Source organism: Centropristis striata, chromosome 4 (genome assembly GCF_030273125.1).
Source record: "Centropristis striata isolate RG_2023a ecotype Rhode Island chromosome 4, C.striata_1.0, whole genome shotgun sequence".
Lineage (NCBI taxonomy): Eukaryota > Metazoa > Chordata > Actinopteri > Perciformes > Serranidae > Centropristis > Centropristis striata.
The window spans coordinates 37,985,540-38,127,254 of NC_081520.1; the positions used below are offsets into that span (position 1 = coordinate 37,985,540).

General features: G+C 39.0%; 4 protein-coding genes across 6 annotated transcripts in view; 2 read left to right on the forward strand and 2 right to left on the reverse strand.

The window, feature by feature from the left end:
- The first annotated feature begins 13,272 nt into the window (after window positions 1-13,272).
- mcamb (melanoma cell adhesion molecule b) lies at window positions 13,273-66,483 on the forward strand. 3 transcript variants are annotated; one of them, XM_059330839.1, is made up of 17 exons: window positions 13,273-13,436; window positions 50,315-50,436; window positions 50,531-50,762; window positions 51,864-51,934; window positions 52,031-52,109; window positions 52,209-52,388; window positions 54,693-54,829; window positions 54,995-55,130; window positions 55,241-55,356; window positions 55,942-56,083; window positions 56,929-57,056; window positions 58,602-58,740; window positions 59,088-59,156; window positions 62,048-62,089; window positions 62,567-62,690; window positions 64,394-64,505; window positions 65,257-66,483. In XM_059330839.1, the coding sequence occupies exons 1-17, from the start codon at window positions 13,373-13,375 to the stop codon at window positions 65,257-65,259; spliced, it is 1,896 nt and encodes a 631-aa protein (XP_059186822.1). In that variant the 5' UTR covers window positions 13,273-13,372; the 3' UTR covers window positions 65,260-66,483. The 3 variants fall into 3 exon arrangements, with proteins under 3 accessions (XP_059186822.1, XP_059186823.1, XP_059186824.1); XM_059330840.1 differs by lacking the exon at window positions 59,088-59,156; XM_059330841.1 differs by lacking the exons at window positions 59,088-59,156; window positions 62,048-62,089.
- Window positions 66,484-69,815: 3,332 nt separating this feature from the next.
- On the reverse strand, window positions 69,816-112,116 carry cbl (Cbl proto-oncogene, E3 ubiquitin protein ligase). Its single transcript, XM_059330838.1, has 16 exons — window positions 111,605-112,116; window positions 106,286-106,533; window positions 91,613-91,759; window positions 90,553-90,709; window positions 87,329-87,450; window positions 84,457-84,594; window positions 83,583-83,670; window positions 82,242-82,373; window positions 81,848-82,066; window positions 80,199-80,330; window positions 78,216-78,638; window positions 76,999-77,087; window positions 76,593-76,799; window positions 76,409-76,497; window positions 75,607-75,849; window positions 69,816-73,145 (listed from the first exon to the last, which is right to left on the reverse strand). The coding sequence occupies exons 1-16, from the start codon at window positions 111,749-111,751 to the stop codon at window positions 72,850-72,852; spliced, it is 2,877 nt and encodes a 958-aa protein (XP_059186821.1). The 5' UTR covers window positions 111,752-112,116; the 3' UTR covers window positions 69,816-72,849.
- A 497-nt stretch (window positions 112,117-112,613) lies between these two features.
- On the forward strand, window positions 112,614-118,783 carry ccdc153 (coiled-coil domain containing 153). Its single transcript, XM_059330850.1, has 6 exons — window positions 112,614-112,964; window positions 113,053-113,121; window positions 114,389-114,508; window positions 114,744-114,836; window positions 114,943-115,073; window positions 117,474-118,783. The coding sequence occupies exons 1-6, from the start codon at window positions 112,850-112,852 to the stop codon at window positions 117,609-117,611; spliced, it is 666 nt and encodes a 221-aa protein (XP_059186833.1). The 5' UTR covers window positions 112,614-112,849; the 3' UTR covers window positions 117,612-118,783.
- Window positions 118,784-128,230: 9,447 nt separating this feature from the next.
- Window positions 128,231-141,715, reverse strand: part of grik4 (glutamate receptor, ionotropic, kainate 4) — a 441,808-nt gene continuing 428,323 nt past the window's right edge. Inside the window, exons 18-21 of the mRNA XM_059330837.1 lie at window positions 138,941-139,166; window positions 134,049-134,177; window positions 132,320-132,438; window positions 128,231-130,782 (exon numbers count right to left, since the gene is read on the reverse strand). Of these exons, the coding sequence (XP_059186820.1) occupies window positions 130,393-130,782; window positions 132,320-132,438; window positions 134,049-134,177; window positions 138,941-139,166 (864 nt within the window). The 3' untranslated portion in view covers window positions 128,231-130,392. The remainder of the gene's footprint in view (window positions 130,783-132,319; window positions 132,439-134,048; window positions 134,178-138,940; window positions 139,167-141,715) is intronic.

A 141,715-nucleotide genomic window follows, 5' to 3' on the forward strand; every position in this document is an offset into this window, starting at 1 on the left:
TCTCATGTAATTCACGGCAAGAAAGTGATAAAGAACATTTATTAAAATGCAGAACTATTTATTTAAAGCCTCCTCGACACTGCCAAGGCAGAGAGGTCTTGTAGATAGATATTAAACCACTGGACTGTATTTCAATTTGTTGGGTTAAAAATGTAATTGTAAGTTACAGACGTGCCATTTCTCATACCACTAAGACTTAATGTAAATATTGCAATTAGTTTTCTGCATTTAATCAGCTTTTAACTATAAGATGATGCTCAGATTTTTACAGGTCACAGTTATGAAAACTAATAATATTTAAAAGAATGTTTGAGGCAAACTCCAAGACATTGTCCAAAGTCACCGACCCATTTCAGCACGGACCTCTCCCCCCACAATCTTTAAAATCTGTCATCTGTGACTTGAAGTTTTTTGTTGCGTTCCCAGACTTTGTGGTTCATTTTGGGCTGTAGGGTTCAGATCATCTGATTCAATGATGACTTTGGCTGCGAGCCAGTACACTGGACTCACATCCATTTACATTCAGTACATCTGTGTGTGTGTGTGTGTGTGTGTGTGTGTGTGTGTGTGTGTGTGTGTGTGTGTGTGGTTGAGGACAGGGGGTAGGCGGCAGACCAGAAGCTTCTCTGGGAAAACACAAACTCAAACAGTAGAAATCACTGGAGTGCAGACTGGTTCGAGACCCGGAGCAGGACCCTGCATTCCTCAGAAACCCTCCGCCTCGAACCCGCTGCCTCCACTGCACACTGGGCAGGCGGAAGAGGGCGTGATGGCAGGCAGAGACAAAAGGTGGGAAAACCAGGCGGCTGGATAATTTCAGCAGAGACCCGTTGATGATTTAATGGATGTGACTCATTGAGATATGAATAGGATGACTAAGACTGAGGAGGTCACTCAGTGTGACATTCCTGTTCTTTGAGTTGTCTTCTCAGGACCTCGTCTGTGCATCTGCAGGATGTCCATGAGTGTCCAGGCAGCAGCTTCCTGCTTCATGACTCATTATTCTGCATCTGCCCCCCCCCAAAAAGACCTCAGACAGAGCCTTTGTTCAGTCATAAAAAAGGATTTTGTTTGAAATTACCAAAGCTAATGATGATTAGTTTAATTATCAGCAAAATAACCCAAAAACCTTTTATATAGGGTTGCAGCTAATGATTGTTTCTATCAACCTGGTCTCACAGGAATCCGTGAAATAGCCACGGATTTGCTTAACTCAAAATCCGTGGAATAGCCACGGAATCACTCAAATTTCCGTGAAACTGACACGATTGGTTTGTTCCAAGTCACGTGACATTTCTCTCATTTTTAGTGAAAAAAAATCCATATTTTGACTTAGTTTCTGCATAAAAATGGATTTTGATCACATTTCTAGCCAGAAATATATGTTTTATTTTCTAAATATTCACTCAGTGAATGTACATAATCACTTTGTATGTTGGAATAGCCACGGGATATGACTGTCATTAACTTGCATTGTAGCGAAATCCGTGTCAGTTTCACGGAAATTTGAGTGATTCCGTGGCTATTCCACGGATTTTGAGTTAAGGAAATCCGTGGCTATTTCACGGATTCCTGTGAGACCAGGTTGGTTTCTATTGTAAATAACTTTGCTGGCTATTATCTCAATTATTTAAATACTTAATTGAGTAATTTTGCCTGTAAGTATCAGAAAATAGTGAAAAATGTCAATCAAAATTTACTAGAGGCCAAGGTGATGTCTTAAAGCTTTTTCCTTCCGATTTTCAGTCTAACCCCCAAAATATTCAAAGAAAAGCATCAAAATTATTTCATTTGAGCAACTGGAACTGTTGAATATGTGGCAAAAAACGACACAATGAAAAAATTCATGTAAAATATTTGCAGATTAATTAAAGACATAAAAACTCTTTATAAGCGTGAAGTTCTAACCATCCAGTGTTGGTACTTATTTTTACTAAGTGAAAAATGTTCAATCAACTCAAGCGTTAAATTGAATAATCATGAATCATAAGGGCTTTACCCTTGAGACACATTCTTTTACATTAAAGAAAAATGTATGAAGATATATCCATTACACCATTGCATGACTTTACTATGTTAATGAATTTCACAAAACAAAATAGAATATATCAAAAAGATTTACATGTGGCTTTATTTTATATTTTAAAGAAAAGTTACATGACAAAACCTACACTGAATCAACAAATTGTGTAATTTTCTTAAAACAAGTTTGAAAAGTATCAAACATAAATAATCTTTTAACAGTTGTTTTTTGTGTAAAATAATGTTTCATTTTCTTAATTTTGATCCAGTGACCTGCCTTATTACTTCATGCTTTACGATCCATACACTCATCCATTGAAAAGTTCGGTAACGCTTTATATTAAGGTCCTTGTAATAACCATTAATTAACAAGTAATAAGGCCCTTGTAAGTCCTTACAAGATGCTTATTAACATTATTGTGTGTTTATAAGCTTATATAAGTGTTAATAATGGCATTACAAACACCCATGACCCACCCATTATGTCTTTGCCATGCCTTTATTAATCTTATTTTGTTTGCTTATTGATATTAAAATATACTTTATTGCTCATCTATTATAAGTTAACTATAAGTTAACTATGCTTTTTGCAACTACCGGATCTAAAGCGAGAACAATGCCTTATTACTTGTTAATTAATGGTTATTAAGGACCTTATTATAAAGCGTTACCGATGCCTCTTGATCAAAAGTGACAAATTGCATTGTGGGACTGTTATCAGGGAGTCGGGGACATGCCATGGACACCGCTTTCTGACAATTATTTTACCTTTGGACAGAGCAAGGACGGCTTCCACTCTTTAAGCTCAGCTGAACTAACCAGCTGCTGGCTGTAGCTCTTTACTCTCCTCCTTCACTCGCAGCAAGAAAGAGAACACTTTTTTTTCACCCAAAACTATTTATTTGAATAAAATAAGCAGCGTGAATCCCTTCTTCCATAGACAAGTGTTTCATTTAACTACAAGCCTCTGGCCCATATGATTATTCTCTTTTTTTTTAAAGATGATTTTTTTAGGCATTTTCATGCTTTATTTGATAGTGACAGAGAGAGAGTGGATAGGAAGAAGGAGGGGGAGACATGCATTAAAGGGACCTCGGGCTGGAACAAGAACTATGATTATCTCCTTATCTTTTACTGCAACTATTCACAATCTTATCCTTGAACTTTAAGAGTTCCCCCCTGATGCTGTGACTTGAGTGTCCTTACCGTGCACTCCTGTGTGTGCCGTTCCTTTGTGATTGATGAGTACACACGACTTCTGTTTATCTCGCCAGGGCTTACAGCGCTGTGCAGCCATAGGCTAAGGACAGCCTGAAGGAAGGAAAGAGAGGAAAAGAAGTCATTCTTTCCGAGCCACCGAGGCCAGACCCGGGAGCAAGTTGTTTTGGGGGGTTAGTCTGCCCGGCATGAGAGGCGGCTATTGTCCGAGTTTCTCCAGAGGACAGGGGGCTTTCGAGCGTGCACTGGTATGGTGAGGGGGCTCTGGGGAAGAGTGGGAGAGAAATTTGAATTTCTGCTCAACTCCGTCACAACATCAGGGATTGTGACAAAGAGACACTTTGATAACTACATGGGCCAAGAAATGAACATTGCTTCTCCATGGTGATTATATGTAATAGGGGCATTCATCATAGTAAATCCACCCACTGACATGTTTCTATAGTGTTTCAACTCGGGAAGAGTTTGGTATTAGAAAGAAGAGAAAAGGAAGAAGAATATTAAAGGTTAATGAGTTCAGTTTAGTAATGCAACTTGTTATCCCTGTATGGAGCAATTATAACTCATGGAGAATGAGGATTAAAGACTCACACTGCAGACAAGCCTGGTTTTATGACTTTCTGTGGAGAATTTAGTTCTAAAAATCTTAGTTTCTTTAAAAAGTGAAATAAAGCTGTGAGTTTAGAGTGAGAATTTCAAAGTGTTGCCTGTGGAGATGAAGGACTTTTGGTAACGCTTTATAATAAGGTCCTTAATAACCATTCATTAACAAGTAATAAGGCATTGTTCTCGCTTTAGATCCGGTAGTTGCAAAAAGCATAGTTAACTTATAATAGATGAGCAATAAAGTATATTTTAATATCAATAAGCAAACAAAATAAGATTAATAAAGGCATGGCAAAGACATAATGGGTGGGTCATGGGTGTTTGTAATGCCATTATTAACACTTATATAAGCTTATAAACACACAAAAATGTTAATAAGCATCTTGTAAAGACTTACAAGGGCCTTATTACTTGTTAATTAATGGTTATTACAAGGACCTTAATATAAAGTGTTACAAAAATGTGCTTTTCTATAAAAAAAAATGACATTTCTAAGTGACCCCAAACTTTTGAGAGGTAGTGTATGTGATCAGCCGCACATAAATACACCTGGCATTTATGGCATCACATGAAGGTTGATGGTGACAATCTATGTGTCCAAAATCTCTGTTTCTGTTTGAGATTACATGTAGAGATAAAATGTGTTAATTAGAGAGCTTTACAGGTGCTGGTAGGTGGATTTCTAAATCTAAATTACATATAAATATCTAAAAGCTTAATTCCCACACTTTTGAACTATTCTCTAGAAAGATAAAGGAATACTTTAAGTATAACTTATGTGACCTAGTATGTGTGCAACTGCTGATCTCATTCAACCAGTTAAGAGAAAAATAGTTGAGAGATCTGTTGTGGATTGATTTGATTTGTTTGGCGGTTGATAGCTAGAGGTTTTCCCCTGTCAGCAGGTTGTGAAACATGCTCTGAAAACATGTTTCATGCCTTTACAGTCCCTGGGAACTGCTGGGGGGAGGGGATGTTGCTTTTCCTGCCTCTATTTTCCTTTTTCAGCCTCATTCCCAAAACCATTGCCCCCTGATATTCCCAAATGCCCTGTCCAGGATGTATCATATTAAATAAAGGGTGAAAGGGGGACATTCTTGTAAATTATCTCTAAGAAATTTGAAGAGGGCTTTTAAAAATAAAAAAATTCCCTAATCTTTACATTTGAACTCACAGACCCGTACACCTTGTGCTGCTCCTGAGTCACTCAGCAGCCCTGAAGATGTGATCATAATTCACCGACCTTGAGTGGCTGAACAATGTAGTTGTTTTGAGAACAGCTAGTGCTCTGCTATCGCTACATACCATATTGACTGGGCTTCACCACAAAGGAAATGAAAACATCAACACGGTGGTTTACACCCTTATTTACATTCATATAGAATCTCAGTTAAAAAGCATTTACTGCACTGCAAAAAAAGCCAACTTGTATTTTTTGGCCTAAAACAGTGATTTAATTTGGTAAAACTGGGAAATATAAATTATTGACATTTAGGGCAATAATGTAAGTTAGCACAACAAAGGAAGCCAGTTGTCTGCTCAAAAACAAGTTTGTGAGTTGTTGTTACTTATATCTTTAAGTTGGGGTTCACAACAAAGGACAATAGTTCTGCTAACTCTTATTTCTTTGTTGTGAAATTCGGTCATTAGCGAAAGCTAGCGGCTAACTGATGCTAGCGGCTAACTGATGCTAGCGGCGCTGCTTGTTACAGCTACAAGAGTAGCCATTAGCGTATCAATGCTAACTCAAAATTGTGGTCACAACATTCGCTGACATTTCATAGCGGCATTACAATCGTGCCAGAGAAATTCAGAGTTGAGTAAACTCAAAAACAAAACTTAAAATATTTTGTTTAATTGTCCAACTTAAAATTTTAAGTTTGTTGCCTTGAAATTTTGAGTTCACCCAACTTTTCTTTTTTTGCAGTGTAGCCTTTCTGTTGTGTTCTGCAGCGTACATGATAGTTTGGAGATATGCAGTGTACTCTTCATTATATTAATAATGCATCATTGAATAACATCTGACTTGTTTTAAATCACATTGTGAGGGGTCAAACAATTGCAACTGTTACCCTCTCTGCAGCAGAGATGCAACACTCCAGAGAGGATGTTGAACACAAGAACCAATTAACACGACTTCACAGCAGAAAGAGAGAGATGTTAGGATGTGTTATCAGTATTGGCCCCATATTTCCATCAAAACACAGCGACAGCGCTCGTATCTCCACCAGCAGATCCGCTCAAATCGCTTTAAAATGGAAGGAAAAACAGAACACCAGTGATATCTGGTGAACAGAGGATGTTTCGACTAAAAGCAGATGCACTTTCTTTCTTCCTGCCCGTCTGTTTTATTTCTGCTGTACACCTGCTTTGGGAACAGCAGGAAAACAGGGTTGCTGCCTATGGGTGCTGCACTGCAAAAAAAGAAAAGTTGGGTGAACTCAAAATTTCAAGGCAACAAACTTCGATAAAATTTTAAGTTGGACGACTAAACTAAATATTTTAAGTTTTGTTTTTGAGTTTGCTCAACTCTGAATTCAGATTTTTATCAACTCAACTATAAGTTGTACTAACTTATAATTTTACATTGTAATAACTTTTAACCCTTACTTCTGCTAACTTCTGCAATGTGCTGAAGTGGCACGATTGTAACGCCGCTATGAAATGTCAGCTAATGTTGCGACCACAATTTTGAGTTAGCATTGATATGCTAATGGATACTCTTATAGCTGTAACAAGCAGCGCCGCTAGCATCAGTTAGCCGCTACCTTATAATTTATACTTAATAATTTATATTTCCAAGTTTTACCAACTTAAATCACTGTTTTAGGCCAAAAAATACAAGTTGGCTTTTTTGCAGTGTGGAAACCTTGAGTCAGTCTTGAAAACACTTGAATATTAATGTTTTCAAGGTGTGAAAAGTGCTTTTACAAACAGGTGACAGATGTTGAAACATGACAGTTTATTGTGTTTTAATTTATCACCCTTCTGTAGAATGCTGTCAAGAATCATTAAATATTTAAGATATTCATCTAATGCGATGAATAAGTTAAATAATCAGTATACTGCATGTACTGTACACTCACAGACCATTTTATTAGGTACACCTGTTAATGCAAATATCTAATCATCCAATCACATGGCAGCAACTCAATGCATTTAGGCATGTAGACATGGTGAAGACGAGCTGCTGAAGTTCAAAGCAGCATCAGAATGAAGAATAAAGGTGATTGAAGTGACTTTGAACATGGCATGGTTGTTGGAGCGAGACGGCTGGTCTGAGTATTTCACAAACTGCTGATCTACTGGGTAATCTTGGGTTTACAGATAATGGTCAGAAAAAGAGAAAATATCCAGTGAGTGGCAGTTCTCTTGGCCAAAATTCTTGTTGATGCCAGAGATCAGAGGAGAATGGCCAGACTGGTTGGAGATGATAAAAAGGCAACAGTATCTCAAATAAGAACTTGTTACAAACAAGTGCTTACACTGGAAGAGCATCTCTGAACACACAACACATCCAACCTTGAAGCTGGAAAAGCTTGAAATTGGACTCTGAAAATGCTTGAAAAGTGTTTGAATTTGACTTTTGAATTGGCCTAGGGATGATTGATAAATAAATATGTTCTTTCTGGGAAATATGCTGGTTTATTTTCTTGCATAATAGTTAAGAAGATGGATGAAGGGCTGCAAAAAGAAGCCAATGGAGAAAAGCCAAAAAACCCCCTGCTGTTTCCCAAATGGCCACTTGAGGCTGTCTCAAGTCGAGGAAGGACTTCAGTGTCATTCTTTGGTCTTCTTTCAATGAGGAAATAATCTCCAGTTCTGAACTTCGTTTATGCTATTGCAGCATCTTTGTTAAGCTCTTTAGGAGCATTGTTGTTTTGAATGAACAGTTGCCTCTCCGTGTCATTACACACATGCATTGATGCACCCCAGACTTCTCTGCCACACACAGACAGCTTTCACATTCACAGAGATTGGCAGAGAAATACACAGAAAAACGTTCCCTGAGGCTCTCTCACGGCCTTTTTATTTGGTTACAGCCGAATAAAAATAAATAAAAACACATCTAAAAAACACAGCTTGAAATAGAGTGCTGAGAACAATCACATATTCTTGAAACATGATAATGGCCTTGACCAAACATCCTTATCCAACTACAGTCATGGAAAAAAATGATTAGACCATCCTTTCTTCAATTTATTGTTCATTTTAATTCCTGGTACAACTAAAGGTATATTTGTTTGGACAAAAATGATAACAACAAATATAACACAGAAGAGTTTAATTTAAGTGTTATCTAGCAATTTTACATGGTTTTCTTGATAATAATCAAATTCATTATTTTTTTCCCATGATTGTATACAAGGACAGCAGCATTATGGTCATGTAAATTTCTATAAAACAACATCAAAAGTCCATGATGTTTTCAAAACAGACACATAATGAATAATCCATGTAACAATACTTAATCCTTTATCAGGCAAAGAGAATTGGTAACTTCAGGTAATATTTAGAGAAAAAAGTTGCAAATTTACTAGACTACAGTGGCAAATCTACAAGAAAAAAACTTGCAGATTTAAGAGATTTAAAGTGGCAAATCTGCACGAAAAAAGTTGCAGATTTACGAGGAAAAAGTGGGAAAAAAGCAACTTTTTTTCTCCCAGATTCACTCATTGACATACTTGCAAATTCCAAATTTTAACCCTAGAGAATATTGGAGGATATTACATGCAGCCAGAATGTGTAAAAACAATATTCGAAAATAATATTTTGAGAAAAAAGTTTACGAGATTAAAGGGGCAAATCTACGAGAAAAAAATGCGTAGATTTATGAGATTTAAAGTGGTGAATCTGGGAGAAAAAAGTTACTTTTTTCCCCACTTTTTTCTCGTAAATCTGCGACTTATTTCGCACAGATTTGCCACTTTAAATCTCTTAAATCTGCGACTTTTTTTCTTGTAGATTTGCCACTTTAATCTAGTACATTTGCAACTTTTTTCTCGAAATATTACCTGAAGTTACCAAATATAGTTCTTTGCCTGATAAAGGGTTAAAAAATGCATGTGAAGACTGACTACTTCATCTAAAAGCTTTAAAATCATGTGGATGCTACACTGACTTGAAATAGCAAGAATGGTGCCTTTTTTATTCCAACTCTGTGCCCTGAACCTCTGTTTTTGCACTATGTAACAAAAACAAGGGTGGTCTAATACTTTTTTCCATGACTGTAATTCCACCACAAATTAGCAACTCTGTGCTGCTCTGAACCAGACATTTAAATCACATCAGGTAGAAGCCGCTTAAATAAAACCAACCACATCTCCTCCATCCTTCTGGAAAACTGTCTCTTCCTCTGAGGATGCTGACTGTCCAGCTGTGTGTGCGATGCTCTCAAAAACAGACGCTTGCTCAGTGGTGAGTTTAGTATCATTGCCTGCTCCTTCCTATGTGGCTCTGACCTGCACTCAGAGGCAATCCACTTGGCAGGCACAGATGGCGGACACGCTGGTGTTTTCCAGCAGTGAAGGATACAGACATCAGTGTACACGACACGTCGCACCAGTCTTTGATCTGTTTCCAGCTGCTCGGGCTGTGATGGTTCACACGGGATCAAATAATACTGAGATTAAACGATTGTTGCAACCGTCCCGACAGATTGGGGATTTATCACTGTCTGTGCAAAGTTTGGGGAAGTGTTGTATTGTTTGTAACACACATTGCTCTCTCAGGTCCTCTGATCACACAAACACTACCATTAACCTGCAGATTCTTGTTACTACCAAAAACCCAAACAATGGAAAAGTGATGCACTCCAAAACGTTGTAGGTAATTGCTAAACGGTCGAAGTGGACTTGAAAGTAGGAAAAAAAGTGTCTCCACATTGGCTTATCTTTTATTTAGAAATGTAAATAAAAGAGAGATACACATGGAGAAAGAATGTGAGGCACTTTTTTCTTAATACTAACAACCTTAAAAATATGTGTTTGATCAGACTTTAATTTATTTTTCAACGTCTTTGTTTTTTGTGTCGGTTTAAATTAAAAATCTCTAGTTCTGCCTGTTGATTTTAAAATACAGCAAAATATCAAAGCTGATTTTTCAGACAAATTGAGCTTATCACAGATTCATATTTCTATATGTCAGCCGGTAGATAAAATGAAACTGCAGTACAGAAACGTTAAAGATATGTGTGAGGTCATATATAAACATTATAATTACATACTTTTTATTCCACAACTGTTCACCTGGAAAGAAAACATTAATTTAAACTGCCATTTTTAAGTTGGAACAACTTTACAAAATTAAGTTACTACAGCAACATTTTAAGTAAACTTAACAAGTAGTATAAAGTTATAACTTAAGACTGTTATATACATACTTACCTTTTTCATTATATAGGCACATATCATTTTCTAGATTTCAACTTTTTACAGTGTAACATGTTCTGCCCAGCACATTTTTTGACACACTTCTTAAATAACCATGTTTTTTTTAATTTTTATGTTACAAAACTATTTTTTTCCCAATAAATGCCAACAATCATGACATTTTGTTACTCTCAAATACTGATATTCAACAATCTATAAGTTGAACTTTTATCATCATTAACCCATTTCGTTGAGTTTTACTTAAATAATCTCTAATCTAATATATTTCCTGAGAGGCTCTTTGTATATGTGCTTTGCTAGTCTCCAGTCTGTGGCAGCGAACTGCTACTTTTCTTTAATTATGTTTGGATCAAGCGAGCCAAAACAACCCGCGTGTCACCAGCACAGTATTTTGTGTCATTTTCCTGCAGCTCTCTCTCTGCAAAATTTGTTTTCATTGGTTTCTTACAGTTGGACAAACATTGACAGTGTTCACAGCTCGACTGCTTAACCTATCAGAGACCAGAGTCAGGTCAGCATCATGTAAATGATATGATGTACTCTGGCAGGCTTCATGTTTTTACATGGTTTGTTTAGGGAGTCAGTTTGATTCAACTCCCTACTTATGTCCATATTAAGCTTGGCATCTAGCACAAAGAGGGAGTCACATCCACTGTTTTTTATAAGAGACTGGCTGTAGATAAAGATTATCTCTGTAACAGTTATTGATGGAGAACAAAATCCAGCTGAGTCAGGTGAACTGATGTAAGTGTTGTAATGTGAGTGAGCTGATTTGTTCTTTTTAAAAGGACTCAGAGTCCCTGAAAATGCTCAGTAACAAAACATATAAATCCCCCATACTAATATATTATTGATTCAAAACTTAATACAATGCCAAACAACCTGGTCCCCTAAAAACTAAGTTTCCATACAGTGAAACTGCATTCTCAATTAAGTTTCGAGGGAAACATAATTTCTCCCAGATTACAGTTCTAAAACGCGTTGTTAACATTGTGAATGAAAAAAACCCGTCTTGGTTAGGTTTAAGAAAATATCATGTTTTTTAAAGACAAAAACATCTTAGCAAAGGAATGCATGCTATTTCATAAAGGAACTATGCATCATCCAAATATGCAGTGGTGGAAAAAGTATTCAGATCCCTCACTTAAGTAAAAGTACTAATGTCACACTGAAATGACTCCACTACAAGTAAAGTTCTGCATTCAGCATGAAAATGTACTTAAAGTATCAACAGTAAAAGTACTCATCATGCAGAATGGAACCAGATTGTTTTAAATATTCTCAATATATTATTAGATTTTTTCTACTGATTCATTCATGTAAATGTTAAATGTCGACCTGAAAAGTAATTAAAGCTGTCAGCAGAATGTAGTGGAGGAAACAGTACAATATTTGCCTCAAAATGCAGTGGAGTAAAAGTATAAAGTTACATAAAATGGAAATACTCAAGTAAAGTACAAGTACCTCAAAGTTGTACTTAAGTACAGTACTTGAGAAAATGTACTTAGTTACATTCCACCACTGCAAATATGTATAGATGCATGTAATAAGTGCATGAAGAGGATGTTGTGGTTGTGGATGGAGAGATTAGGTGCGCTACATAAACGAAAGTATTTTTATGTCTGCGTATGAGTTGGAGGCTAAAGATGCTCTGCAACTGCAGCACTTCATCATGGAGCTAGGGCTGCACAATTAATCAAAACGTTCTATCGAAAGTGCATTATTGACTGTTATATCCAAAATACATCGGGCTCAACATTTGTTAAAGGCCAAATATGTGTCAAAATACCTTCTGAAAAAGGTATTGTGCTGCAGGATGTCCCGGCCGATAAATTGTATTCTACACACATGCTCATTTTAATAGAATTTTCAATAAAAAATGAGAATAATGAGGTAAAATTTTCATAAATGATGTCACAATACCAGACAGAAAAAATGCAATTACATAATTTCTATGGAGCAGATAGTATATCCATTCTCATGTTGATCCTGCCCAACACACCACTGCAAAACACCATGTACACACAAATATGCACGCAAACACACATGGGCGCATAGCATGTTGGAGATGTTGGATCAGGGATGGGCAACTGGAGGCCTGGGGGCCGCATATGGCCCTCACCCTCACTTGAAGTGGCCCTCAGTACAAAATCTTAAAAGTGCAGTGTAAAAATGCACAAAAATTACTTCTTGCAATAATGTTGGTCTGCTGTTCTTGCACTGAAAAAAAAAGAAATCACAGTAAGTGGTTATTTTTTATTTGCTTCAAACCTTTTGTATTCCTATTTATACTGTTATACATGCAGTTTGAGCATTAAATATGTTAAGTTACTGCACTGTAAACATATTTAAAATTGCAGTTTCATCATATCTGGTTAAGTGCACGGTCCTGTATGTGGCCCTGTGGTAGTGTCGATAAAAAATTGTCCCCCTCCAGCATTGAAGTTGCCCATCCCTGTGTTGGACATTAGAGGAGAGTCAGCCACACCTTTTCACACCAAATTAACGCCCACGCGCCACTCAAAGAAGTCATGCTAAACTAATTTTAACCCGTCATGGTTTTCTGTTGACGGAGCATGAGTTACAGTTCTCTTGGTGAGGAAATGTATTCTGTTGGAGTCTTGGAAACAACAAAGAAGCTGTAAATTATAACTATATACTGTATACTGTACAGACCTCCGCCCTCCTGCTGCCCTCACTCAAGTTCCTCTTTTTTTTTTTCCTTCACGCACACTGCAAAAAATATCAACTCCAGCCATTGATTTGAACTCGAGCTCTGAGCTCATGCCAGTCTATTTATCGTCATAAATAGTTCACAAAATAGCTTAGACTGAGTTGTTTACAGCGAATAATGCGTCGAAAGAATTTGACGAATTTTAGACAAGTGTGCGTCTGAATTAGTCGCAAACTGGGACGGGTTTTAAAGAAATAATTAGTATTTTTTACAGTGCAGGACCTCCTGTCTCTGCCCCTCCTGCATCATCTGCCTCCCCGCGCTGCTCCGCCGTTCCTCTCTCTGCGTCTCACACAGTTTTCCAGGAGGACCTGTGCCTGTCAGACTCCCTCCACACACACACACACACACACACACACACACACCCCAGCACGGACAGCTGCAGAGCCGACCAACAACCATGGCTGCACGGGACACTACCTCTCTGCTCCTCGGACTTCTGCTCCTCTTCCTCACCTGGGGAGGTAAGCGCCCTGGGAATGTTTGATACTCGATCCGTGCAACACGAGGGGTTTGGACTGTTGTTGATGGGATATATGTTTAACTATCTTAATGTCAAGGTACAACACAGACAGATACGTGTAAAACACCTCGAGACTGACTAATTTACAAAAAAGTTTGTAGGAATTAGAAGCTGTGTTCAGTAGGAACAGTTCAGACAGAGACTGGGGAAAGTTTTGCTCATTTTTTGCAGGGACTTTTCTAAAGATATTGGGAGATAAAAGGTAGATCAACTTTATCTCCCTGCAGCGTGCTGTGCTGTGGGTGCAGCTCCTGCGTACACTGCATGTCTGTGATCCTGCACAGTCCCCTCTTGCTTACATTAGCCTACTTCTCAGTATGGGTAATAAACCTTCCAGCCTCTGCAGCCTTGTGATGTTGGTACCTGGGTGTATGAATGTGCTTACATGATTTTTCAAGTCAACTATATTTTGTAAGTTCTCACAGGGAGAAGATTTTAGAAGTAAGAGAGCCTTATTAGGGGTGGTCACAGGCTGTGGCTTATTAACCACAACTAAATTGTCCCATTACTGTATATAGGGCTGTTTATGGGCATGACACATGGCGTTATAATTCAATATATTGCAATATATGTTAATACTGTAAACTTAATATGCAGTCATAACAGTGCATCACAATATCTAACATCCAACATCACTGCACCCATCTTTGTGTGCTGCAAATCTTTGCATGTAAACTAAAATTAAACATTGATAGTGCCACAAAACATAATATAACTATACCCTAAGTATATCAATATTTTTCTACACTCCTACTAGAGCCCTTTGTTGTTATATGTACATGCTAGAATGAGAAAGTAGATTTTATAGGGAGTTTTCTGAAACAAGAAATTATACAGAACAATAACTTAAAGTCTGCTGCTTAAATGTACTGTATTGTTCAATATTTAGCGTATTTTAAAGTCCACATGCCATTTTCTTTTTTAATATCAATGCATTTCCTTTCTGGAAACAACACCCCACTGTGGGTGTTGGCAGGTTATGTGATGCATAAAAAAGGAGCAATTGAAACTCATAACAGTGCAAAAGTTGGACAGATTGATGTTGGACACCTGTATCATAATGTGATATCATACTTTGCTGATTTCCATGGCATATGAAGTTGGTTATGAGTAGTTTGAATAGTTCTGCATGTATTTTTAGCCCCTGACATCCACAGAGGTCCGGTTGTAGTCACGGAGCGTTCCGTCTGCTTTCTGTCAGCTTTCGTCTGTTACCAGCAGTGATCAAGTGGCTCAGCGCTGCCCGGGCAGCAGACTGTGTTTCTATCACACACAGAAACACAGCCAAACACATTCCCAGAGTGATTTCTAGCTCTCACTGCACAGGTCTAGCAGAGAAAAAAGTTTATCATCTTGGTCATTGTTTCTGTGACTCCTTCTTTAAATCAGCTATAATAAGACTATGGTAAATGTATATAAAGTTTGGACACACCTTCTCATTCAATGCATTTTCTTTATTTTCATGACTATTTACATTGTAGATTCTCACTGAAGGCATCAAAACTATGAATGAACACATATGGAATTATTTACTTAACAAAAAAGTGTGAAATAACTGAAAACATGTCTTGTATTTTAGATTCCTCAAAGTAGCCACCCTTTGCTTACTAGAATATAAGACATGTTTTCAGTTATTTCACACTTTTTTGTGAAGTACATAATTCCACATGTGTTCATTAATAGTTTTGATGAATCTACAATGTAAATAGTCATGAAAATAAAGGAAACGCATTGAATGAGAAGGTGTGTCCAAACTTTTGGCCTGTACTGTATATTAGACTGTAATAACAAAGTTGGATGGCATGATGAGCTGCAGATGAATGTTTATATTTAGAGGGCAGCGTGTGAATGTAGATGTAAAGACGGTGGTATGTGGGTGAGAAGGACACACCACCTCAGCTCTGCACATTACAGTTGGTATGTCTTTACTTGTTTGTTTAAAGAAGACAGGTCAATGTGTTTTCCTCCCTCAACCCTTCCTCTTGGTGAGCTGACTTCCCTCCTCTCTTGCCCTCCCACTCTCCCCACGTCTTTACCTTTCCTTACCCCTGTTTGGCCTCGACCACATGAACCTTTTGTGCTGATCTCCTGTTTTAAGTTCAGCCCGACCATTGTATGTGATCTCCTCCAACCCTCCCCGCTCTTATCAAGTTCGCTTCCTGTGCTGATCCTTCTCTGGTTTTCTTCAAGCGGTGTCCTTCACCTCCAATCCATATCTACCCTGACATTCATTGTATTGCATTTGTTTTAACCACATAGCTGTTTGACCTGAGGAAGACTTTCCCATCTTTCTTAGAAGTTAGTCATTAGATCTTCTCTGTAGAGCTGTTTCCACTAAGGTTGTCACAATACCATTTTTACACTTGATGTGATATAACTGATACAATACTAGAGACGATACCTATACTCCAAACTAGAGCTGGGTGATATGGACCAAAAGTCCTATCCCGATATATTTAGGCTGAATATCGATATACGATATATATCCAGATATTTTTATCGCAAAGTGAGAGCAAATATTCAGTCAAAGTCAGAGCCAAATATGACATGTCACAAGTAGTTTTATTGAAACCATTAATTTAAGTGAACATAAATACTGTTTAAGTGGACATCTTGCAAAAACAAAATTTTATTTACATTTTTTATTTATTTTATTATATTTTTAATTTATTTTATTCTATTGTTGCACTGTGTTTATGTATTTTAGTATCTTAGTTTTTACCGTATTTCCTGCAACTGTGATATCTGTACAGCACTTTGGTCAACCCACTTTGGTTGTTTTAAATGTGCTCTATAAATAAAGTTTGACTTGACTTGACTTGACTGTATAACAGGAGTACCTTTTAAAAAAATCAAAGCTCCATAAAGTGCACATCTTAATAAAAAAATATCTTAAATAAAAGCCACAGCTTGCCTGGAGCAAGGATCACAGTGCAAATTTGAACTATATCGATATATGCGATATGGTCTAATTCCATATCAAATTTAAGATATATCGATATACCTTTTATATCGATATATCGCCCAGCCCTACTACAAACCTATTTTGACACGGGGAAAGGTCTAGTGGAGCCTTGGGTTGAAAATCTGATTGAAGATCTGTTTCCCTTAATAGCTTTAGTACTTATAATACTGTCAAATGTTTTATTAACACATATTTTACTTTATACACATTGAAAAAGTATGAGTACTTCAGACAGTCTCAAGTTCAATGAAGATACTAATAAGTATGTGAAACATTAGAATCTTCCACCTGTTATTAATACAGACAACAGCCAGTTTAGTCTATATGATGTCAATAAATAGAGACAAATGCTCATCATAAAGTTCCCAGAGTCAGATTTTTAATTGTTCTTGTTATGACCGAGCAGCAGCCCAGTAAACAAATATTGGTTTGCTGTCATACGAGACAAAGACAAGCTGACTATCGTAACATTTGAAAAGCTGGAACCAGCAAATCTTTGCCATTTATGCTTGAAAAATGACTTAAAGAATGCTGAAAATTGCTGCGGATTAACTTCAGTTTATCAATTGGATGATTAATTGGCCAATTGTTTCAGCTCTAATCAGTTTTAGGGAAACTTCACACCAGATTACTAAAGAAAGCTTTTGTGGCCAGTTTGTGGTCAGTTTTTTCTCTCCATCAAAATCTTTAGTATTTATAATTTCTTACGTCCATTCAGGCCTGTTAGATTTGCAAGGACGCTCTGTTTGAATACGTGCACACGTATGTGCACATGCAGCACGAATGAGTGCGATTGTGTCTGTGCCAGATCTCCGTCTCCAGCCCCGATGACATCAGAGGAATGACAGACTGTTGGACTGCAGCGGTGACCCTCGATAAGGATACTATTCACTTCCTGTGACATCAACTAATCAAGCCGGGCCAAAGAGCAGCCGCATTAGACCTCGCTCATTTAAAGGTCATTACTTTCTGCAGCGGATGAGGAGCCGTGCTTCGGTTTCATGTGCTCAAAACAACTGCTGCTCTTCAGAAGGAGCGAGCCGGTCACGGACAATAAACGTCCTTGTTGTGTTTCGACCGCAGCATAAAAAATTGAGAGCCAGTAATCTGGCAGAGGATCAGCAGAGCAGAAACGGGTTTGAAATGGAAGTCCCTAAATTCAGAGGCTTCCGGCACTTATCCACAGCGAGGACCGTTCATCTCCATGCATATGAGCAAAAAATTTGGAGGTCTTGGACCTTTTTTGATGGACAACGAATATGTTTTTTCCCCCCTAATTCCTAATTGTGGCTAATTTAAGAATATATCACCCTATCCATTATCCAAGTATTGCAGGATACGTTTTGACACAAACATTACATTTTCTTAATGACTTTTTTAGTACCAACCGATGGGAATATTCACTCTGCCTCCAAACCAGGTCCTTGTGTGGAGAAAGTTCGTCACGGGCACGTGGTGTCTTATCTATGTCCCGAAATAAAGCCTTGAGCTGTTCCACTGCTCTGTTTATGTGTTCCCATGCAACACACTCGTCAGGACACTGAAAAGAAAAGGAGCAGTCCACCACTGTTTTTGATCCTGGCCCGCGGCGGTGAAACATTGATCTGAAGATGTCTAAAATTGTTTTGGTGAGTTTACGGTTGTTAGGATTAGTGAAACATAACCCAGATCTCCATTGAAACCTGGAAAGGAAACAGTACAAAAGCTAGAGAATATCAGTCTTGTACACAGAGTTTCATAGTTAAGACAATAGATCCGGAAACAGCAGGAAATCCTTTGCATATATCAAGACAATTGTTTTCAAACAGGGCTCAGAGAGTTTATGATTGTATCTTTGTTTGGTTCTTACTTTTTTTTTTTTTTTAAATGGACAATGGATTTGCAATTAGAACCCAGTCAAACTAAAGCAAAGATGCTGTTTGTGCGAAGTGATTGTTATAAAAATTAGTATTAAACTGGGTTTTCCAATGTTTTAATCATGCAAAGTGAATGTTTTATAACAGAATGAGGGTCAGAGACGGGTTAGACGTTTTTCTGCTGACTACAGATTAATCAACTGAGAAAGACGGTGTGAGGTTATCTAGAGAAACGTTAGAAACCGCCCGTTGTAGAATGTATAAGAACCAACTCTTAGAGCTCCACAGGGAGCCTTTTTTTCTGTAACCCCGGTTGTGTGTTGCACTGTTAAAGGCGCCTTCTTGTACAAGAATAATAAATTCAACTTGACTTTGATACTCCGAATCCAATCTTCTTTATTGAAGGGTCACTCTAGAAAATTCTTCTAACAGTGATCAACACTGGTGGTGCCTGGGATCTGACTGAATGTTTTAGCATTAAAATGGTGACAGTAACACCAGTCCCTCAAGTAACTGTACAGTACAATGACGTAAAAAGAGCCTCTGTAACTTATGAATGAAGAAAAAGCACAATCTTTCTTGGAAATCAAGTTTTCCAAGAAATATTGATATTGACGTCAAACTTTTTTCAAATTTTGAGACTTATCTTCCTGTGCTGCTGCTTTCACATTCCAGTGCGATTGCTCTGTCAGATGATGACATCAAGTGAAATTTAGCGTGCCATTATCCAGCAATCCATACAGTAATCACCACTGTGGCCACAGCTGTTGCTGTTCTGCAGAACTGGCCTTAAAAGATCACTGTGTTATTATTACACTTGTAATGCTGTAACCCTGTAATAGATATTGGCAGCAGTGCCTGGCCCTAAGGATTAGAATCAGAAAATGTTTACTGCCCATCAGAAAGATATTTGAAAATGATAGTTGTTTTCTTATAGTGACCAATTAATGAAATCAAATCCCATCGCCTGAACCATTCCACACTGTATATCAAGTTCAAAAACAAGCATGTTTTTTGCTTCGGGTCAAGCTTTTGAGTGGAAAGGAGCTTTAGTTTCGGACAGAAGTTTTTGTGAGAATCTATAGCTTCTTTGCAGGTGACATCAACTTTCCAGATGGAGGGGAACTGAGGCAGCCATTACCAACACAGTTTAGGGCTCTTCCAGTCAATTAAATTGGGAAAAAGTGTTTTTTAAGTCACAAGATGGCAGTACATAAAGGGGAGGAGTAAACCTCTGGCTTAAGTCTGGAGGAGTCAAGACAACTAATGTTCAGGTCTAGTGTTGTGTTAAACATTCCTTGAGTTGGTATTGCCATACAGTTACCAAATGCTGTGACGACTTCTCTGTGTTTTTTAGCCACGGCCAGGTTACTGATAGTGATATACAAGACCTCTGGGCAGTAGAATATGTTCAACACATTAACTAATCCGGGTCAAAGTTCTCTAAGTTCTCTCTTTTCAATTCGTTCACTATACAGATTTATCACTTCCTGCCCTTCATCTGAATTATTTGTGTCATAATCATCACGTCACGCTGCCACCAGTGGACTGGTAATGAGTGCTCATGCTAGACTCAGTTAGTTTGTTATGTCTTACCTGGTTTGTTTGTCATAGTGCCATGGAGATTGTATTTCCTGGCTGGTTTGTTGATAAGTTTACAGCAGTCAATTTGTCTGTAATGGATTTGTTAGTGTTTGTGGAGACTCTGCTCCGCCTGTAGACCATCAGGCTGAGGACAGTGTTTCCAGTCAGTAAGCTTCAATAAACCCTCACTACCTCTGCATTGTTGTTGGTGCTGTAAGCTTTCAGGCGTAATGTGGGTAAATGTGAGGAAAATTAAAACATTCTGAGTATTACACCATAAAGGCAGAGAGAAAAACTGCATTTGTTATCATTTTTCATGGAAACAGGATTTTCCTCCAGAGTCTCCCTGCTGAACCATATAATGGGTTTGAGGCTTTGCACTTGGGAGCATGAATTGTAGAAGCAAAGGGTTTCCTTTTACTGTTTGATCTCCCCATTGATGTGAATAACATCCATTATCACCATTACCTGGGTCAATACAGCAAACCAGTGATGGAGAGGGTGGGGGGCTGTTCCTGCTGGAGAAAGCTCCCAGGACTTTGTGCTGTTGTCATCAGGCCTGTTTTGTGTGCGTTCGCCGAGTAGCAGCAAATGATTGTTTGTATAATGCAGCTCAAGCAAAGCAACAATCTGCAGCCAAGCCTTGTTGAATGATATCTTAATATCAACACTTTTTGTTGCCAAAGCGAGTGGTCTAACATTTGTTTACTGTGTAAAAGGAAGGAAGGAAGTTCATTTTCTGCCCCGTTCGGTCTTCTGTTATCAGAACATGAGAAAATACGTTTTTGTCCCAAAGAAAAATCGTTTTTGTTGTATACATGTTGGCTTGAAAATGGGCAAACTTGCGGTGGCCACTGAATAATCGCTTTCAGAAATACAGATTGTTCTGATTTGTCCGGTTTCAAAGCGTCTTGCAACACAGTTGGGTTTTTATAAGAAACACACCGTCAGTGACGCCCAACAGAAAGCCTTAACACAATATCGACCTTGTCTGCAGATGTGCAACAAAGCATTTCATCTGTTAGTCATATCGTAAGGCCTCAACACGCATTGGACCCCTTCAGTGGACTCTGATCTATTGCTCTATATGTGACTGCAGGCTAAATCCATTCATATCAATGCGGTTTGCACATCACCTTTTAGCTAACACAGCATCTGAAGAGCAGATTCTCCTCTCACTGTTAGCACACCCTGCTGCTCTAACAGCCTTTGAAGTTCCCTGATCAGACAGACAGCTGCACACACCTGGTGCCCTTACACACGTACACACACACACACACACACGACTGCTGCTTAATGGCCTGTTGTCACCATGAGTTATTTTTGTTGAGGCGGGGTTACTGTTTCACTGCTGGTGACAAACCGTAGAACCTGATGGTCTAATTTCACCTTGACATAAACATTACAACTGTACAACTAGAAAGAATTCAGTTATTGAGGTTATAAACATAACTCCACCCCAGCTGCAGACCCGAGGAGTCAATATTCAGCTGCTCATAATGTGGCTGTAAATAAGCTGCGAGAAAAGGTCCTTAAGGTTTAGGATGGTCCGTCTCCTGACCGTACATAAGGTCACACAGGGTAAACTCTTCTTAAAGCTGGAGCTGCCAGATAAAGCTCATCGTATCTCTCAGCAGTAGAGTTGTGTCTGTGGCAACATTCCCGCACTGGCGCACCAGTACTACTTATTTGTACTTGGAACGACTTATTAACTCCACAACAATGCTGTTACACGAGCAGTGGCCTTAGCGATTATATGATTGCGATTAGTGATCGCGATAAATTTCAGGTTGATTACAGTGATCAGCTGTGAGCATATTTATTCGATCAAACATGTTGGAAATGTGCATGACAGCAGCCAATCAGAGTCGACCTTTCCTGCTCCACTATTTTTATATTGCCGAAGAAGTAAACAGAAAGACCGAACGTGTAGCTAAAAGCAGAGCTGAGGGCAGAGAAATAGAAAGCAATTCACACAGTGCATTCGATAATGTCGGAACAGCTATGGTGCATTCAAGAACGTGGGACATATGAAAACCTACAGAGAAACAAGTTATTACTGAATGGAACTGTTGAGTAGAAATTGTTTTTATGTTTTTCTATGTTCACCATATTTAATTTGCTTTGTTATTTACTTCATATCTTAATTAAAAAAACAACTAATCCCTAGTTTCTTTAGTTTTCAGTGCAGAAGCTTTAAAACTGGCAGTTTAAAAACAATATAAAAATTGTGATAATAATCGAGATTGGACGATATGAAAAAATATATCGTGATAATTTTTTTTTTGCCTTGTCTCCCAGCTCTAGCAGTGCATCAAATGCCTTCAACCAACCTTGCTTACACACAGTTGCTCCAGCTGCTTATTCTGGCTCTCTGATTGGTTACCTGGTATGTCAGTCTACCTGTATTAACCAATACCTTGATAGGCAGGAAGGGAAGAAAGCAAATCACACAGCAGCAGGAGTTCAGCGTAAGCCATGACAGTGTTTGTGTTATTACACTAAGTGACAAAAGTTGCACACTCCAGCTTTAAACCTACAGAATGTATTAAATGCAATTTGCTAAATACATTTTGTAACAATGCTTTAGAATCATATCAAATCAAATCATGATACCAAAAAGAGAATGTGGCAAACAATATTTTGAACCACACAAAGGGAAAAGGCTTCTTTAACCATTTTGTTTTTTTTTGTTGTTCATATTTTGGAAATGTGTTACTCTTAAATGGAAGTTTTGTCCTAAGTAAACTCATGCAAAGTCAGGGACTCCCTCAACTGTAGTAGTTTTCAGCAATAATAGAGCTGCAGCATCTTATCTTTAATGCACAACCTCTATTTAGAGTCAAGTATTCTCTGTGGTCATGCTATAAGTATTTATAAAGTCACTGATTTCATTAATAATAAAGTACATTTTATTGAATGTCCTGCTCTATTTAAGTTGTGTTTACACATGGCCTCAGCCACAGTCGCAGCAGATCTATACATCTATGCATACAAGTATGCATTTTCCTGGGAAAGTAGCTCTAAACTATGCTGTGATTCTCAGGATTTTGTGAAAACAGGTTAAAACATATTAACACAAGGCCATTGAGTACCAAGTATAAAAGCCTCAGCTCTGGGGAAGGTTTTTGGCTTTGACAGGAGCTGCTACCTGATCCCTTAAACAACCAGAAATTGAGCCAAAAGAGGACAAGCTCCCTATTAAACCTTTGTGCAAACTGGGACATAAATCAGATTTAAAGCCTGTCTTTATTGTCCGACACTAGGAAGGCAGGAAAACTGTAAAAAAATTCCCCATCTAGTTAATTTCTCTAAATGACCTCAGACCTTTTTTTATTGCAGTGAGAGAGGTTAAGAGGCTAATGTGTTGCTTTCAAAGGCACAAAATGAATGGAAATACAAACAGGATGAAGGGTTATGTTGCACCTACGGGTGCTCGGTTGAGTGTTTTGCAGGTTTGAACCTTGTACACTCTGTGGGGCAGCTGGATGTAGGGCGGTTGCTCTCTGACGTATTGAATTCAGAGCACAATTCACTACACAAGTATTACAGGACTTTTTATGTGAGCCCCCCATTTGGAAGTCATTTAAAAGTCATGGAGAGCAGGTTTTATGAAGCTGGCAAGAGGAAGAAAGCTCATATGCAGTCCCCATCAAACTGTCAGGTCCTGCTTGAGCAAGGCACTAAACCCCAAACTGCTCTGCTGGTTCAGCTCTGCTTGATGCTACACTATTGAATTTAAAACGGAGAGCAGATATGCTCTGGATGTATTGGACTTTATCATCACTTCTTGTCCTGTTGTAAATTTAAAATGAATAGTTGTTCTTTTACCCTTCCAGATTATCTACTTAACGTCTGCACACTTGACTGCACCGAGGTTACTGTAATGATAATAATTCTCTCTCTGGGATGGCCCGCTAAGTTAAACTTGGGTCACGGTTGAAACAACAAACCAAGCCATGCTCTTCAATGTTGTATCAGCCCTGAAATAAACTCTCAGCCTCCAGCGGGTTCTTTTTCTTCTTTAGAAAAATTGAGAAAACTCTCCTCAGCCAAAAACATCAACATTACTGAGATGGTCACTGAGGAGACTCCTGGTTATGTAACATGTGTGGGAGATGTACAGAGAACCAGTGTACTTGTGACTGATTGAATACATTTAAAAATTACATTGATTTATTTTACTGAAAATCATCTCTTACAGCAGTGCAAACTTTGCCTGCAACTTTGTGTTTCTCTTCCCCACAAGTATGTGTTTGGATGTTTTGGTATGTCTGTCTGGCTTACTTTGATACACAAAAGTGTTAGTTCTGGTTTCAGCCATTTATAGTGTCTGAAAGTGGACATCAGCCGATTTTGCAAGAATATATGTGAAGAAGTTGCAGTTTTGATCACAGAGGCAGGAAGTGATTATTCCATTATTTTATTTTCTGATTAAGCTTATGGAGTAGTGAGTTGTTAATTAAGACTATATCCACAATAATAGTGATTATTCGATACATAAATATTTACTGAACAGTTAAAATGGCTTCAATACTCGTTTTTAGCAGTATAGACATAGCCCTGCCTCCTCTTACTCACTCATAGTGCTGTATTTTTTACACATTTGTAATTTGCTTTGGTTGAATATGATATTTGTCAGGTTTTGTCGTGGTGTTAGCTCATTAAAGGTGATGATATGTTTAATAACTTGGGGACTGCAGCCTTAAGTTGACACTTAATTTAAACAACTTAAATGCTGCTGCAACTACAGCCATGACTGCTGCAGCTCAAACACAACAAGTGGCAAGCGCAGAGATTCTACAACTTGTAAGATAAAGTCTTGTTTTACTTTTTATGGCATAATATTTTCTGTATTTTCAACTGTCTACTTCCTGTTTATGCCAGCATATGCATGCTCAGTGTACATGAACATGTTAAAATAATTTTCAGTTATGTTAATAAGGGTGGAGATTATTTCAGTGCTAAAACTCCTGTGTGCATGGAGATCATTTTTGTTTTAAAATGCCGTTTAAATGTAAGTTAGTGTGGATGTGGCCTGAAGGCCCAGACAGCTGCCCTGTTACTGGTGTTAATGGGCCAGCCCACAGGAGGGAAGCTCAGCAGCCTTTTGTCGTAAAAAAATAGCCCGCCCAAATATTCACTCAGTCTGTTTGTATTTCACGAATATAATGAGAGCATTTAACCATGTTTGTTTTTAGTGGCTTCTTTTTATATTTATGTTGTGGCTTTTTGTTTATGTTTTTGTGTTCAACTTTTACCCAACACTATTTTCAGTTTGTTGCTATAAGTTCAAATTCAACCCTGTTACTAGACAATAATCATCATTATTGAAGGATTCTGCATAACCCCTGATTATGTTCAATAATTTACTCCCAGGGCCAAAGTCTGATGAAAATTCTGCAATATCTGTGCAAGGCAACCACAGTAGGGTTCAGCTTTGGGAATTTTTGTGGTTATGGCAAAAAAACTGTATTGTTAAAATAAGGCAACTTAAACCCTTGTTTATGGGGTTATGAAAACATTGTGGTTACAGTTATAATCTACCGCATGCATGTCAGATGCACTACATACCTACCCAAACTCTAACTTTTCACCAATCACCAGTTTGGTTGTGCAGAAATTCCTATAGATACTGGGCTGGTAAAATAATAAAACACACAGATACACTTATAGTTTAACTCAGAGTAGAGATGCACAATTAAACAACCTAAAGCCAACCAGACAGCTATAAGTTGTGGGTTTTAATGGGCGCTAAAAGCTGCAGTTATGGAAAATGATGCTGGTAGTCTGATGACCACAGCAACCAAATCACACCATAAAAATATATTTTTTTCTGTCTGCATATCAAATCACAATGCTCTACAAGTGGTTTTCTACAGTGCATGAATACATGTACACTTCCACTCTTTTAATATTTTTTTGTAAGTGTTTTAAATATTTTAAATCTTTAAGGATTTGCCATTTTCCATCTGTTAGTGACAAACGTCAGAGATCTGGAATTTTTGCATCGGAAATACCTTTTTCTCACTCTGTTTCGAAGGTTGTTGAGTGGCCCCCAAACGAGCCAGCTGTTCCTTTTTGTCAGTCACAGCGACTCCGATGTCAAAACCATGGTTTCTACATGGTGGTTTGGCTTTAAGAAATAGTGATCATTCTTAGGCGTTGCAGGGGTGTGGAGTTTTACCAAAATGTTGAAATCGACACCATTCACACTGTCAGAGGGGATAAGGGCGGTGTGATATATGGGCCATATGTGCGTTACAAAATGCATCCGCGCTAAAATTCATTAACTTCACCAACGTTGCAAAACTCCACAAACAATTTGCTTAATTTGTTTGAAAATCAAGTAATTTATGTCCATTGAAACCAACTCTCACATGACAAACAAAAACCACAAGACTGACAAAATAGAGTTACTATAATACAATTGTTTTGTTGGAAACAACTCCATTTAAATGTAGTTTGACCATCAGAAACTTCCTGTGAAGGAAATTGTTTCAAGTTGTCTAAGCATTGTCCTAAAAACAGCTGCTTTAATGCCATAAATACAAAAACTCTTCATGTAGTGTCTGTGCCCTGCTCTCTAGATCTGTTTTCATAGATGAGAGCTGACGTTGTTTGCTCCAGACTATTTAAGGAGTAGAATATTACGAGATTATATGATCCAAATTTAATTTGGGTGTGATGATACAGTGCTGCTTTCCACAGGGTCTGACTACACAGACAGACAGGGAAGCACAAACAAATACCAACACATGGCACTGAGGGATTTAGACTGTAAACTGTTAAAGGTTTGATAGAAAACGATACACATGTAGATATAGGCAGAGCAAGAGAGGGACAACGTTTTGAGGCTAAGAGACTTTCTGTAACCAGGTCTCGGCCCATGAAACAGGCTTAAAAGGAACTCGGAAGTGCCTGTTTGCCAGATTTCTATCTGATGTATCAAAGGAGAGAAGCTTTTAAATATGAGCATGCACAGAGCTGCAGGACATCCAGCCTGCAAATCTGTGATCCTGGAAAACATCAATAAGACATTAATGCAGGAGAATACAAAATAAGAGAGTAAAACCTGAGAAAGTGGTATCCGATAGTGATAAGATTGTGACAAGATGACGAGCTTGAATTTATTGTCAAAACCTCGATATGAGAGGTATGGTTTCCAGACGTTTGGCATGCTAAGCACATGGAGAAGAGCACTTCATAAAGCAAGGAAAACCTCGCTGTGTGATTGATTTTATCCAGCATGATATACGGTCAAGTGTGCTCATGAGAACAGTTTATAGCATGTGCTTCAGATTTGTGATGTGAAACTGATGGCTGATTGAAAACCAGAGCAGACAGGGCGACTTTTGTTTTTCACATTGAACTGATGTCTGATACTATTCTAAGGTTTATTAAATGATGTAAAAGCTGCATAAAATGTTATTTTGTTGTTGTGAATAAAGATCATTGATTAGTAGCAATGGCTGCAGAGGAATGCAGAATCCATAGACATCCATCACTGACTGCCTCACTTTGATTTCTGCTCTCTTTTTCAGTCTGACACGGTGATTTATGTGCTTCTTCACTTTTCGTGTCTGCTCTGAGGTCAAGCACACACAGAGACGTCTCTGTCCCTCCGCTTAGTGTTGCCAATGTGAGAAAAACACTCAGTGCCCGGCTGAGGGGCCTTTCCTTTTGCCCTCTGGTCTCTTTTACTTTTTAGCGTGATAGAGATGACACTCCAGAGGTGGTCGTTTACTAGAAACCATGGCTAATTACAGCACAGGGTTAGCTGCTCGGCTGGTGTCAAATGAAAGTTATATTACTAATAAACACAACAGTGGCTAGAGGTGCAGTTAACCCATTGAAGCCTGGAAAGCGGATATGTCGTTTTGTAGTATTTGTATAAGCTCTCAAATACCTTTTTGAATTTCATTTCTATCTGCTACAGAGGCTGAAAAATCTATTATTTAGTAGAAGAGTTGACGCTTTTTTTCCAGAATTTTTCCAGAATTTCCAGAAAATTAGAGGCTTATTTTAAAATCGCCCAGCGATTTTTCAGGCCTCAATGGGTTAATGCAGGATGATGTAGTCTGTGATGGGTTGGTGGTTCTAAGATATAAGCACTGCTTTGTTTCTCTACATGCATGTGTTTTATTAAAGGGGACCTGTTGTCTTTTCCCTTATCCTCTGTGTTTGCACTGCAACTTTTACAACCCAGATTCCAGAAAAGTTGGGAAGCTGTGTAAAACAGAATACATCAAATTCAGAATCAGTGTACTTATTTACAAGAAGCTATCCAGTTTGAGCATGAGATAACTTGTCTTTGTATTGATGTAGCTACATGCTAATCTCAGGGAAATCTTGGTTGCAGATCTTGTTAATTTCTGATTCTGTATACTGATCCTGCTGGAACATGTTCGATTGTGCAGGTTTTAGTTTGGAATCTTGTATTGGTGATATTTCGCTGCCTGCGTTGACGGACGGTAGTGACAATGAGCATGCATAGGTGCAGAAGAATTGACCAATCAGAGCAGACTGGGGCGGCTGTGGCTCAGGTGGTAGAGTGGGTTGCCCCCCAACCGGTTGGGTTGGTGGTTCGATCCCTGACCATCATGTCGAAGTGTCCTTGAGCAAGATACTGAACCCCAAATTGCTCCCGATGCTGCGTTCATTGGTGTGTGAATGAATTCCCAATGGTGGCAGGTGGCACCGTTTAGGGTAGCCTCTGCCACCAGTATGAATGTGTGTGTGAATTGGTGAATGAGCACAGTCTGTAGTGTAAAGCATTTTTCAGTCTTAACTCTAGAGCATGTAAACATTTTCTTGTAGAAACCCAAAATATTAGTATGAGCCTGAAAACGAGCACAGTAGATCCCCTTTTAGTTGCAGTGTGTTGAGCTGGAAGCAGCAGAGATTTGAGCTGCAGGAGTACAAAGCTCCATCTGATCCTTGGGTCTGAAGTTGTCCTCCGGGAGCTTCACAGGCACAAGTGGAGACTAGAGGCCTGTCAGGATCTCTGTCTATTCTCTGATAGTTCAACACCCTGCTTAATAATGGATGTTGTTTTCCTGAAATAATGCTGCGTGCTGATCTAATGCACATTAGGATCCTTTTAACCTAATGCAACCTGTCAGGCCTCAGCTATGACACTGTGCCGCTGACTCCAGCAGACTGATGTGTTTGCTGTGGCCACACAGTGTTTAGTTACAGTAGATAACCCTTAGCAGTTAACTTTTATGGCTGTTATGGTAAGTGTTTGTATATGGGAGGATTAAGGCTATCATTTTATAGACTTTAAGCTCATACAACACTATATCTCAAAGCTGTAGTTATACATCAGTTTTATTTCAAGTTCTTTCACTTCTGATGAAACTGTGGTTGCTGAGGTATCATTTTCTATCTAGGTCAAACCAGACATTCAGTAGGGATTCGTCTAATATGATTTGATTCAGTTTCATTCATTTCTTTCCAATCGGCCCAGCTGACGCATCAAAAGAGATCATTGTTTCTGCTGCTCGGTTGCTTCATCATGCTGCACAAACACCCGAGACATCAGATCACAACATGTGAGATATTTTAAATTGATCTTTTTTATTTGTCCTGTGATAAACAGGCAAAGCTTTTGGCAAATAAAGCATGTGAGCAATAGATGAGTCAACACTGTGTGATGAAGGATTTCATTTTTACATGTGAATCCTTTTCCACTGTTCTGGGGATTTGAACTCGAGTAGCTTTAAAATGTATCTGCAGCTGCACCATGTGTCGTATTACCCATTAAACATGATGTTGTGTCTGGACACAACTAATTTATTTATTCATTTATCAAGTATAAACCAGGTTGCAATCTCCGTGTCTGAGCATGGAGGCAAACCAAGAAGTACCTTAAGCTGCATTCTACCGAAAATTCCAGCAGGGGGCACTAAGTTTGGCTGCAAAAAAATCTGTCCTTTCATTTCAGTGCAAAATGATAAAAACTTCTCACTTGATTTATTACCATGGAAAATTTTTTTAGCACAACACTATGGTCTCAATCGCTAGTTAAAAATATTCTTCAAGACAATTTGATGTTAATAGTTCTAATAAGGGCCCCATTTAGAAGAAAATAGAAGTTAAAGAAGATAAATAATCTTGTGATTTTAGGCGTGGCTACCTTTGATTGACAGGTCACTAACAAGGCGAGCCGTCATCAGGAGAGAAGCAGAGCAATGCGTATCCACGGCAACGTGTCAATAAAGTTATATATATGACGTTATATAGATAGAAAAGAGGACGTTTAGCGGTTTTCTCATGACTTTGACCCTTTCACACTGTATTTTCACTTAATGACAGTTATTTGAACGTTTTGTTCAGTAAAAATGTCTTTTTCAGCGTTTGGATCCAACCATAGACTGTATATAATTTTTCTGAGGTAACATACATTTTGTTTTTGTTTTTTGCTAGCCAAAACTAACATCCCAGTTAATGCTCCAGTTAATGCTAACATGAATTAGCAGCGGCTTCTCTCAGTCAGGTGGAGGTGTAGAGAGGCTGTAGTCAGTGATCAGATCCCTCTCGCTCCGCCACAGTCCAGATATGGTCTGCTCCCCGTATCGGAAACAAGATGGCGACGCAAGATGGCGACGAGTGTAACTCTGAACTCGATGCTTCCAACGGGCAGTCCACAAACCAATGGGTGACGTCACGGTGACTACGTCCATTATTTATATACAGTCTATGGTATAAACCAATGGGATGTTAGCTGAGGAGATCATAGAGGAGTTACACATCCAAAAATAGTAATTCATGCTAGCAAGATTTGATACAATAAGCTAGTTTTGCTCGAATTAATACTCTTGTATTTCTCTGTGTCTTATAATTTCTATTGCAACTTTTTGTTTGCAAACTGTAGCTTTATCCAACTTAATTCTCAGCTCGTTGGCTTATTAACGTACGGCCACAGAACTGAACGCTCGGCCGTGTTTCAGTTCAGTGAGTACTGATACACAGTCAGAGATAAAATTGAAATGAAAAAATACACAGATCAATTAATTTTTTCCCATCCCTACGTTTCTGACAACAACAAATATGGCGATAGCACAAGCAGTGCTGAAAGGCAGATGCTCACATTTTCTTGCTGTTTTAAATAGAACTTTTGGGCATAATTTGATTTCCCCCATGTTAGAAGTCCACAGACAGAAGGGCAACGACAGAGAAGTGAAAGCATTGGTAGAGAGTGAGAGCTGTTTTTACATGCCTCCCCTGCTGATTTGAACTGAGTATCAATCATATATTTATGCCATTTATGGGAATCATCCCCATCTCTACCATTCATCCTACATGGCATGACACTAGGTCACCACTTCCTTTTTGCAGGACGGAAAGTTTTTCCATGACGTTAAATTGCCTGTTTCCGAATCTGTAACTCTCTCAACTTCCATCTATATGACTTCCATAGGAATGCATTAGATTTAAAAAAAAAAAAAAAGCTAGATTGCATATGAGAAAGTGAGTGTGTAAATACACTCACGCCTGTTGTTTTTAAGCGATCGACTCACCGACATGATACAACACAAAGCAAAACAACGGCTCCATTGAGTAATATCTCCAAAGGGCAACAACGTCAGTGTATTTGTAACACTGGCACTTTAACAAGTGTGATTTTCGTTTAATTTAAGATTTTGGTGCAGATTCTTCCGTATCACACGCACGAACACGTTCACAAACTCACACCTGTAGATGTACACAAGGTAGATGTCCTGCCATAACAGAGCACTCAAAGATTTTGCGATTAATTATTGCCACTCCGACCAAAAAAGGAGAAAGCTCCTGCTGAGTACTTTATCCCGTGAGTCAATGGCTAAAAAGCTTTCAGTGTTTGTGTGTGTGTGTATCTAAGATCTATCTTTAGCTGTAATATGCCAGCAGCAAGCAACGTACATCTCATACTTGTGAAGCCATGTCATGGGACCTCTCTCTCTCTCTCTCTCTCTCTCTCTCTCTCTCTCTCTCTCTCCCTGAGTTTGTGTACCATCACAATCAGCATCGTACAAAAATACCATCCCTGTTGGCCTTTCCCATACTTCCAGAGCAGCTTGTGTTATTTTACTTCTGCCTGCTCGTACAGCGGCTGATATGGGGGACCATTTTGTCGTCTGGGACGTGGGAAAGAGGATGGAGGGGGCGTTTGTACCACTATGGGAGCAGGCGGGAGGAAATGGCCCACTGAGACTCACTCACACACACACACACACACACACACACACACAAATGCAAGTAGGCATAGATTTGTGAGGATGTGAGAGTAATTTAACAATGTTTTTTTAATATCATGGGAGTCTTTGTGGCTTCGGACATGGGAAGATGACCGCATCCCACATGAAGTCAGAAGTCATATTCATCACATATTTTATACTGTATGTGTGTGTGTGTGTGTGTGTGTGTGTGTGTGTGTGTGGGTGTGTGTGGGTATATCAAAATAACTCGGTGTGGAAACTAAAGAGGTCTGGTTGCCAAGTAGTTATCAAAGGCAGGGGAACAGAGTGAACTCTCTTTGGAGTGTAACTGCTGAGGGAAGACCAAAGAGCTGCTTATCAAAGAGGGATTAGCCTCAGGTCAGAGAACCTGTGCTGCTCCTCGCAGCTGAAGGCCTGCGGTCGGATCTTCACAGCTGCGGCCTGAGACTGCTCAGACATTATTTTGATGCTGGTCCAGAACTCTTCCAGAAGTCCAAGAGTCGTCCTTATCTTATGTCTTTATTAAAAAGAGTACAGAAATGGCATAGAGAGAGAGAGAGAGAGAGAGAGAACATAAACCTTTTTTGACTTTTTTTAGGCTCAGGTGTAACTAATAACATTTTTATTATTGCTGTGGCAGAGGTCTGGTTATTGTTATTACTTCCACCTGCTGCTTTTCCTGCTCCGACAAGTCAAAATGTCTGATGTGAAAAAGGTTTATGGACGTGAGCCATTTGGGAACAATTAAGGAATAACAATGCCTCGCAGTATTTCACACTCAAGTTCACCAGCATTGTAGCAAGAAAGGCTTTGTGAGTAGTTTCTCCATTATTGTTGCCAGTAAAGCATTTTGTTCGACATGTTTTTTAGTGTTTGACTTCAGGAAGTCAATGTATCCGGCTAAGAAACTGTCCGGCAAACATCTCCTTCAATCCACAGGAGTTTAACTTCCAATTATAGTTCTCTTTCGACTCGTTTAGTCTCCTTTATTATCGCTCTCAAAAGCAAAAGATTACCGTAAGCCACACACTTTTCCCGCGCTCGTCACATCCACAAAATGTCATAGCTGTGCACTCCCTAAGTACCAGGTAGATGACTGACTACCGTAAATTCTAGAATAAAGGCGCAAACAGATTTAACTTCACATAGTTTGAAGACTTTGGATTTTGTGCAAATTTAAACAAATGAGACATGTTAATTGGTGAGCTTTACAGCTGCTGAGGGGTGAATTTTGTTTCCTTTTTCACAGAAAAGGCTAGGTGTTTCCTGCTGTTTTCTGTATGTACGCTTATCTAAGCTAACCACCCATTGGGTGTAGTTTAATATTTGCCATACATGAGGGTGGAATCGATTACGTTTCTAAGAAAACAAATTTCCGACTGCCCAATTACAGCTAAAAGTACCAGTTTTTATGAGAAGGTGGGCCCCAGTTACAGACTATATTGCTTAAGACTCTTATACACTATTATTATCTAAATTAGCCCTTTTTTAAATTTTTTAATTTATTTATTATTATTATTATTATTATTATTTTTTTTTTTTTTTTGGAATACAGAACCAGATAAAATATGTGTAATACCCTTTACAGTGCCATTTGTGTGACAGATGAGACCCAATCTCAAGGTGTTTTGATTTGTTTTCCTTTGTGATGTTAATTGTCTGTAAATGTGCATAAAGGCAATAAAGTTCCAAAAAAAAAAAAAAAAAGAAAACTAATTTCCAAGAATGCTTAACTATTCCTTTAACTTGAAATTAGTAGTCTAATTTGTTTGCTCGGAAATTCTTTATCTGTTAAGTCACTGAATGCACTGAATTTTATTGCTAAATGAGGTTGGTTTTCAATTGTCAACAGTTTTCAGAGGGACTATTATGTTATGTGGATCCTCCAGAATAACAGGGACACTGTTTCTGTAAATGCTGCGAGAGTACACAAACAAAATGACCTTATCAGAGCTGTTGAACCGGTCGTGAGCTGGCACAGCCCCCCAGAAAGATAGACTGCAGTCCGACGTGCTGAGAACCGAGCCAGGTCTGATCTGTGCAACAGGTGGTGTGTTGAAATTGAATATAGCGTCAGATCACCAGGAGAAATCAGAGAGCGATGTGACTCCCTCCCTATCTCCCCCGTTGTGTGGTCCGCTCTGATCCTCTGCACTGTATTTACATTCTCCGACTCCTCTGCCTTTTGGAAATCGTTAATTCTGATGGCATGTTGAGTGGATACTGCCGGCATTCGGCTCCAGCACCCTGGGGATCAGTGTGTGTAGTGCTGTGTGTGTGTTAGGGAAAGTGTCTGGCAGGTCACTATGACAAGTTGACCTTGTTTTCTCTCAGGCATCGTGGGAATGTGCAGTTTGGTTGCTGCAGCTGCCACTGTCCGTCTCATTGTTTCTGCACACGGCAATTAAAACCTCACCTGAACCCGACAGGCTCTGTGCAGAGGAGAACTCATACTGTGTGCAGTGTATTAGGGTCACATCAAATTTACTGTTGATTAAATGTCAGTGTAGAAGGACATCAGACGGTGGTAAAAGGTTGCGTCCTGGTGGTCCAAGATGCATGACACATAACTGTAATGCTCCCAGTCTCAGCCAAGCAACGCAGACACTACGGAGCGCTGAACCAGGCTCAGTTTCTTTCTGCTGCAGGCAATTCAACATCATCCTCAATTGGCCAATCGAATAGCTTTAGCCGCTTAATACAATTTTATTTTCAATTGTGTTTTTGACTTCCAACGATTCCTAAAACAAGATAATCCAGATAAAACGATTATTGTGCCGCATTCCCTCTTTCACAATGATGCTCTTGTTTTGTCTTGTGTAATAAATTTTCCTTTACACTGGTGGATTTTTGCCCTTTTACTCCATGTTACTGACTAGAATATAGTATACCAAAATGGTATGTATATGTTTTCTGTAGGTTTTGGCAGTGTACTTGCCTTATAAGTTGATTTTATTTATGTTAACCCAATTTATTTATATTTATTATGTTGTATTATTTATTTAAATTTGCATATTTTTAATATTATTAATTATTTATAATTAATTTTATTAATTGTATTCTTTTATTTTTGTTATTTATCTATTATTATTATTATTATTAAATTATCATTTAATTTCAACTTCAACACATGCATGATGTTCCCAAAGTCAGTGGTTCTCCAAAGTAATCTGGATTATGGTTTTTGCCATCATCTAGCTACCCTCCAACACATGCAAGCCATTCCTGGTAGATAATGTGATGTCACATAACAAAACATGAACTCCATATTACAGTTTTTTGGCGTCTGCAGATTCCCTGTGGAGTTATTATATTATAAAACAAAAGTTTATAACGTAACAGGGACCTTCTTGCAAAAACTTTTGAGAAAGCAGAACCAGTATCTGTCTGATGTTTTGTTTAATAACTGATTTAAATTTATATAAAACCTGTTAATGATATATTTCTTATAAATCGAGTTAACTCATCAATAAATCTACTATTCATTTCAGTCCCAACAATATATCTCAAAGGATGTGTTTGCTCAGATTTGTTTACCATGTCGGCTGCATTAAATATTAAAGTGTAATTTGATTCTGATCAGCTACATCTGGTTTGCTAATAATGCACTCATCCTATCTCAGTCCTTTCGCGCCTAAAACTCCTGTAATTCCTCAGAGTCCAGTTTCTAGCTGCTATTTCTGTTTGGAGTTGTTGGCCGCTCCTCGCTCTTTCATGAGAGTTACTGTGTGCAGCCAACATAGCGGGAACAGAGCCATCCACCCAGCCCAAGGTCGCAGCAACAAGACAAGACTAGTTTAAGAAATGTCTCCTCTTGATGTAACCCTAATAAGGTCACTAGACTCCTCATTAATAAATGAAAGCCTTGCAAAATGGTAGCAGCTAATGCAAGCAAACAGGATAAAAAGGAGCATGCATATTTATGAAGAACAAGTGAAAGGAGGGTCAAAGAGCCTGGTGTCTGGGGGTTTTATGGAAAGAACCCTAATGAGCACCATCGTGCACTGCGGATCAAAGAGGTTATGAGTTCTCTGTAGAATTACAGCAGACAGTATTGTTTGCTGGAACTTTCCAAAAAATTTGGCGTAACACAAATCTTTAGTATTGCAAAATAATGGCTGCAAATATCATGTATATTTGTTATTCTCTGCTGTAGAAAATCTGTCATTCTTTTATTTGAGTGGCTCATTCATGGCATTATAAACCCTGCTGCATGTTGAGTTTATGGAGAAATGTGTCTGCTGTGCCAGGAGCTGTGTGGGGGATTCATGAGTCACTGAGAGTCCTTTTCGTTCAGAGTGCCTGATTAAAGCCCTGTGTGTGTGTGTGTGTGTGTGTGTGTGTGTGTGTGTGTGTGTGTGTGTGAAAATGTCTTGGGGTGCGTCACAGGACTAATGTGATTAATGAACGTGTGACAAGGCCTTTAGTGTATACGTTTTCAAGAGTTTCTCATAACATTCCTTTGCACCATTTAGCCAAGCCGAGTTGACCCGGACTAAGTGAGGCTACTGTTCTGGCAAAAGATCCGTGAAGGGGGGACAAGAATTTGACCGCGTCTGACCATTCCTCAGATATCTGCTAGTGATGGATAGGACCGACTGTATTTACTTGTCAAGACCAGATTTTCACTAACTGGAGTCACAAAGTGCATTCTGGTGAATGTGAACCCCAATTTTCCCCTAAATTAGCTTTAAATTTTGAAAAAATACGTAAACATTTCCAGCGCACTCCAGGTGATTTAGTATAAAGTTTAGCAACTATGGCTGTCCTTCACTACAGACATTTTTAACCGACGAATCAATTAGTTGATTTAGAATTTCTCCACAAAGAATAATGAAAAAGCACCACTTGAAATAGGACTTAAGTCATTCAGCATGAAAATAGCCTAACAAATGATTTAATCACTAAACGCAACAAGATCTCCCAATATAAACAGCAGAATAAACCGTTTGTCAATACCACACATAACGACACATGAGCTTTTGTCAAAATAGATGTTTCGCAGCTCACTATACCACAGAGCGTTCTAAAAATAGCACACACATCATTATACATACACGTATGCTTTGCGGTTGTAAAAAAGGCTGCAGTTCCTTTGAATTTAGGCTACAAAACCACTGACTTAGGTTTAAGGCAAAACCTGTCCTGGTTAGGTGTTATAAAAGACAGTTTAAACAGTAAATTAATGTACGTCAATGTTTGAAGTGAAGTAGTTACGAGGGTGACGTGAGCCATGGAAGTTACGTAAAAAACAGAAGTTACGTAAAAAGTCTGCCGTTTGGATGGCGGAGGAGGCACATCTAAAACGTAAATGTGAGTCGTATTTAACTGCATATACAAATTTATATATTGAAGTTTTTTGAGGGAGACCAGTGTCATTAAACAAGACTTAAACGATTGATAAGTCTACCAATCGACTAAGAGGGGGCATCCCTAGTTGTCTATTTATATACAAACATGATATTATGTTTATTATGTTGTCATGTTCCTTTTTACTAATGCATCATAAGTTGGATTTAACACCATGACGCCATTGTTATTGATGTAAGCTGCTTTATAAATTGCCAGAATGTGTCGTTATGACTATGCCCGTTCAGCCGTTTTATATAAATTCAAACAAGATTGTGTTCTAGAAGTTGACCAGGCTTTATCAAAAATCACTGGAGCCTATAAAATCACCACTGCAACACCATCTTTTGTTGGACTCTCTTTGCCTTCAAAATTGGATTATCCAGATGACATCATCAGGGTCATTTTCTCAGACTTTGCAGAGCGCCCCAGTTGTCACCAAAGAAATTAGTCCGACACGACAAGTAAACTGATCCTAATGTGTGAAATTGGAAGTGCCCCCGAAGTTATGCAAAACTTGAAATATTCAAACTTTTACATAACTTTTGCACCTTTACATTACATCAATTATATTTGCCTATTTTGCATGTCTCATGCATTGTGTATTTGCAAATTCTGCATCTTTTTTCTTTTTTTCTTTTATCTTGACAGGATCCCTCTAAGTGACAAATTCTTTGTCATTTCACTTTTATGAAAAAATGAACTCTCTCAATCATAATAATGTAGACACTAATGGTTTCAGTCTAGATAAAAAAAATGAAGAATTGGACTCTTTGTAGGAAAAATGATAGGAATTCGCCACTTCTGCACAGTCAGTCAGTCAGTCAGTCACAATCATGATGCCTTTTATTACCATATTTTTATGAATATTTTTGGCATGAATCAGAGATCAGAGAGACGCTGACATCCTGCAGCCTGTCAGGTGAAATCAAAGTGGAAGGTCAGGGACTTTGCCTCTCTGTATTTCTCCTCTGAAAGCAGTGAGTGAACGCTGTTATCTCCAGCTTGATAACACTTCCTTCTCCCTGCGAGATCCTGTAAGTGTGCCATTGAGGGATTAGTGTGATAAATGTCAGAGGCTGCAGCAGCAACTGTCAGAGAACCAAACACCCTCTTCCTTCACACATTTCTCCTCCCTCCCCACCTCAGTCTTTTCTTCCTTTATCCTCCCTTTTTATCTGTTTTCTCCTGTTAACTCTACACTCTATTCACTCTCCTCAGACCTATTAACATCTGTACAAAGAGCAGCCTGACTGAGGCACTGTTTTCCCATGCTCCCTCTCTCTCTCTATCCCTCTCCCTCTCTCCCTGTCTCACCCTGCCCTGAAGTAGCTTTGCTATTTCTGGTGCCAGTCGGGTCAGTGCACTGTAATTCTGCTGTATCATGTAAGCAAACAAGCTTGATAGGCCATTGTTATTCTTAGATGTGACAGGGCTGGAAACATGTCCCCCGAGCTGTCGCTTCATTTCACCAGCGTGTTGGAGCTGAAGTATTTTGTTCACAGTAACACACACTGCGGCGTGCGTGCCCTGTTTCACTACTGAACTGCCACAAAGTGTTTTTATAATAGAATTATAATTAAATTTAATATACCCCCTTGTTATTTTTAAGATGATTATAATTATGCTTCCATGTGTTGTCTGTTTTTTTTTTCTGCCTTTGTGAGCTCAGCCCGACTGACTGGGAAACTAGTCGGCAATTAAAACTAAGTTCATGACCGACCACACACACACACACACACACACACACAAAGTCCGAACTCTCAAATAAGCCTCCAACCCTTTATCAGGCAAAGAACTATATTTGGTAACTTCAGGTAATATTTCGAGATAAAAGCTGCAAATTTACGAGCAACTTTTTTCTCTCAGATTCACCACTTTAATCTTTAATAGGACACTATTGTAATACTTGCAAATTCCAAACTTCAACCCTAGAGAATATTAGAGGATATTACATGCAGCCAGAATGTGTAATAAAACATACGAAAATAATATTTTGAGAAAAAAGTTTATGAGATTAAAGTGGCAAATCTACGAGAAAAAAAAAGTGCAGATTTATGAGATTTAGTGGTGAATCTGGGAGAAAAAAGTTGCTTCTTCCCACTTTTTTCTCGTAAATCTGCGACTTTTTTCGCACAGATTTGCCACTTTAAATCTCTTAAATCTGCGTCTTTTTTTCTTGTAGATTTACCACTTTAATCTAGTAAATTTGCAACTTTTTTCTCGAAATATTACCTGAAGTTACCAAATATAGTTCTTTGCCTGATAAAGGGTTAAAGAAGTGAGGACCGGCTGAAATGTCCTCACTTCACAAAAATGTCCTCATTCTGTTGGTTAAAAACATGTTCCAGTCCCCGTTATGTAGGAAGTGCAAGAACACACACACACACACACACACACACACACACACACACACACACACACACACACACACATCCCGACATATCTCCTCCCTTATAATATAATATTCATACCCATGTCTTAGCTCAGTGGAGCCCCAGCCTTTTTCTTTGGGGAGGCGCACCAGAAGTAAATTAAACATGAATTGGAGTCTAAGCAGGGGATTCCTTGGTATGTAAATATTAATACAGCACCTTAAAATCTAACCCTGTGATAGAAGAAACATATTATACAAGTTCTCTGAAATGCAAACAAAATTTGGAGCTCTCTTTCAGATTCTGGACTACAGAGATCCTTTTAGAGAGCATAAAGGCTGCTGGTGAATCACTAAAATAAGTGGTTGGAAAGGAGTGAATGAAACGAGGCAGAGTAGGATGTTTGTCATGTGCTCTGACTGGGACATTTGCAAACCATGTTATAATGTGTTTAGTGCAGCGTCCTGTCTCAAGTTCAGGTCAGTAGTTAGATACAGCCCAGAGATCTCAGTCTGTGTGTGTGTGTGTGTGTGTGTGTGTGTGTGCCCTAGGGCTGGGCGACATGGACCAAGTGTCATATCCCGATATATTTAGGCTGAATATTGATATACGATATATAGGGACGGGACTTTAACGTGTTAATTAAGATTAATTAATTACACAAAAATTAACGTGTTAAAAAAATTGACGCATTTTAATCACACATATTTTTGCATCATCACTGGATGAGTTTCAGGTGGACCGATTATACTGGAGCACCAACTAGCATTCATGAGTTCAGACAACAACAAACCACAGTGAACATGAAGGAAGAAGCTGACGAGACGCTTTGCTTGGCCCCGTGGATGATGGGACATTTTGTTACAAAAAACGAACGGATGGAAGTGTCGAAAATTGCACCGGTCTGTTGGACTTGAACAAAAATAAACAATATTTTTGTTGCTTAAGCTTATGTATTCAGTCATTATTCAATGGTATACTAAACATCCATGTGAAAAAAATTACTTCTCACTGTTATCAGGTCAAATATTTATATGCGATTAAAATGCGATTCATTTCGATTAATTAATTACAAAGCATCTGATTAATTAGATTAATTTTTTTAATCGAGTCCCGGCCCTAACGATATATATCCTGATACTTTGAGAGTAAATGTTCAGTCAGAGTCAAAGCAAAATATGACATGTAACAAGTAGTGTTATTGTAACTGTTTATTTAAGTGAACATAAATACTGTATAACAACAGGAGTACCTTTTTAAAAAAAATCAAAGCTCCATAAAATGGATATTTAAATAAAAAAAATATCTTAAATAAAAATAGCCTCTGAAATAAAATAGGCCAATCTTTTTTATGAATAAATAAATACATTTATATTAGAAAATAATAACTAACATTACAAAATAACTAAATATGGTACTCTCGATATATGCAATATGGTCTTATTCCATATTACATTAAAAAATATATTGATATATTGTTTCTATCGATATATTGCCCAGCCTTAGTGTGTGTGTGTGTGTGTGTGTGTGTGTGTCTGTGTGTGTGTGTGTGTGTATGTGTCTGTGTGTGTGTGTCTGTGCGTGTGTCTGTGTGTGTGTCTGTGTGTGTGTCTGTGTGTGTGTGTTTGTCTGTGTGTGTGTGTGTCTGTGTGTGTGTGTCTGTGTGTGTGTGTTTGTCTGTGTGTGTGTGTGTCTGTGCGTGTCTGTGTGTGTCTGTATGTGTCTGTGTGTGTGTGTGTGTGTGTCTGTGTGTGTGTGTGTGTGTCTGTGTTTGTGTGTGTGTGTGTGTCTGTGTGTGTGTGTGTGTGTGTGTGTGTCTGTGTGTGCGTGTGTGTGTCTGTGTGTGTCTGTGTGTGTCCGTGTGTGTGTCTGTCTGTGTGTGTGTGACAGATCTCAGGCTGTGTGTGTGTGTGTGTGTGTATGTCTGTCTGTGTGTGTGTGTCTGTGTGTGTGTGTGTGACAGATCTCAGGCTGTGTGTGTGTGTGTGTGTGTGTGTGTGTGTGTGTGTGTGTGTGTGTGTCTGTGTGTGTGTGTGTGTGTGTGTGTGTGTGTGACAGATCTCAGGCTGTGTGTTTCTGTTTACCCTTGACCTCAGCGATCATCCTGTCAGTCGCTGCTGCTGCTGCTTTGATCTGATTCTTTTTCTCAGATTTGAGGAAGTGCTCGGCCGGCAGCAGGGACTATATAATATAATGAATGTCTGTCTGTCAGATGCCAGGCTGGCCTGAAATTTGTTACAGATATACAGTTATTCTGGTGACCTGCTGAACTCTCCTCGAGCAGGACATTTTCCAGTTTTATACAAGAAAGAGTGTAATCAACTCAACAGATCTTCATGATATTTATTCAGTATATCCATGGTCTCCAGAGGAGAAAATCCCTCCACCCTCAGCTTTAATGAGCCACGAAGTTTGCTGAGCATTTCCGTGCTTCCAATCATTGTAATTACTTTTCCAGTTGCACCATCCAGGCTGTATCTTGCTGATTATGTCGAGCATTTTCACAGTACGTGCTGCTATGAAAGTTACACTCTCCTGAGGCTGCCACTTGACGATTATGTTCCTGTTACAGACACACAGCATCTTAGAAACGCTTTCTGTTCTTGAGTTTTGAAAGAAAAAGTAATGCTGTTTCGTGAAACCTCTTCATTGGGGCCAGGTATTGTTAAAAAATATTATGATACCAGTACCCTTAACCCTTTATCAGGCAAAAAACTATATTTGGTAACTTCAGGTAATATTTCGAGAAAAAAGTTGCAAATTTAAGAGATTTAAAGTGGCAAATCTGCGTGAAAAAAGTCACAGATTTACGAGAAAAAAGTGGGAAAAAAACTACTTTTTTCTCCCAGATTCACCACTTTAACCCTTAATAGGACACTCATTGAAATACTTGCAAATTCCAAATTTCAACCCTAGAGAATATTGGAGGATATTACATACAGCCAGAATGTGTAAAAAAAACATACGAAAATAATATTTTGAGAAAAAAGTTTACGAGATTAAAGTGGCAAATCTACGAGAGAAAAAATGTGCAGATTTATGAGATTTAAAGTGGTGAATCTGGGAGAAAAAAGTAGTTTTTTCCACTTTTTTCTTGTAAATCTGCGACTCTTTTTCTTGTAGATTTGCCACTTTAATCTAGTAAATTTGCAACTTTTTTCTCAAAATATTACCTGAAGTTACCAAATATAGTTCTTTGCCTGATAAAGGGTTAAACCGATACCAATATCAACACAACACCTTCTCTTTTCCTACTTCATTCACTCCATCATCTGACTGGAAGCGTTCAGATGTGTAAATGCCACCACAACTCCTCCCAGTCCGACTCAGTTTTACACAAATTCATTACAAGCTGAACTCCGTCACATACACAGTGCTCCACTTCACCTCACCACAGGCTGTACGTGGTGTAGCTGCTGCGGTTGTGGGCCAATCACATGTTGCAATTACACCGAAGAAGAAAATATTATTTTTTTTCTAGTTTGTTCTTTCTTTTGAACGCACTGCCACCCAGCCTGTTTTTAAGTAAAATAATGAGGAAACAATGATACTGAATTTACCAGCAAAAATACTCACAGACTTGTTTTCCCTACAGTATGCATTCTTGCAGTACAATATCTCTTTGTAATGAAAAAAGCATGATAAAAAATGGTTTATGATTGTTAAGATGAGGGGAAGACGTTGAAATAAAAGCACAATATTTCCTGGAGCTTATCCAGAGCATAATGTCTTTATGTCACTTTATCTGATTCCCCTGGAAATGTTCTTTTGTTTGTGAAAGTTTCATTCAAAAATATTTATTAAGTTTGATTTTGGCAGAAGGGATAGAGAGCATCAGCTCATGTGTGCAGTATTGATTCATTTACAGAGACCTTTTTTTAAAAAGTGTCCAGAAATGATGGTGGGTAGGGCTGTTTTTTGTTGTTGTTGGTTTTTTTTTTAACATTTAAAGCTTCTTGTTAGGTTTTAGAATGAAACTGTCATGATATTTTATGTCATTATCTTAATAAAAAGCTGTTCATCTGATTAAATATGTTTTTTTATTAGGTCAACTCTCTGTAATTAATATGTCATCAGTTTAATCAACATAATTGTTCTAACAGCTTGTTAAATTGCTGTTCAACTGCTCTGTTAATACAGGTGCATGCCTCCCTTTGTGTGTGGCGAAGGGTGATAGAGCAAACCAGTGAAAATATTGTTTTGAATTGGTAAACACAGACAAATATAGATTGAAGCTGGATATTCCTGTATATCTGTTGTGGTTTTTGAAAATGATTACATCTGTCTTTAAAACATATATATATTCTGACATATATTCTGACTTTGCAATGCTCTGAGGTTTTTGAAAATCACACAAATTGGAAAGAATCCTACGCAGCCACAACTGGAATATACTTCTACAAATAGTATAATCCTAATAATATTATTGTAGCCTCATCTTTACCTGCACCTCTGGCCCAAGGTCCCTTTGTTGCATGTCTTCCTGTCCCCCCATACTCTATTATAGTATAGTTGTTACATCACAACAGTATGGAAGTTGTGACGGCTCATTTAAGGGAAGCGTTTCTGAATATAGGCTGCACATATTTTTCCATGGATTTTATCAATTTAATACTTTTACAGTATTGATATAGCACCTAGACCTGCTTTTTATTATTATTATTATTATTATTATTATTAATAATAATAATAATAAAAAAAGAAATTGGGACCTTTAACATCCATCCTAGCTTCATACAAAAACTACTAAGTGTAAAATCAACAAGTTTTAATGTCGTTTATATAGAGTTTTTCTGCTGCACCTTCACATCAAGTGAAGAACTTTAATAATTAGTTGATAAAGGCAAAAACAGGCCAAATAATGTTATTGTAGCCTCATCTTTACCTGCACCTCTGCAGAAATACTGGGTTTAAATAGAACCCTCACTGTTCTGCACCTGAGCCACCTCCTCTCACCACTCAGTTAGATTTATGTCAAAAAGACCCCGGGAAGATAATGTGGTTTGAATGCTAGTTAAAGTGGACGTCCTCTCCTCTTCTCTCCCTCACGATGACCATCTGTGGTGTGGGCCAGCTGCCAGAGGGAGGGCAGGTCGACTGCAGCCTGCCTACTAAACCCTTCATGGACAGAAAGTCAAAACAGATTCCAGTCTTTGAACGGCCACATGCCTCATCTCATCCGTCTGCTGTACCTGTCAGGGGGAGGACTGAAGTGTCTGTTTGAAATACACAGTCATAAATGTTTAGAAATCAATCATCCTGACGTGAGATTGTGTGCTGATCACCTGACAAGCTCTCTGTGTTTATCTGAGGTTTTCTGTATCTGTTCTTGCAGTAGGAGGACTAAATGAAGAGGTTTTATAGCTCCGAGTCTGGCAGGAAGTTTTGTTATCATCTCTCTCCAAAGACAGAAACTGATTGTGTATCCTGACAAAAGCCTTTCATTGTAGACATAACAATGTCTTTGATATGACTTCCCCCTTGAGATTATCTTATCCTCTCTGCCTCTGCTCTCCTTTTATAACGGGCGTGTTGCAGAGCTTATTTTATCTAATCTTTAAGTGCACCTAATTTTGCAGTGCCTTTGAATACAATCGGCCCGCTTTGTGGGCTGAGCTGTGTTTTGGGTTTGAACAGCTGAACCGAGACGTTTATTTCTGTTGAGGGATCAGCTGCAGCCTTCGACTGAAGCTCCACTATCAGCGCTGACACACTCATTATGATGTGCATGTGTATGTGTGTGTGACCCAGACTCAATTAGCTTCATAAATCAAAGCAAAATATCCCTTTTAACAGCAGCATTTCTCATCTGGGAATATAAACAGTGTCGGCCTTGTGAGGGTTTTCTTTTTTCTGTGGTGAGGAAATCCTTTTGGTGTGCATTCTTGGGAAGTTGAGGATTCTTTCTAATTGAATTCATTTCTAAAGTCACTCTAGAAAAAGCACTGTGTTCACTTTTGTGCTCACACAACACAAATTAAGGTTTTAATGCTTTTACTGACTGAAAAATCCAAACTTTCAAAGTCACATTTAAAGGTATAGTTCACATTTTGAGAAATATGCATATTTTCCTGCTTGGAATTAGACAAGATTAACTCATGTCTTTAATGTAAATACAGCACAAAGGGACAGCTACAAGTCACTTAGCTTCTTTTTTTGCAGATTGGCTGTCCAAAGGCAACAAATTCCACTTAGCAGAGCTTTTAAAGCTCATTTATTAAAGGGGACATATGTTGCTCATGTTAATATGTGTATTTTGGGTTTCTACTACAACATGTTTGCATGTTTTAATCTCCAAAAAACAAATCACTTTTTGTAAAGCTGTCCGTCTGAATATACTTAAATTAACCCTCTGTCCGAAATGCTCCATTTTAGTGCCTGTCTCTTTAAACTAACATCACATAGAATTGGTCTTGAAAGAATTTGTTTTGATTGAAGACCTGCTTTTTAATAATAAAAAAAAAGAAATCTGGACCTTTAACATCCATCCTAAATTCATACAAAAACTACAAGTGTAAAATCAACAAGTTTTAATGTGGTTTATATAGAGTTTTTCTGCTGCACCTTCACATCAAGTGAAAAACTTTAATAATTAGTTGATAAAGGCCAAACAGTCATTTATAATTTTTTTACAAATTTGTCGCTTTTCTCACATATGTGATGATAATGATATTGGCAAATCTAAGTCTTCAAAGTATTTGAAGAAGCCATTTTCTGACATTTTCTGAACCCAAGATGAACTGGTTAATTGAATAAACTGCCGGCACATGAATCAATAGTGAAAATAGTTCAAATAAATACATGAATAATAAATGAATTAAATAAATAAATAACAGCACCATCGTTGAAGTAGTCTCCTCTCCTCTCCTCTCCTCTCCTCAGCAGCAGATATTTACTACACCTTCCACCCTCTCGTGGAAATCACACACTCAGCATGTGAAATTGTTGTCTCAGGGTCAGACACTCTTCAGGGGAGAGGAATATTGTTTGCTGAGGGGAGCTCATAAAACCAGAGAGGCTCAGCTTCCCCAGCGTGCCGCTGTCAAGAGGGGATGCTCAGCTTTATTCTGTCATAGTGATTTAGGACTATTATCAAATGTGCATAGACTCCAATATCTGGTCATCAGAGAGGATCGATCTGAGGCCTTGGCGTGCCAGCCGCTCTGATTGATGCACTGTGGAGATGAATGCGGGTCAAATTACTAATGATATTTGATTGAGATTCCCATAAGCAAACAGACTCCAGCTGTCAGACGGGAGGGGGAAAATTTGGTCTGATACAGACTAGAATGTAAATTGACCATAATTCTCACTGTAGGTAAATCCTCAGGTGGGGGATGGGATGCTGAGAGTGAGTCAGCGTTGTCCCTCCGTTGCTAATGGGCAGGAAATGTCTCTGTTGGAGAGACTAATTGGATTTCTTCAACAGGAAAGCATCCGTCCAGCTCCATTAGCTAGTGGTAAACAGCGACACACAGCAGAGGGAGAGGCAGGTGGGGGAGAAAAGGGGAGATGTGGACAGAGGGAGGGAGAATCTGGGAGAAAAAGGGGGAGGTGTGTTTATTGTTTACGCAGGTCAAGAGGTTTAGTTTGCGCGGGAAGCAGTAAATGTTTGTTATCCGTGCAGATGATGATGGAACGAAATGCCACGAGTGAAGCAGGGATGTGTCCGCTTGGTAATCAGCTCTCAGCAGGCCGCCCCGGTGCTATAGTGATTCACTTAACCCATCTGATCATTTTTCCTGAATGTGAAAAGTGTTTTCGGATACCAGATAGTTTTTTCGTTAACCTGTATTTAACCAGGCAAGTGATTAGGAACAAATTCAAATTTACAATTGCTGCCTGGCAAACGGCAAAGCGGCAAAAAGGAGCTATTTCTAACACACCCAAGAATTACAATAACACCAAGCATAAAACATGACATAAAAGACATGCAGTCTAACACACAAGCAAAAAAGACACAAAATTATTAAAAAAGACACAGAATTACCAAAAAAGACACAAAATAATTAAAAAAGACACAGAATTACCAAAAAAGACACAAAATAATTAAAAAAGACACAGAATTACCAAAAAAAGAAACAAAATTATTTTAAAAAGACACAAAATTACCAAAAAAGACAGAATTACCAAAAAAGACACAAAATTATCAAAAAAGACACAGAATTACAAAAAAAGACATACAATAACTAAAAAAAACTTCAGGTTTACAGGCATTTTTTCCAGGCGTTTTAGGCCTAAATGGGTTAACCAAATCTCACAACCTTCTTCTGTTGGTGGAGATGTCCAGGTGTGAAACTCTGGTCACATATTGATTGCTGTCATGATTGATCTCCATACTTGTATCACGGGACAACAACACAACCGTCTTCATGACAACTAAACAAACTCAATTTTCTGAGGAAGACCATGAAACACAGTAGACAGCTCTGTCCTGGAAATCTTGATTTAAACTTTTACACTTAAGAAAATACATTTTTTTATTCTAATGTAAAATGTATGTTAATAATGTGTGTTGTCTCTTGTGTTTCTTGAGGAAAGTTGAAAAAAAAAAAGGTCATTGCAGGACACATGAAGCACATTTACATCCCTCTGAGCAGCTCTTGACATAAACTATGAATAATGCTACATTCATCTCCCAACACAATGAGCAGACAGTCAGGAAAGGCTAAATCAAACCTGGCAGCCTTGTTACCTCCAGGCTACAGCTCTCATGGCATCTCGTAGATCTACTGACAAACCGCCATGTAAAGCGTAATTGGGGGCTCTTCCTATAGACTAGTAGGATGGCGAGAGACCCTTGAAGGGGAAAACCAGTCGTTCCTCAGAGACAGATCATGGAGGAACAGTGGAGCTACTATGCTGCCTGTAAATTGAGCCTTTCTTCCTGTGAGAGGGTGACATGGTGGAATGCAGCACATTAATGTGGACATGGGTGGGCTTCTCATTCCTGTCATAGCATCTCTCCCTTCCCTTTGACCCTCCATGGCTTTCTTCCTTTTGCCTCCATGCCTTCTTTGAGTTTGTGTCAACAGGGTGTGGATGCAGGAGTTTGTTTCTTCACCACGATTCAGGATCTTGTGAGGATGATGACATAATCATTAACTACAGCTATTAACCTCGAGGCTCTGTCCGATACAAATCCCGTACAATTCAGATTCAGGTCAATGAAGCTGTAGGCTTTATGTTTTAACCCTCCTGTTATATTCGTTTCTCAGGAACAGCAATAATGTATGTGGGTCAGTTTGACCCAGGCCATGTTTAATTATCTAAAAATGTCAGCAACCAAAAAATCTCAATAAAAATTGTTTTTATTTCATCATTAAGTCCATTACTAACCGTATCAATCAAAATATGGTTCAATGAGGATCATTCACTCGTTTTTCATAAAAAATGCATGTTAAAACTTTTTTTAATGTACATTGGAAAAAAAATGCATATAAGATAAATTGATTTATTTATTTTTATTTTATTTTTCCTTTTTTTCTTTTTTATGAAAAAAAAAATACTTTTTACTATTTTTTTTATTATTTTTTAATTTTTTAAAACTGAAATGGGTCAATTTGACCCGCAACATAACAGGAGGGTTAAACGGATGACATTCTATATAGGCCAATATGAGCTATTATTTTTGGCATGCATTTTGGTGGATAAGTTAGAAAGAAATATAAGCACAGAGAAGTTTGAAGTAATTTAGAGACAACATCTTCATAGTTTGTCCACCAGAGAGCTCATAATCCTTAGAGACCCACCATAGACCCTTTTTTTGGTCTTTTAGGAGTCTAGTTTCATATGGTACCAGCATCTTCACTCCAGCTATGAATCTGTATCAGAAATATTATTGTGAACCCACACATAAATGCCATATTCCTTTCACACTTTCCACATTGTATTGATCTGTTTGAGCTTCAAATTGCTTCCTTTTAAATACAATATCTTGCTGGATTTTGGAAAAGTACTCAGTTACTGGCTCAGCAATCATTTCAACAAACATCTTTCTACTTAGTGCCTAGAAAAACTGCTTTTACCCTCTGATGACAATTACCCTGTCCAATCTAATCTATCTATTGTATTGTATTGTTATTAATTCTGTGTATTTTATTGTATTTTATTGCTGTATCTTTTCTATCTTTTTTGTACGGTGTCCTTGAGTGCCAAGAAAGGCGCCTCCAAATAAAATGTATTATTATTATTATTATTATTATTATTATTATTATTATTAGAAGGCTAAAGGAGCATTTCAACCAATCAGTAACAAATGCCAGTGAGTTTTAAATATTAACAACATATTTCACTTTGACATGATTTTGGACAGCAAAGGGAATGACTTATTGTGATTACATGTAAATGGCTCCAAAAAAGGCGTAAAAAGGAGTGAAATTACATAAATTCTCCATGTCTTGGTGGTAATGTGAGGTTGATGACGATAAAGTAAAACTGAAACATGTTGAACAGACAAATGACTATATTCTCTTTCTCTGTTTCAGCGTGGGCTGATGAGGTGAACATGGAGGACAGAGTGAAGGTGTTCAGGGGAGAGCCGGCTCAGATCACCTGCATGTTCACATCCTCTGAAGGCATCGGCGGCCTGATAATACAGTGGTTTTACGTGAGTTTCATCAAGCTTGGTGCACGCACACATGGAGAGGACAGATGAATGTCCATAATTGTGATGTTTCATGCGTTTGTACTCCGACCTGTAGGTGACCCGGTCAGGTGACAAGCAGAGAATCGCCTACCAGGACGCCACCATGAATATTGTAGACCAGGGCACGCCGTTCACAGACCGGATCAGTGCGAATGTGACCGGAGCCACTGGAGAGTCCGTGCTGACTATTGAAGATGTGCAAGTTCAAGACGAACGGGAATTTATCTGTCTCATCAAAGCTATAACAGGTTGGACTGGGGAGGGACGCACCAACCTGAAGGTGTTCCGTAAGTTTGCCCATTTTGAACCTTTTCAACTCCCTGAGCCTCTGCATCAGGCGTGTCCAAACTATTCCACAAAGGGCCGTGTGGCTGCAGGTTTTCGTTTCAACCAAGCAAAAGCACACAGTTTGACCAATCAGCTGTCTGAAGACTGAGATCAGTTGATTAAGTGAGTCAAGTCTCGTGTGCTGCTGCTTGGTTGGAACCAAAACCTGCAGCCACACGGCCCTTTGTGGAATAGTTTGGACATGCCTGCTCTACATACTCATTGGTGACTTCACCTAGAAACTTTCTGTAGACTTTAAACCACCATTTGTACTTTATCATATGATAAATCTTATTGTCTATACTGAGTGTTTACATTTATTGCATCTTTCATAGTAGACACCATTTCCCAACATATGAGAGAATTTGGATGTGAGCTGCAAACGAGTCGGAAATGTAACAGAATAACTAACACCTGACGCTATAAGCTGCATGATGTGAAGGTTTCTCATTTAACGGGCCAACTACCTGAGGCAAGGGCAAATGAGCATTCATCTACGGCTTTCACAGCACTAGGGCATTCAGATGTAATTACATTTTGAAAATTGAAGAAAAAAAAGCCAATATGGTTCCAAACAAATTATCAAGTAACAGCATGTGAAATCTCTAAAATTATAATGAACTTAGTTAGTTACTTGCTTAAGTTATGCATACACATTTATTGTGACTTTTTTTAATCTCGCACCCAACAAATACCCCATTACAAAAAAACCTCAAGCTAACACTAAAACTAATAGAAACTAAACTAAAACCAAGCATTTTCCAAAAAATAAAAAACTCACTCTAAAAACTAATTAAAACTTAATTTGAAAGCAAAAAATCACAACGAAATTAAAACTAATGAAAAACTATTATAACCGTGGCTCCTTGCACTGATTCCCCTTCAACTGACACCTCAACTCCTTTCCTTACAAAAAATTTTCAGAACCTTTCAGTACTGCTTACATATGCATCAGACTGTTTCAAATTGTTCAAAACGACTAATATTCAGCTGCCTAAGTCTAAGATATTGTATTTCGAAAATGTAGCCTTTTCTTGATTCAGTTCCTTGTTCCTGTGCAGAAAAACCGGACCGTCCCACCATTGAGGCCGTGAAAACAGGGATCTCAGTGAATGAAGAAGAACCATCTAAGGTGAACATGCTTTGAACATCAGAGTATAAAAGTAATTAAATGGCTGTAAGGGTAAAATGTAGTACTTTGAATTTGTTTCTCTTTCCTCTCACACAGATTGCGACCTGCGAGGTTAAAAACGGCTACCCAATGCCAACCATCGCTTGGTACAGAAACAATACGCCGCTGCTGGATGGTGAGACCCATTGATATAAACCTCAGATGCACTGCTTTGTTCTAAATGGGAGTTAATGTTGTGTCTTTCTCCATTTACCTTTCTTACCTCCCCTTCCAGGTGTGACAGTGACGCCCAGCATCACACATCAATCCAATGGTCTGATCTCAGTGAGGAGCGAGCTGAGTATGAAGGTGATGAAGGAGGATAAAGATGATGAGTTCTACTGCGAGATCAACTACGATGTCCCTGAAGGAAGTGCCATGACAGAGTCTGAGCGTATCAGCATCACTGTGTACTGTAAGTCTCAAACACACTGTATCACCCGTATCAGAGCACATTATGAGACAACATAAGTTTCTCTTGAAAGAGAGACAATCACAATCGCATTATGTTCTACTGCAGGGATTCCCAAAGTGTGGTGCGTGGACCCCTGGGGGTACGCGAGATGAAAAATGTAATGGCGGTCAGATAATTACACAATTCAATTTTTTCCCCCACACAATAAACATTTCCTTTGTAAAATGTAAAATCAAAAACTGTAATATTTAATTACATTTAATTAATAAATGCAGGCTATTCAAAATGCACTTCTTCTTAAAATGAAGCGTAGAAGAAGTTATCTTCTTCCATTTTTCCAACCTGTGTTATGATGACGGGTTGTTTTAGCTCCACGCTCATTTAAACTTGCTGCGATTTTTGTTCAACGCGGCTCAAAATATTATGACATTTTCCCAACTTAATAATAAATGCAGGCTATTCAAAATGCACTTCATCTTAAAATGAAGCGTAGAAGAAGTTATCTTCTTCCATTTTTCCAACCTGTGTTATGATGACGGGTTGTTTTAGCTCCACGCTCATTTAAACTTGCTGCGATTTTTGTTCAACGCGGCTCAAAATATTATGATATTTTCCCCAACTTATGTGCTTTCTACCTCTGATCCTGAGCCTGTCATCATCCTCTTTGCTCTGAAAAGTGGGAGCTTGCACATAACTTTGTTGCATTATATTGAAACTGTGTTCAGGTTAATTCAAATGCGAGACCGCATTGTTGTGATGGTGATTATTTTATTAGATGTGTGTTCTCATTTGAGCATGATTAAACATGGCGCCTTTAATATGGCTATAAAAAAGCTTATTGCATTTTGTTTTTTTTGAAGGTGTGGGGGATTGGGGGTGCGTCAACACGGTTGGGACATAGAAGGGGGTGCGCGGCTAAAAACGATTGGGAAACGCTGATGTAGAGCATGTCATCAATCTAAGTAGAAAGCAGCATATTACACCCATATGTGATCACATGTGATTAATATGCTGCTATGAAAGCCTACACTGTGAATGTTCTCCACAGGAATGGACAGAAGCACATGCTGGACAGGTTTGATCATCAGGGCTCCATGCAGCCAACTCAAGTTTCTCCACAAGAAACTTGAAAAGCTTTTTGGCTTTTTCTGCCTATATTTCCCGCTTATGTCCCTGCACCTCCCCACTCGCCTCTCATTGAAAATATATTACTAGGAGCGTCCATCGCTTCATGTCTTTGCTTGGGTTTTGGGTTTCTATATTGTTAAGTTCCAGAAATTTTGAAATGTTGCATTAAAGAAAATGCAAATTGGACAACTTTGGCCACCCATGAGAGAAAATATGTCTTCAGGAATTGGATTAAATTGGGCAGCTTATCATTGTTCTTTCATGTCAGCTCGGAAACAGCTCATCAGTCATGTGAGTTAAATGTTTGCTACATCAGAAGTTATTCGGAAAAAACGTTTCCATCTCCTGTTAAGAGCATAAAGTATTTTTTGAAAAATACAAAAAACACCTTAAGTGAGCGTAAAAAAACTTTTAATGCGCATTTTTTAAAGTTTTATCGAATTTTGATGTTTCCATCAGGCTTTTTTCATGGGAATCTTCAAAATGTGCATTGAAATTTGTTGATGGAAACATGACTACTGATTACTGTTTTTCCTCAGGTTGACAAAATAACCAACAGACCAGAACTTTGTATTAGGATGAGATTCAAGAATGTGTGGACTTACACAAATGGCTTACTCTTAGATCTGCATATTACTTCAGTTGTTCAATACTTTGACTTCTATATCCACTGAAAATGATATCAGAAGGGCTGAGAAGTCACTCGCTACTGATTTCTCAGTGCAAAATAAAACACAATAACACTCCCCATTAAAATCTCTGCCTTCTCCCTCAGCCTTTCGTGTGCCACCTTTCTTCACGAGGGTGTAACAAACTCAACACAGATCCCACCCTCTCTCCGAAGTCTGCACTGCAGCAACAATCCCTCACTGGTTTGCCAGTGTGGTCAGAAGCACTGCAGTTGATTTATCTGTCAATAACATATTTGGTCCCAGTGAGTCAATTCATTTAGTGGCAGTGGGAGGCATACATTTAGCACACATAAAACACAGGGCACATAAATGCAACACTAAGACCACAGAAACAAATAAAATACACAGAATTAACCATAAAATACAGAAAGACACAGTAAAAATACTTGAGTTTTAGCCTAGTTTGCTACAGGGAGAGTTGCGGCCATCACGTAAACCTTCTAGAACTTTGTGGTCTGACCTTGAATTCCTCTCTCTGTTTCAGACCCGTCCACAGCTGTGGACGTTTGGGTGGAGTCACCAAAGGGCAAGATAAAAGAAGGGGACTCTGTTGAGCTTCACTGCAAGGGGAATGGGAATATGCCATCTTCAATCTTCGGATTCTCAGCCAACACACCAGCAGTAAGAAAAACAACACTATTGTGCTCTTTTTTCATGTCAGTAAAGTGGCATAGTTACTACTGCCCACTGTGTCTCATCACAATAATCCTCAGTAGATAGTTATTGACGTCCCAATGTCCAAATTGTAGAAGTTACTTGTTGTAAGATTACCTTGACTTTTTGCAGGGTGAATTATCTGAGGATGGCAATATGATTGTGTTGGAGAATGTGACCCGTCATAACAATGGAGTTTACACATGTACCTCTACGGACACGGACACCTTTGAGGAGGTCACAGGAGACATCACTGTGGAAGTTAACTGTAAGGAATCTGCTCTGACAATAAATACATTTAAGTATCTACCGGTATGAATGAACATGCCCGTTTTTTTTTATTTTTAAAAATGTTCTCTCCCTGCTCTATGTTTGTAGTTCTCGACGAGGCTGTTGTGAGACCTGAAGACACTGTTGTGGTGGACCAGGGACAGGAGCTTCAGGCCACCTGCAACGCTCTCTCTTCTCTCCAGACAGAAACAGTCTGGTTTAAGGTCACCTATATACAAACAGTACAGTTGAATTACACAAACAGCAACAACATGTGGTCTCATAAGTGTACTAATTCCCAAATTATCGTCAAAATGATTGTCTTTCAGTGGCTATTCCATGGATATTTTTTCCTATTGGTTTGTTCCAAGTCACGTGACTTTCAAGGTCCCGGCGGTCAGAACAAAAAACATGGCGGACAGTTCTCTCATTTTTTGTGAAAAAAATCAATATTTTGACTTAGTTTCTGCATAAAAATGGATTTTGATCACATTTCTAGCGAGAAATATATGTTTTATTTTCTAAATATTCACTCAGTGAATGTACATAATCACTTTGTATGTTGGAATAGTTACAGGATATGACTGTCATTAACTTGCATTGTAGCGAAATCCGTGTCAGTTTCACGGAAATTTGAGTGATTCCGTGGCTATTCCACGGATTTTGAGTTAAGCGAATCCGTGGCTATTTCACGGATTCCTGTGAGACCAGGTTGGACTGATCTACTGAAAAGTACAGTAGTACACTGGTATCCTCTGTGTGTATGTATGTGTTTAATGATTTTTTTACGTCCTGGTATGTGTGTGTAGGACGGACAGAAGGTTTCAACGGGCCACACTCTGATGCTGAAGGACACAACGTTTGACACAGCAGGGACTTACACGTGTGTTATAACTGTTACTGAGATCGAGGGAATGGTAACCACAGGGACACTCAAAGCTTACGTCAGAGGTAAATCTGAATACTGAATATTTTTTAATATTAATATTATTTTTTAATATTAATATTCTCATAGGGACAGATATAAAAAAATCTTTCCTGCCACATGCCATCACACTGTACAATAACAAATAATAATCTGGTTCATTATATACTGTCTATGCACTTTATGTGTTTTTTATGCACACTGTTCATTGCACCTTATTTGTTTCATAGCACCAACATTTTTATACTGTATATTCATATTTATTCTGCACTGGAGTTCTATTCTACTCCTTAATACATACTCCTTCTTTAGACACTTTTTCTTTAGACACTTTATTTTTTATTGTATTTTATTGTATTTTTATATTTTATTGCTTGAAGTATGCCTAGGTTGTTCTTTTTATTTAATTGTGTTGTCACTGTCTCTGTGTGTAATGCTGCTGCTACGCTGTAATTTCCCAGCTTGGGATAAATAAAGTATATCTATCTATCTATCTATCTATCTATCTATCTATCTATCTATCTATCTATCTATCTATCTATCTATCTATCTATCTATCTATCTATCTATCTATCTATCTATCTATCTATCTATCTATCTATCTATCTATCTATCTATCTATCTATCTATCTATCTATCTATCTATCTATCTATCTATCTCTAATCAGTATCTTCAAGAATTATCCTGATATAATGTATACCTTCTATGATAATTCCATTCACATTTTGGTACTGTTACAGTTGTGGTCAGTTTGGCAGTTTTTGAAGTTAAGCTGTATTTATGTAAAATCCAGGATAGTTTGAAGTTTTTAAGTTATGGTCATGGCCGTTTACTAAAAGCCATTATAATTTTATGCTCTTCTACCTGCAGGCTCGCCGGAAATCTTTAAGCCGGATGACACGGAGATAGAGGCGAGTTTTGAAAGCATGGTCGATCTGAGCTGCACTGTCAGAGGTTATCCTGCTCCTAATGTTATCTGGACCGACTCTGATGGAAAGGTACAGCGGACTTATGCCTCCTTTTTTAATACAGCAGAAATGCACAATTTTCCAAATATGTCCTCACTTGATCAGATCTTAATCTTAGCCTTTAGTCCTGAAGACTTCAACTACCAGGTCGATTTTTTGTTTACAGTTTATGATCCACAATGTTACAGTATTGAAAAAAGGCATTAGGGCGTTTTTTAACACCTGAAAGTCTGAACCAATGTTCATCTTTTTGTTACATTTCATATTGCAGTTGCTGAGCATGCAAAAGATCTATAAATTACATTTCTAAGTAATGTCATCTTGCCCTCTTGGTCTGAAAAGTGAGGCCAATGCAGAAGTGCCCTAATCCTGCATAGTTTCTAATGGCCAGCAGGGGGAGACTCCACTGGTTGCAAAGGAATGTGTAGAGGTCTATGAGAAAATGACCATATTTCTCATTTGATGTGTTGACCCAGGGAAACATTCTCGTAATGAGTTTATGGTCCTAATTGTTAGTTTCAAATCTTCTTTAACACAGAATGATGTTCATTTTGGAAATGATGGTCCCATTTAGGGTAAAGTAGACAATAAAGCAGAGTATGCTTTAGCACAGGGCTACCTTGTTGCTTCCACAGCAGGAAAGAGGCGTCTCGAATCTCAAAGCTTCAAAATGATCCTGCAGCTGCCACTTAACATTGGTTTAGTCGTTTTTCAGCCATGTGATGCACCTTCCTTCAGTCTCTGACAGGATGTGTCAGAGCTACATTCAACTCTTTAAATTTAGGCTACGTTTACACGAGGAAGGTCTGAACAGAAGACGAAAAAGTGGCGTCGCGTCTTCACTTTTTATTCCTCGTTTAGACGAGCATTTTCGGGAGGAAATCTGCGTGCATACGGTGACGCAAAAGTGTGTGAAATTTGATTGTATGCAGCCAGGCGGCATCACTTAAAGCGATAAGAGCATCTTTGGGCATGCAGAAGTTTTCACGCCACACATTTTCATCAGCTACTCCTTCCACAAAGTTCTCCACCATCACTAGATCTCCCAGGTCTCGTTCACAGCCGTCTGGCTCGCCTCCGACCAATTGCTGCATCCAAAATGTGATGGAGGTAATTACAGATCCTTCTCTGTTCACTAATACTATCTCTACATATCCTGTACATTTGGTGGAAAGACTCCTGTAAGTTTATTAGAGCTGCCAGAGCAGCTTGAAGGTCCGACGCATGGAAATAATCCCATGTTTGTTTATTTTCCTGTACTGGAGCATGTATGTGACGTAAACACATACGTGACGTGAGCAGATCAGATCAGAGTTTTGCGTCTTGTCAGTGTAGACGACACGCTACGGCGGAGCGTATTTAACTTTTCCACCTTGGAAGGCGGTTTCAGATTTTTGCGTCTTTAAGCCCCAAAAACGCCGTCACCGTCTAAACGAAAGGCACTTCCTATAAAATATTTTGTTGTTTTTACCCAATTTTATCCTCGTGTAAACGGGGCCTTAGTCTGTAAAGAAGAATTGGAAACATTTTCTGCTGGTGGACCTCTCTCTCTTTAACTGCATGTTTTTGTGCCAGATCCATAAAGACAACCAAATGAAGATGGAGGATAAAATTCGAAGTCAGATCAGCATCAAGGTCACCTCTGACATCACCGCTTATTGCAATGCCTCCAACGAGTTCGGCAATGCTTCGGAGACCTTCAACATCAGAGCCAGTGAGTTTTTCCTGCTGTTTGCCTTTCCTGTCTCTGCTCTTTGTCTTCTGGTTATTTGTGTCTATCTGTTGTCCACCTCACTTCCCTTCCTTTCCCCGTGTTCCCCCCTCTTGTCTGTGTCACTTCTTTCTTTATTTTGATTTCGTCTGAAGGCCTAGAGCTCTGCCATGTTGTGCTACCTGTTGCCTGTGATTCTGAACATTTCAATCAGTGTTGCTGTTGTTGTTGTTGTTGTTGTTGTTGTTCTTGACAAAACGCTGTAAAGCTGTGCAGCTGTTAAATGTGCTCTCCTCCTCCCCCAGTGTGTTAACAAGTGTCCTCCCCTTTGTGCCTTTACCTGTTTTCAGTTTTAAACACCACCCCACCAGCTATCACTACCACTAGCACTTCTAGCAGCACAATTTCCTCCACCACAGGTAAGACCAAAGTCCCTCTACACTGCCTACCTTGCACCACTTGAGTCAAATCAATAAAAAGTTTAGAAAATGACTCCAAATCCCATGTTAAAGGACCTCACTGAGAGTGAGAGTGATGCTTTAGCTGTCAGTGAAGGTCGTTATCTACAGAACCTGTGTTAAATGCTGCCAATCAGGGAGTGTGTGAAAATAAGTCTAAAAGATTTAGACACAAAAAAGACAATTGACGAATATTTTGTCATTATTTTTATTACAATAATTAACCATGTATCAGTTGTATTACCCTAATTTCAAAAAAGTTGGGACGCTGTGAAAAACCATAATAAAAACTCAAATTATTTTGCAACCTACATTCAATTGAATACAATATTAAGACATTTAATGCTAAGTCAATTAGTGTTGTTGTTGACGCTTTGCAGCTGTTAAATGTGCTCTGCTCCTCCCCCAGTCTGTTAACATGGAGTGTCCTCCCTTTTGTGCCTTTACCTGTTTTCAGTCATAATCGACACCACACCAACTAACTCTACTACTAGCACTACTAATAGCACCGATTTCTCTATCGAAGGTAAGAGCAAAGTCCCACTGCACTGCCTACCTCATACCACAGAGTGGCCAGTAAAGGTTATTATATGCAGTCTGCTGCCAATCCGGAATTATGTGAAAATAGTCGCTGACTTGATGAGGTTGTTTTGGTATGCAGGGGCTTTTGCAAAAGATTTAGAGAGAGAGAAAAATATATTTTGTAGGTTTTATGTTTGTTTTTTTAAATATGCATTCAATGCATAGTTTGTGTTTTGCAGTCACACTCAGAAAAAAACTCAGAAATGTGTTTCGTTTGACAAAATATTAAGGTGTTTTTTTCAGTCGTAATTTGATTGCAAGCTGTATTGGATATCGTATCAAGTCGTGAGTTGAGTATATCGTTACATCTTTAGTGTTGTTGTTGTGAAGCTGTGCAGCTGTTAAATGTCCCCCTCCCCTGGTGTTTTAACATGAAGTGTCCTCCCTTTTGTGCCTTTACCCATTTTCAGTCATAAACTCCACCACATCAACTAATACTACTAATAACAATACTAGTAGCATCATTTCCACTACCTCAGGTAAGACCAAGCCCCCTCTGCATTGCCTGCCTCGCTCCACTTGAGTCAAATCAAGAAAAAGTTGAGAAAATAAGACTTGACTGAGAGTGAGAGTGATGCTTTAGCTGTCAGTAAAGGTTATTATCTGCATGTTAGTGTTAGGTGGTTTACACACTTTGTTTCCTTCACGGTCTGACTCAGTTGTTTCTTTGTGAGTCAGACAGAAAGAATGAGAGCGAGAGAGGAAAACTGCAGCACCTGAAGGCTGCAGCAATTACCACACTGGCATGACTGAAAGGTCATTACACCAGTGTTGTTTCGCGATTACTCTGATTAAAAACTGTGGTTTCTGCAAGGTATTTATAGTTTCTAATGGGTGATATTACTGTCATCGCTGGGAGGTGTCTTATTGACTTATTTGTTGGCATAGCCCTCATTTTCTGCTTGTTAAGTTATAATGCAATAAACCCTCTGAACCCCAAGCAGTTAGAGTTTTTTTTGCTCCTGTCACATTTTACTTACTGTGGCCTTGTTTCTCATTGCAATTTAAAGTCCTGCACCTCTGTGGACACGGCACAATCATAGCTAGATGAAGGGATAACTAAAAAATGTCTTTTGTGCAGTAGAAGACAATCATTCTAATAAATTCTGCCCATACAATTATTTTCAAAGTAATTTTTTTTCAAAGAAATGGGGGCTCCACATGCTACACGTATTTAACTATTTACATTTTGACAGCCTCCACTTGCAACTTCTCTTGTCCTCTCCTCTCTGCTCTGTGTAAACGGACTACAGTTCAGTCAAAGTTTCACTGAATTCTTGTCATCTGACTGTTGGTCTCAGCTGAGTCATTCATGGTTTCCCAATTTTGCTGATGGTTTTTTTTTTTAAGCAAAAAGCATAAGAATAATAAGAATAAAGTGATTTTGATGAAATATCCCTTTTTTTTTTTTTTTTAGCTTAGATTTGTTCATTCTTCCAGAGAGAATTGCCCATAACGCAGGATTTGTTCAAGGACTGTTGGAAATTGAAAATCTGTTGATAATGTATGTTTTTACAGTTTCTGGCTATGATAAATGGTGCAATTTCTTAAAAGGAAACATGCATTTCAAAGTCAACAGCAGGTTACATTGTTTTGAGGTTTAAACTGAGTTTTGTATACTGAGTCTTACAAATGATATGAAAATAAGAATGGGTATCTATTTCCCAGAAAAATAATCAATTAAATCAGATGAAAACTATTGACGTAGCAGTGTTCTGAAGAATGAGTATATCATTCCTGTTATCATTATGGCCTCTAGACACTAACACGATACACAACCACAAACACACACATGCATCAGTGTGACTCCAGAAAGCAGCTGATGCTTCAAATGCACTCAGAGCGAGTCTCCTGACTCCCATTACGGATGCCGCCTTGTGTTTTCTCTCTCCTGCCGCCTCTTCGCTCTCTTCTACATCATGCCAGGAAATTTCCAGCCCCTCAGAGGAAAACTGTTCTGGGTTTGTCATTTTCTGGCGAAGCGGTGGTTAAATGAGATCTAACAGGGCTGCCCTGGGAAATGACTGTTGTGCTACTGACCACAGTCGGCCAATCAGGCGAGATGTTTAGCTTCAAATCACAGATAAGATCCTCTAAAATTAAACATTTATTGCGTTCGGTCCAGGCCTCTGCTGAAGCTGTAAACTATTTGTGTGTGTGTGTGTGTGTGTGTGTGTGTGTGTGTGAGTGTGTGAGTCAGGCCTGCTGATATGAGTTATTTAATACATCCAGATACTCACTGATTATTGTGCTCATGTGGTTTTTCTCAGTCAAAGCAGAAACAGCTATCCCACCAAAGAAAATCAAGAAAGGTTTGTACGTTACGCTGCTGAAGACTCTCCCTCACCTCTCCATCTCAAAGGCAAAGCGCTTCCTTCCACTTCTCCTCCACTTCTCCTCCACAGCACCTTCCTCTCTCTCTCTCTCTCACCTCCCAGCATTCATCAGACCCCCCCTCTCTCTCCTCATGAGCAAAACACCGAACCAGCATTTAGTTGGTCATCTTCACCTCTTCCTGTGCATGTTGGCATATAAGCACACCTCTCCTCACACGCTCCTGAATTACTTCCTGTCTTTGGGTTGCCAGGTTGAGGTCACCTGATGCTAGTGCTGCACTTTCTTCAGACATGCCGTACCAATGCAATCTGTTACACACTGGTGAATGCTGCACAGCCTGCCTGATGCCATGCTGTCTCCACTCTCCTGCTGCTTCATGCCGTCATCTCATTCATAATCCAGTTACGGCGAGTAACCCTGTGGTTGTTGTTGTTGTGCTTCTTCTCCACCAGAGGGCAATGGTGTCGTCATTGCAGTCATCATTATCTGCATCCTGCTGCTGGCCATCTTAGGGAGTGTGCTCTACTTCCTCTACAAGAAGGGCAAGATCTGCGGCCGATCCGGCAAGCAAGACCTGTGAGTACAACGAGAGCTACTTGACGATGGACGGTTATGATGAGCCGTGATGTGTTTTTTAACTTTCTAATTCCCTTTTTTAATTTAAAAAAAAAAAAAAAGCTTCCCCTTAATCTAAATCCAGTTAAAGGATTGAGGAAGATCTTGCAATCTTGTCTTTGAATCCTCATCAATTTACACAATTCCAAATAAAATAGCTTTTCAATATTGATTATCTAACACTTATTTGACAGTTAAGATTTCATTTAATAGGTAAAGTCTTCTATCTAAAAAACAAGGATCAAAAAGTTAATTATGATTGAAACGAATGAATGTTATAAGGATGTGATGTTAGATGCCAGCTACGATGTTTCTTTTAGACTTGGCCAACATTTATATTCTGTTGTTTTCAACTATCAAAACACTTACTGGCCTTAAATAAACAAATACAAGGACAAAGCTGTTATAAGAGACTGGGATTGTTTAATAATTTTTAAATAACATAATAATAATAATAAAAATAATAATAATAATAATAATAATAATAATGATGATGATGATAATAATTTTATTTGTATAGCATTAAACAATTTATAAAACAATGTAAAAGAAGGAAAAGGTCAATAAAAGGCAATACGATAAAAGTGAGTTTTAAGAAGAGATTTAAAAGAACAACCTAATTCCAAAAAATAGTTACAACACTAAAAAAAAAAAAAATTGTTTTTTATAAAAACAGAATGCAATTATTTGCAAATCTTTGCAACCTACATTGAATTGAATACAGTACAAAGACCAGATATCTAATGCTCAAACTAGGAATCTGGGAATTAAGGTCGTACAAGCATATCCATGTGGCGCTGCTTGGAGTGATGAACTCAGAGATAATTATCACCAACTCTGCAGCCCACTCAGCTTCATACCAACATTACGCTCAGTGTCTAAAAGCTTTAAAAGCCCACTGTACACTACCTGCTCAGCACCAGACAGCAGACAGACGAGCTGGGGAACATTGTGAATCTTTTAGCAGCTACAGAGACAGATATTTCCTCACGGAGCTGCTAAGGTAAAAGTGAAGCTGAGTGAAAATAAGACTTCAACTTTTCAGCTTACTTCATCAAATGAACTGAGAAGTTGGCAATACATGAACTGCATGTCAGTGTTGTGTTGCCAGCGTGTTTTCACTGCCCCCAAGTGGTCAAAGGGTCAGTCCAAACAATGAATCATTAACGTGACGGCTGAGTAGAACAGCAGTCAGTTGCCATGCATGTTTCTGACTTTAACCCTTTATCAGGCGAATAACTATATTTCGTAACTTCAGTGGATATCAATATTTCGAGAAAAAAGTTGCAAATTTACTAGATTAAATTTGCAAATCTACAAGAAAAAAAGTCACTTATTTAAAAGATTTAAAGTGGCAAATCTGCACGAAAAAAGTCGCAGACAAGAAAAAAAGTGTAAAAAAACAACTTTTTTTGTCGCAGATTCACCACTTTAAATCTCATAAATCTGCAAATGTTTTTCTTGTAAATTTGCCACTTTAATCTCATAAACTTTGTATATTTTAAAAAAATATTACCCCCCTCCCCCAGGTCCGTATGTTTTTTTTACACATTCTGGCTGTATGTAATATCCTCCGATATTCTCAAGGGTTGAAATTTGGAATTTGCAAGTATTTCAATGAGTGCCCTATTAAGGGTTATGGAATTTTTGTTTTGGTCTTGCAGCACCAAAGAGAAGTCCAGCAAGGATAACATCGTGGTGGAGATGAAAAGCGATAACACAGAAGAAGCTGTGCTCCTCGGAGTCAACGGAGAGAAGCAGCCTCCCAACGACCAGGTAGATATCTACGGTTTATCTCAATGTGTTGCAGCCTGATGCTGGCCCAATCACTCACTCACTCAAGAAAAAAAAAAGCCTTTTGTGTTAATTGTTGTTATACTTGTGAAATTAATAAAAACGTTTTTTTTTAACTAATGGAATTGTTGTGTGTAATGTAAGTATTAAAATGTGGTTAAATCTGTTGATTATAGTCAGTTAACTCTTGAAAATCTCAGCATAAGATGATGCTGCTGATCTGGTTACATTATTTTTTATTTTTTATTTTATTTATTTATTTTTTTTTTTGGCCCACCACCAACCCCCCACTTTTGGAGGACAACTTTATTTTTATTTACATAACAAAAAAAAAAGGTCAAACAACTTGAACAGAAAATAAGGTAATATAATAAGGTAAATATTTAAAAAAATAAAAATAAAGAGTAGATATTTACAACACCAGTTGTTGTTTACGTTGATTTCTGACAGTTAGTAGGTATGAGGGGGGTTATTGTGTGGCCATACATATATGCTGATAAGCAAATCAGCAGACAGACAGACAGAAACACCAATGGGGGGATTTTATGTAAATGCTACAGATGCGTATGTGTGTGTGTGTACTTTGTATTTATAAGTGTGGATATTTCAGGGTGAAAAAAAGGAGATGTGTTGAAAAGTAATGTGGAATCTGGTTTATTAATATTAACATATTTCCCCCTCTCTCCCTTGCCCTCTCTCTTTGTGTTTTAATGTCTGTGTTTGCCCTCTGTAGTAAAGAGCGGTGGATATCTGGATGTAGAGAAGTGAGGAGGCGCCTGCAGAAACACCAACAGCTGCTCCTGTTCTTCCCTCTCAGGCTCAGACCGGCCGATGCCTTCCAGCCTCCACCGCAGCTCCTGATCCCAGAGTTATATCATGGAAAAGCTCCGTCGTCTGTCAGTTGATATCATGATGCACGACTGGGACTGAAATTATTCCAAGCTGCAGCTTTTGCTTACTGTCCTTTACATCCAGCACATCTCTGCTGGAGTTACCTTTGAAGTGATTTGTGATTTGATCCATGATATAACTCTGCGAACAAATGTTCCACCTTCAAACCAAGGACTGTCCTCCGATGGTTGTAATTAGCCTTGCATACTGCTGATTGTCCTTAGAACAATAATTTGAGCACAACACGACCAGGGACTGTTTTTATACCCGACTACGCATCACCTCAGCCAAAGTAATCACTGAAGAGCAGCCTGAAACAGCTCTTTATCAAGTGTACATATTATAATCTATGTATATATTTCTTTATTTAAAATAACACGATAGAAAAAAAAACTACCAAAAATAAATGACCAGATAGGGTTTTCTTTGTTTTGTTTAGATGCTCTTTATGGAGAGCAAGAAGAGCTTAGGTCTTGTTTTTATTTTGAATATTTTTTTGTCTTTACTTCCTGTTTTGCTAAAGTCTGTACACTGAAATCTCTTGAGATGCAACAACGCATCCCCCTGCAGCCAGTTACAGCCTCACCAACTCACAGTCTTTTTCCCTTTTAGCTCTGAAAACAAACTTTTAAGTCTTTTAATCACACATCATTCACATTTGTAGTTTCTCCTTCTCTACAGCTAACATTCTCGTCTTTACACGCCCCAGTTTGTGAATATAAAGAAGATATTTTTGTGAGACGGGTAAACAATCATAGAAGGGTTAACATTATTTGTAGTTCTCTTTGTGGTTTCTTTTTGTGGTTTCTTTTCTTCACAGTCTAGTTTTGAGGTTTTCTCTGTGTGTGTATGAGTTGAAGCATTGCCAACAGCAATTTAAATTTAAAAAAAAGTTACAGATGCCTTATTAGAAATTCAATCAAAGCCTACAGAAATACCACTGGTTGCTGGTTATGTTTCTATTTAATGTTCAGTGCACTGATTTCTTCGTGGTTATTCTTCAAGCAGATGTGAAACAGTGGTTTTGTTTAATGTTACTGTATGTGAATGATATGTATTTCTGTAGCTATTTTTATTAGCTCTTCTTTTAAGAGGAAGGTTGAGGGTAGAACAGATTATTGGCCCATGGTAAATGTGGTTCACGGCATGAAGTTGCCCTCGTCATCAGGAAAAGACATGTTTCTGTTTAATTAATTAATAGATTTGTGTTTTGACTGAAACTTGAAATAATCTGTGGGATCCCAGAGAGACACAGAATCCCCCTCAGACATGATGACTAACTGTAGCACATGACTACTGAGGAGGTGGAAATGACTGTGACTCCATATATGCAAATTAAGTTTGTAGACAATCAACAATCAAGACGCTCTGTGCTCAGTAATGTGCAGGTATGATCCGTGCTAACCCGTCCTACCCTCTGTTAGTCTGTCCTTGGTTTTTCTGCTGTTTTTATCAACTACCACTGTTAGATAGTTTTGGATGTTTGAAATCTGTAAAATGCCTTTTAATGCCTTGGAGTTGTAAAATTAATGTCATTGATGACATTCAAACCAATTTACCAACAAATTCATTGTTTATAGGTTTTTTTTTTGGAAATATACCAAATAAAGATTGACTGTTAAATGAAAACAAGAGCTTAAAATGTTTCTCAGTTATATGAAGTACCTGTTTAACATCCATTCATCCAATTTTATTCCGTTATCTACCAGTTGAACATGCTCAGGAAACCTCTAACTGGTGGTGCCCAGGTGGCAAACTGATCAAATGCCTGAACCACCTCAACTGGCAGGTTTGATGCAAAACCTACTGGCAACGTCATGTGAAAGTGTAGACTGTTAATATGTTTTATATAAAACAAACATGTTTTAATGACTTATTATTGATTTTCTGCAGATTTACAGATCTGTATTTTATGAAAGATGCCTTACTTTCTCTCAAAACGGAAGTCAAGAAGTTGTCCAAAAAATGCTCAATTTTCAAAACGGCTAAAAAAGATAAAAATGACTATTGATACATGTTATAGCACAGTATGTCGAAAAATGACAGAAAACACCATGTTATAGGATTTCCAACATTTTTAGAAAGTAGAAAAAATCATACTATATGTCGATTTTTGTGGAAAAAAGTGTACATTATTAAAATGGCTAAAAGTGATAAAAATGGCTCTATTATACTCTTGTGATCCATGTTATAGCAAAAAATCTTTTAAAATGAGAGAAAAAATCAAGTTATAGGATGTCCAAAATTTTAAGAAAGACAAAAAAAAGTCATACTATAGTATGCTGATTTTTGTCAAAAAAGTCAGCATTTTTAAAATGGGCTAAAAATGCTAAAATGGCTCTATTGATACATGCTATAGCACAATATGTCCAAAAATGACAGAAAACACCATGTTATATGATGTCCGAAATTTTTAGAAAGTAGAAAAAGTCATACTATAGTATGTTGATTTTTGTGAAAAAAGTGTAAATCTTTAAACTGGCTAAAAATGCTAAAAATGGCTCCATTATACTCTTGTGATGCATGTTATAGCAAAATATGTTTAAAAATGACAGAAAACATCAAGTTATAGGATGTCCAAAATTTTAAGAAAGACAAAAAAAGTCATACTATAGTATGTTGATTTTTGTCAAAAAAGTCAGCATTTTCAAAATGCTAAAAAGGCTCTATTATACTCTATTGATACATGCTATAGTACAATGTGTCCAAAAATGAAAGAAAGCTCCACGTTATAAGATCTACATTTTTAGAATTGCTACAAATTAAAAAAAATGGCCCTATTATTGTCTGTTGATGCATATTATAGCACAACATGTCCTAAAATCCGGATCGCGGCTTTTCTGTGGAGTTTGCGGTTTCCTCTGGGTCCAAAGACATGCAGCTTCGGTTTAACTGACCGAACTAATGAATGAGAGAATGAATCATTGTCTGTCTCTATGTGTCTGCCCTGTGATATTCTTACTACCTGTCTAGTGTGTCCCTCACCTCTCACCCAATGTCAGCTGATACTGGACCTGCAACCCGAGTTCGGATAAGCGGTTAAGTGTAATGAATGATACGTTGTCCTAAAAAAGTCATAACAGGAATTAGTTAAAGCTAAATTTTTCAGTGCACAAGATATTTGTTGAAAAAATACGTAGATTGTTTTATATATTCCAAATATTATATTATTACTTTTTTTTATTAACATTTTTATTATTATACAACAAAAGATAGACACAATACAACCACAAACAACCACAGAGAAATAGATCAGACATAACAAACCACAACAAACACCACAAGACACATACACTCGTATACAAAATCAAATTACAAACACATGAAAATCATGTTTATTTCATCTTTTTCAAGTTAATTTACATGGAAACAAGGCGACAATGTGACAGTGGGCTCTTACAGAGCTGCAGAGCAAGGGTCCTTCCTCATCTCACATTTGGAATTCTGCGATAATTCCCATAACTTGTTCCCAATTTATTCCAAAATTATCTTCATTCATCAAATCGGTAATTTGCTCCATTCCAAGGAGATCAAAAAATTAAAGTAACCATGATTCTTTTGAAAAACAATTTGTCTTACGTGTCAAATATTATATTATTTGTATTGATACATGTCTAATTACTTTAAATCTATACGTTTTATGTTAAATCTTGAACTGAAAAGTAATGAAGGCTGTCAGCTTAATATAGTGGAGTAAAAGTATAAAGTTACATAAAATGGAAACAATCAAGTAAAGTACAAGCACCTCAAAATTTGTTTCCACTTTACAACATTTACACTTCATATTGCTCACACATCCACATTTACATTACTGATGTGACTGACTTACACACTTCACATTTGTACTTATTACCTTGGTTGTTTAAGTTAGTTTAATTAATTCATTATTTTCTAGACATCCTTTGTGTCCTGTTCCGTATTTGTCATAGCCTCAGAGCCGGGTTATGACAACAGTACTTGAGTAAATGTACTTAGGACTATAATGAATACATTCAGTTACTGTTCAAGTCTACCAGACTTGATTGAGTCATTACAAAAAGCTTGTGCATCTTGAGGAAACCGTTTATTTCTCTCTGATATAAAGACCCTCATTGTCTATCGAACTGTGGCCAAACAAAAAATAAACACAAAAAAAAAGCACTAAATCATCACTAAAAAAAAGTGATGTGTTTCATTCTGAAGAGTCAGCTTTTTCAAAACCAACATGGCTCAGTTCAAAATTTCATTTCAAAACAAAACTTCTCATCTCTTCTCTGACATGATTTTGACATCAGATGATTTGTGACAAGCTCCTCAGTCACTTTTCATCTCTTTGCCTGCATTCGCCATTTCTCAAAACTAATGGCATCTACAAACTTAATACATTTGAATATGCATGCAGTAAAGAGAGAGACACATGTCGGCTTTTGCTTATCATTTTATTAACAGCACTGTGCATACTTCCAAAGTGATATGAGCTTTAAAAACCATCAAAAAGTTAATGAATGCCTTTTACTGATGAGAAGCGACACAGCTACATGGAACAACGGCTCCCTCTTCTGACAGAAAGTTGAAGTACCCCAACACAGGGACTGAGGGCAATGGGGGGCAGGTACGCATCAAGCATCTCTGAGGCCGAATACTGGTCTGGGGACCTGGTTTATCTTTCAGGCACGAAAGACAACAAAAGGAGAACTTTCACAGATCAGCACCTCCGCTCATAGATGAGGCCCGATGCGCCTTACAAGGCAGAGAGGACAGATTAATACAAGCAAGACTGCACAATCTAGCCTTCTGAGATCAACAGGTACAGATCAATACTCTCTTCAAAAACAAGGCCTTCCTCTAAACATGGTGAGGATCTCTCAACATATGGCACTGCTCACAGAATTATTCACATAAGTAAACAAAACCTTTGGAACAAAATACATATACAGGAATGCAAAATGAAATAAAACAGCCATTTTTTTCTTTTCATATCACTAACTTTATACAATGAGCTTTTTCTTTAGAGTGACAGTATCAAAGCACAAATTGGTATACTGTGCAAAAAAAAAAAAAAGGTAAATAATAATAAACAACAACGACATGCTGTCCTCGAAGCATTGACAAAACATTGGTACAGTATTGAGGATTGGGGACCTCCCTGTCTATTACCCATCATTCAAGAAGTTTCTCAAGGCAACTAGGAACAGAAAAACTAAAGGATGGCCAGAGTTTCCAGTCAACAGACGACATTAACCAGAATAAGCAAGAGCTGAAAAGCTATTGAAAAGATGTACACCCTTCCCCAGAAAAAAAAACAAAAAAAAACATTCTTCTTCATATGCTGAGAGGTTCAAGTCAATGTACCTAAAAGCTCCTTGCATTAATTTATCTTGTTTATTCATAGTACCTGGAAATGAAGCTGCTGTTTCTAGTCCTGCCAACAATGGAAAAAATAAGAAAAATGTGCAAGTTATATTGTGACCAAAAAAAAAAAAAAATGTAATAGGCTACTTGTGTGACTTCATTAAGCGGATACTTTTGGCTACATGTCACCTGGAAGAAGAGACGCAGGTGAGCTGCTGTCTATGCCGATGAGTCTCCTCTGGGTTCTGACAGCTCGGGTGAACGCCACTTGTTTAGATAAACATTATTCCTGAGTTAGTTCTTACAGTTGGCCCAAATACTGATTTTAATGTAGACTTGGGGGTGGGCCAGCAAACCCATGAGCCTACTTTTTAAAAAAGCCTCAGCAATCACTGCCTTTCAGTGGGGATGAACTCCCGCAGAGGAAAGGAAATTGAAGTGAAAGAGAAGCCGAAATCTATTACAAAATGTCTGGTTTCCATGAAAGCATTTTGTTTGCTTTTTTTTTTTCATCTTTTTATTTATTTTTTTACCTGTCTAGAATTATTGAGAATATATTAAAATAAAAAACAGATTTAAAACACTGAAGAGTCGTCAGCTTGAGAGGGCTGCAGGCTCACGAGCTGCTTGTACTTTCAAGTATGCTACATTACGGACCAGAGAAACACAGGTGATACTGTCACTTTAAAGAAACAGGATAACGGTTAAACACATTATTCACAAATGTACATTTAAGGCTTAATCGTTTAGCACTAACAATAGTAGCAGCAGTGAAGCACTTCTGAATGAATTATAATAACAATATTTATGATCATATTACAATAATATATTACCAAAGTAAATCAATGACATTGTTTTTTTTTTTTGTTTCATAACACTGGACTGAGCTGGAGACAGACATTTTTTACCCAGCCAGCCAATGAAGTTAGACGAAGACAAAACAAAAAGGTTTCAGCCACCACAGATCACACAACACTAGCCTGTCTGGTACTGCAGGGTCGTCAACATTAGTACGTCCTCTAATAATCTCACTGCCAGGCTCTACAGCTACACTAGGCCCTGCCCTTTGAGTTCGAGCAGTAGTACGTTTACAGAGCACGGGTCTGAGCATACTGACTGTAATTCCACATTCATGTTGTACAGGAACAGGGGGTTCATTGAGGAGCAGTTCATGAGGAGTAGGTCTGGTAGCCACGCACACACATGCATGCTCACGTATGCAAACTCACACATATAAACACACACCGCAAGACAACAACAGTCCAGACCGGAAACCATCGTCATGCTACTTTTGAAAAATACAACACGACAAAACAAGCATGTTTTTTCTAAAAAAAAAAGAAGTACCAAAGCAACGTTGCTAATCAAAGGCCATAACAGACTGAATTCATAATGAAAAAGCTCTGCTGCACGTCTTCTAAGCTGCTGCTGCTGACTGAACACTTCCTGGTGAGGAAGACGCGCTGACTCTTCCTCTTCCTCACATTTATTTCTCCACACCCTCCCTCAGTCGGAGAGAAAGGGCTGAACCCCGCCCTTAACCTGGTCCCCGTCTACCCACATCGTTGTACCAACAGCGACTCAAAGCTGAAGTCATTTTTACATACTGTATATGCACGTACTGTATATATTACACACATTTAATATATATTTACTCATATATTAAATTTTCATATAGACATACATTTTAGTTTTATTTGTGAGGTGTTGGTTACATTTTCAGCAAGAGGCTTCAACATGAAAAATAAGAATCTGTCTCCCCAGGATTCTAAAACGAAAGTCTCGCGCCGTGTGCTGTCCCGTCATTGTTCCGCACGCGCTCACTCCCGCGAAAACAAAGAGGCCTGCTGTAGCAGTTTAAAGAAGGCCAGACACTGTTGAAAGCGCATGGAGTGCAGGGCGCGGAGTCCCAGAGATGCTGTGAGCTCGCTGGAGTAACAGCCAGTTAAAAATCCACAGGGATGTAGGGCGTCAGCCAGCACCGAGGTAGTGCTGCAGGCAATGGGCTTTGGGCTTTGGGCCGGGCTGTGCCGACCTAAACCCAACCAGGCTGGGCCAAGCTAGGGCAAGAGAGCAAACACGAGAGAGAGGCACACGGAGCGTGCTATGTGAGGATATGCGCGGTGGAGGGAATGGAGACGAACTCGCGCAGGATATTCTTGGCCATTTCGATATTGTTCTGTGCAATCATCAGTGCTTTCTGGATGTCCTGGTAAGAGTATCCCTGACTCATGAGGTGCTCGATCTCGCTGCTGATTTGAGGGTTGGCTTCTCCTCCTGTTGCGCCACTGCTGGGTGGGGCGGGGACGGGCGGGACGGGGCTGGGTCGACGCTCCGAGTTGATGCGTCTGGGCAGGGGCTTTGGAGGTCTCTCTGGTGCTTCTACCGGCTCTGAGAAGGCTGGAGAAAAGAGGAGAGTTGATATAAACATGTGGAACACTCTATACAAGTTTTGGTTTAACCTGAAACTAAATAGATCCCGTCAAAACCCTTAAAAAAAGTTTTAATAAAGATCCCAAGATGGTAATGTTTGGACTCATACCAAATTACATAACTGGAAGGGGGAAAAAATATCTTTTACAAATATTACTGATTTCAGCTCTTAAATGTATCACTGTTAAATGGTTAAAACCCGACCCTCCAACATACAATATGTGGATTGAGAAGGTCTGGGAAATTTATCACATGGAACAAATAACTTACTGCTTGAGGCTTCAAAAAGATATATTTGTTAACAGATGGAGACCTGCCATGACCATACTAATGCAATAATCTCATGTTACCTTTATTTTATTTTACTTTATTTCACTTAATTTAATTTGATTTATTTCCATTAACACAGTTTATTATTTAATTACTTATTGTTTGTTTGTGTTACTTTGGTTTAATTATGTCATTTATACATATTTGACTTGATGTATATGCTTTAATGCTGTATTAAGCAGATCACAAATGAAAAACAGCAGACTAAATGTGAATTTGTATATATATGTTTGTAAATGCTGCAAAAATTGAAATAAAATTTAAGTTTAAAAAAAAAAAAAACCCTTAAAAAGGTCAACATGGAAAATATTTACTTTGCTGGAAATAATTTACAGCTCATTCAAAAAGCACTCTGATCACGATGATAGAGCAGCAAACAGCAGAGTGAGTATCTGTCTGCAATAATGAATGTGTTTTAACTTTTGATCATACTTTATATATAGTGAACTGGTTGACCTTTCCACTGCAGCAACCTTTAGTACAGCACTTACAAAGAGTCCAATTATGATCTGAGAACTTGTCAGCTTGTCTGAGAGCTACTTAATTGGTCCTCAGATACAAAGAATCAAGTCTTTAGTGGAACACTCAGACAGCCAGCAATCATCATACTGCAGGAAGTAAATGTCAGCTCGGTGCAGAGACGAGCAGATTATTCTGAGTAATAAACGCTTTTCTACCTTCTTCTCAAAATGTGATGAAGCCGGTAATGGTGCATTAGGTGCAGTCAAACCTCCACACGACCCTGGCGGTCAGTTTGTGATTCTGACAATCCAGCCTGGCTGTTTCAGCAGCAGGGAGGTCCAACATTCTCGCCGTCACTGAGTAGCTCTCTATAATTACTGGTCTTTACCCTTTGCACACTGAGACTGCACATTCTAATGTATGGCGGTCAATGCATGGTAATCTATCAAAGTCTAACATTCACTTCAGAGAGCTTCCGGAAAAACTGTATAATTTCTGGCCTCACACCAGGCAGCAGGAAAACGCTACAGTCGACTTTTCAGGCTGCTCTCCGGGTCAGAGGACTTTTGTACTACTTTAAGATATTGATTCATCAGCAATTTCTGCTTTTTGGCCAGAAAGGACGTGAACAAGAAGGCTGCTGTTATACATTTTTAGATCCAAGTCATTTTATGAAACAGATGCACCATTTACATTCTTGCCCACCAGTTACCGGATATGCCACCACTAATGTAAACTTTTCAGGTGTCATGTCTGTTAATAAAAGCCCACATTTTAAAAAGGGACAGTTCTCCCAAATCAAACTGTATTTCCTACTCTTACTGTTGCTATTTAGGTAGTAATATTTTTTTTTAAATGTCATTCTATCTGTAGACCAGAGCGGGCACTTTAGCACCACATTTTTTTAGGTCAAAAATGAACAGAGGGTCATTCCAAACCAACTCACCCAGACTTTGCAGTTCATGTCATGGATTTTCTTTAAATGTTTTATTTGAAACGTTATATCTAATTTATGGGAAATTGCAAAATCATATAACCTTACTCCAAATACTTTTTTATTGATGCATTTCTGACGTTTTGGTCTCAATATTTTTTGAAAAACGTACTTTACCTTACCGTACCTTGCACGGTATCATCTAGTATCCAACCAGACAAGCCATAAGAAGTTTTAACTTGCAAATTTTCTTAATCCAATGAAAATCAGGCTCACATGGCCATAGAACCCTGAAGCCAACAAAGTACAAATATCTACTAAAATTAAAAGAAAAAATGGTATTTAAAAGAAATGGTTACCTATGGAGTAATAACATATCTATCTTAACTTGTTCCAATAAAAACAAAGTTTCAAGGGCTTAAAAATAATCCTAATTGGGAAAATATAAATCAAAATATCATCTATACAACAAAGTTCCACTATCTTGGCACATTTTATTTATTTCTTTAACTGTTCAGTTATGTTGTTTTGTAGAGGTATTTTTTATTAAAAGGCCTAATGTAAGTTTTAAGTATGAACTAGGATGTCCAGGTGAGTTGGAATGTAATGAGTCTAGCCTTGGCTTTCATAACATGACCCCATCATTTAATTTTGACAGTAATTACTTTGTGAAGTAATATTATGGATTAAAATGATTCTTACGTGCTGCGGCTCCAGCGTCCGAATCGAGAGAAAGGCGGCTGAAAGCAGCTGTGGAGGATGAGCATGATGAAGAAGATGAAGAGGAGGAAGACGACACCCCCAGCTCTGAAAGGGTCCGTCGGGCCGTGGGCATCGGGAGCCGGGGCTTGGGGAAGTCGTAGCCGTTCTCCTCCTCCTCCCGGTCCTCGGCTGCTGGCTCTCTGGGACCATTGGTCATCGTCAGAGGGGGCAAATCTGAATAGTCTGACATGGATTGAAAACATGTATAAGCATGACAGTATCTGATAGACAGAGGACTACATACAGTTAAATAAAGATTTAACATATGCCTGGTTTCATTCATACACATACAGTCATGGAAAAAATTATTAGACCATCCTTGTTTTCTTCAATTTCTTGTTCATTTTAATGCCTGGTACAACTTAAGGTACATTTGTTTGGAAAAATATAATGATAACAACAAAAATAGCTCATAAGAGTTTAATTTAAGATCTGATATGTTGAGATGTCTTCTTGATAATAACCATGGAAAATGGTTATCATTATATTTCTCCAAACAAATGTACCTTTAGTTGTACCAGGCATTAAAATGAACAAGAAATTGAAGTAAAAGCGTGGTCTAATATTTTTTTCCATGACTGTAGATTATTATATTTTCTAAAAATAGATAACCAAATGTATAATTCACATTCATGCAAACAGAGTAGCTGTATGTTTCCACATGATGGGGGGATCTTGTTTCCGAGTGTTTCCGAGTGAATCTAATATTTATTCAAATCCAAAGATTGGTGAATCACGATACCTGAATCTCTGGCTTGTTGTGACCTGGACTGGATGTTGTACATGTCTTCATACATTTGAGGTCCATCCTCTAGTTCAGCCATTGCCAGCCTATAACAATAAACAACAATAAGAAAACAAACAACCATTACAGACGCAGTGCTTCAGTCATCACAGTCATTTCAAGCTGATGGGTTTCTGAATACCGTGAGTTGTGTGACGAAGTTTGACTCTGTGTCTGGAGTGCTGATAGAGGCTGAGCCTGTGGAGGCCTCGGGACTGGGGGGGTCTCCGCTACAGGCGGGTTCGTGTTGGGGGGCAGGACAGGACGAGAGGAGGGGATCATGTACTCCGACTCCTCCTCGCTGTCACGTGCCTCTTCTCCTGTCACTTGCCTCATGGCTGGAGAAGGTCTGCGAACAAACAACCGAAGAATATTTACACTACAACTGTAAATATGGTTTGCAAATATGGTTTTGAGGGGATACAAGGTTCCTGGAATATGTATTGTATGGCCTTTGAGATCTCCAAGTGAGCAAAATGTTCAAAACATTCAAAGATGAGATGCCGCTCTCCTTTCCTTAATGTCTTTATATTGCCAGTGTAACGTACCTATTTGCCAGTGAATAGATGGCATTGGCTGAGGCCGACGGCTTGACTTTGGGGTTGTCATATTCTTGACCGACTACTGCTGCAAAACTCTGTAAAGAAAGTAGAAGCTGAAATTTCAGAATTTTTCAGAATCAAGATCATAAAAGCAAACATTGATCACATTATAGGAATAGAGAGGACTTCCACCCAGACAAAGTTCGGAAAAAGGAAGGAAACTTAGTTTACTTTCTTAGTTTTGATCACGTCCCTGATGCCTTTTGGATCATGATTATGGTTTGTTTTATACAATAGACACTTAACAATTCACCCGAGATAGCCTAATATTGCTGTTTGAAAATAAAGTCTGCTCTAGGGTATTGATTGTATTTGGTCTCTGGGAAAGTGAGAAAAATGACTACTGTATCTCTGAAAATTGCAGAAACACTACAGAATAAATTCAAATATAGTGAGTCAAAATGCTCAATATGTTGTGTAGTCATTGAACTGGGGAGGAGGGGCCAACTGTGAATGTTGTGTTTACGAACTGCAACAGACAAATCCTACTTATTCTGTCTTTCACATTCTAACAAAAATATATAATGCAATTGAAACATCAGGGCCAAATGCATGTAAACAAGATGGATTTTACACCTTTAATTCAAATTACCTGCTGTAACAGTTTACTGTTCAAACAGTGCCAGTAACTGATCTAAAAACCCACAAACATACTGAATTGGATTGTTAGAAGGTGGAGCCACATATACAGTACAGGCCAAAAGTTTGGACACACCTTCTCATTCAATGTGTTTCCTTTATTTTCATGACTATGACATTGTGATTCATCAAAACTATTAATGAACACATGTGGAATTATGTACTTAACAAAAAAGTGTGAAATCACTGAAAACATGTCTTATATTCTAGTAAGCAAAGGGTGGCTACTTCGAGGAATCTAAAATACAAGACATGTTTTCAGTTATTTCACACTTTTTTTGTTAAGTACATAATTCCATATGTGTTCATTCATAGTTGTGATGCCTTCAGTGAGAATCTACAATGTAAATAGTCATGAAAATAAAGAAAATGCATTGAATGGTGTGTCCAAACTTTTGGCCTGTACTGTATATCTCTTTGGTTCTCTTACTCAGACAGTTACTACTAAAATGCTGTGTGTTCATAATTGTAGCACATCAAACTTAATGATAGCTTATTGTGTGGTGTTCTGTGTTTTCTCTGACCAGCTGGTGATCCAGACTGAGGGAGCTGTTGTTCTTCTGTCCATCGGAGCGTGTGTCCAACGCCGAGGGCAGCGCCAAGGGGAGGGAGTGTCGGTTGGAGAGCTCCCTGACACCTGCTCGAATGTCCACGCCCAGACTGGAGACTTGGGTGGATGAGGAAGATGACGAGGACGACGAGGAAGAGGAAGTCGGCGCCTTGGGAACGGGCCGCGAGTTCCAGTCAGACATGGGCCGGTTTGGGGGTGCGGGAGGGAGCTTATCTCGTGGGGTGTCCCCGGGGGTGCAGGGCAGGGGCCGCCGCTGCAGCCATCCTTCAGGGGCCGCCGCCGCCGCTGTGTGGGGGCGGTCTGGAGGAGGAGGAGGGGGGAGACCCCTCATCGCTGGCGGGAGGGGAAGAGGCTTGTCTTTGTGGTGCGATGCTGCCTGGAGGGGAGAAACAGAGATGGAGGGAGCTCATTAGCCTACATAATATATTGATGTGAAATCAAAGAAAACTCAGTGCCGTTATCTTCTGCGCTGGAAATAATCCATTTAGCAACAAGACCACTGTGTATGCATTCATCATCATAATCGACAACATACATAACTTAGATGAACAACACCGAGGGAAATGTTCATCATCTGCAGACTTCTGCTTAAATGTAGATAAATGGCAAGTGTAGAAAGGAAGCTGGAAAAGTGCGATAATATAAATGTTTGAGTGAGTGGAAATGCAAACTGAAATGACATTTGCAGAATATAAAATACACAGATTATTATGGCTGTCACCTCAACACCTTGCTTCTGTCAAGGGGGTAGCAGAAGTAAGCATAATTTTATTAACAGAGCTGGGAAACAAGTGATATTATTCTTAAATTTGAGTCAGATTTTGCTCTCTACTTCCAAACTGTGGATGCACTATTGAAGTCAAACTACAAATCAGCTGCAAAGCAGGATATTTGAGTAATTTGACTAAACATATTAAAAAAGAAGAAAAATTGCTTTTATGTTACAACACTTGTGGCAGGTGATAGAGCGATGGTAAAAAAAAACACTGTTCCGTTAAAAAAAGAAAAGAGGCAATGACACAGAGTGGAAAAAGATATTTATCATTAAACACTCAGTGTGCAGCAGTAAATCGGCTCTCAGTCTGTTTCCATGAATTAATTGTGCAAAGTTCGGTCAAGCGTGGCACACACTGAGGGCATGGCAGCGTACTTTTGGCATTTTGTGGCTGGAGGTGCTCGGCACATATGCAGCACACGTGGAAACAATGAATATGTTGTCATACATTAAGGGCTGGTGCCATGCTCTCATCACAATTAGATTACAATTAACATGCAACAGTACAGTCACTGCTGCCAAAACTGGGCAGGAAACAATAGCTTAACTGCTTAATTGTTTTCTGTCGCACCACTTTTGCTTCCCCAACCAACAAGGCTGTTATTATATTAACTACAAATGAGCATGTACTTCAAGGCATTTCTTTACTTTCTGGAAGTTTGAACATATTACTAATGGTAATTTTTGCACAGTAAGTCCACTAACTGTTTTCTACCACTGGAAACAGCTGTACTATTACAGCTCTTAAGAAAAATACAAGCTAATACTCTTTATAGTTACTGTTAGCATAACAGAAAGCCCCACCCTGCTGCTGCACAGGGTGAAGTTCGCTCAGTTATTTAAAACTTAATTAATATTGAACATGTCACATGTCCAAATTGCACTAAATTCACTACTGCATGTCCTTGAGCCCCCAGAAAATTGACCCACCATGTTTGAAGTATATCAGATAAACGGCTGTTGTGATACAAGGAGACATCAACCGCCTATTATAATAGCGCGATGTGTAAATTCTATCTATGCAAAATAGACTGTAACTGTAGACTGTGACACAGTTTTTCAGTGGACAATCAAACCACAGCACTTTGCAGTACACCTGAAGCATTTTTTTATTTGAATATCTCTCTTGCTTGAACAAGATGCATGTGTTTGTTTAGTTACCTTACTGGTGACCCCGGGGCTGGAGGCACCAGGGGGGTTGGGAGGTCTGTGTGGTAGCAGGTCTAGTCTGGGCGGCACAGGGGGAAGAGAGGACTGAGGAGCCATGGACATAGGTGACGGGGGGCGCTCCACCTGCATCAACAGCAAAACACCCATCACATCTGATCAGCTACATCATAACAGAGTCTGTTTTGGTCTGATGGCAACTTTTCATGAAATGACTGACTCACAAATTCTGCTGTCAATCTAACTTTTGTTAGATTGCAAGTAGACACAGGAGTGCTGTAAATGCATGAAGAGAAATACTCTGAACAACAATTCTATCTTATTTCTCCTCAAGTGGTCACATCTAAATGTATCATTATCTAGAGCTGCATGACACGGCTTTAAATATTATGGTGAAGGGGAAAGAAACATTAAAAAAAATTGCTATTTTGCTTAATGAGTATTTAGCTAAACTTATTAAAAGAGATGCAACAATTGTAATTTTCTCTGCAGATTCTGATTATGAGTTTCTGAAAGATCGACCCGCTGATTTTGATTTTCCTTCCTTCTAATGACTGTAATTGACAGCATACACAAACACTTTTATAACTGTTGTTTCATGGAAAATTGAAATTCAACTTTATGTTAATAACTTACATCACTGTCTATATAAATAACATTAAATAAAAACTTCCCTACATTGTGCTTGTGGCTGTGATGTTACCATCTGAACCACAGTGTGTAAAACCAGCATTTGGTACATGTGCGTAAATTTGACTGGCAAATTAAATGAAATATATATGACTGATGGGGAATTCACATTTAGATACATCCTGGCTGGATGTAATGTTTTCAGGGTAAACAGTTTGAGAACTTATTTGTGGCTCAACTGCAAAACTGTGTGCCTTCTGTGAAATGAATTACCTACAAAAATGCATTAAATACACAGTTTTGCAATTCAATGCACTTTAAAATTGCAGGACATTATTTTGCTGAAGAAAAAAGAAAAGACAAGAAAAAAAGGCCCAGCACTCGTTTTGTTTCAACATGAAACAAACACAAATCAACACAAAATATTTATGAAGTACAGCCGAGAACTTCACAGCGTACAAGTACATTTAAAGAGATGGTCAAAGAGGAGAAAGAGGCCGGGTCAGCAATGAAAGCCAAAAGAATTCCAGGGACCACATCAAAGTGTGTGTGATCTCAGGTATTCGCCTACTCCATAAGCAGACTAATGCAAACGGAGTTTCTCAGAGGCACATAAAAGATGGAGGATAGGAGAATGCCCCACATATCAAAATACCGAAAGGCACAAAAAAAAGCTGCTACATTGGCACCATGAAAGATTGAGATGAAAGACTTGAGATATGAGCCGTGAGCTTGAAGCTCTAAAAAAGTGAAAAGGGGCAAGGCAGGGAGTGTTTCATCTGCACAGAGATGGGTCTCTCAGAAAAACAGAGAAGAGAAGAGAAGAGAAGAGAAGAGGACAGTAGGAACCCATGAGGTGCACCCAGGGCGTCAACCCCACTAAGCCAATGCCTTAATGTTTTATAAATGCTAAAGAAGAAAAAACATAACAGCTTGCCCAGTGTCACGACTGGAAACTTTAAGCAGACCGAGATAACTTTTGTCTCTAATAAGTAATCTTTGCACATTCCTACCTTTGAACAAGCAAGTTTGCTCATCATGAGGTGGGGGTCTTCAAGTCTGTCGTCATCGTCGTCGTCATAGCTGGGTGATGGAGCACCCTCGGCTCCAAATGCGCTCCTGCAGGAGCCCCCGCTGTTGTCCTTGGGGTCGAAAGGATCCACAACAATGGGCTCCGTACCTTTAATCTCACAGCGGCAGAAGGGACATCCTGTTCCCTGACCCTCAGACTCCTGCAGATGTGACAGCACGCAGAGATAAAAGGAGATTATGTTGCTTTTATATGTCTGTTACCTCTGCAAAGAAGAACTCTTCAGCAGCGAGTTCTTTTCTCAACAGGTGAGTAATGACACTTAACTTGGAGCAATCAACCCACACAACCCCCGTTCAGTCCACCCACGCTCTTACCTGCCAGGCAGTGAGACAGGAGGTGCACATGAGATGACCACAGGGCTCAATCTTCACATCCTTGTCGTTCTCGGCGCAGATCTTACACAGCTGGAAAGTGGAGCCCATCTCACAGTACAGCTCATATTGTTCCTGGGGGGGGGGTGAGACAACTTTGAGGTTTCAGCGCTTAAACACAGTAACATCATACAGTGATAACACAATCTGAGATCATTTCGAAAGAGCCCGGAAGGATCTAGAGCCACGCTAAAATGTGGGGGCGTATTTTTAGTTTCAGTCTTGTGCTTAGGCAAAATGAGTCTTTTCATAAAACACCTTTATAAAACCATGAGAATTTAGGCAAGACCGGTCTTTAACAATATTTCACAATTTATAGTTGTGTATCTTACCCTTTTCATATGATGCGTGCTTCAGTGTAATGACAATATGAAATATTGCAAGATGGGGTTTTCCTATGTTGCTAAAAAATAGAGGAAGTTTGTACTGACAAAGGATCATTCTCTTGAACTTTACAACTAGTAAATTCTGAAATACCTCATTTATTTTTAACTTTTTTTATACTCCGCTCAAAGCCATTGTCAGTGGTGTCTGACATATGACTTGGGGAACACAACACTGTTTAAGTTAAGCGAACTAAGAGAAGAGGATGACTCAACATTAAAGCCCAAAGAGTTTAAAATTGCTGGCTAAATTAAACTATATCACAATGTTCTACCTCGAGGGGCACTTCTGCAGGGGATCCTCCCCATGCTATTTAATTCAATAAACAAGCTCTATTTTGTTTGCTTTTTTTTTTTATGAACAAGAACTTTGGGATGCTGAGTAAACCGCAATTCAAAACGCAATGCATCAAACTGCAAACCTGTTACGTTTTTTTTTGTGGTTTTCAAACATCCCAATGTCAATCAATTTATTTTCATTGTGAATCAGAAAATGGCCCCTGAGCTCCCTATCACAGGTCAAGTTTTGCTATGAATTATATATGTTACTACCACCATCACTGTGTTTACATCATCTAAGGTAGATGTTTTTTTACTACAGTAATAATTTTTATCTATTTTTTCTTTAGGCTAGATGTCAGACAGAAAAAAAGCATCGTCATACTTAACCTTGACTAACTCTGTTCCTGTGTGAGTTTCTATCATGTCTTCTACTTCTGCTTCCTTTTGGTCATGCACTAGACTGTTGCATCGATTTTCTTTTCAACTGAGATCTTTACTGAGCTGTGTGTGCACAAAAAAAGGTCATTTGACCTTTACAACAAAATGCCAAAGACTAGCAAGAATGTATAAGATATTATAAGAGACTGAGGATTCAATCTGAGAAGCACGTTTCTCTGACCTGTGTGACTTTGATGTGGTCTTGAGGCGAAGGCTCACACAGTCCTGTCAGATCTGGGTTTTGGGTCCGTCCATCGGGGAATAAATAGCTGGAGATGAAGAGGCATATAAAATTAGAGGTATGCACAGGGGGAGCCTTAAAGTATCCTTGGGTATTTTTCGACAGGCATTTTTCATTTAAAAGTTATCACCATAATTAGTTGGTATGATTATACTGCATGTATACCTAACAGGCTGCGGCAATGACAACATCTGTTCAATCCATTCATTCAATCTGGCACCGTGTTTTAATATCATCGCAGAGATGATGCATGTACAGTACGTGACTACTTTACAAATGGGTCAGATGGTGTAATTACCATTTGATAAATGTTTTGTAGATGCAGGCGATATAGTGTTTAGGCTTTCTCAGTTAAAATCAGGATTTGATTACAGGTTGGAGCAGGCCAACCATATCCTTCATAAAACAAAGAAATCAACGCTGGCCTTAAAAGACGAGTTTCACGCCAGCCAGTTAAACCACTGAATGAGCTGCACATTAGAAACCAACAGTTCTTTTCTGGTTATGATAACACTGGAATGATGGGAAGATGCAATATGATATGGCTGGACTGGTTAAGAGCTGAGAGGCAGATTCAATCGTGGAATGCAAATCAGAGTTTACGCAGGGATGCATGCTTTGTGGGAAGAGGAGAAGACAGAAATGGCACAGAAAGAATCCTGCATATGACAAGAAGCTTAACTTACACATAATAAAACACAGTTTCAAATGAAGACCGAGGCCGAGCCACAGAGACACGGAGCGGAGATCCAGATGAAAACCTCCAAGAAAATCACAGATATACATGTGCCAAACAAAATGCCAGTGAACTTACAATCCTTCCCTGAAGCCGTCTATGAGGGCCTGGAAGAGAGGTTTATTGTGGGGAATGGTCTGGAGGATGTTTCCGTCTGCCGTCACGTAGCCGATGGCCCACTGGCCCAGTCGCGTGCAGCTCAGTCGAAAGATGTAACTGAGGAGAAAACGACATGAGAAGTAAGACACGCTGGAACTGTGTCTCCCTTTCTGACACTGAAAAGGTGATTAATATCTTTCTTCAAGTATGCATGTACTCTTTTATATAATTAAATAAATTCAAATGCAAATACAGTACAGGCCAAAAGTTTGGACACACCTTCTCATTCAATGTTTTTCCTTTATTTTCATGACTATTGACATTAAATTCATCAAAACTATTAATGAACACATGTGGAATTATGTACTTAACAAAAAAGTGTGAAATAACTGAAAACATGTCTTATATTCTAGTAAGCAAAGGGTGGCTACTTTGAGGAATCTAAAATAAAAGACATGTTTTCAGTTATTTCACACTTTTTTTGTTAAGTACATAATTCCATATGTGTTCATTCATAGTTTTGATGCCTTCAGTGAGAATCTACAATGTAAATAGTCATGAAAATAAAGAAAAACGCATTGAATGAGAAGGTGTGTCCAAACTTTTGGCCTGTACTGTATGTAGGTTGAATAATGCTTGGAAATATATCCTTGGCATTAAAACACCAAAATGAAGTCCAATTTGATCACTGAAAAAGGTTTGAACACAATTCACATGACAAGTTAATTAGATAAAATAACCCATTTAAAAAAGAACACACTGAAAGACAAATTACATGATATGTAATCTATATAAATGATATAAATACATAAACATACTAAGAATTGGTTATACATTATAAATATAAATCAAAACTGTTCAAAACTTCACATTCAACAGTATCAAAAGTACAACTTTTCAACTGTGTGTTCTTTGACCTTCTGTAGCAGCACTGTGTGTGTGTTATTTATAAAAAAATAAATAATAATAATAAAAAAATATATACTTGGGTGCCTATGACTTCCTTTCTTTTTGATGTGGTATCCAAAGACGTATTGAATATATATAATTAATAATCTTATTCTGCATTAAGCATGAATTTTAATGTGATGATAGAATCTGGTGGCGAGAGGGGCATCCACAGATGAAATTAATGCGTGCAATTAGACTAGAAAACAACCATTAAAATATTTATAGAAATAATAACATAATTATTTGTGTGTCTGGAACATAATTAGGTAGTAAAAAGTAAAATACTTTAAAACAAATGTTTTATGAAGGAGGGAATGCATTCAGCATATTTGTTATATCTCATGGATGCATGATTTTGTGTTTTGGTGAGTAAAACTGAATATAAACATAACTTTTTTTTGGTTTATAAGAAAACCCCATGGGCCATTTTGTATAGTGATGCTGTGGCATGTGTGGATGGCTGTTCATCATCCTGGTTAACTGGTTTGTCTGGTGTTTGGAGCAGCTGTGCTTTAACCAGTTCTAGAGTGAAAAACAAACAAACAGTGGCTACAGGAGGCCACATCATTCTGGAAAGCCATGCCACCACTCTTCCTTGTATTTCACATTTGCTGCCTCCGTGTTTCTTTGTACAAGTTAAGAATTTTGTATCAGGAAATGACTGAATAAAAAATCAGGGGTATTGAATACGCGCGCAAAGAAGCCCGTCTTTGTTAGTACACTAACCGCAGCGTTCGGGGCCAGCTGGAGACCACTGGTATGTGCCTGAGGTCGGGAAGGAAAGGGGCATTACATTAATCCATCCTAGATGACATGGATGGATGTATTAGACTTTCCTCAGCAGTGACAACATCTAAAGGATTGAGTTTGGAGATAATCCATAAGTGGAATAAACTCGTCTTGGTGATGGACTCGACGTTTCGAATTGAAACAACTTCTTCACCCACTGTGCAAACAGAACCCTCCGGACAGTAAGCTGTAATTCATATTGTCAAAATGCTGCGCTTGCAGTGACCAATAACTGCTGTGATGTCAACGTGGCCCTACACCAGCCAAGCCTACACAGTGACATCAGCGCTCAGTGGACAATCAGGCCATTGATGCTAGGTACCAGTGCAATGCTGCCCTGGGTCCTTCACACACAGTCCCTCCGCCACACACACAACACACACACTAACATAACTGGTATGTGAAACCAACTATATATACAGTCATTGAAAAAAATATAGGACCATTGTTTTCTTCAATTTCTTGTTCATTTTAATGCCTGGTTCAAGAAATAATATCTAGCCATTTTCAGTGGTTTTCTTCATTTTGGTTATTATCAAGAAAACCATGAAAAATGTCTAGATATCAAACTTAAATTAAAATCTTGTGAGCAATTTTTGTTGTTATTATATTTGTCCAAACAAATGTGCCTTTAGTTGTACCAGGCATTAAAATTAACAAGAAATTAAAAGAAAAATATAGGGTGGTCTAATATTTTTTTCCATGACTGTATATACATATATATATATATATATATATATATATATAAAATTCCATACACAGGAATGAAAATGAGTCCTAAAATTATCACACAATCATGCTGTTGCCCATGAAAACACATGGACACAGCAACATGATGCATATCATTGAGTTGGAAATAAAAGTGTTGCTTTCACTGTGCAAACATGTCCTTACAAAAGCCAATGATGGACATTAAAATAAATATTTCAAGTGAATGGGATGTGACAGTGAGGGCAGAGCATATTCAAATATGCACCATGTTGAGAAATGTGCAGTTACATCGTTGCACTGTCACCACAGACGCTAAATGACACCAAAGATTTATTTCAATTGCATTACAAAGTGTGTCTGTGTGAGAATGTTTACGTGTTTCTGCCTCTTTATGTCTCACCTGCCAGGCTTGTGGATGAACTTCTGTAACCGCGCTTTGACCTCATCGTAGGTGAGGAAGGCCATGTACCCTGGGTGAGTAACTGCCAAGCTGTTCCAGTTCCGCAGCAGGGACGACCAGGGCTGCACAAACACAAACACGGGAGAAATAGAGTGGGTGACTCATCCGATGTGTGAGTAAATGGACACAGCAATAATAGTAGGAGCGGAGTAATGGAGGAACATACTGCATCAGGGATGACGCTAAAACAACCATCGAATGAACTTCAGTGTGATTTATGATGGCCATTTCAACCTGGGTCAAGCAGTGTAACAAGGTCCTTAAAGCAGAATTTGCAACACTTAAAACAGCATGCAACTCATTTGGTACCATCTGGAGCCACAGAATGAGGAAGGTTAAATGGACATGAGCAGACTGCTTCCCATACTGTACACAGAGCAGGAAAAAGTCAACTTTATGTTTTCTTTAAAAACTACTTGACCCACATCAGGCCAAGCCACCCTAACATGGGGGAAGACTTCAGCAAAAAATATAGAATAATTCATACTCCATAGCTGACTGAGTAGTGTAGTGAGTAGGTGGTTCCGCAAATGCTCTCAGCAGTCTGTCTGGTGTGTGAAAGGAAGTACAATTAACACATACAACACAACGCTGACAAAGAGCTGCAAAAGTCACAGGCACTGTTCAATCTGCACAACAGCTCGCTCATGTAAAAATGTAGCTTTTCTTTTTAATATGCTAAACCATCCGGTTCCCCTGTAGCTTCAACATATTTGAACAAATTAAAAGCTGATGTTGGTTATTTATAGTATTAGCACAAAAGAAGTGACAAATGGGAACCGTCTCAAGGGCTGGACTCATGTTAGATATATTGTTTTTCTTCTCTTTTACCCTTTAATGTAATGTCATCACAGACTGAGAGTTTGCCAATTGCAGTGTTCTGACTTTATGTTGCTTTGTTAACATCTGGTAGCTGTACATGTATTTTTCAGTTGCCTCTTATTTGGACATTAATTCATTCAAATACTAAACTTTTCATTGGTTTATAACCACCCCAATAATTTTTAACCAAGAGATTCTGGTTGAAACATTTGAAGGTCATTTTGATAGTAGTAATTATAATAAAAAACAACACAAAAACACAGCATGTCACCCCCAGTCTACTGCATATCAAGGACAAAGCTCAAAATGGCCACAGGCTCACTTCCTATTCTGCGTTTGAGGACATTTAGAGGAGTTTTTTTTCTGTGTGAGGGAGTGTCATAGGAACTGTCTCTAATCTGTTTAGGCTTCATTAAGCCTGTCGGTGCTCTGCACATAAGTAGATGGGGATAATGTCATGAGGGAATAAACAACATAGACTGCTGCATACAATATATGATGCAAGAGGTTTTAGACAATGTAAATTAAAATACAGCCAGTTAAGTTTACAGATAAGATGGTATAAAATGTCAATTGTTTTCAATTTGGACTACATTAAATATAATTCTGATACAAATTAATGCTTGCTCTACATACTAACGATAAGCTCTGAAGATGATGCCTGATAAACCCGCCTTCCCTTTCCTCCATCCTTTATATTTTGTTTTCTCTTTAACCACCCTCCTTTTCCTGCTGCTTCATTCTACGCCTGCATATGAGCTGTATGTCACTTGTGTGGTCTATTAATTACAAAGTTGAGTCAGGGTCTGGCAAAGTAAAACGACTCATAAACTGACATTAATCAACACTCGACAGCCCCAAAAGTTTGTTAGATTTCTGAACGGGGATGTTCATTCATTCATTCATTCATTCATTCATTCATTCATTCATTCATTCATTCATTATCCTTAACCACATATCTGAATGCTGGTTGCAGGGGGCTGGAGCCGATCCCAGCTGTCATTGGGTGAGAGGCGGGTTACAGCCTGGATAGGTCGCTAGACTATAGCAGGGCAGACACTCAGAGACAGAAATTCATGCTCTCATTCACACCTACGGGCAATTTAGAGTCACCAATTAAACCTAAGTGCATGTTTTTGGACTGTGGGAGGAAGCCGGAGTACCCGGTGAGAAGCCACGTTGACACTGTGAGAACATGCAAACTCCACACAGAAGAGCGGCAGTTGAGAGTCGAACCGGCGACCCTCTTGCTGTGTTGCAAGAGTGCTGTCCGGTGATGTATTTCACAAATTTTCAACCTTGCTGTTCATTATTCATCTAAACCACTTTATTTAAAGTTTAGATTTTCTCAACAGAGAGAAAAATCTACAGTCATGGAAAAATGATTTGACCACCCTGTTTCTTCAATTTCTTGTTCATTTTAATGCCTGGTACAACTAAAGGTACATTTGTTTGGACAAATATAATGATAACAACAAAAAAAGCTCATAAGAGTTTAATTTAAGAGCTGATATCTAGACATTTTGCATGGTTTTCTTGATAATGATTTTGGTTATTATCAAGAAAACCATGCAAAATGGCTAGATATCATCTTTTTTCCATGACTGTAAGTAGAATACATGCCATCAATAGAGTAACAGATAAAGGAAACACAGAACCTCTGTGTTGCTTCTGGTTTTCGGCCCAAAATTCTGGGGAAAGTATTTGAAGAACAATGTCCAGTATGACCTTCCACAGTTGTGCTTCCTTGCTGTAAACTTTAGAAAGGTTAAATGCAGCTACCTCCACGAAGACTGTTTCTAGGAATGTTTGAAGCCACAGTTCCTCTTTCAGCTGATTTGGTCCTCCCAATTCTTTGCTATCAGTGTTTTAGCCGTCATGCATTTGGTTGTTAATACTTGACTGTTTGTTCCAACAGCGCAAGAAAGTACAACCTTGTAATAATAACATGATAACGCATATAATGATGACTGTCCTTGAGGAGGATTTCTTAATGTGACTCTCTATCTGGAAAAACAGACCTCTCTGGGTCTTATGAAGCAACAACAGACAACACAAAAAGAGGACAAAACATTGCCAAACATTTCTATCAGTATTGGGGCAGGCGTCCTGCTAACAAGTTGATAGAGTTAGCCGAAAAAAGAAGTGGCAGATTAATTTAAGTTCATTATGTGCTGTTCAAATGAAATTTGTTTTCCAACACCAAGGCTAACAGACTGCTATGAATTACTCTCTAATTATTCCGTCTCCTCTATCCCCCTGTTTCTTTGCCTATTCTCCTCTCAATCATTCACAACACAACAATAAGACAAGGAGAACAGCACAGTGTTTGTGTGGACTACCTGGAAGAGCCTGGTGAAGATGTCAAACTCAAAGACAGAGATGTAGTCGTTGCAGGTGAGGTCTATGGTGGACTTGAGGGCCATGGCCTCCAGTCCGGAGCTGATGGGATGAAACTCATGGAGAGATTGGCGGAACATCTTCCAAGGCACAATGGTCCTACAACACACAGAGCAAAACACATGACGACATCCCCTTGCAAAAACTGAAATCGTACAACAAAACATCATAAATAACTAATGCTGAATGCAGACTACCTGCATGCTGTCTTGTGCCATATCCTGTGTTCAGTAAAGGTGCAGAGAAAATGACTATAACTTTGGGCTTCTTAGTCTGTTGCATGCTTCTTCAGTGCATCATGAGCACGTCATTCACTGGTGCATGAATCTGTTACACCACCAAAATGTTTTAATATGGATCAAACTAAATATAGATATGGACTGCAAGAAATAAATTCCAAGTATTCATTAGTGACAAAAACAAATGCTATTTTGTGTAAGTGCTATTTCAGTACTTCCAAATAGAATTTTGAGCACTTTTCTTTCCTAAATTGGTTAGTTCCTGCTGTAGATGACGTAAGATATATAAACCACACAGATATCTGATAAATGGGGTAATTAACTTATTACGTAGTATTGGGAAACCCCTGCTATTAAAAGGATCTTGTAGCTCCACGTGGCTGAGTTATATTTGTATTGCTTGAATAGATTTAGCTGTGAGTACTCTGTAAAAAAACAACCTTAAATATGTATGATTGAATAACACACAGGCTGCCCAAAACCTCCCAAAAAAGACACATTTTAGTCAACCGAAACTCTGTATTTAATAACCCAAAATATGTCCCAGAAAAGATGATCATTGTCTGCAAAGGAAAAGCAAGGAGGCTGAAACTATTGCACTCAGATGTCACTTAAACATTCTGTTACTGTAGTAACTTCTCATTAAACTCATTTTCTTGAGAACACCCTGGAAGGGACCCATTGGGGCTCCAGGATGCTAATTTGGAAATACTGGGGTAAAAGAATATTCACTGTGTGAAACGTAATATTGAATATGGCTCACTTGTCCCCGAAGGCGCGCCTCCAGAACTCTGCAGCGTCTGCCTTGGTGATGCGGAAGTTGTCACCCTGAAACAGACCGTTGGGGAAGATGGCCTTCAGTTCAGCCAGCATGTGGCTGAAGATCAACGACAGCTTGGTGAGGTTCCGCCTGCGGAGGCAAAAACAGAAAGGTTGGAGTGAGAAGTCACGTCTTCACACCGTGGTCAGTGTCATCAGCCCATACAACAGCTTCAAAAGAGAAATGCAGAGCAACATGAGAAATGTGTTCGCATTACATGTGTGTTACTGATAAGGTAAATCAATTGTGATCCTGTAAAGAGTGTTTTAATTCAGTTTATTGTAAACTATATTGTTATTTGCTTGCTAGAGTTGTTCTCTTTTGTTTAGGTGGCATTTGCAGAAAAAACCCCATAAAAAAAACATCAAGTAGCACCAACTACCCAAGCAAAAAGCATACATAAAGACTGTAGTTTTAATATGTAACAAGAAGTACTTCAAAATGTTTTTTTAAACCAAGAATGGTGATTAATAATCAACTTATTCATTATTATTAATTATTTTTCTTGGCCATTGGTGAGATAAGCTGGTTCACATGATGATGAGGAAGAATGAACTTTTCTCTTGTAGACAAAACACTGACAGAAATTAAGTGAAATAGAAAATATTCAAATGTGCACCCTTGATGTGATTTCCTCAGCCAACTATAAATAGTAACCTGTTTAGCATTCCTGTTGGCTTGGCCGTCCATGGCTATGCAAAAAATGCAGTGATGTGACACAATTATGCAAAAATATGCTTCCTAAAACTTGCACGCAAATATGTAACACTGCATATATTATTTTTAGATCATTTGGCTTCCAAACAGGAAAGCAGTTAATTTGCCAGTTAATGCACCAACATTATCCCCTTGTATTAGTGTTTGATGAAGATAAATGAAGCTAAAACACATCAGCAAATAGAAAGATGGCTCTAGTTAAAAAAGGAATCTTTACATAGCTCTCTTTGTGCATGCAGACTCCTGACTACACCCCTCTTCCCTATTCGCTTGTTAGCTTGTTTCTTTACTTCTTCTGCTTGGGAATTGCTTTTGACACTAGTGCCATCTAACTGTCAGGATTGATGACAGTTCTCCTAGAGAAATCACTTTACTCATATTCCATTCGTAGCTTTGGAAAGATGTTCAAGTGTGTCTGTGTGTGGGACTGCGTGTTGCTCACCACTCAGCTGTAAACTAGCTCGTCTGAACAGTTGACCAAAAGCTGAAATTGTGATCTCTACCAACATAAATTGGTTTCCTCCTGATATGTGATATAGAATGTTGACTTAAAAGAAACAATTAAGGCATGTAGATGTGCTGCTACTGTTGTTGGGTGAAAATGATGGGTGGCGTGAGTAGATCTTCTGGATGGTATTAGACTAGCCTTGGTGTGGAGAATTGTTGCACATTTTAACATGCAAGTGATTGGGTTTCATACTTGGTATATTGGTTTATTTCCCAGAAAAGAAAAATGCATGACAAGCTTGACAGTAGCTCTAAATTTGTTTTTACTTGTTTTTCCACAAGGCAAACTCAGTGACTCTTCAATTTAGTTCTGTCACACACGTGAGGAGGCCACGTGAATGCTTAGCCTTACCTCTAAAAAAACACAAAAAAAACATGAGATCCGAATGCTAACTGCACACTTCCATAAGAAAAACAGGTTACAGTTCTTATGATACCCAATAAGATGCATGGTTTTAAGAAATAAAGGCTTTTTACACAAGGCCAGATTTCTGCTTGATGTTTCTCCCACTGAGAATTGTCCTGAGCTGCTTCTATGTTACAGAAATAGTAACAAGTCCAAGGGGACAACACAGCAGTGTTCACAGACACACATATACAGGTCATCCTACTTAACAGCTCTGATTCCAGTTGCAAAAGGCTGGTTGACAAGCACAGAGGAAGGAGAAAGGACTGGAGAGTAGGAAAGGGAAAATAAAGATGACAGGATAAGGAGGATGAGCAGAAGAGGATAACTGAGAAAGACAAAAGAGGGAGGGGTGGGTGTGACAAAAAGGAGACTAGGAAACGAGAGAACGAGGCAGCGCAATGTCACCATACCCCTGCACCTCATCAAAGCATTAGAAGTGTTATGCTGAGAAAGACATGATTTATGAGGCAGCACAGAGGGAGATTGTGCTTGGCTGTCGGGCAGGGTGAATTGACATGCACAAGACAGACAGCAATGAAAGCGTGGCTACACTGCAGCTGTCCTACACTACACTATGGACCCTATGAGTGGAGGGGGGGTGGAAAGAGTGAATGAGGGAGGAGGACGGTGACTGAGGATGGATGAATAAGATTAGTGTACATTGAGAACCTGCCAAAAAGACTAGTACTTGTTAGGGTGATAGTTTACCTCAAAGGCAGCTGACAAGAATGTGAGAGAAAATGCACGCTTGCACCAATAAAAGCCTTGTATTTATACCCTCTCAGCAGTAAATGATCCTCAAACAGTGAACGCTCTCGTAGCTGGATGTCTAATCTTTTGAACTGCTCTGCCCACTTGATATCTACAGCAAAAGACTTGAAGCCAGATGCAGGGACTTCATGTCTTTGAAGTCAGGGCTGTCCTCATCAGTGATGCAATGTGGAAAATGAGACCTTCAACTACTCTTGGCATTTCCCTGAGGAGTATGTGCAGCCGTGGTTGTGATCGTCTTCCCTTTCCAGTGTCATCACAGAGTGTTTGTGACACTGCATGTCTGTGTATTTTCTTAAGCAGCTATCGTCTCAGCAGGAGGTCCTCCTCTGTTTCTTCTGCTTCCTAACCCTACTGGCCTACTGAGCTTTAAAGCTGCAGTCTCATCCATTCTCCTGTCAACCTCTCTCTACCCTGTGCTTTTATCCAGGTTACAGCAACCCCCTCCTGCCCTACTTTCATCTACAAGGTAATCACATGAAGACAGGTGTCTTCTCTTTCAAGTTTATCCGTGGGATTAATATCTCCACACTGAAAGCTCTCATTTCCACATCTAGGTTAGTTTACCACCTTTTGAATACTCTTAACCACTCGCCTCATCTCTGAGCTTGAGACATTCATGGAGGCTACTTGAGACTTCAAGATTATAAAATCCTAATCTTTAAAACCCACCATTGAATTCCATTTGTAATTCCCCCCACATAGAGTACAGGCCAAAAGTTTGGACACACACCTTCTCATTCAATGCGTTTTCTTTATTTTCATGACTATTTACATTGTAGATTCTCACTGAAGGCATCAAAACTATGAATGAATACATAAATTATGTACTTAACAAAAAAGTGTGAAATAACTGAAAACATGTCTTGTATTTTAGATTCCTCAAAGTAACCATCCTTTGCTTACTAGAATATAAGACATGTTTTCAGTTATTTCACACTTTTTTGTTAAGTACATAATTCCATATGTGTTCATTAATAGTTTTGATGAATCTACAATGTAAATAGTCATGAAAATAAAGGAAACTCATTGAGGTGTGTCCAAACTTTTGGCCTGTACTGTATGCCAATGATATGTTTGAAGGTACTCACTCCAGGCCCCAGCCTCTGAGCACAATATTTTGTGATCTGAAGAGGCAACATCTTGGCAGGATTATACAATGATTCAACAGACAGAAAGGCACCCTTCTGAAGTCCATCTAAATATCTTTATGGACAACATTCAGCTGTAAGCTGCAGCTCTGTGAGAAGGAACAAGAAGCAGACACTTCCACCCAGTTCACCTAAACCAACAAACTAACAAACAGGCGTTTAATTAATGTACAGGCACAAGGGCATAGACGGGGTGCAATGAATGTATAATTAGTGTTGCCGCCCTGATAAACATTGGAAAACACTAAACGGAGAGCTGCTATTTAGCTAGCTAGCCACTAACAGCATGAGCAGTGGCTTCTAAATGTCTTTGTGTTTCAGTTTTTACATCCATGTATCAATGCTGAGATTTTTGAACAAAAAATAATCTGCTGATGACATTGTGGAAGAATTGTTTTGAATGGGGAAAAAAGGGAAAAAAATGTTCATCAAGATATCTCAACCAGTAATCCAAAACTGAAAGATACTCAGTTTACAAGTATGTAAAACAGAAAAATACAGCAAGCCATCACCATGGAAAAAGTGGGAACTAGTGGATGATTCTTAAAAAAAAAATCCTGAAATGATTAACATTGTACTGTAGGAGCCTATCGGTCGTTATAAGAAGCTGATTTAGAAAATAGATTTTCCAAGCCCAAAGCCAAATAAAGAACACAGTGATAAACTTGTTGAGTTGTGAACACACAGGAAGAGCTGTTTAGGCAAAAGACAGTCACGCTACCGTAGAAGCAAAAGCAGAGGACGTTTTATGTAAAGTGGCTAACACAATCCCAGAACATGTGATACTATACTTCAGTGTATAAGTGGGAACAATGTCCAGGGGTCACAAGCCTCGGGTCAATATTTTTTTGGAAACGCAGACAAAAAAATTGATATCCACGATTGTAGGTTATATTCTACAAATGGCATAAATGCACAGTGAGTCCACATAGACTTTGTGAAACATCTAACATCCATATATGTGTGACTCCAGAGACAGACAGAGAGAGAATGAATGTGATCACGAACACTGGCCTGACTGGCATCAAGCTCAGGGTGGCACAGCTGTCTCTGGCACAAGATTTGCACAGTGAATGAGACTTTGTTGTGTCTTTTTGTCTGTATAGAGAGAGAGAGCTTTTTAAAAGGCATGCTGAATGATATTTTGAAACTCTTAGAACAGGTTCAAATCTAATCTCATACAGAGCAGGACAAGCTGATATCGGTTTTAGCATCTCTCCATCTCTCTCAGCCAGTGTCCCTCTCCATCCTACAATACCAGCTCTGTGATGTGTGTGTGTGTGTGTTTGTGTCAGTGTGTGTGTGTGTGTGTGTGTGTGTGTGTGTGTGTGTGTGTGTGTGTGTGTGTGTGTGTGTGTGTACTGGGCAGTAGCCAGCACTCCTACAACTGTTGCTGCTCTTTAAGCTGCTGTGCCACCACAGACAATGCAGACACATCCGTACAGAGAATGGTTTGCTGACCTACTCTGGACTGTCATATGTCTATAGTTATTTCTTTTTCCGGCTCTCACTCATTCTTAACCACAACCATGGCAACAAGCCAACCCCTTTTTTTTACTGAACACTAGTTTTTTTGTCCACCATCCCCCTCATGCTATAGATTGACCTCTGACCTTGCAGCTGGCTGCTCCCTTCCTGTTTCCTGCTGGCTGTGATAAAGTAGCGCAGCTAGCCAGCCAGCACCGCACTGCGCTAATACACCGCAGCACAGCAAGTGAGGGTCAACCTTACAGAATGAGAGCCTGTCTGGATTGGCAGAGTCACAAGTAGCTGTAATATCATCATGCAGCTGTATTATCTTTTCTGCTCAAGGCTAAAAGGGAAGTGCAGATCAAACACCAGCTGATCCCTGCAACAAAGCTACCAAAAGTTATCCTCAACAATTCATAAGATGAGCTAAGCTACATCAGGACTAAGTACCCTGAGGACAACTAAAAGTAGACCAATATTCATAACATCTTTGGATCACTGTGGACCTATGGAAAGCAGTTGAATTTAATTTAATTAAAGTTTTTCATAACATCTGTTTATACGACATTTTTCTTTCTTTCTTGACCAGTGGATTATTTTAAATATTGCAGATAGAAATAGTAAGAGACAACACAGTAAAAGTAATTTGATTAGAACAAGTGGAGCATGTGAAAGGGCCTTTGCTACAGGTAACATGATGAGAATTCCAACACGTCAGCACAGTTTTTTCTATGCTGGTTTGGTCATATGCAAAGCATGCACACTGTGCACACTGTGCCGTCATCACAGGCTCTGATCACAGTTGCTCATAGTTATTCCAAATGAATGGAAATATTGCATATGAAAGATTTTAAACAAATTGTGAAGATAGTACTTTAACCCTAAAGCAAATTGACTTCTAATCCTCTAGCTAAATTTAAGAAATTATTCAAAACAAAATATTTAAGATATTTAAGTATTTTACCATCAATTTTCTTATCACTACAATGTCAAGAAATAAAAAAAAAAAAGAACACCCCTCTCAGTGATGCTCAAACACTCCATTGTGGCTCTCAAGATCATGCCCTTTTCCAGTGTCTGTCAGATCAAATTTAGGTGCAGTCTTGATAATCCCTTATCAAGAAAGCTTGTGAAATTAAGTTGCATCTGGATTCATCTCTTTTTCTTGTCACACGTGCAAAGGGAAAAAGAGCAGCTGCTTCGTTTTACAGGAGTTTATACTATTTTGGACACTGAATTTAATAATGCTTACAAAAAATATATATACAAAATTTAAAAATAAATGTAGCTGCTGTACCGGGAAACACAGGGGATAATGTGTTTGAATTTTTGGCTTCCCATTCTGCCCTCGTCATCACTTTATAAATTTAACTCTCTGGAACTGGCTTCAGTCCAGATCTCCATCAGGAAACAGCCATGACAGCACACAACACACACTGCACTTAAGCAATGACCCAAACACACTTAACTGCTTCCTTACACAAGCTCCTGAATAAAAATAAATAAATTAAATAAAAATATAAATTCAGCTGTGCACCCGTGCAAAATTCAGCCCAACATGTGCATTTTGACATAAATCTAATCTCTCTTTCAAAGCTGTTATCTTTCTAATCAATTAGACAGACTTGAACTCAGATTATTGTGTAGGAGAAAATAAAGATTGTAAAAAAAAACAACCAACAACGGGACTTTTTTTTTTTTTTTTAGCTTAATCCTTTCTACACAGTTGCCTAGCCATATCTTAGTGCATATCTGAGCTCATTTATTTCTGTGTGCATAAACAGCAAGTGCTTGTTGTACCCTGCAGGGCAGAGAAGCTAGTGGGTTGTGTCATGCTAATCACCATAATCTAATAGTGTGAGGACTACATGAGTCGGCTGCTCAGTGATACCGCAGTGACATAAATAACCATGATGCACTGCTATTTGTGTGTGTGTGTGTGTGTGTGTGTGTGTGTATATCTGTACATAGAGCCGCAAGCTACAAGTGTAGGCAAATGTAATTGAAGCTGAAACACCCGCAACCTCTGAAGAATGAAATGTGTTTTCCGTTGCCAGAACTGATAGTCGTTTGGCTGCTAGGCTAACTGCTAAAAGCTTCCCTTACTTTACGCCAAAGATCATCACAACCAGTGAGCTAACCGCTAAGACTCCCTGCTGTGGCAACTAAAAGAGAGGCAACACGTTTTTTCCGTGATTCATCTCGGTTTGTACAGAGAGATGAACCAAAAAGGCAGCACATTTAGTCAGAGTGAATGCAGAACAGCAGTGGTGTGAAACAGCACTGTGGCTGTCTATGGTATGAGGATATGCTACAGTTAATCATCTCGAAAATGACACATTGCAGCTAAAGTTCAGTTCTGGCGTATGAGTGTGCGTAAGATCCAAACCTTGAGAACCTGGGCCAAATTAGGCCAGATTTTTCCGGGCTTAATACTTACTCATTTCTTTGCTGGTAAAGTGCACAAATTAACAACAGATAAGTGACTCACTTACAAAGAGCTATTTATCAAAACTATGTGTGTCACTTCCGTGGGAAACAGAACACATTAACCAATGCGTCTTTTATCACCTTCAACATCATTTATTTAGGGAGTTTGATAGGTAAAATATTAGTCCTAGACCAGCAGGGAAACACATGCAGCACATGACTGCCTGAGCACAACTGTAAAACCTCAAACCGATACACTGGCATGAAACTGCCTATGCAAAAAATGTTCAAATTTATTAACAAGTTTTATCTTTCATCAAACAACCCCTGACTGTTTATGTCTGTTCTGAAACATAAGTGGGAGTAGCTACGTCAAACTAAACTTAGCCCAGCAGCTACTGATAAAAGAGGAATTAATGACAGCCATGCAAATCGTCTCCTGTAATCGGTTTGATCTGACATCAGTGTTATTCACCAGTGCATTTCCTCATGGCTCCATCCAACACTACAAACAAAGACCTTTCCTACAGTAAAGTGATAAGATGGCTTTTCAGATAGTCAAAGGAGAGAGCTGTTCTCTCAGAGGCAGACCTTTGTTTCACATGGACGTCAGGTAGGTTTACAGAAAATAGGAAGTCATATTTTAGGATGGGGCCCTCTTGGTGATGCAAAATAGAAATGGCCGCAAATGACATTTGCAAATACCAGAGGTACTGTACCATACAATGCCATGTTTGTCTCTGTCCACAAAGGCTTGACTACATAAATCATTGATGGCACAGGAGCACTTTACTGTAAACAGCTGCAGAGGGAGTTTAATGCTCTGATATTTTCGTCTAGGATTGATGGCTTTAGAAGGATGTGACCCAAGCAACAAATTAAATAAACTCTTAGAATCATATCCAAAACACAAATGTACAGACTGACAGTCAGGTGATGTGACTAGTAGCAACAGCAGACAGAAACTGTGTGGAGGCATTAGACAAAACAGTGCCAAGCACCTGCCCTGACCCACTGAAAGAAAGGCCTCGTACACTTTGTTTCAGACAAAGACACTAACAGAGTTATTTGGCTTTGGGGAGTAAAACACACCCAGCGTTCATCTTAGCAGTAAGCATTTTATTGTGCACTCAAATCTCTTAATCACTTCACAAGTATGCACATTATATACAGCAGTAACTACACATACTAAAACATTTATAAAAGAACTGTCATGATGAAAGGCTCTTCATGACACCTGCCAAGGAAGCCTTAACAGTAGTTCAGCTGCAGGGAAGGCTAAATGAGTCGAGGCTTAAGGAAGTTGCTTCTACCGACTATTGTAATAACATCACTGAAACATGTGTGGAATGTATGTTTCTATTGTGCAAAGGATTGGAGCTGTATGCTGTCAGCAAAGGAAGGTGGGGATGATGGAAGTTAAGAAAGTCTCCTCAGGCTGAATGCCCCGAGTAACGTTACCATCTGCTGCTCCGAGTGTGGAGCTCTGAATAACAGAACTGTATATGCCAGCTCTGGTATCAAGGTAAGATTGCACAAAAGCTACTTTATATGCACACACCGCCAACAGGACAGGAGTGTGAATCACATAAAGTTACAGTAGTTTGCCCCCAGTTTTGACATCTCTCAACCTGACGGATGGCCAACGTTTTAGGACATCAATTCATACAATAGACTAGGGGTGGGCGATATAGCTAAAATCTTCTATCACAATACATATACGTTTATATCACAGTAACTGTTCTTTAAATTCAATTAAGAGGTGGTTTAAAATAACATGCTGTACTTTCTGTATTTTCTTTGATACTCCGATAGGCTATAAACAAAAACAAATGCCTCACATGAGACAACACAGTGAAACTCAAATCCTTTCAAACTGGAAGCCTTAAGGTACCCGAGGACAATCATTTCAAGTGTAACAGGTTTTAAGGTCAACAGGATAACTCCTCCAGCTCTATATTAACAACTTCAATCTCCTTCTCCTGCCCAATTCAAGTTACTTGCAGGCAGCTGGATTTGCAAGTTCACAAGACCGTGCGAGAATCACACGATCACGCAAGAACAGGTACCGCATTGAAACAGCATTGCCAAATCTCTACTGTTTGGCACATTTCTATACTATACCAGTTTTTACAGATTTGCTAAGCCAGTTTGGGGATGAAAAATGTGAGTGAAAAAAATAGAATTAACGCCTTATGGTTGTATTCCTCTGCCAACCAGGCAAGTTGCAGTTTACATCCATGTCTGCCCAAACTTGAAATATGAAGAATTAGTGCATTTTTTTGGCAAAATGTAGATGATTCACACATAAAATGTCATCCCTTCATCATTTTATCCTGTTAGACATCTGTGTGAATTTTTATTACAAGTTGCCAAAAAGATGTTTTGTGAAGTCACGGCAACCTTTCACCACCAAATTCTATGCTGTTCATTTTTTAGTCCAAGTGGATGTTTGAGCCAAATTGAAAGAAATTCCCTCCCAGTGTTCCTGAGATATCACATTCACAAGAATGGAAAGAACTAACAACTAGAAAAATAATGCCTTGGGCCGTGACTGAGGCCGGCATGGAGGCATAAAAATTCTGGATGTGAAAATGTTCACATCACTCAGCTCTTGTGAAGTGTACTTACTGGGTTTTAAAAAACAGCCAACTGCCATATTGCCACTGACTAGCACAGAATAGGTGTCTAAAGATAACATACAAGATAAATTAGACCACAAGGGATATACACCCATCTACAAATAATATGTACGCCTCCAGGTCATTTTCTGCAGTGTAGACTGTCCCACGGTGCAAATGCATCACCCTGCAGCCTGTAAGCCCACCACTTCCTGTGACCAGCTGGCCCTATCGACGGTGGTCAGGATGCAATGGCAGCTTAGTCCAGGAAGACGATCAAACAGACTCTCACGGAGAGGTCAAAGCAGTATCCGGTTAGACCAATGGAGGAGGGGGTTAAAGGGCTTTTCTGAGGACAAATTGATCAACCCTTTTACTGTATTACTCTGCCTAGGGACGGCAGAATATATAATGTTTAACATGAAAGTTTCCTAAGGAGATTAATACACTGGCTATAGACGACGCAGCTGTGTTTAAACCAAGAGGAAACTCAGAACACGACAACATGTTCATTTCTCAACACAGAACATTTAACCAATCCTAATTAGCGAAGCTTTTCATCAACAGACCCCAGTTACAACTTGCTAATGCTTCTGCAGAAGTCAAATACTGTGTTGCACTGAACCACTGTTGGTAGTTCATAAGTGGCTTATTTAGTAGACAAGTAAAAAGATAAATGTCTGCCAGCTTTGTGTTGGTGGCTTTTGCAAACTTCTTGAGCTGAAAAGAGTAGTTGATAGAAAATTAAATCAGCAACAAATTAATCTGCAAATATTTTGAAAAACAGTTAATAGTTTCAGTCATTTTTCAAGCATAAAGTCAAATCTTTGCTGCGTTGAGCTTCTCTAATATGAGGATTAAAAGTCTTGATTTGAGTCTCTGGTATATGATAGCAAACTGAGTATTTCTGGATTATGAGTCAGTTGGTTGCACAAAACAAGCAATGTGATAGACTACAGTCATTTTTTTTTCAACAAAACACAATTTAAATTGGGATTATAACAGATAATTAACTAATTTTTAAAAAATTTAGATTATTTGATGAAGAAAATAACTAACACTTAATCTGCAAATTATTTTCTTGATTAACTGTTATGTCAGTAAATGTCAGATGAGCCAAGATGAGGTCATCAAATTGCACATTTGGTCCGCCCAACAGTTTGAAACCAGAAAGAGACTCGGTTTATAATGACATGAAACCAAGAGTGGCATTTAAGAAGCTGACAGCAGCAAATGTTTGGCATTTGTGCTTGAAGTGATGATTATTCAATCCTCATAATAGTTAGATTATTTTTATGTTGACTAGCCAATTGATTAAGAGACACTTTGAGCTCTAGTTCTGGCCAAAAATGAAACATTTCACAGGTTAATGTGAAAAAAAAACATTTTTTTTACACTTGGGTGGAAAGTAAGAGGAAAAAAAGCCTAATTTCTGTGCAGCGATGTCAAACCTGAGGCCAGAAAATGTCTGAGTTATGCTGTTTAAAGTCATAAGAGGAAGTAAGTGAAGCAAACAAGGAGGAAGTGCTGACTGTGTCGTGTTGATTCTGACTGAATATGGGCTGTCAGTGTTAATAATTAAGTCTCGCTTACAGTCCACTCACTTTCACCCTCACTCTCTCCTACTGTGAACAACATCGAACCCCTTATCGTTCCCTCTCCACCATAATTATAGAAAAACACTGCAAATATACACCACATCTTGCTCACAACTCGGCTTCTATAAAAGACTTCACAGACTGTTGCTCAACAAAAAAAAAAACAAGCTTTTATTGCACTACCTTAAATCTACTTCATCCCTAAAGCTAAACAATCTGTGTGGGACATATGGGAGCGGGGGGCTACACACATAGAGGCTCTAAATCTCTGGGGAAGACATGGTGGAGAAGTCTGTACGGCATCACAACACAGCATATCCACCCACGCTGCTTTCAGGGCTCTCATGAGACGCTCAGATCCTTCACTCTTGACTTGGAAAAAAAAGCTATTAAGCCACAGTGGAGCCCCGTTCATTGTCATTAAAGTCAATAACTATCAAGCGCTGATGCTGATTGAAGTCACAGTGGTGGAAAAAATAAGTGCCAGTGTTCTCATATTTTAATTAAGGCTGAAATGGAAAACACAGTTAAAAGCAGTGTATCATCACACTGTTCTTTCTGCAGAAAGGCAGTGAGATAATCTTTATCTTTACTGTTCAACTCAGCCATGTGCTGAGCTCAGCTGCAGCCTAACCACAGACTAGTCCCTCTATTGCCTCAACATCATTGGTTTATTCTATAGCATTCTTAAGTGGGCTGATACCCATTGGTTAGTGTCACTGCCACTGCCTTCTCCACACAGACAATAGCACTCTTTGTGTGTAATGCCTGGCTACTGTGTGTTTGTGTGTGTGACTGAGTGTGTGTTTCCTCAGCTTCTACTTGGAATTTCTTTCTACGCAACCTTGTGGTGCACTGAAGTGATGATAAAAATATAGTACACAGAGGAATAGTTTTCAAAAATTACGAACTGACATCAAACACCAGATCATGGTGAATACTGCTTCCTCTTCTCTCTTGTTGCCCTTTAATGGTTTTTTTCTGGCGGCAAGATTACCGTCATAGTAGCTGAGAAAGAACAATCTCACTGAGGAACTGAGCAACAAGATGAGGATGTATAACAAAAGACTGGTTAGATTGAACTATTGCCTAATCTTCTTCAACAAGTAGCAGTTCAGAGAAGAGACCGCGGGTCAGGGTTATCTGTTAAGTAAGTTCAGAGAAAGCAACAACATTTCTAGAAGTTTGAGTGGCCCTTTAAAAAAATCTAATTAAAGGCCAAAATCTAATAAAAATGAATGAAAACGATGAAAGGAAAGGTGCAATATATTTTTTAAAAAACACTGTCACACAAACCTACTAATGACCTCCTGTCTTCAATAGTTTTCATGTTCTTTGTACAGTGATGTCCTATTTATCTACCCACTTAGTGTGCATTGCTCCAAAACAATACAAACCAGCTTTATAGACATCTGAATAATCTCTAAAGCCTCCCTCTACTGTGACTGAAGTCTCTACAGAGATGATGTAAATCATCTCCTAAATCCTTATGTTAAATACTATAAACATGTCAACTCTTATTCATAAAAATCGATTTACCCATGAAGGAAAGGACTGTCCTTTTCCACGACTGCATGGCAGATCAAGTAACCAGGTTGTAGGAGTTGAATATATAACCTTTAAATCAATATGATGCAAACTGAAATAAAACTTCTCAGGCTATATATAATACGGCAGAACAAAATATATTTAGCGGGTTACGTAGCAAAACAACCCAGTAATACACAAAACTGTGCAAAGTGGGGTTAAGATTGTTGGAGAAAACCATTTAAAATAGAAAATATGTCGTTGTTGTTGTTGTTTTTAATGAATGACTGAGTGACCCAAATTTTGGGTCTTTATTTAACCCCCCTCAAGCACAGTTTAAAAAAATCTTTTGTAAGTCATTTTTTACTGCAAGAAAAGAAGAACCCATCCCAGAGGCAGTTCTGGAGAAAACCCTTACTAGGATCATTTATACTGGCCCACATTGTGTATGAAACTCTCCCTAGAGGAACCTAATGAGGGCTATCTAACTAAGTCATTACATACTGTACATAAAGTCTGCTACAACTATATTTGACAGCATTTGCCCAAAGCATGCAGTGAACCAAAAGGCGTCTGTGGTGGTGATTCAAGCAAGGAGGTAAGAACAGCCCCATCCGGCAGCTAGTCTGGCCCCAGAGAGCCCACTCATTAACACAACAATAACTTTGTCTTGTAAGAAGCTCCATTTTGTCTCAAGGTCTTCTGTGGTATCTTTTGTCTTCAAAAGAATGCCTTTTTCCCATTAGGTATTTTTAAACAAGAGACATATCTCATTAATTACACAAGTTCCGCCAAACATACAAACAGGACAAACTGCTTATAATATTATTCCCAATATACGCGTGTCTGTTTTCAGAGAGACAGAAACAGATCACTGAATGTAAAGGGAAAGGAAGAGATAACGGCGGAGGCATTGTGTGATTTCAAAAAAAGAAAATAATACAGTAAGACAGCTACACGGAGATAAAATGTTCAAGTAGATGGTAGAGATATGGAGACACAAAAACAAAGCGACAGGCAGGCAGGCAGCTGTAGATTGAGCGCCATTCTGACCACACATGCTCACATGCTCAAACCACAACACCTCTCTCCTCATGTTTTGATACACGTTGAGCTACAACCACGCTGGCGGCTGGGGATGGATGCAGTTGTTCACTCTGTGCCTGTAGACTGGTAATTATTCTGACTGAATGAATGAATTTGAGGTGTGAAGTCACCGTGATGCTGTGGATCAAGAAGACTTCACGCCTCAAAATCTCCTGTTTCAGATCACTTTATTAAAGAGTCACAACAGTGGCTCAGGAACAGTTTAAGAGGAGAGCAGAGAAACAAAAAGGAGCCACTGTTGCATCATTCACCCCTCGAAGCATATCTTAATGCAAACAAGCTGCCATATTTGCATCCACTTTACTCACCTGGGTTGTGAGTTCTCCTCGTACATGCGTTCCTTGCCCTCCTTAAACAAGCTGATGGTCTGCTTGGTCTTCTTGGTTAGGTTCTCCATGAAGACCCGGAAGTACTCGTTGTCCCCCAGAGTCTCCATTTTGCCCTCATAGCGAGACAAGATGGTGCGCAGGTGCTGGTAGGTGTCTGGCAGCAGGTCCAGGATGTAAGGGGGGCTGTTCTTCAGAGCCAATTTGGGGTTTTGGCACAGGCGCACCACCTGCAGAAAGGGAGGATGTGAGGGGGAAGACGAAAGTTAGAGACAAGAAGTAAGGTAGGTGAGAGAACAGTGAGACAGAAGATGTGTTTGAAAGAAGGTGGTGAGAGAGAGGTTCAAGGAAACTGACGAGGAAAGGAAATCGGAGCGTTGTCTAAAACGCCAGTGTGCATTTTCATTCTGTACATCAGTAAGACATTATTTATGTCAAATAGTCTTTTCTGTATTAGAGCACTTATCTTTAGTGCAAAATATTGTCAGTGCGCCCAGATAGAAGACATGCAGAACGGAAAATGCCAACAAAGTGAAAGACAGAGAGAAAGGCCTTTAAAAGCCCTGTCAGACTCAAGCTAGGAGCTTTCAGACTGTGGCAAGTCTACACATTAAATGATGGAATGCACTGTGTATCATGGATTTAATCTCCTATGGCTTCATGAGTTATTTCATCACTGTCACACTACTTCCTCTTGTATCTTCTCAAAAAAAAATGAAGGTTGAACAGGACAAAGGATTATCTGCATTCACCCATGGATAGTGAAAAACTGTCTTGATTTTTTTAAAAGTAATTCAGAAGTCTTCTTGTAGACATGCACAGCAATGCGTGCGCCTTATTATGTGACTACCATGTCAATAATCATAGGTCACAGCAGCCTGATTCTGCATTTCTTTAGCATGTTTAGAGAAGCTGTTGATGTGTTTACACTTCCTCATTTCCATCCACACAGCCTTTACCACTTCTGGCTGGGAAATAAACCCCAAATTTGCTCAACATTTGAGCATGACTGCCTTGCAAATTTGAACAGCTGAAGCTGAAGATTGTGATCCTGACAACGTGGATATAAGCTTCAACTACACGTCAAAAAATAAGCTTTTCAAGCATGAAAAAGACAAAACAACACACAGAAAAAGATGTTTTTTAGGGACACAAAGTCAAACAGCTTGACTAACATTAATCATCGACCGTTTGAGGGTGGATTCTGTAATGAGTAAGCAGCTAGAGACAATCTATCATCTTTTAAATTAGACTGCCTTATAAAACGTGGAAATTTAGACCTCCCCTTTCCATGGTCAGTTTACATGCTTGTTCACCAGACTGCATGAATACATGTTAGATCCTCAGTAATATTCAACCTTTCCTCACTTATCTCAGGGTACTGCTGCACTGTGTCTGAGTCACTTCGTTGACCATTACAAAGACACTGGCGGGTAGCCTAGAACACTGAGCTCTGTATGATCGCTGTCATATTTACCGCTACATTTAAATCTTACTTAACTGCATGATTGCTGAGACACAAAACTACACAAACAATCTAAAATTCAGGGTGTCGTGTCCTGGTTTGAACCTGCTGTGATACATAGCAAGGCTGTCAGCATTAACTGTGACCGAACAATTACGTGTCAACAACAGGACATGGCTCATTCTTTTGTAGATTTGACCAAATTATTGTCTACTAATTATGTGTGGTTGTTAGAAAGAAATATTGCAGGAATTGGAGTTTGAATTTCCTTGCCTCCTCTTTTTGGAAGCTATCAGTTTGGCACTATGGGAAAACAAGACTTCAAAAGGCCCAGAACCACATAGATTCATCAATTATCATCATTAGTAAAATTATTTTATTTTTATTTTGTAAAGAAACTCAAAATTTCAACTTCATGGGCTTCGATGCCAAAACCCCTCTGATAAAAAATGAGCTACTTGTTTAATCCTGAACTGTTACATGGTCATAGTTTTTCCCCATACAAATCTATTTGATACAATTCATCAATTTTAACTACATTTCTTCATGGACAACCATGACTTAACATCTAATTTTAGTTTATTACCATCATGTCTGTTCAGCAATAATGTCTGACTTAAAAGGGACATCTCGTAAATCCACAGCCCAAATGAGCCATACTTCATATACTGAGAGTGTAACATATTAGGAATATTTGAATTCATATTGTAAGCGGACTAGTTGGTTTATCATCACAGTATCAAATGCCTCTGAAAAAGAATGAGGTCACACTTGACCGGTAGGGTATTTTAAGCAGTACTGATTTAACAACATGCAAAACGTTTTTAGCATGTGAACCTTCGTTGGTGTCCGAACATTAAAGGTCATCTTCTCATGAATACTGAGTGTAAAGAGGTGAAATATTTCAGTACATTAACATCGGATCTGTATCAATAACTTTTACAGATTTACAGATAATAGTTTTAAACAGACACCAAGAATCACCAGGGTGCATAAATACTCTTTTCAGCACCAAGAAATGCAACTACCACAATAGACTTTATTAAGATTAGTCATGGGGATTATCCATAATACATTCAGCATTAGACTGACTAGATAAAACTAGCAAAGCCCTGATGATTTCATCTATTTAAATAATTTCAATTACAAAACTGAGATGCAACTGAAGGAGAAAGAAGAGCTTAAATATGCCTTAAAACAACAGTCTTCAGTATACTATAAGGATAATGTTTATACTTTTAAGTATCATCTGTGTATTTGGTTCATTTGTTTGTGGTTGATATCTGTGTGATGTGACTACATGGACAACAGAGCTGAAAGGTAATATGCTGTCAGTGTCATTACCTACACCTTGTCCTCATTCCTTTAACCCTTTTTCAGGCCTCCAAACACAGAAGATCTGCACTAGTTATGTTGGAGACCAGATAAGACCGTTGCCAAGGTTTCACCACTAACATTATCACTACCATGCAAACTCATGTACCCATAACTCAGCAAAACACACGTGCATGTACGCTCATGTACAACACCACTACAAATGAGTGCTCTTGTATGTTATTCACGATCAAAACTACTGTCTTGAAGTAATATGTTGACTCCCTCCAAGCTAAACTGCATTCCACTCATCTATTTTCTCAGTTCCAGCCTCTCCTAGATGGCTGTACACCTTGCAGAGACCTAGAATGTTTTGTGAATCAAGTTCCAAGTCATTTAAATGTTAACCAGCTTGAGGAAAAGTTGGCCCGAGTATAATTTTTGTTAGACTTGGCAATAAACACGTAATTTTGTGTTTCCTTGTTTCTGCTCAGCGCAGCACTCTGTCTCGCAAATCGAAATAGAAAGGACTATTTGAGGATTACCTCCATATTTTGGATTTCACCATAAGGCCAATGTTTTACAAGGAAATCTGAAGATCATTGTGGTTGTCCAATGGATTTAAATCAATGTTTTGGACGCAATAGTAACTGCTGTCATACTACACTTGTTCAAGCTCCAACACAAAGAAAATTTGTCCACCAGGCACTGTGACTTGTAAAACACAAACTAAACAGCCATTTTAACTGCAAGACACAACAGTGAAAAAACAAAATATACTGTTTCAATCTTACCTCCATATTGACATAAATATAATGCAACAATAAGAATACTGATGACTTACCAATGTGCATATGATTATACATGGACTAATCACTGTGAATATTTCCTAGTTTGACTGATAGTTTAACTTCTGGTTATGATTAATTAATAGCTAATTGGCCTGCAGTTTGTAGCAATGCAACAGCAGTAATTACAACCCCAAATGGCTAAACTTTTAATGCTTTAAAGTTTCATTTAAAGCTTTAACTTGATGCAGGCACTATAGCTAGACACACTTTTGATCAGTTCATCACTAATTTAACTCAAAAGCTAAAACACAGAGATTCAGTTTTGTATGCTGAACAGTAAGAATAGGTAATGTAGGCAACTCTGAGGGGGAAATAACTTCATGCTTTTGATAAAATTTAACTTAGTCCTGTGCGGGAGGTGATTTCAGAGAGCAACTGCATTATTATTCTGCAGGTGTTCTTTATATGCCGGGTTGTGGTTTCCTTTTAAGACGAGCAGAAAAATATTTCCTCTGCTATTTTAAACAATCTGGTGTAGTTTGAGCTGTTTCTAAGGTAAGATGCACTTTTTGTCACCTTGTTGGTACTGCTTTCAACTCTTTTACTGGGTCAGATGTCATATGGTAAATTATTCTCATACTGTAAACTGCAAAAGCTAACCTGACTGTGCAGGTGGTTAAAGTGGTGTAAGGTCAACTGTTCTGTCATTTTGTCTGGATTGCAGACAGACGAAAACTTTCGAAAAGAGTGTCAGACATTTACTGAGGACAAAAAGAAAAAGAAAGACTAATGTTGCAGTGTTACTTCTGTTTTCTTATTTGTGTTAGGAACTGTACCTCCTCAAATGTGGAACACAGCCTGACCAGGCAATCAACCACAGTGGAGCAAAATAAACTGAAATGTGGTTTCTTAATAATAGCTTTGTAAAAGGACTTGGTCTCTTAACATCAGAGCTCTAAACTAAGGCCTCAAAGAGGAAGAGGAGACACAAAAGGGTGTCTTGTCTTCCTATTCACTCTAATATTGCTGTGTGAATCTCACAGGAAACTGGGGGTCAAACTGTTACAGACTTTTTTTTCCGAGAAGTGAAGCTGTGAAATGAGTCTCCCCTGTGAAAGAGCATAATTGGCCTAGTTAAATGGACACATTTCTTTTCTCCCTAAATGCTTAGTTACAGTTTCCATGAGCTGACAGACAGTTGACTGCAGCTATTCAAACAACAATGTACAGGAGAACTGTTGCTGTGCAGTTCACTGCCATAAATTGTCTAAATACGATTCCTGTTCAGCATGTCTTTACGCCCACTCCTCTTTCTTTGTTAAAGCTAATGTTTACCATACACCAGAGTATCAAAACGTGGTCAAACAAGCTAGTTGGACTAGGGTATGACAAGTAGAGTCACCACAGAGTGAAACAGCCTCAGCAAACAGATGTGTTAAAGAAACCCTTGTTCTGTCCGTGGGCTAACGTTAACGTTGAGCTGGTGTGAAAGTCTCTGTATGTTCTCTTGGTGTAAGGAAGCCTGACACATTAAGTCCAAAACAATACAGTTTAGGTTAGCAAATTAGCTAACGTTAGCCAACTATGTGTTCCCCAGCTGACTAGCTTACTAACGTTAGCAACGCCAGACTTAGAGCAGGCGATTAGCTAGCTTAGCGCTAGTTAGCTGCGGTTAGCTAGCACCCCTAAGCTAGTTAACGGCTAGTTAACGTTTATCATTAACTTACGTACCTTGTCCATTAGTTTCCAGCATTTCTCCACCGTCTTTTTGTCCACGGCCCCGGGCTGGTGATGGGAGTGGAGGTGGTGATGGTGTGGCTGGAAGGCATCCTTCATCATGTTGATGAGACCCCCGCCTTTCTTCAGGTTCCCTGCCATGTTCGGGCTCGGCTAGGGTCGGCCAGAGCGGCAGACAGGCGAGGCGAGGCAGGGCAGGGGGGCAGGGGGTCAGGGGGACCGAACCGCCGCCTGGACTTAGCTGGACCGGGCGATGGTGATCCGGCACCCCCCGACGAGGACAGCGCCCGAGTGGCGAATCCGAGCCAGGGTCTGACGGGGGGGTATAGGGAGGGAGGGATGGCTATTGAATAAAGGCTCCCATCAGTAAACCTAGCATCAGTTTGGTCGGATAAATGTCCCGATTATGGCTCAAACAAGCACCTCAGCCACTCACACCCTGCGAGAGCCGCTCTGTGCTGCAGCTAGCTGTGTCTCTCTGCAGGGACCCACGCAGACCTGTCTCTGCTCGCCCTCAGCTGGAGGACAATGGCACCGTTTCCCTGCCCAGAAGCCTTTTGCGGAATGGAGTGTGTCCTCTCCTCTTGACAACCCGCGATGTCGTTCCCCTTTCTTGTCAGCGGCAGCAGCTCTTCTCGCCTGTCTCGCTGTGTCTTGACGGGAAGTTCAGTGTCTGTGTGACAGTGTGACGACACAGAGCGACGACTGAGGAGAGGAAGTTACGCTCAGAACTGTGACAACTTTACGGGCGTACACGAGAACAGGGGTGAATAAATAATTGTGGGAATTAAATATTTTTCAGTGTTTTTCTGTTTTCCCCCCCACCCCCCGTGACGTGTATGTGCGGCCCTTTCCTTTCCTGAACGTCCCCTTCCGTTCGCCCCCACCCTCCTCCTCAAAACCCAAACTCCACGCCTTCTCTGTGCGCGTTCACGAGGCATGAATGTAGTCGGGTGCGCGCCTCTGCCTGTGCAGCATTCATAAAACCTTAAAGAGATGCTGAATGCAGCCTTGGATTCCCCCAGCGCGGGCCTTGGTCACTCCTGACAACAAAGGACGCTTTGACATGTCTCACTAAAAGTAAGGATCCAATTACACGGCTTGTGTGTATGAGCTCAAAAGGCAACGGTGCCCCCAGTCAAGTTGTGATTGGCTATAATTAAAGTCAATCAGTCTGGACACCTAGTGCCGTGGCAACTCACTTGGCAACCAGTGCCCAGCAGCAAAACTCATCCCTTTATGTTGTCAGTGCACAGTTTGTATCCTCAAAGGTCTGAGCAGGCGGCCTCACAGCAAGCAAACATGCCTCCAAAGAAAAAGACAAAAAAGACCACAAAGAAGAACCCTGAAAAAAGTAACATTCCTCATGAGATGATTCACATTTCTGGCTTTTGTGATATTAAGTTGCATTTCTTTTAACGACTATTGTTGTCTTGTTGCAGGTGAAAATGACTTGGAAGCAAAGTACAGGCGTAGTATTCTGGATGTAGCCGTCCTACAGGATCACATTGGTGAGCAGCAATTTTAAGTTGTATGTGTTTAGGATCAAACTAACTATACAGCATACTAATTACACATTTTACTCTCTCTCCCAGGGGCAAAGTAAATATGACTTACTATACTCTATTATGCCTTAAATTGTAGCAATGCCTGACTTACCATGTTTTAGGGCTACAACGAATGAATAATAACATTATTGATTAATTTGATGACTATTTAGTCAATTAATTGATTAATAATTTAGTCTATTAATTGTCTGAAATGGGAATCAGAATTGATAAACAAACTGTCTGTCAGTATCTGCTGTGAAACCACTTGCGATCAACATTTCTAGGAAAACTATAAGTAGATTTAGTCAGTTTAGTGGTTCTGTGTTACTTTTCTTTTCTGAACTAAACTCACATCTGAGGGTGTAATTATTATTTTTCAGATTAAGTTTTTACACTTTTTCGAGCAGCGGTGGTAAGTGCCTCAAAATGCATTTACCCAAGTACTGTACTTCAACATAATTTAACTTCTTGCATATTTCATTTCATGCACATTTCTGCTGATGTTCCACTACATTTCAGTGGAGTCAAAAAATATTGTGTGAACATAAAAAAAATGCATTGTTATAGCTCTCATGGCTATTAAATCCCTCCATTAAATAAAATGCTCCATGTTGGGGCTAATATCCAAAAGCAGCATTTTTTTTTTTGCAGCAGTGCATGTATTTGAGTTTCTTTTGCAGGATAAAAAAAAATTGCTTTCAATTTCAATCATGTAAATCAAAAGCAGGACTGAAAACTCTCTTATATCACACTTGATAACATGTAGCCTGTCTTTTTCCAATAATTTGAAAATGTAAATGACAGTTATTATTTGCATAAAATCAATGCTCAGTTGATTTTTATGAATCAGCTATTGATAGTCTTAGACAATGGCATTAAAATTGTATAAATTGAATTGAGGATTTGGAGAATTGTGACACCTCTATTGTATATGCTTGTATACTTCTATTTGGGTTAGATATTGAATGCAGGACTTTAACTCGGAATGAGGGGTGAGAAGTAATCTGAATACTTCACCCTCCAGTGTAAGCTAGTTTAGCACCATCTGCTCTAATGCTACATGTTGAAGCATAATTGGATACTTAAGCATGTACCATTCACAATGCTTTAGCTTACCTATGTAAAATATTGACAACAGAACTGTAATTGGAGTATTAGAACAAAACAAAAAAAAAACTACCCTCGGTGTGTTCATTCTTGCATGCATTTGCTTGTGTGATTACCACAGCGTTCCAGTGCGAGTCTGTAAAAACGGTCCAGTCTGATAGAATTGACCTGAGGCGACGCATGAGAGACATGGAGCAGAAGCTGCAGCAAGAGAAACAAGACCGCAGGGACGTCAACTCTGGTACGGTACAGACGGGGCATGAATCAACAATTAGCCTCCCTTTTAATAACCTGAGATAAAGAGTGGATCCCTTTGGGAGTGGGGACAAGGGGCGTGTTCGCCAAGGTTAGGGTAATTCTCGAAGAACAAAAAGTCTTAATTAGCTGGGTGCCTAAGCCGGTTGCTGCATTAGTCTTACAAAGTGAATCACCAATAAAAGCTAAGTCTGACATCGTTGACACAAATGTAATTTTAGACCTCAGCCGCCAGTACAAAACCATGCAGACAGAGCTGACCAACAAGGTGAAGAGGATGGAGAAAGAGGCCAGCCAGCTGAAGGAAGAACTTGGTATGAATGGATCCAATTTTGACATATATAATAATAGAATGAACAAAAATAGTTTTCAAATTAAAAGTGCTGGTGATGACTTGCCTTTCTGTATTTGCTTGCCTAGTGTTGTGTCAGGAAGAATTAAGGAAAGAGAAAAGAGAGCGTGAGCAGGTGGAACGGGAGAAAGACGCCACCATAGCTGACCTCCAACACAAGCTGGACAACATGGAAACGGACTATGAGAAGATCCTGCATGTGAGTTACAGAACAAGCTAATACATACTGGTTTACTGAAGCAGAGGGTTGGCCAGAGGCCCCATGAACTGTAAACCTGCATGTACAAGTATGTGTGAGGTTGGTTGGATGACACTGTGGAGCTGTCCTTGTTAAATGGAAGCATTGACCACATTCCCACTTTTCCACAGTAACTTAATGTAGCTTGGTATCCAGTGGCGGCTCTACACAGGGGCCTACAGGGGCCACTGCCCCTGTGAAGAAGCCCTTGGCCCCTGCTGTGGCCCCTGTGTGAAATTAATAATAAAATGAACAATTTATAACGATGGACGACGGAACAATTCTTCCCTGTTTTTTGTTTAAACAATATCTCATTGTGCACAAAGGGAACCCAGAATGTGTACAATAGTTTAATTGTGCAATAAAAGCTTGTGTATATATAAAAAAGATCATTCTCACTATACTGCACTTTCAAAATAAAAAAAAAGTAATTGTGCACAAAAATGACAAATGCCATTGTCGTGCAAAAATAATTATTGTTGGTAAGTCTCATTGTTTCAATCAGTGTATTTGTATCTTCCAAATATATTTCAATGAGGTTTTTAAATAAGCTAAAATAAAGGGTTTGAATGCTTAAATATCATCTTTGCTGTTTTTAATGTGCCCCTCTGATTAAACACTGGCCCCTGCTTGGCCCCCACAGTAAAACTGGTCTAGAACCGCCACTGTTGGTATCATTTTCAATGTCTTCTCTAGTGCATATCCTGAGCAAACAACTTGGTCTAAAATGTATAAGATGTGACTTAAATGACATTTAAGCAAAATAAATGATAAGATTATGTTATATACTTGTGGCGCTGTGTACTTACATTTTACACTTCCAACTATTTTTGTCATGGCTCATATGGCCGCCTGTGTCATATCCCCCTTCGCGCATGTGTCAGCATTGTGGTAGTCAGCCAGTGGCTGTCATAAAATTTACTATTTATCGAACCACATTTTGACCCACTTTTAGATCTTTATCATTTTTAACTACATATATTTTAACAGGATGAAGGATTTTAGTCACCAGACATCAAGATCTAATAACGGTTTTGGAGAGGAAGGGATCTCTACAGATAATTTGGTTATCTGTAGAGATAACCTGGTAAAAACCTCCTGAAGCTGACTGCAGGAGCTACAGGCACCATACTGAAATTGTCTTTTGTTAATGTTTTGTTTGAGAGACCCTTAGCTGCAGAAAATTACACATTGTGTCTTTAAAGTTGTCATATAATGTGTAGAATTTTTATATCAATGTCTCAACTTCAAAATTATTGCTATGGCAAGAGTTTTTGTCCATAGAATAACAGAACATTCCTAATGAAAAAGGTTGTTGCCAAGGTTTTTGTTGAGTCACCAATGTCGGAAAATCTGCAGTTTTACATATAGGGGCTTTAAGATATAGTGTGATATTGGGCTTTTCTCTTTTTGAAGGCAAAGCTTGTGTCAAACAAAAAGATAAGTATGTATTGGAAGTGACATAATTAAAAAAAAGGTGCAGCGCAGTAATCCGCTTTCCTGCTGCTCCACAACTCACATGAAGGAGAATGCGTTTTTTTTTTTTTTTACAAGAGTCTTAGTGTCATAACACGTGCAATAAACCTATAGGTTAACATAACATTGGCTTCTCCACTGTCACTTTAATGACAACAGACAGCACTCTGCTGGAAGTGGCTTTACAAAAGCCTCAGACAGTTCAGCCTTCACCCACCTGTCAAAAGCAGGTACTTGGATGCCTGAGCAAAGGTGAACATGAAACTTAAATACTCAAATATTTGTTAGGACTTACAGGTTTTACAGATCCACAGAGCATCAATCTGCAGGTTAACAGGAAGGTATTTTGTGGTTGGTTTAAGGGTTATATTTCCTTGGTCCTACTCGAGTGTAACTTGTAAAGCTTCAAGCATCATGCATAAGTGCTCAAATTTTCAGCATCCACAATAATTTCATACAAGTTTAACCTGTAGGTAAAGTAAATCACTTCAACCAAGGACAATAAGGCCTGAGTTGCGAATAGCAGAATCTTCTATTAAGGCGCAATGGATGTGAAATGAGGTCAGTATTGACCTTTTATAGGTACAGTCCAATTGGCTGAGGCAGTAAAATGCAAATTTCCAATACTCAGATCTTCAAAGACAAGTGGTCAAGCCTGGATCCCTGTAAGAGGCCTCAGCCTGCGATTATAGATGTAGGATTTTAATTTGCAATTACCATTATTTCCCTCCTTCCCTCTATGACACAGAATGTAATTATGCCTCTTCTGCATCATCCTAAAACTCATCAGAGTTAAAGGTGGTTTGGAGAGGAGAAATATCAGATTAGACAACTAAAAATCATTTATTTTATCTTGTATGTCATTTTCCCCCATGTTTCCTGCAGGAGACTCTGGACAGCCTGACTTCCCAGCTGTCTGTGGCTCGACAGGGATGGGAAGACAAGAGCACAACCCTTCATCAAAACTACAAGGAACTGCTCTCCGACTTTGGTCTGAATGCACTGCACATCTTAAAGACATGAGAGCAGCTGCTCTTCTCAGTGACACACACTTGTTTAATGTTGTATCTCTATATCTCAGTTCTATTTGAGCCGGCTGTTGCGTCTGTTTGGTTCAATTGAAAGTGACGTCTGTGACAGTATCAATTTGCAACTCACAACTTAGTATGCCTAACACACAGATGGATGCTCTTATTATGGGATTTTACCACCAGAGTACAAAATAGACTTAGAAATCTATGCATATATTCAGTAGCTCACCATGTTGTGTCTGTAATGTTGTCTAATGCCCACTAGATGTAGCAAATGACTGTTTACGGTCAGTGACATGATGGCCAGAATATCTTAGATACCCAGTGTTTTATATGTATCAATACTTTTAGTTCTTAAGGGGAGACACTACAGGTGAATAGGGTCATTTTTTACTTATGGATATCACCATAAAACTCCCCCAGTTTGTTATTTATATTAAAACAATATTTTTTGCATTATGCATTTTCTGAAATGTTATGTTTAGATATACAAATGAGTTGTGAATTTATTAAATATGTGCTAAATTCCAGGACATATATCTGAACATTGGATTAAATAAATTTCAAAGTTATTATTTTACTTGGTTGATATATTAGATTCAAAGTTTTTGTACTGAAGGATAGCTCCTTTTATCATTTCATGAATCAGAAAATACTGGCAAAGGAAAATGAACAAAATCTTCCATAAATCAGGGTATGAATGATATATAGACAATCCTCTCTGTGAAAGCCTTCAGAATGTAGTTAGGAATAATAACTGATAAGTTTGGTTTTTATGAAGTGTAGCTGAAGTTGAGATTTATGGCTCAGAGCATGAGAACAAATTCATTTTGAGAAAATGGCCTTTAAAGATTTCATACATTCTTAATGAAAATGACTATTTGAAGACAAACTATTGTATATATTTCAAAAACAATATATAACATTTAAAACACATAATAGTGTGTAGGAGAGTGGGAGCTTTCTGATAATGCCTGTGATGACGAGGTTTAGACTATGTTCACGCTACTACACGCTGCAATAGAACACTGACTTTTAGTGAATTTAGGAGAAATCTACAGGCATAAATTGATCAAATATAGTAAAAATATAGACCTAAATGTTTGTTTTGGATGTTTTCTTTCCACTATTCTGAAAGAAAACATTTTATGGGAGAAAAATAGCTCAAAAGTGACCATGCATGAAAAAAATTTTTTGCCTGCAGTGTCTTGCCTCAAGTCAAATAAAAGCCTGTGACAACATGATATGAAATGAATGATACAGGGTGACACTACTGTACTTACACAACAGTAAAGACTGCCACGATCTTACAGCAGGTAGGCGTGTAAGCAAAGCTTGCAATGTTGATATAATTTTCTCAGGCCTGTTTTTTTTGCTGAGTCAGTGGACCAGAGGCCAAATATAGTAACAGGCAACCGAGCGTGAGGTGAAGCTGGCCACATGAGCCACAGAGACGTGGAAGCTACAACACCACCACTGCTAAAATGTAGTTACAGTGGGACTAAAAGTTCAATATGACAACAACAGCAGCAGAAAGGCAAAATAACAGTTAATGATGCAAGAATTATGACTTAGCTGCCCAGCATCAATAAAACCTGACTTCTCCCCTGGGGAGCCAGATAAACAGATTTTACTTCCGTGCCTGTCATTTGTGCGTCTTTTTCACGGCCCAGTGCAGGTTTTTTTAGCCTCTCATCTGTGAGGTAATGAATCATTTACCCAGGGATGAAGATAATTCTGGGCTCTAATGACCAATTAACACAGAAACTCAAGAGGCCTTTATCTAAAAACCAATATTTTCTCCTCGAACCACAAGCTGTTGTTGCCCTCAGAGGGTATGTGTTTCTGCTTGTTCAGGGTTTAATGGGGTTCACTGCAGTCGTCCCAGTGCTCACAATGAGATAAGAATAGTGCACCTGTTTGGGGGGGAACACAGAAAAAGTATTTATTAGCAGTGTGTCTCATAATGTTCCCCCTACTGAAAGGTAACTATAAAATAGCCTATGGTGGTCAGTGGTGGAAGAATGAATTACTAAGTACTAAAATAAAGTAACAAGTAACATAGCTATGTAAAAATATTCCATTACAAGTTAAAGTCCAGCATTTAAATAGTACTAATACGGTATTATCAGCTGAATGTACTTTAAGTATCAAAAGTTTTTAAAAAAAAAGTACATTATTAAGTTACATTACATCATTAGATGGTTGATACTGATGCATCAATACATGTGTAGCACTTTACAGCTGGTGGTGGTGGAGCTTGTCTTAATGCTATTGGTAACGCATTTTAATCCAATGTTTTCCAAACTAGGGGTCGGTCCCCTCCAAATGCTCACATGGTAAATCTGAGGGACGATTTATGGGGTAGTAAAGATGATAAATTAAAGTTTTTTTTATTAAAATCTTTCTTATCTTTCTAATCTTTGCTTTTTTGTGAAAGCTTGGATAATTTTAACTTTTTGTGTCTAAAACTGTATTTTAAAAGAAACTCTCTGAGATGTTCAAAGAAATGTCTTTCGGTGGCAAGTGGTCCAACAAGATCTCCAGCCTAAGTGACAGAATGGGTCATTTGTTAATATCACCCATAACGACACATATGAATGTTTGTCAAAGTGACACATATGAGTGTTTTGCGGTTCGCGGTACAGAGAGGAGCGTTCTAAAAATAGTCATTATACATACATGTATGGTTTGTAGTTGTGAAAAATACGGCCGTTTTGTTGAATTTAGGCTACAGTAGCTGTGACCTAGGGTTAGGGAGAAAAAAAATCCTGGTCAGGCGTTATAAAAGACAAAGTAAGCAAATGTACATAAATTCCGGAAGTGAAGTATAGTAACTGTATCCCACAATGGACACCATTCAGTGCTTATATCTCTGATCGGACACATCTGCAATGCCGTACTTTCTGGTGTTTCACGGCCATTTCGAATTAGATTGCCACAACCAGTGTAGGTATACTTGATTTATACATATTTTAACAATCAATCAATTACAAAAAGTAATTCTGAAGAGAGAAAGTAGTAAGAACGCTCAGGCGACACACAATCTTAAAACTACATCTGTACTATTACTGTACTGTATTTTATTGTGAAGGACAGAAGTAAGGAACGGTTGTGTTGATAACGGTGGCACTCATTTGGCTTACCCAGAAACATCCAATTTCCCATGAAAAAGCAGCCCCCATTGTCTGACAGCGAGGAGATGAGAGTGAACGGTGTGGGATACAGATAGCACACGGCTAATTCACACGGCTAATTCACCGGTGTTAGCGTCCTTTTGCCGAGTCTGAACAATATACAGTCTGAACGACAAGGAGTTAGATTCTAGTTTCACACCACTTAATTAATTGGAAACATAACATGATCATTTATATTAGTAGTTAATGTGAAATTATGATAGAATGTTAGCCAAACGCTGTCCGATGTGGGATACAGTTACGCTAGTTACAAGGGTGTCGTGACTACCGGAGTCCAGTCTCAGTGGTCCCAAGCCAAAGGGATCAACTGGTTTTAGCTTTAACAATACATTTATAACAGAATCACAAGTTTTTAGGGGGCGAGCGAGGTGGAGCCATCTATTGTTATGACGAACTACAACCAATAAATCCTTCCATTTCTGTCTTTACGAACAATACTTGAATAAAAGCACTTCAACAACTTTCCATTCCTGGTAGCAGTATATTACACCTAGCAAGTATATACTTAAGGTGTTGTATATACCTTTCTCCTACAGGTTTGCCAACTCATCATTAATCATGACCACCACGGACAAAACAGTGTCCGTGGTGATTGATGAACTGCTTCTAATTTGAATCCCGCTAATGTTTGTCTGCTATCATCGATGCATTCGCTCAAAGACAGATGGTGCTTTATAGAAAAGTGGAGTCATTAAAAGTGACTGATGTCTTTGGACACTTCAGTCTTTGGAACTTTAATCCAAGGTCAACACAGTCTCTCTGCACCAACATTCAACACAACTTGTGTATTGTGACAGGAAATAAATGAAGAGAAGATGCGGCTCTATTATACAGTACTCAGTTGAGCAATTTCCCGGTTAAAAGCTCGTTGCTTTAATTTTCCTGATGAATACCTGACAATGAGTGCTGGCTTCTGCACTTCCGCTGGAATTTTGCCTCGGCTATGTGCTGCGTCTGTTCCGCTTTTGGGCAATACAACGAGACGCGCTCCAGCTGATGAATCAAGATGCCCACACTGTGATTTCCCATGGAGGCAAGTGCAGGAAAGAGATCACATACAAATACGCCCACGCATACACGCATTCACATTCCAACCCACCATACTCACACATGCACACAAAACTCTGTAATCAATGCTCCCCATCTGTGGGCCATCGATCAAGGCAGGAATGAATAGTGAGGGAACGAAACACAAAATAAATGAAGCTCCATTTTATTTCTCTGAAAGACAAACAATGCCAAGATGTTTTGGTCAATATGTTCAACAACAACTGTCAGTGAACAAAAGGCTGTATAACAGCCTTGACAGCATCTCACCTTGGAGAGAATTCTTGCACTCTGAATACCTTTTCTTTGAGCACACAACAACAACAAGCCTCTTTGCAATTAATTGCTAGCAAATCAATAGGAAAGCTCTCACTTAGTGTGCACCAGTCTTACCATGAATTAGCTAGTTTCCTCTGATAGTCTGTTGTGTCTTTCAATTGGTGTCCTTAGAATGAGTGCTCATTAGTGGCTGTTATCAGGCGGATGTATACATGGACACTTTTAACCTTGGGGGATCTGCTGTCAGACGGGAGAAAGAAGTTGGTTGACAAAGGGATGCATTGGAAATGTGATGAATAGAGAGACAGAACAATTGCTATTAGAACGAAGCAAAGCAAAGTGAATGCAAAGTAGGGCTGCAACTAACAATTTTGTCAATATTCTGCCAATTATTTTCTGGATTGTTTAGTCTATAAAATGTCAGAAAATAGTAATGATGTCCATTCCAGTTTTTCAAAGTCCAAAGTGATGCATTTAATGTCTTGGTTTGTCAGTCAAAAGCCCAACCCAAACATAATAAGTTTATTATGATATAAAACTGAGAAAAAGAGGAGAGCTCCATATTTTAGACGCTGAGAATCACATTTTGTTGTTTTTCTGTTGATTGCTAATCAATTGATCAATTTGTCGTTGCATCTCTAATGCAAAATTATACACCCAAAAATATTCTAAAAATGCCCAAGGTTTAATGTTTTGACCTCCTAGAGCTGGACTGTGAGGCTTAGAAAATATACATTTTTTGTGAGCAAAACACCAAAGAAAACATTTATTCACAGGGAATGGGCAGATAAGAAAGTCCCTCTCCAAGTGTAAGGGATGTGAGCTGCTAGCGTTGCAAAATGCATCAGACTCAGTACACTATAATTCCTAAATCCTTGTAGAATTACAATCAACTACAAGGAAATTGGTATTGCTATGTGCTACAACTGGGTAAGCATGAGGAGTGGAGTAGATTTTCACACTCCTCTGCAGGCACTCAATGCTCATCATGAGCTCCATAAATCCAACAGCAGTGGTGGGAAGAGATGCAGTGAATTTATGGACCTGGAGCAGCAGAGGCAGAAGGAGAAGCATGAGCAGGGTGAAATAAACTTGACAAAGCAGTGACATACAGGTGGCGCTGAGTGTTTATGTGCGTGTGTCAGTCTTGCAAGAGTTATGTGGGTGTGTGTGCTGAGGATATGCACTGTGACATGCAGGTTGGTGACGCACAGAATAAACTTGTCATCTCTAATGCTGCAGTGGAAAGATTGTGAGAGAGGCACTCGGAGAGGAGAGGGAGAGGAAGGGGAAAAGAAAGGAGAGGAGAGGAAGAGGAAGGGGAAAAGAAAGGAGAGGAGATAAGGAGAGGAGAGGAAGAGGAAGGGGAAAAGAAAGGAGAGGAGATAAGGAGAGGAGAGGAGACAAGGAGAGGAAGGGGAAAAGAAAGGAGAGGAGACAAGGAGAGGAGAGGAGACAAGGAGAGGAGAGGAAGAGGAGAGGAGTCAAGGAGAGGAGAGGAAGAGGAGAGGAGATAAGGAGAGGAGACAAGGAGAGGAGAGGAAGAGGAAGGGGAAAAGAAAGGAGAGGAGACAAGGAGAGGAGAGGAAGAGGAGAGGAGTCAAGGAGAGGAGAGGAAGAAGAGAGGAGAGGAGTCAAGGAGAGGAGTCAAGGAGAGGAGAGGAAGAGGAGAGGAGATAAGGAGAGGAGACAAGGAGAGGAGAGGAAGAAGAGAGGAGATAAGGAGAGGAGACAAGGAGAGGAGAGGAAGAGGAAGGGGAAAAGAAAGGAGAGGAGACAAGGAGAGGAGAGGAAGAGGAGAGGAGACAAGGAGAGGAGAGGAAGAAGAGAGGAGAGGAGTCAAGGAGAGGAGTCAAGGAGAGGAGAGGAAGAGGAGAGGAGATAAGGAGAGGAGACAAGGAGAGGAGAGGAAGAAGAGAGGAGAGGAGTCAAGGAGAGGAGTCAAGGAGAGGAGAGGAAGAGGAGAGGAAACAAGGAGAGGAGAGGCAGGCTGAATTAAATCAGATGCAGCTTGTTGTGTGTGTTGGCTCACTATCCTGAGGAGAGAAATATCTACTGAAAATCACAGTGATAGATGGACTTCAGGTGAGCGGATGTGTATATAGCCCATGAGTGAGTTGTTAAACTCATTAGCCTACGTTAGTCTACCCACCAACGCAAATTCTCAGCTGTTCAACAAATTCACAAGGGTGCAGACATTAATTCAGTTATGGGAGATAAACGAGAGGTAGATGCATGAGCTCCTTCTGGTTCACTCAACAGTCGTCATGTTTGCTCAGCCACAAACCCATACATCCTCATACTGCTTCCCTGCATGCGTATCATGTCACAACAAACCAAGTGCACCGTCTGAATATTTCTCCCGGTTGAATAATAAAACTAGAAAAACAAAGTGCACTCAGACGCTATTTAGCATGACAGATCAGAAGGTCAAATACATCAGAATAAAGAAGAGACAAAACCAGAACCCCACAGAACGGAGGTTGTTTTAAGAAATGTATTTATAATGGAATAAAAATGTCAACATAAGAAAATAAAGCATAGAAAATATAGCAGCCAAACCCTGCCATCTCTCTCAGTGGTCTCCCAGCGAAGGTCGCCCAGTGTTTCAGTGGGATTTGTTTTAATTCGTACTCTACTGCTCTCCATGCCTTCAAGGTAATTGGCAATCTCATTCCAACTACGCTTGATTTAGCACCCCTGTAAATGTTTTTAGTGTTTAAGAAGTTAGCATCGGGTGCAGCGAGAGCCTTCTTACTCTCATGAGTTTCTTAGTGACAGTCAGCAAATGGGTAGAAACTTCTTTTATAAAACTGGTAATGAAATGTGGACCTTTTTTTTTTGCTATTTGCTTGGCAATTTGCCTTTAACAAGTTATTATATAAAGACATATAGAAAGATAACACTGACTGACTGTGAAGATTTGTTTTTCGCCATTATGCTCACAATCTGTGTCCATAAATCATAACAAACATCTAGGTATGTATCTATCTGTTGTATTAACATAATCAACCTGTCATAAAAAAACAACAGCAACACTTTGGACCATTACTGGGGAACCCTGTTGATCGTACTGTATTTACAAACCGTCTGTGGGACATTACTTGTTCATTACTTGAGGATTAGGTGCATTGGCACTATTGGCGCTTCAGCAGATGATAACGTAATGCCTCTGGGAATCCCATTAATTTCTTTTTGGTGTCAAATCAAGCAGATTCAATGCTGTTTCAAACACTGATGTGTTCTTGTGGGAGTTCAGACTCACTGCAGACCTGAATCACAAACTATCAGAAGTCCTGAAGCACTTTTCAGACAAGCTGACATTGTAAGTGGGGAAAAAAACGCTCAAATATAAATTCCACTCACTTTTGATTCTAGTCGCCCAAATGTTCACAACCACCAATTCACTCTGCATTAGTACAATTGTGCTGCAGTTCCCACCAGGTCTGTTAGCGGTTGAGCCACCACAGTTTCACATGTTCACCAGCTTATGAAACAGCATAACAATCACGGCCATATATGCAACAACAGTTGCTTGAAAAGTAAAGTTTAGCACAGGGGTGTCAAACTCATCTTAGTTTGTGGGCCACATGTGGCCCAATTTGATCTCAAGTGGGCCAGAACGGTTAAACCTACACTGCAAAAAAGGAGTGTCTAAAAACAAGATAAAAACACTCAGTCTGAGGGAAATTATCTTGCTGCATGGACAGATAATTTCACTTGACAAGATGTCTAAAATTAAGATTGTTAAATCTAGAAATAAGCATGTTGAACACTTAAAATAAGATAAATTATCTAACACTTCTAAATCTAAGTTGTTGTTGTTTTTTTTTTATCTTGGTAAGACACAAATAATTTGCAGTGTATAAATGACAACAGCTCTAAATGTTTACCTGTCTTGTTGTGTAAAGAAGTACATTCTCAAAATGATCACAGTAATTTTACAAAGGCACAAAACAAGTCATGTATTTTGGAACTGTACAACAATGAAGTATTTTTGCGTCTTTATGATTCAAACAACTTGTTGAGATCAAGAAATTATTTAAATTTCCTGTATTTTCCACTTCTGTGTCATAATGCTGGCATCACCACACTAAAAAAACTAAAGTGGAAGTTATTGAGGAAGCAGGTTAAGTTATCCCCCACCTTACAAATCCAAAGATTTGTCTGTGCCTTCAATAGAGTTCCAACAATATTGTTTCTTTTGTTATGAAGCTGCTGATTTACATTATTTTTGCACAGTGTTTAATATATTTAAATGTGACCACACTAAATGATAATTTTTCTGGAGCAGCATTTTACTTTCCTGCTCTTTTTCTTCTATAAAACCCAACACTCAAGGACATTTTTCAGCTGCGACTCCTGCATGAACAGTAGACTACGCGTGACAGTGTTGGACCATGTAGCCTGTACGTCAGCATGTGGGATCTATAATTGGGTAACCAATGGAAAAAAAGGAATAGCATTGCATTTTATTGAGAAATTGTAATTACTGACTCCTCTACATTTTAAAAACTTTGCAGAGTCATCCAGTGGGCTGTTTTGGACCCTTTGGCGGGCTGGTTCTGGACTGCGGGCCCCATGTTTGACACCCCTGGTTTAGGCAGTTTGGGTGAACTCATATCTATGCATATGAAATGTGAAAACAAATGACAGAATGATGCAACAACAAGGTGACAGTTTGATCACTCACATATGTGTCTGAGATCAAAACAATTATCATGATCTACAAAAACACATTTTACAAATGTAGGATGCTAATTCTGATTAATTACTTTGCAAAGAAATTCACTTTTTAAATTGTATCTTAGAAGTCTTCAAGATTGTACATTTAAATATAGGGGGAGCATTTTTGTTCTGTTTTGTTTGCTACACCAATGGTGATTTTTTTTTACTTTTTTAAAATGTGTCAGTGTCCGCAGTCATCTCTCTTTTATTTGTTTGGCCTTAGTAACAGTTTCCTCAAAAGGCTAGCAGTCATGTACCTCGTTTAAGTATAGTGACAAATCAGACATTTCTTTAAATGAAAATCTCATCATTCTTTAACTTATTTCTCCATTAATGATCACAATTTCATGAGAGAGATGGTCAATAGAGAGGCAATATTGTGGGTTCATTTTTGAAGACTTTTTGATCTTTTTCTTTCAAGTATTTATACAAGTTTATCCATCCCAGAAACTGTAGTAAAATGGTGAACACCCTTTTCAGACTGAACGTGCCCCTGATTAGATTTGGAGGTCAAAGGTCAAAGTCACTGTGACCTCACAAAACACAGCTTTGGCCATTACTCAAGAATTCATACGCTATAGGATAAAACGATGAAGTGATGACATTTTATATTCAAAAGTTCAAGGGTCAATGTGACATCAAAATGTTCTGCAAACATTTTTCTGGCAGTTATTTATTACTCATTAACAAAGGGGGAGACATTTGGTTGGATACCGAATTGGTGACGCTAATCGGGTGTCAAGTCACCATGAAACTGTGGTGATTGTTTAAATTTTCTGTGCTGCCTGATTGAAGATGTGGGTAATTAATTAATCAGTGTTTTAAGAATTTCTAGCTTCTTTGCAGCAACGTCCATATTTGATTTGTCTACTCTACGAGTCTGGGCGGACATGGATCCATACAACTTGACTGATTGGTTGGCATTTATACCCTTTTTCGACCAGAGCCAGTTCCCGGCCCGGTTTGCTTTCCCACAGGCTTTAGAGCCATGTCACTGCTTATGTCTATATATGTCTCTGCCCTCTCGGCAAGTATAATACCAAAGGCAGACTACATGTCTCTACAACACATCTGTGCTGCTCATTTGATCACTATGGACGCCAAATATATTCCTTTTAACACTGAACGTAAGATGTTAATGTTGGACTTTGTTGTAAGCTAACACTAGCCCCGGCTAATGTTAGCACGCTAGCTTGCCTGTATCAATCACATTGCAGTTAAACAAATAAATGAATGATACATGTTTTAGTTGGTCTCTCTCAGTGGCACTGAGTTGGTCTTGGTCTTGCTAGCCCACTAATGTTAGCACGCTAGCTTGCTCGTATCAATCACATTGCTAAAGATAAACAAATCAAATAAATGAATGATACAAGTTTTAGTTGGTCTCTCTCAATGGCACTGAGTTGGTCTTGCTGGTCAGATAGCCCCACCCCCAGCCCCTGACGTGGTGGTTTGCGGTTCCAGCCCAGCAAAGAGTTGGTGCAGTTGTGGAACCAGTTTTCCAGGCCGGGAGCCGGCTATTTGGCGGTGGAAATCCAAAGGACCAGTTCACAATTGGGCACCGGCTCTGGTCGAAATCCCCTATAAATTATTTCTAGTTTTGATTGTTATCATTTCAAGTTTATTTTTCCTTTTGCTGTTTTAAAAAAGAACTTTGTATGGAGAGGTTCTGAGTGTTGCTTGCAAACAGAAATTGGATTTGAATGGAGGTTTGGGTTTGTGTAGGTACCTTACGATGATCTTTACAACAGTGAGGTGTGACCAACTGTGTTTATGTGAAATATAAAAAACAGGTTGCACACCTTTAAAATTCACTCCTTTTCCAGGTTTAAACGATCATATGCAGAGAATTTCTAACTACGACAACCTGCAGGTGAGAAATGATGAAGATAGAAAGTGAACGTGGCTAATACAAGTACAAGAGAGATGCTGCGGCGGCACCTTGGAGCTGTGTGGAGTCTGTGGCCTAGTTCTGAGGGATGATGACTGACAGAGTCTGATGGGTAGATTTTAAATGATGGACACATCAGACATAAGCAAGTAGCAGTGAAGACAGGTGGATGACCGTTGATTCCCGATGTGCAACAGTCAGACTATCATACAGTAAAACCTTCAAACCGGCCGTCTCTGCAGGAAGTCAGACCCCTGTTGCTGCAGGTTTGTCCTCATTGTTTCACTGCTGGAGGAATGGTTGATGTAATGCAAATGATGAATACAACCAACCAGTATTTCAGTTATGTTCGTCATCAGTTTGCATTATATGTCTGTGCCTTAACAGACCTGATTAATATATTCTTTGTTTGGTTTGGGTTTTTACAAAAATAAAAGTATGAAAATGTCAGAGAGCATCTCGGCTGATCCAAACTGAAATACCCCTCGAAGCAGTGTGTAAAACATCACATTCAGTAAAGGTTTAACTGCCTTGACATTTTAAAAGAATTCAAATCAACTGCGGATATTAAAACACTTTTGCTCTACTGGAGATTTTATGTTTTCAGTTGGCTCTGATATAATATACCTCATCTCATCTGTTACGGGATGCACAGGAGGCTGTGTGTATGTTGTTGTGAGAGATCATAAAAAGGACAGGTGATGAGACAATAAATGTGTCATGGTTTCAAAGACAGATGGAGGAGAAAGTAATGTCAAGACACAGAGAAAGAGGGAAATTAATGGATGTCTTTGTGTGTGTATCCATCATGTTTTTAAGCAGGTATTCAAAACAGGAAATCATTCTTTCAGCTACTCAGCCACCATCAAGCAATTAATCATTCTAAGAGCACCTGCCAACACCTCTGGACATGCATCGCTGTCTTTCAGAGATACCAACAGTTAAAACATTTTTTTAATAGAATATCACTACTATAAAAGCAGTCCGTGTGTCTTTGTTTGTTTGTTTTGTAGGTTCAGTTGAGTTTGTTGTCTTCTCAAGGCTGTGGTGCTTTCTTCAGCCACAAGATAATACTTATGGTTTTTGGCACTTTCAAAATAAAAGGGTTTGAAGGATGACCTTGCATTAGTCTGTTCATCTTTGCAGCTCTTCAGAGGCAATATACCTTCATACAGTAAATTGTCAGATAAAAAAGGAACTTGTTTAAAGTTTTTTTTTTTTTTTTAAGAACAATAGAATAACAATATTCAGTACTTATAATCCAACAGAGGACAGAAATAATTTAAAAAGGGGAAAAAAAGAAACAGCACAATGATAAATGACTGAAAATACTGCATAGTACAAATGCCCCGTAGCTGTTTTTGTCCGTCCTGTTTGACACAGTACAGAGGGCCAACAGGGACAGACCACAACGAGACAGACTCATCAGTTTCTCCTATGACCCGAGGAAAAAATTCACCCAAGGAGACTCTAAAACTGACTACTGGCTGTTGCCTCTCGGGCAAAACAGAGTTCACAGCACCGTCCTGCCCTTAAAGATCAAGCTCCGAATGGCTGAATCAAAATACCGTGTAATCTTTGATCCCTGGAAAGAAGAGAGGGAAAGTCAGTCCTGTTAGAATCGCCTGGCGTTATTCAGGTTCACTGCTATTTGTGGTCTTGTCCCACTCTATGCTCTCCTCACTGTGTGTGGGAGAAGGGAGGGCCCCAGTGGCCCCTCCAGGACGCATCCTCAGTCCCTGGAAGCGCCGGCACTCGGGGCAAATGCGGATATGGCTGCAACCCCTCGCCACCAAGGCCGCCTCCTGCGCCAGTCTGTGGGAGAGGGGTTCAGGCAGTCCGGTGCCCCCGCACAGCTTGCCGTTGCTGAGGCTGACGGCGGCAGCTCGGGCCCGGCGCTCCTCCAGGGGTAAGGGCCGCGGCCGCAGCATCGAAGCCGCCCGCCGGCGCCTCACCTGCAGGCTGTCGCGGCACAAGACGATCCCGTGGAGCTCCCGCAGCATCTCCTCACACACTGACTGCTGAAAGCACACAAACAGGGAGAAAAAGATAGGGGAGAGGGGGATAAGAGAGGGAGAGAGAGAGGGAGAGAGGCCGGACAACTCACTGACTGACTGACTGAACATCACAGACACAAAACACATATATGTCGTCTTTACAATCATTGTACAGCAGGAACAACAGAGACAATGTAGCTTTAACAGCCACTAGTAAGAATACCAACACACATACATAAGGAATGTATTAAACTTACTTTTAAGACACACACAGACATGAAACACACACACTTTATCTCCTGGACTGATGATGGAGCTGGGTGTCTACAGTATGTGAACTCAAATTATTACAATGACAGACATGAAGAGACTGTAACAACTATACACACGCATAAACACAAATACACACAAATACACACACACACACACACACACACACACACACACACGCGCGCACACGCACACGCACACACACAGATAGAGTAAAACATCAATCTATGCTGCTCAAAAAGAAGAAATCACATGAGTTTTTGACTTTCACATTCTGAATGTTTATTGAATTAAAATCACAGTGCGGAGTCCATTTGTTAAGACAATTATCAAGTATCTTAAAGGAATCACATCAGATATAATTAAAACAACTGCATGCACATCTTTCTCTACTTGACCATTTTTATAGTTTATATCGTCGCAGCGCAACAGAGCTCCTTCACTGACAAAACTGAGGATTTCCTGGAAATCTAAATTAACCTTTTTTTCTGATGAAAACACCTCTACGTACAGCAGCAGACAGGACACACTCCTCATATTACTTTCTAGACCCCACTTCAGATTAAGCTACATTAAAATGTATAAGATTACACAGTTTTTAGGATTATAATAATCACACACTATCTGTGTGACTTCTCACAGTAAAAAATATTTTTTTTAATCTATATTATGTAGAAATCTTTCATTTAAAAACCAATCTTCCCTTTTTTTACTTCCCACATCTGGTTGACGGCCACAACTAATCCATTACTGTCCATCATTCACCCTCTGATGGAATGAATGACTTCTGATCTCTGACGATTGGATTGTGAGCGAAGATGTGCACACAATGCCCAGCAACTTTTAAGCAAAAAGATAATCAGATTAAGGCTGAGATTAAACAAGCACAGTTATTTGTATGAGTAAACTCTAATTGGCAGCACCCTGTAAGCATGTATTCACCACCAATAGGTTTGAACTACATTCAATATTCTATATTATGTACAATAGTCTATGAAATATATAGATATATGTATGAATCTACTGCTAAAAATAGAAAATCATTAATATATGCATGTACTCTGAGTGAGGTATAAGTGAGGTATATCTTTGGTTTTGTGCTGATTATGTCACATAGGCTGGACGGAGGAAGGCTGGGTGTCAAGTAGAACCCAGAGGAAGACGGAGACGCCTGCTACACTTCCTGTCAAAGCTGTGCAGTGTGGGAAAGCCTAGCAGCTCCACGAGGGGGAGGGTGCCAGGGAGAGGAGAGGGAGACAAAGCAGATGCAGGTTAGATAGCCCTCTCTCACCTCATTTCCTGGTGCCTGTCTTAACATCCAGACAAACTCCAGCACGGCCATGAAGATAGCCACCAGCAGGCCACACACCAGCACCACAAAGATACCGCCGATGTTCTCCATGCCCAGACCTGGAGACGACAGAATATGGTAGGAGTAATTTAGACCAAACATCAAAGAATCTTAATCATAAACGTATACACTTCAAACTCATACATAGAATGTATCTAACACCAAGAAAGAGGTACTTCATGAAGATCATACATTCGTCTATTTGTGATCTATGTTCTGTGGGCCATGTAGGATCATTCTTACATATCGTTAGCCTCATTGCATAATTGCCTAAGTCATTTTTTGGCCAAATTGTGATATACTCTCCTACTACTGCTGCATCTTTCTGCCTTATTGCCTATGCCCTCAGCCTATCAGAACACTTGTTAGAGTCCAAAATCACTTTCTGCCTTAGTCATCTCTTTGACATTGTGTGGCATTTTTGCCACTACATAAAAAACATGGCCAACCGCATGACAAAGAGGGCTCTGCTGACCACAAGTGAAGTATTAAGTCTTCTCTTTGATTAATCTGGTAAGGTATTTCATGTTTCTTCAACTTTCTAGACAATAAATGTACTTTAAGTCAATCAAAGGGATAAGGAGAAGTGTGTTTTTACTTTTAATCACATTTCTGCGACAAGGTATGATGAAGTGATGTCAACGCTAGCAAAACACTTTTTATTGTAAGTGTAAAGAGATTTGTTTTGACTAGAAATAAGACATTTTGACAAGATATAAGATAAGTATTCTTGGTTAGATTTTGAGTTTTTGCAGTGAACCTGTTCATATTTTCGGAATAGCGTTCAGTGAGCAGAAGTACTCTGTGTTCGTTCCAAAAAAAGACCGGTGTGATGTATGTATCGTTTTTTTCTTGTTTTCCGAAACGCTCAAATATGACTTAGGCAAATATGCTATGAGGCTAACGATATGTACTGGGAGTGCTCTGATGTGGCGTTTTTTTGGAAGTTGATATCTTCCACTTTATCAGGCCTATTGGAGGTAGACAAACCATGTTCTCCTACAATACTACTTCTAAATGACACCTCATCTGCTCGGACCCGCACTCTATTAGCGGGGCTGACTGCAGCTAAGAAAATGCTGGCCTTGCGCTGGAAGCCCCCCCACACACTCACACGCACCCAGTGGTTACAATCATTTTTGAGCATACTCTATATGGAGTTGTCTGTGGCAAAAATGCATGGAGCTAGTCAGAAAACAATCCAAACCTGGACCTCTGCAGTGGCAATGGTTAAAGATTTACTGAGTTGAGAAATATATCTTTACTTGAAATATATGTAATTTTTTGTTTATTTTCATGCACTTACTTTGGCCTATAGGACATGATATGACTTATGTACTATGTGATGTATGCTGTATGTAATGTAGAAGATCTTTTTGGGATATCAAGGGAGGGGGGATGTCGCTAACCTGGGAGGGTATTTCGGGAGGGGTGGGTGGGTAAAGGGAAGTGAATACTACTTGTTGTATTACTGTATTTGACTTGTTTCATGCCCTTCTCTTTTGAAAATAAAAATAATTGATCACAAAAAAAAAGAATATGGTAGGAGTGTGAGACAACAGGAAGAAAAAATAGGAGAAAAATAACTGAAATGTTGTTCCAAACACGTGGTCTGACAAGCTGGAGTGGAGCTGAAGAACAAGCAGATGAGGATTAACCGGAGACGAACCTTTGGCACGGTGGTCCTCTTCCTTTGGACACTTGCCACCATCCCACCACTTCCTCTTGAGGATCTCCAAACGATTGTCCTCCTGCAGTTTGAGGATGGCCAGGTCAAACTCATCACGGTACACTGACCCTGCAGGGAAGAGAGGGGCAGAGCTCACACCTGCACACTGTAAAAAAAAAAAAAACTCCTAACGAGGTACTCCAACTTAAAGGGATAGTTTAGATTTATTGAAGTGGAGTTGTAGGAGGTACTTATCCATAGTGAGCGTATTAAATCACATACTGTTGTCGGCATGCCCCTAGTTTGAAGAAGCAGACAGGAGTACTGACATGGGAGCTAAATGCCGTGGACGGGGGCAGCAGAAAACATATTTTAATGTGCAGACCCGTTTATATAGACCAAGGGTCCTTTACCAGCAAAAGCCATTGTTGGCAAAAATAAGAGAAACAATGTCGTAATGGAGCCACAAACCTTATTTTTAGCCTTACTATGAAGATAAACCAGCCTCTAACTCAAAATCAGCCAACCAAGATTACTAATAGGTCATAATGAGCATTTATTAATTTGATTTTGTCAGAATGAAGTGCAAATGAGAGGCCAGACACTGAAGAAATATCTCAGGAGATTTGGAATCAAAAGCTAGCATAGCTAGAGAAACTCAAAACTAGACTTGAAGTTGGCATAATTTAGAGGTTAAGGTGTCGGGCTGTAGACTTTCATAAGCTATGGTGCATATTTTTGGTGACTAAAATGTTAGAATGTTTTTTTTTCCAATGCCGTATAAAACTACATATTATAAAAATTATAAGAATACAATTTTAATTAAAATTAATTAGAAGAATACAAATTGCTTTGGGTCTACACCACTAATAAATACAAATAAATATAAAAATAAGATAAACATTTCATTTTGTATACTTTTTTTTCTCACATCCACAAGGAGCCACCGCAGACTGCCTGAAGAGCAACATGTGGCTCCGGAGCTGCCGTTGACTTACCCCTGACATAGACAATGACTCAAATATGGATGCTGCTTGCAAAGAAGCTACAAATCATAAAACTTGGATGCTTCACATGCACGGTCAACCCGGAGGCACAGAAGTTCAATACAGTCACCAATTCAGCATCTGACCAAATGTCTCCCCTTCTGTTTCTGAGTTATGCTGCTAAATTACGGCCAGAAAACTGTTTTTCTTGCAGATTATTATGACGTCAGCTTGAGGCTGAACTTTACATGTTTTTTAAATCACTTTTGAATTTTTTTGTGAGATGTGTCATCATTTGTGTATGAATTCTTGAGTTGTGGCCAAAAGTTTATTTTGTGAGATCACACTGACCTTCAATTTTGACCTCCGAAATTTGACCTTTGAGTCTAAGTGAGTGTTGAAAAGAATTCCTTCCAAACATTCGTGAGATTTCATGTTTACAAGAATGTGACAGGGTGGACGGATGGACACACAAACATGCAAACAGCACGACGACATAATGCCTTCGGCTAAAGCTGTCGTCTGCACATAAGCACTAGAAACTGATGGATTGAGGCAGCAGTAGACCAGCAACTCCTGTGTTCTGCAAGTTACAATTACTGTTTTTGTCAAAGGAGTCTGGTGGCTTTAAGAGAGAATAACAGCTTCAGTTGTCTGTTGGTAAATGCTAAAGGTGTGAAGCAGCAGAGGCCCCATGATATGATTTTATCCCGATATGATATTATTGCAATTTTAAGGATTTTATAATATGGTGAATATTGCGATACAATGTATTGCGATTTAACTGTTTAACTGCATTTTGTGTCCACAAAATTAAATTTAACCCTCTCATGCATGATTTATGATAAACTCAATCAGGAGTATTTTTATACATCCTTAGGGATGTAAAACAAGGTTTGAAAAAAATATTTTTTCTATCTTTATTCTATAAAGAAATATTTATTTGTCCACTCAAGTGTACTTCATGCGTTTTGTACTGTAAAAACACATCAATGTAATATCATGGTAGTTATATAGGTATAGTTGTAATTTAAAGGAACGTAAGAAAATTCTCAGTCTATTCATCTCACTTCATTCTCACAATGAGAGTCAAACCCACAGATTGACCAAGAAAATATTCAGTCAAACTGAACTGAACTGATATCAAACATGTATGGACGACAACAACGGCAGCGTTTTATCAAACTTTCCTCAACTTTAAGCTTCACTGCTCCAATTTTTTTTGAATGAAACATGAATGAAATGAAAATAGCTTAACTTTGCAGCGTTATTTTGACAACTTCTCGACACAATATTACGATTCCTTAAATCTTCTAGTTTCACATGATACCAGTATCTCCAGTATATCCCTAAAAGTGAGCCCGCTATGGCTTTGGAAAAAACAAAACAGCGAAAATACTGATGCTAAATAAACGCTAAATATCGATTCCTTGCAGCCATCAATCAATATAATATTGTCCATATTGCCAACGCAAAATATCGTGATACTATGCTGTATTGATTTTTCCCCCCACCTAAAGGCTGTCTAATGGCAAGGTGGAGCTGTGAAAATTTTTCTTAATATAGGACACACATCATATTCTTTTTCTAGGTGGAAAAAATAGGTTTTGCTGTTGCCTCGTCCACAGCACTACATTGCTTAGTTTCAGTGTTGGTTCTCCTGCTTGCCATCTACAGTAGGTAATAAACTGACTGATACGTGCCTCCTACAACTTCACTTCAAAAAATCCCCAAAGATTCCTTTATATGTGAACCTTCAGACTGTAAAATCTACAAGTTTCCGGTTCAAACACACTCAACTTGTCAAATCAAATGACATTTTCATAACCTTTTCTTCCGATTCGCCGTGCTGAATGTGAAATAATGTCACCCTATTAGAAGAACAAAAAATAAAATCTCAAATATAAGATTACGGAGCTTACTGGGACTTTGCAGTGTTCTCGGGGTCACATCACAGTATGCGGTGTGGAACGTCAGACGCTAAAGAGTGGGTTTATCTATCCTCTAAAGATCAAACGAATTGAAATTAATCTTGTTTACTTTAAGGTGTGTTTTTCATCTACGTCTGAAGATTGACTCGGGCTGAGATCAAAGTGTAAGTAAACCTTGTGTTTATACTCTCAGAGCAGCAAAGCGGGTTGTTCAGCAACAGTTCCACATTCAACAGGAACAATATTTCAAATTCCCTTTCTCTCGTCATCTCTTCTCCCATCACAGCATGGAAACAGCCGCTCTATTAAAATCTAGCTGAAAGTCTCCTTCAGTTTCTCACTTTTTGCATCATTTTTCCCTCATGGTTTGGCTTTGTCGAGACTTTACTTTAACTCTTCAATTCAACATTTAGGGCGTATCCTTCAATAATGCCCCTGCTCTTCTCTCTTCTTAGTTTCAATATAAATTATACAGCGTATCTGAGCAAAACCATCAGTTTTGTCCTCTGCTGCCTTCATTTTACACTCCTTTTCAACTTTTTTCCCTTTACTGCTTCAAAAAGTCTTCTGTCCTAAGTGCTTTTCAGCCCAGACTCTGGTTCGTTTACTACCCATCTGGGCAAAAAAACACCACATGGTCACAGTCTGGTCCCAAATGAACTCTGGAGCAATTTGTTTGTAGTGGGACAACAAGTTCTCCATCATAAACGGCAGAATAGGTTGTGTGTACCACAAATTACGGCATGCAGGCACGTATCTCGGCTCGCATTTCACGGCACATATTAACCTATCGCGGCGCGGCTTGCAGTACAACGGTGTGTTCTAAAAATAGCACACAAGTACGGAGGCCGCAGTTTCTGTGGATTTATGTTGTACAACCACTGACCTTAGGTTTAGGGCAAAAACCTTCTGGTAAGGCGTTATAAAAGATAGTTTTAACAGTAAATCAATGTACGTAAATCCCGGAAATTAGGTAGTTACAAGGGTCACGTGACTGCCACAATTTACATAAAAACGTTACGTTCAAAAACGTGATTCCTGTAACTTATGTAAAGAACGTAACTTAAGTTAAAAATGGTTTATTTTTGTTTCACAAAGGACACGAACCCCGCTCTCCCGAGTGAAAGTCAGTTTCTTGGCTGTCAATCACTATTACGTCAGCAAGATGGCAATGGACGGTGAAATTAGCTAGTTTTTTGCTGCCTGTACACACGACCTATATTGAGGTTTTGACAGGAGGACAGGCTAAGTGGGAACATGATCCGACCTTGGTCTGACCCAAATAGAAAAATATACTCTGCAAGATTAAGCAGAATGGCTCCAGTAGCCAGGTTTGCTTTACATTCTGGTATGTGGCAGCGTGTGTAGTTGTAGCAGTGTGCTGGACATTTGCACGACAGTGTTTCTCTCATAGAAATATGCACTAGTCCAGAACACAGGACCCTTTTCCCTGTATTACTTTTTTACCTCTTGTACCATACACATCTGACCAATAAAAAGAGTAAATGTTCTCATATTGTTTCTCTCTAGTTTCAAGGAAACCGACCCAAGGGGTTTACAAATTTAAGAAGAAGAAGAAGAAGAATACTTTATTAATCCCACAATGGGGATATTCAACCTCTGCATTTAACCCATCCTTTGTTTTTTTTACACACAAGTGAACACGCAAGGAGCAGTGGGCAGCACGTGCAACGAGCAGTGGGCAGCACATTACTGTGCCCGGGGAGCTGTGCAGGGGGGTTAGGTGCCTTGCTCAAGGGCAATTCAGTCCTAGACCTGTCAGTACCGGGATTCGAACCGGCTACTCGCCAGTTGCAAGTCTGATTCCTAACCTCTTGGCCATAGACTGCCCAATCAACTGAACTTATCAACTAATTCAGACTGGAGAAATTGATCCAAAGGTCTTTAAATGCTGTTTAACTGAGAAGTTCTCCTTTTCTCTTCTGTAACTTGTAATTGTTCTTCCTCCACTCACCCAGCGGCATGCCGATGCCGTAGCCCTTGGTGTCCAACAGTCCTCCAATCTGAGTCAGGTTGCAGTTCCTCTGGCGGTAGTACTCGTTCATGGTGCTCTCTAGCAAGTAGGCATAGTTGGAGTTGAGGACACGGGCGATGCCCTCCTCCGTGCTCTTCACAAACACACTGGGCTGCTTCGAGTGCATGAAGTTCCACATGCGCTGGTAGGTCTGGTAGCGAGAGTTCTGCAGAGCGGCGAGACACAATCAGGAGAAAAAATACACATTCAGATGTGAGAGAGAGTAAACAAAATCCCTCAGTGGCTGATACATAATTTCTGCAGAGGTGGAGATTGGTTTTCATTTGTTATTCTTTTTCATTTTCTTGACTGATGGATTTATTCAAATTCTCCAGAAGGTTGGCTGCAGTTAAATGTGAATGTTTTTTCTTCAGCAGATCTTTTTCTGCTTGAGATTCAAAGTTCAGAACAGAAATCTTCAGTTAACATCTCCACCTGTCCTCTACTTTCTTTTAGCCTGTCTTCCCTGAGTTATTCAAGGTGCAGTGGAAGTGAAAAGCACAAAGAAAGACAAGGCTAATGTATCTCTTTCTTTCCCTCCACATCATCCTTCACTGCCCCTCTCTCATTCTTATTCTCTCTCTTTGAGGTCAAATTTTGAGAAGATAATAAAGGATTTGGTGTCCCTCTCTGAGGAACCTGGACGGTGTGCCATCTCCACGAGGACAAGGATATTGAATGGCTGTGGCAAGGAACAGACAGTAAACAGATAAAACCTTTAGTTGGAGGAAGAAGACAGGAAGGACAGGAGTGTGATGAGGAGGATAACATCACTGATGGCCCTCAGATTACTGCAGGCTCACGGGGTCAGTCTGTGTGTATGTGTCAGTCTGAATTAACTAGAGCCAAGCCAATGTATTGTTTGGCTGATTTTATTGGCCAGTATTGGCCTACAATATACTGTACCTGCGTAAATATTGTCCAATATTTGCTGATAGGAAAACTGTCTTTTTACTGAATATATTGCAAAAAAAAAGCTTGGGTAATTTAGAAACAGTGTCATCACAAAGTTTATCCAGCAATACATGCTCTGATTTATAATCCTGTGGCATGCAGAACAAAACAAGAGAAAAAGAAACTGCAATCAGTGATGTAAGCTCTATAATGTCATTCAACACAATAAAAGAGCTTAAAGACACCTCACTGTGGGTTAAATATAAGTAAGTAAGTAAGTAAGTAAAGTTTATTTATAGAGCACTTTTCACAGATAAAATCACAAAGTGATTTACAAAAAAATAAGGGGAACATACAACACCTGTCTAAAAAGATATAGAAACTGTATCCAAAATCGGACACCGTTCGTTACTGTATCCCAAATCGGACACATCTGCAATGCCGCACTTCCCGGTGTTTTCACGGTCATTTAGAATAAGATCGCCACCATCAGTGTAGGTATCATTGATTCATACATATTTAACAATCTATGTGTGAAATTTAATTTATCTACATGGAGATTTACATGTCTAATTATAATACGAAAGTAACTGATGAGACTGTACTGTACTTACTGTACTGTATTTTATTGTGAAGGACAGAAGTATGGTCCAGGTGTGTTGTTAACAATGGTTGATAACGGTGTTATTTATTTGGCTTAACATCCAATTTCCCCCGAAAAAACTCAGCAGCCCCCATTGTTTTACAGTGAGGAGATTCAAGTGTCCGATTTGGTATACAGTTAGCACACGGCTAATTCACCGGCGTTAGCGTTCTTTTGCTAACTTACACTGTTAAAACAATATACAGTTCAAAAGATAAGAAGTTAGACTTTAGTTTCACACCATTTAATTAATTGGAAGCATAACACGTCATTTATATTAGTAGTTAATGTGAAATTTTGATAGAATCTTAGCCAAATGGTGTCTGATTTGGGATACAGTTACATTAGTTCTAAAGGTGATTTTAAAGAGTCCACAGAAATAGCACACTGTAGGGGTCGAGGCAGATAATTCCGAAGTTAGGGTGCAACATATTCAAATGATCGATCACCATGTGTTTTCAGACGGGTACGTGGAACAGACAGAAGATGTAGTGGGTTTGACCTAATAGACCCAAATGACATATAAGGGTACAGTAGTTCAACAATATATAGGGTAGCCTCAACATGTAATGCTCTATACGTGAGAGTAAGAATTTTAAACGGAATCCTGTATGCAACAGGGAGCCAGTGAAGAGACTGAAATAGAAGAGAAATATATAACCCAGCACAAAAATAAAATGTATAAACACACATCAACATTTGAATTATGCAACAGAAAACAGACAACTACTTCCAATCCTCCTATAAGTTATAACATTGGTCTAAGTGGTAATGTTACATGTACAGTCAAGGAAAAAAATATTATACCATTGTTTTCTTCAATTTCTTGTTCAGTTTAATGCTTGGTACAACTAATGGTACATTTGTTTGGACAAATATAATGATAACACAGAAAAATAGCCCATAAGAGTTTAATTTATAAGAGCTGATATCTAGCCATTTTCCATGCTTTTCTTGATTATAACCAAAATCATTATCAAGAAAGCCATGGAAAATGGCTAGATATCAGCTCTTATAAATTAAACTCTTATGAACAAGAAGTTGAAGAAAACAATGGTCTAATATTTTTTTCCATTACTATATGTATATTGGCCGATATAGGAATGTTTTACTCCCTTATATTGGTATCGACACCAAATATCCAGTATCAGTTGGGCTTTAAAATAAACAATCTATCA

Excerpts from the sequence above, each read along its gene's own strand:
- ccdc153 (XM_059330850.1), top strand. The coding sequence starts at position 112,850 with ATGTTGTCAGTGCACAGTTTGTATCCTCAAAGGTCTGAGCAGGCGGCC. Across the intron at positions 114,837-114,942 it reads CCAGCTGAAGGAAGAACTTG|TGTTGTGTCAGGAAGAATTA; the intron begins GTATGAATGGAT and ends TTGCTTGCCTAG. Across the intron at positions 115,074-117,473 it reads ACTATGAGAAGATCCTGCAT|GAGACTCTGGACAGCCTGAC; the intron begins GTGAGTTACAGA and ends TGTTTCCTGCAG.
- cbl (XM_059330838.1), bottom strand. The coding sequence starts at position 111,751 with ATGGCAGGGAACCTGAAGAAAGGCGGGGGTCTCATCAACATGATGAAG. Across the intron at positions 90,710-91,612 it reads AGGCGCGCCTTCGGGGACAA|GACCATTGTGCCTTGGAAGA; the intron begins GTGAGCCATATT and ends TGTGTGTTGTAG. Across the intron at positions 73,146-75,606 it reads GGACGCTGGAGCCGCAGCAC|CCTTCTCAGAGCCGGTAGAA; the intron begins GTAAGAATCATT and ends TCTTTTCTCCAG.
- mcamb (XM_059330839.1), top strand. The coding sequence starts at position 13,373 with ATGGCTGCACGGGACACTACCTCTCTGCTCCTCGGACTTCTGCTCCTC. Across the intron at positions 52,389-54,692 it reads TATCAGCATCACTGTGTACT|ACCCGTCCACAGCTGTGGAC; the intron begins GTAAGTCTCAAA and ends TCTCTGTTTCAG. Across the intron at positions 54,830-54,994 it reads TCTCAGCCAACACACCAGCA|GGTGAATTATCTGAGGATGG; the intron begins GTAAGAAAAACA and ends GACTTTTTGCAG.